Raw genomic sequence first — 144179 nt, 5'->3', positions numbered from 1 at the left:
AGCTCTTTCACAGATTGGATAAAAACGTTACAGTTAGCGAGACTGGTACCGTGAAACGTAACAGACGCTTCTCGACGGGTCAGCACGCCACTACAAGGCCAGCGAAGAAGTACGTGTTGTGCTTTCCTCTTACAAGGCCAATAGTGGCTAGAACTCGTAATCCGCTTTTTAAAGGACGAGTTTAGTTGCGATTTCCACGTGCAATGACTTTCCTGGGCTGAAAACGGTAAATTTACAATCTTCTGTTACACCTCAAGCGATAACAACTCAGGTTATTCAGTGGAAATGACAGGAAATATCAAGTGAACTTTGAGGCTTAATTTCGTGCACACCAGGAAGTAACTCGTCGATCACAATGTTGCCAAACATACCTTGCCTTGTTGCAAAATCTCAGTTACAGTACCAGCAGGAAGAAGACCGATGTGATCCTAACGCGGGCGGGGAAGTGACCATAGGTGGCGTCTCAAAGTCGCGGCTGCTACGGCCTGGAATATGTAATACGTCTGATTCGCATTTCTGCAACTAGGTTTAGGGACTGGAACGTAGTTACTAATAATACTGAGAACTGACCGCTAACTAAGTATCATAAATCAGTAACTCTAATTGTTGTTTTTATATTCCTTTCGTAACTGTACGCAAAACTAAGAAACTCATTCACGGACGTTTTCGTTCCTCGCCGATAGTCGAGCACAACAAACAAAAATAAAAAGAATATATATATATATATATATATATATATATATATATATATATATATGTGTGTGTGTGTGTGTGTGTGTGTGTGTATGTGAGAGAGAGAGAGAGAGAGAGAGAGAGAGAGAGAGAGAGAGAGAGAGAGAGAGAGAAAATAAAAAAGAATGAGAGAGAGGATAAAAAACTGTTGTACAGAAATTGAATACTGGTATGTAAAGAAATCTTTCATTAAAATGACACGTTCCACATCATTACGAAATGTCGTATTCATGATAAATGGAACAAGTATTAATCTAATCTAATCTAATCATATCATATTGCTGACTAGCCATGAACAGTCATGAATTTCCGATATTTTCGCCTATATCAGTAACTAAATCTAAACTTGAAAATAAAAGACTACACTTTTTGTAATAAAGCGGGATTCCTATCAAGACCCTTTAATCCCTGTTCACTAACCACGAAAGATGTCTGATACACCTCAATTCAGAAGTAACAAAGTGTGTATGCATTTAAAGATGAAGCGCATAATATGAAATTCTGTGACGGAGATACGAAGCCAACACGTAATCGGATTGTTAACCAAGTAAAATCAAATGTTACGTATCGGTTTTTCTTGCCAGCTGCTAGGTGTCTGAATCTAAAATAACGATATAAATTTATGTGACTGAGCGCAATTGAACCGCACTGCTATCGTTCTTCTTTATCGTCCACTACTATAGCTTAAGTATGAACTGCTTACTCACCAACAGTAAGATGTGTGCGTGTTTGACCAGAAGTTGTTGGAAACACATGAACAGACATTAAAAATGCACGTTAATTTTGACTAGCAGGCCGGTGTACACGTGATAGGGCTTGAAATGAAATTATGAATAATTTTGTACTGGATCATGATTCGGAGCCACATAGTTACCTTTGGAGGACACCCAGAGAATATTGCAGTCTTGGGAAAAGGAACGAAATGATTGAACTATACTGTTCGGAGAGATTCAGATCCTCGAAAGAGGAGATACGAATTCGAATCACAGTCCAGCACCAAATTTTTCAACGTCTCTAGTTCAATCAAGTACAAGTAAAATAAGAACCCTGTTCCTTTAAATGGCTATCGGTTCATCAAATAAAATAAAATTTTCAAATGTAAGTAAGTTTACTGGCGACAGTTGACCATGACCTCCACCTCTGTCATTTCCCAACACAAACCGGCTCTGCCCATTTGGCAATGAAGGAACGTTATGTGTAATGCGTATTCTGGATTATAACATCTTTCTCTTGAGGTTACCAGAGGTAAAGTAAATCTGTTTGTGCCTCTATATGTAAATGCCTGAACCCACGAATTGTTCTTGTGATAGTTCGTTCCACCAGACCATTGTGGCTACATTTCCCAACCCCAGGCGTGTGCTGAAACGGATGATGTGCTCAGCTTACAAAATTAGTCACGGTGGAAAAAATGCGAGTCTATTAAATGGTTAAGTAGAAGCAAGCTTCTGACGTGGAAATGACGCTATTCTCATGTCAGCAGGATGTAAAGACTCTTCTAAGCATCATAGCCACGATGTGAAGCCATTTGGAAATTTTTACTAATTCATCAAATTTCTTAGTTCGAGAAAATCCACTATGAAGTGTGAAGTTACCGGATAATTCGATTATTACCGTCATTATTACTATCATTTTCTTCATACCGCTGATTTAACCCGTGTGCTTGAAGATCATTTAATGGCTTTTGGTCATTATAGAAGTAGTTGCCCAAGAACAGGTTCTTTCCCTGTCTACGGAATCCTTTTCATGTTAATATCAAACATCAGCAATTACTCGTAGATCATATTAAAACTAAAGTAATTGATGAAGACGTTACTTGATACCAAAAACGCGCTGCCTCTCTTCATTTACTTGCGCCTAGAAATGGCTGTCGAATACTGCCTAAGCAAAAGCCAAGGAATCTTACTGCCTTCCGATATACGTCGCTGTCAGTTATTCGATATGATTTGGTCGACGTGGCCTGTGTCATGTTGTGTATGACAGAGAATGTTTTAGAAAATCAATTGTTTTCCTTTGCAATAAACAGAAAGATTTTCATTCTAAGCTATCCAAATCCAAAATGTTCGCAATATTAGTTGAAATTCAATATTCGCTTCTACAATGTAGGAAAGTATTTCACAGTTGCAAAACCCGCATCCGACTCATTGTTCTTACACCTAGTCGCTGACCATAAATTCTAGCTCAGAGTGACACCAGTTTAAGTAACCTAATGTAGCGAAGACTGTTTGCCAGTGCTCTTTCTCACCGGAAAATATGCAATTCACTCATTGGCCTCCATAAGTACACTGTAACAGTAATTTCTGTGTGTATGCAATGCATACGGATTGTAGAATTTAGTGGTGCTCTTTCTTACACTTCTGTATACAATACGCCTGACCTAAACGGGACCTTTATCATTACAGGCCCTGGGCGGTGTAACATCATACTGACAACACTAATGTGTTTATGCTGACAACTTCGCTATTCGTTTTACCTGATTTTGTAATCATTTAAATAAAACAACATGACCTTCCAGTGGGAGACATTTCGTCCCCCTTTTCCTTCTGTGAAATTTGTCAGTAAGCTTTTTGCCTTCCAACCAGCGAAATGGGCAGAGTACGACCGGTAAACGATTCACAAACCACACGATTTCTGAAGGAATTTAGTTTCTTCTTAAATCGTCTTATGCAGCAACGTTCACAGATATCTCAAACAGGAAAAGCTCTTTATCCAAAAAATTGTTCAAATGGCTCTGAGCACTATGTGACTTAACATCTGTGGCCATCAGTCCCCTAGAACTTAGAACTACTTAAACTAACCTAAGGACATCACACACCTCCATGCCCGAGGCTGAATTCGAACCTGGGACCGTAGCAGTCGTGCGGTTCCGGGCTGAGCGCCTAGAACCGCTCGGCCACCGCGGCCGGCTTTTTATCCAGGTACGAAGGTTGTAAAACAAGCTTCCCACAGTATCAGGTTGATCTTTTCGTCTGACAGCACTGCGTAAGTATTTTGTCTCAGAGGTATCATAAGTAGTGTTCCTGTAGCTGTAGGAATCATTGGTTGTAAACGAGTTTAACACCAATGGGTACAGTACTGCTAAATATTCAGAATGATTATCAACCTAAGTCTGCGTTCATCCACAAACTGAGGCGTATTTGTAATATTGAAGCTAGACTGTGTATCCTTGTCTTTCTTGAGTGGGCATTGGAAGGCGTTTACACACACGTATACGAGGGTAATCCCAAAAATAAGGTCTCCTAAGGGACACGCAAGTGCCAACGCAGGCACAAACGGAGAACTTAATATTAAAGCCAAGCAGAAACAACAGTGTTGGCTGAATGGTGGCAAGGTGATAAAGAACAGGACTACGGATATAAAGGTCGCAGCTTCGATCCCTCGTCAGTCCTACGTTTTTTATGTGCCATTTTACACTTATTTCCTCTCGGGCAGTGTTTTTTGATGTGAAAAATGCCGAGTTACACTGTGGTCCGAAATCCACGTTAAACTGTAGGTTCTCCTATTAACTGGCTAGGTAAGTCAACTCAAAGGTCGGAGGAAAGCAACGGCACACCACCTCCAACAAGACCGTGGCTATTGAAGCACTGTGGTGTTCAAACAGTTATTCCGACTGATGGCTGCTTTACTTTCTACGGGTTCCAAAATTAATTATCTTCGGGTTATTAACATTTTTGTGTTTTCATGCTGTAGCTTTGATGCCAATAAACGTAAGTAACCGGCCGAGCACTGTCAGGGTGGTAGAAGACGATGCTGTCGACCCCAGTTACAATCTTGGTCATGGCTATGTTTCAGTCGAATACCTCTATGTGCTTTTCTGCGTATTTCAAGATATACTTTTATACACTTGGTACGCATCCAAATTGATATCTGATAGAGCTGTATTCAGCAACATGAATCAGATATGTTTTCCGTGCAGTATATCGGACAACACATCAGTGCAGCGAGATTTCGTTTGTGTGTTGTGCATGGTGCTAGAAAACTCACAAATAGACTGTCAGTAACTGGAATTTCGCAATAATACACTTAAAAGTTGTATTTTTGCATTATGTATCCCGATGAAAATAGCTGTAAACAAGTTATATGCCTACTTGCTTATTGTTCGCGCTTCTCGATGCTTTCCTCAAAAAATAAAACTAAAAATAAAGAGAGAGAGAGAGAGAGAGAGAGAGAGAGACAGAAAACAGGAATGTATTTCAGATATCAACTCAGTGACGCCATTTTCGTCTCGTGATGTAAAGCAAGGATAGTTGACAGGTAATATCTCATTGTACTAGCGATATGTATGGCTACAGGCTTCTTTCTTTTCTCTCTGCAAACAACCAGATCAGAATTCAGTAACAAACTGGTAAGAACACCCAAGCAGTGCGCCAATTAAACACTCAGCCTTTCTTGGTTATTTTGTTAATCGTCTGTAATGCAGTAAACATCCTTGAGTATTGATTTGTTATTACTACCGTTGTTATTGTTATTTGTCACCTCACAACAGCTTTCATATCACTCAATACCGCAGATGCACGTAACGAATGCATCAGGATGAACGGAATGTGGGATGTTTCGTCACGGAGAATATACACATTTATCTCTGCATCTTGTGTTCAGGGTAATACGAAACTGTCAATAAGAGAAAACGAAAATGGGATGCCGGTGATGCAGGCAATAACACCCAACTATTTCTGTCGACTTAACACGTTGACGACAGACAAATTGGCGTCTCACTGTATTTTGAATATAATTCGTTAGCCTCCTTCCGACCTCGTTGTAATACCTCATGGGAGCAGGCGTCATGTTTTGCTTTTTGAACACCGAACAATAACACACAAAGGTAGTAGATGGAAGGATACAAAGAAACAATCAGACTCACGGGTGTGGATCCAGTTCATCATTAGAAGACTAAGCAAGAGGGAAACATTACGAAAGCAATGAATACTCTGGTTAGTACACATTATTTGAATAGATCTGAAGATGAATATGCCCAGATCTGCACAGTGCCCGCATCTGCACTTTAGTTTCTCCCTTAATGGGCATAATATTTAGTTTCTTCTCTTCTGAATTTTCAAATGAATTGGTTATTACGTGGTATAGAATAATCAGTTAACCGTGTTTCTTACAGCTTCCATTTTCACCATCATTTTTCTACACTCTCGTGCATTTCATGAAATTCAACTTGAATGATTCCAAGACTGCACATAGACGCAATCGATTTCAAGGTGCAAAATATTTGTTATCTTACTTTTCGTGACAGATGGGCAAAGTTGAATTCCAAATACTTTTTATTGTACCGAAATAATCTTTTGTCACAAAGTAACAAGGTAAGTGTTTTATTCGTATATATTTTGCGGGAAACTGTAATCGTGATGGAAGATTACACACCTGAATGTTTGACACAACTGGTAGGAGAAAACGCTGCATATTAACCAAACCCCGCGCCTCCTTTCCGTATCCTCCTATGACACCAGCACGGGATTCTCCGCCTATAATGTTACAGAGCTGTTCCTAGCACAGCTGAGAATTGGCAACATCGTCACAAACATTTGGCAACGTTGTGACAGTGCAATCACTTCCTCATATGGTACTGAATTGGCTCGATAATTTACTTGATATTCCCTTTTCATTCGAATGACTCGTGCTGTATAATCCTCATGTAAACTAAGACACTGAGACAGAAAACTCAATTTTTTGAATAATGGAATGCTATTCTTCACATAAGTGACAACTTTTATTATCGTTCACGATGCGTTATGACGCTGAGCGACGAATACCATGATGAGAGTGGCGTACCGGTAGCAGTGTGTCCGTAGCCCCGTGATCCCGCATGTGTATGGTGTTGCGACGGCTCAATGAGTCGTGAGTTCTAAACGTGGCAGAGGCCAGCGTATATAAACTTTTTTCCATGGTTTATTTTATGGAGCTGCGAATTTGCAGAAAAAATTCTGTAACGAAATCAGAAGAAAATCTTCACACATCAAATCCTCTTGGCAGCTCGACTCAGTAAGTTGTGTTAATGGTCATAGATCTTCGCTTTCTGACTGCCAAGCTGCTTCACAATACATGCGTCTCTGTAGAAATTCGAATTGACCGTCAACGATACGAAATCCAATATTGTTCTTCACTTAAGACTCACATGCCAGGGTGACAAGTATGAAGAAAATGAATTGATAAGCAAATCGCAAGAAAATACTTTCAGCTCATAGTGCAATGGTGAAAAACTTACAAAGCTGCACAACAGGTAACACCTCTTTCCGCTGCTGACAAGGAAATTATGGGTTTCTAGGAATACATAACTTTATTTATGAAATACCACATTTGCATACCTGTTGAGTGTGACACAGCATTCCAATTAAACACAGACCCAATCGAAATCTAAGTGAGTAGTATTTTACTAATTGGTGCCGATAGAGGCACGCTTGTGTACAGATACTCAGTTTTATTAAAACAGACTTTCGTCGTAAGGTTATCGTGGGTAGTTTTCTTTCATTTATTATAATACAGTGCACAATTTTCGAAAGGTTTCTTTTAGTGTTGTTAAAACAATACTAAACATGGGAGAGAACTTAATCAGCAACGATATATGCGAATTCTGTCTGACAATGCACATGCAGTTTATTGATTACATGCATGTAGAAAACTTGTTCAGAGTTAAAGCTGTCAAACAAGGTTTGAAGAAGAATAAAATGCCACTACCAGACTACAGCTAAAGTAGAAAATACTTTTCTGGTTATTTTGACACGATGGGCTCTCCCCAGACATAATATTAAAGCTTCGAGATGCGTCTGCTGCCTGGCCGTCTATCAAACCCGAAAAGAACTGTATGTCGCAGAAGTTAGCCCTTTTTCCACATGCGACTATTTTCGGTTGAGAAGTGAGGAGAATTATGTTCAAAGTTCGATTAAATTGAAAACTTCAGCAGACAGAAGAACTGCGTTTTAAAAAAATGTAGCAGCGGTTGTAATAGAACTAGCGACGCTTACCGTTACGCTAGTAGCTAGCAGCTCCAGGAGTCGACAACAGTTCCTCCAGATCTTCCACATTCCACAGTGCTGTGTGAGAATGCATAAGGCCAGATCTCGACTTCTGAGAGACAGACAGTTACAGATTTTCTTTTGCACTGCACGACGGTTTCAACAAACAGCTAGCGCAATAGAGTAGCTCAAATGGAAAGGAACACTTCCTATTTAAATTTGGCAGTTCTGTGTAGGTGGCAGATACGTTATTTTGTTTCGGTGATTACAAAAGAGAGTCGAATGTATGCACTGGATAGCCGAGGCAGCTAGTTCATGGTGATTCGGTCAACCAAGTAAATGAATGTACTGAACATGCTGCAAGCCACTACAGGGAGCCTGTGTGTCAGAGTTCTCACTGAATGTGCCGCATCGGTGTTATGATAGGAAAATGAGTAACAGAGAAGAGGATTTGGTGGTCTGTTGGATTGGTGATAGATTCATATACGGACGGTCTAGGTTCGATTCCGCCGATGATTTTTTATATGGAGAGACAGATTCTATTCGCTTCTGGCTACGCCAAGTGAAGAAGGTATAATGGAATTGTGGTCTGGAATTCACATTAAACATGATATTCCTTCTCTACCAAGTAGACGTTAGGTTGAACCACAATAAAGTCAGGGGTGGCGAAATGTAGAAACTCTATCACCAGTATCCTTTCTTATACTAGTTATTCATTTCTAGTGACGAAACAAACGCTATTTAGGGTCACAGGACACTTATTTCATCTTTTATTTGAGCTTCTGTATTCCGATAAAATTGATTCTGAACTGGGAATGTAACTCAGACCGCTCTTAACGCTGAATTTGATCCCTTCGTGACAAGGGAGCTCGACTACAATTTGTTGTTTGTTAGAAACTGCAGACTCCTCAACACCTCCACATATTGCGCGTGAATGGGTTCGAATCTTGGACGGGCACTAAGGTTTTCATTATGCATTATCAAGCTGTAGCATGAGAACACCTATCTGATGGTGGATAATAATTTTGATTTTTAATGCATTTTTATTCGTTGTCAACACTAACGATATCTGACGTTTTTGACTCCCAGTGAGACATATAACTATTTGAGAGATCACTGTAAATTCAAGGATGTTATTCCGTGCTGCTGGTAGAGAAAAATTCGGTAGCTGACGTCTATTTGTGTGCAGTTAACAACGATATCTGTGGGGTTCGATTCCCAGTCAGCACTGAACTCTTCGTCATATTATTTCTAGTTCAAACATGCTCACATGTCGCTGCTGGTGCAACAAACCCGTATTTAACGTTCGTTTTCTCTAGAATATAACAGCGATAGATGCCGGGTTAGTGTCCTGCGAAGGAAAAAATTAATGTTTCGACTCTTCATTTCAGTTAAAGCACTTAGCTACTGCCGAGAAAATGCGATATATCACAGTTGATTGTGCTTCGATAACAATACGATTAGGTTCTGGGTTCGAATCCCTGTCCAACACAAAGCTTTACCTCACGGCATTTCAAGTAAGTTACTTGTGAAGAAGCAATATTTAACATCTCTCGTAGTTCTTTAACAGGGACAATAGATGTTGGGTAGGAATTCGTGTCCGTTAAAAATGTTTACGTTATGTAATTTAAAGTTGATATTTGCTAACTGATACTGTCTAAAATCGTGGTATATCCCTCTCTGTATGCCTAGTCAGGAATGACTGTTAGTTTCCGTCAGTCACGAAATCTTAGTCTGCATGACCTGGGTTTGAATCCATATGCAGAACGAGACGGTTCGTCGTGTCATTTGAAGTTCATACATATTCTCAACTAGCTGCTCGTGAATAACTTAAATTTTTAGTGTCATTTTGTGTTAAATAACGAGTACGGTACGTTACTTTGAAGAGGAAATCATGAATACTACGAACTTACTACGTGTATTACGTATCTGACGTAATAATGAGAGTGGTAACATTTCAGGTAAGTCATTTATTGCAATAAATGTGAGCTTACAAGTCTTCAGGACAGTCTTATCTCTGATAAAGTGTTCCCTGATATTTCTAGTGTCGTGGTATTACTCTACATCTTGAGTTATTGCGATACAGAGCAGTGTTTTCTAGTGGTGACTTGTTGGAACCATTTGCAATAGTCAAACGACTGTACCAAGGAGCGATAAGAGGACCTGTTAGACAGCTGCGTTATGTGGGTTGCATTCGAATCAGGCGAAATGCAATTCATGTCGTTCGGATTCTTTTGAGCACGACTGTACATCGTCTGTGGCCATGTAAATGATTAAAATTGTAACTCTCTACGACAGGTAGAGCACCAACAGAGTACATTAGTTTTGTTCGTGTTCAGCGTGCTTACCAGTCCTTGTAAGAATATAGGGGGCGTGAAAAGCATTAGATGTTAAGTGATAACTGAGAAGGTCACGGAGCTGCCCCGTACTCGCATAAGACAGGGTGTGGCGCTGTTCTCTCTCGGCTCGATGGTGATGGGTGTGCCAGTCGAGATGACGTGGAACGGCGTCCGTCGATCACGACAACGCCAATCTGTAACAATAAAAAAAAATTCCTCTTGTGATTTGGTTACTTTCAGATACTGTATCTCGAAAATGATATCACTGTCTCGATGGAGCAGCACGCCGGAGTGTGTGCGCCGCCCTTGCTTGTAATGAAAGCATTTGTGTTCGTTGCATGTCGATCTTCTTCACTTATAAATGTACCGACTGCAACACTCGATAACGCGATGCCTCCATTGTTTTGAAATAACCAGAAGTCCATTGCGTGTTCGCGACAGACGCTTCAGTTCACTTGCTGACTATAGTTCTTATGCCCGGTTTGAGAGTGGTTATTCAAACGTTAACAAATAGTGTCTTGAATCATCATTCCATCACCAAGCCGAGGCCACATTATAAATTTTGCGAGGAAATTAAGTTGTTCATTATTATTCCGTCGTCAAGGCGTCGCTACGTCGCGCATTCAACAGCTGAACGATGTAACTCCTGAGATAACATACCCTTGAGCAATGTTCAGAATGCGTCGTAAGTTTGGTGTAAAGTTATTGCTGTTCACATTTAAATTGTCACTGATTCACTTGGCACTTTTATGTTATCAGAATAATCAGTTAATTTCACAAATTCACTTTAAATGTCCATGAAATGATGTAGGTGACACGGAGAGTTTAAGATGAATTAATATTTATTGTTCTTCGTAATTATTGTCTGTCCATACGCTGAGCACACACACCGATATGTCATTTAGGGAATTATGTCCGTTAACATCCGTAAGCCTGACTTTGACGGTAACGTCTGACAATACGGTGAAGTTGTAATCTCTTCGCGATTGCGTTTAGTTGTGGTCTACTCAAGTCTAATAATTGAGTATATGTCAGCGATCAGTCTCTTTCTGAGTCCTTTGATGTTTGTGACTATTAAGTACCACGAAGGCTAAGTCCCATCACAAATCAGTAATCACACGATTCACTTTTCTGTGACATGCATCAACATCCCGTTATTTGTCTAACGGTAAAGATGATCCTACTTTAGTCCGACTTCTGTCTAATATTTCCAGGCTATATCGTAAAACTTTAAACTTCAAGTCAGTTTTAAAGCAATCTAGCACCGCTTAACATGCGTACTACTGTTGCAGAATACAAGAGAGAAGTGAAGTTAACATCTCCATTGCCGAGTTACATTGTAGTGACGGCGAACTTACAGCTCGATGCGGCTACAACTCTCTTTTAGGATAAATGTTATCTTTGGTCGATTTACGGTCTGGGCTTTAACCTTCGTAAATAATAATTTTTGAATTCTTTCTTTAAATTTGCTGTTTTGTATCACATGGTATTCTTTCATTCAGTCGTTTCTTTATGATAATCATTAGTATTGATATAACATCCCTGTTAATCAAACTGACAAGAGTGTAAATTTTGTTGCCAGAACCTGCCGTCACTGTCAGGATGACTAATTTTGCTATTTCTTTTGCAACAAAAGGGTGGTCTTTATGGGTTCTATATTTGGGATGTTACAAGCGTTATCAACAGCTGACTGTTTGAAACGAGTCACTTTGTGGGTCCCTATTTGGCCGCCTGATCGAATCGCGCAAATCTAAATTTGTGGATCATTCGGATGTGACAGTGGTCTGATGTTAGACTGTATGAGAAGTTGAGGACAAGCATATTAGTCTAGTCACCACAAGGGAGAAGCAACGCACTGGGCACTAGGCACATCGTAGCCCCTTTACGCCTACATACGGCATCCGAGAACAAGTAATGGACTGCCAGAACATTATCATCCCATATCATTGGTCAGAGACTAGTAGCAGCCATCCTATGGAATTACCGTTAAACGAGAACACTGCTGTTAACATCATAACACAAACGGCTGCGTTTGGAATGTTGGCGTGATCAGGAACCATGGGCGGATGATGAAACATGACGCATTGGTTCGGTGAGGAATCGCGGTTCTGCAGTATCACCGTGACCATCATCGGCGAGTATGGCGGTGCTTCGGGGAGAGATATAGTTCTTCCAATGTTCTGGAGAGGCACAGGGACGCTACTCCTAGCGTCAACGCTTGGGGACCCATCGGGTATGACTTCAGGTTACAGCAGGTAGTGATAGAGAGATTTTTGACGGTACAATGGTACGTCACCAGACGTCCTTCGTCTTCGTGGGTTACCGTTCGGGCGACGATATCGTACTGCCATTTTTCAATAGGACTATATTCGTCCCCATACGGTACGTGCTTTTACGAATTTTTTGGATTATTTTAAGCGTAATAGAACTTGTGTCGGTCCAGCTCGGACTTCACCTCCGTCCAAGTGCCTGTATCCAGGATATCAAGGTTACAGCAACTGTTGGCCAGCTTCCTTCGGGAGAGGATGTAACTGCATTGTGACACCCTTCCCTATCGATTCGATGCGTACGTTCAAGGCAAAGGGAGTGCAACGTCATTCTGATAAGTGGACTCATACTGCCAAATTCTTTGAAAGTTTGACTCGAATAGACATAACATTAGCTACGCTTCCAACTCGTGAAGTTTGATTTTGTTTCATCCTCTCCTTCTTGGCTATTCCTTTTTGTCATGCAGTGTAGATGAAGATGGATTAGCTTCATAATCCTATGAAGAAGAGGAATATTCAACTCTCGACCAGATGATACGCATTCTAAAAGCCGCGTAAGCGCTACAGAAAACATCCCACAAGAATTGTGATTATTGCAACAAATAATTTCTGAAGATATAAAGGAGAATTTAAAATTAATGACTGAAAGTAGAGCTATAGAGATAGATAGTGGTGATTAATTTTTATTAAACATCCATCCAATCACTGTTTGATCGAAGAGAGTGACAATCGATTTTTGTTAAACAGCTATCCACGCACTAATTGATCAAAAGTATCTGGACACCCGTAGGTAATGCAGTATTGACCACTAGATGTCCTTGACCACTAGATGTCATCGACCACCAGAAGCCACGAGAGGTGGACCAGCCCGTATCCAGTGACGGCGGAACGGGTCGGTCAGGAGAGCTGATTGACTCCGAACGTGAACGTCATTCGATGTCACCTCAGTAAGAAATCTATCAATGACATTTGAACCCGTTTAAGTGCCCTTTGTTACTGAAGTGGACAACCACAAGTAAGCCAACACCAGGTAGGCTTCATTTACTGACGAACGGGTATCGTTGAGCATTATTCAGGGTGGCTGTAAGAAACTGCGTGGAATGAGCGGAAGGATTACTTGTGAGTCTGAAGTCAGTAGTCCAGCTATTCCAATGTGTGTGTGTAGGGAGTTGAAAGGAATGGGGCACAACGGAGGAGCAACTCCTCGTAAGCCAACAATTTCTGTACGATATGATACGATACTGCAATGCCTGTGCTATCGTGGAGCACTATTCAATGTTTCATCGAACATGCTTGCAGTGGCTGTGTTATTCCGAAGTATGCAGCAATGTTCCTTCGGCATGCATGCAAGCATGTTCGGAGGATCACTGCATCGTAATTCGGAACTACACAGGCGGCTTTACTTACCTGAACTGATAGGTCCGTCGCGATCGAACGTTTTCTACGTATACACGCAAAACGACATCAGTTTACGGCCGGTAGCGTTGCGAGTTTGCGATAAAATGAATGGTAGAATGGAATGTACTGGTTACATCTGATGTTCGCCTCACTCGCGCCGCACGACAAACATATCCTATTTCGCAGTTTATAGTCTGGCCATTTATTAGTTCCATTTCGGGTAGACGGGCCGTGTTTCTTCAAGATGGAGCGCAGGTTTTTCAAAATAAATGCCACTTTGTGAATTCTTTTCAAAAACTAATGTAGAAGAAAATATAACGATAGTTGAGTCAAAGACCAGAGGTATTACTGTTATAATGAGATTTGATACGGTCAACGCTTGATGGAATGCTCTTTTGGATAAAGGTAAAATTTTTCGTTCGTATGAAACAGCTCCGAAGGTCAAAAATTATCAAACAGCGGGCCGAATGACGCCGGCGGGCCGTGGATCGGTCACCCCTGATACTGGCACAACGTGCGTACGGTGGTTTTCGAAATACAAAAATGGTTTGCCCACTGAGATCTGCAAGAACAGACCTGTTTGGTGTTTAGTCAGCCAGCTGTGCTTGATACGACCCTCTCTTCTTCCGAGATCCAGAACTTCTGTGTTTCGGTGTGATAGCACTCACAGGTAGGTAATCACGACGAAATAGTCAAAATACCGAACCTCGGGCTCACTGACGGAAGAATATGTCGCACATGTAGCGGTGTGTTTCTCATAGCTACTGAATAAAAGACTTTGCGCTGAGCATGCAGCACATGGAACATTACTTCCAACATCAGTACGCAATTATAAAAATATTCCCCCTGACAGACCTGATTTACCTCTACTCACGGAATATCACTTTATGCGCAGCAACGGTTTTACTTGCGCAGAAATAGATAATTAATATTATTTTGATTTCTGAAGGCTAACTGTCGTTTGCAGTAAATTGTAAATAACTTTGATACTTCATTTCTGCAATTTTAGAAACATATCAGTTACATTCAGTCAGATTCCTTCGGTACAAATGTTGCCAACTGTGGCACTTTAAATCAACAGACCCTGTTAGCGGAATGGTCGCAGAGAGTGGTGGTGGTGGTAAGTTTCTGTGGGACCAAACTGCTGAGGTCATCCGTCCCTAGGCTTACGCATTACTTAATCTAATCTAAACTAACTTACGTTAAGGACAACTCACACACCCATGGCCGAGGGAGGATTCGAACCTCCGACGGGGGGGGGGGGGGGGGGGGGAGCCGCACGAACCGTGGCAAGGCGCCTGAGACCGCGCGGCGTCACAGAGACTAAAGATTCTTAACAGCGGAAGGCAGCATCATTGTACAGCAGTATGTCAAGAACGTTATTGGCTGATAACGAAATTGAGCAGTTGTAAATATATGTTGAAATGTAATTCAGTAATATGCAGGGCGTCCATAAAATCTCTTTACAAATGAAATACACATTAATGGACCTCTTTTACCTATACGAAAGCCGCGCGCAGTAGCCGCATGGTCTCAGGCGCCTTACCACGGTTCGTGCTGCTTCCTCCGTCGGAGGTTCGAGTCCTCCTTCGGACATGGTTGTGTGTGTCGTCCTTAGCGTAAGTTAGTTTAAGTTAGATTAAGTAGTGTGTAATCCTAGAGACCGAAGACCTCAGCAGTTTGGTCCCGTAGGAACATACCACAAATTTCCAAAAAATTTACCTATAGGAAGCTCATCAAGATAGTACTCGATTTCCTGCCATGTTCGCTGTGTCACTGTCTCAGACCATCAATAATACTCTGCTTGATATCAATTATGTCTCTCACTTCAGTGTGATACACAGTGTCTCGCCGAAGAAAAACGGGGCAGTCATGCGATTACACATGATCTCATGTACACTACTGCCCATTAAAATTGCTACACCACGAAGATGACGTGCTACAGACGCGAAATTTAACCGACAGGAAGAAGATGCTGTGATACGCAAATGATTATCTTTTCAGAGCATTCACACAAGGTAGGCGCCGGTGGCGACACCTACAACGTGCTGACATGAGGAAAGTTTGCAGCCGATTTCTCATATAAAAACAGCAGTTGACCGGCGTTGGCTGATGAAACGTTGTTGAGATGCCTCGTGTAAGGAGGAGAAATGCGTACCATCACGTTCCCGACTTTGATAAAGGTCGGATTGTAGCCTATCGCGATTGCGGTTTATCGTATCGCGACATTGCTGCTCGCGTTGGTCGAGATCCAATGACTGTTAGCAGAATATGGAATCGGTGGGTTCAGGAGGGTAATACGGAACGCCGTGCTGGATCCCAACTGCCTCGTATCAATAGTAGTCGAGATGACATGCATCTTACCCGCATGGCTGTAACGGATCGTGCAGCCACGTCTCGATCCCTGAGTCAACAGATGGGGACGTTTGCAAGAGAACAACCATCTGCACGAACAGTTCGACGACGTTTGCAGCAGCATGGACTATCATATCTGAGACCATGGCTGCGGTTACCCTTGACGCTGCATCACAGACAGGGGCGCCTGCGATGGTGTACTCAACGACGTACATGGGTGTACGAATGGCAAAACGTCATTTTTTCGGATGAATCCAGGTTCTGTTTACAGCATCATGATGGTCGCATCCGTGTTTTGCGACATCGCGGTGAACGGACATTGGAAGCGTGTATTCGTCATTGCCATACTGGCGTATCACCCGGCGTGATGGTATGGGATGCCATTGGTTACACGTCTCGGTCACCTCTTGTTCGCATTGACGGCACTTTGAACAGTGGGCGTTACATTTCAGACGTGTTACGACCCATGGTTCTACCCTTCATTCGATCCCTGCGAAACCCTACATTTTAGCAGGATAATGCACGACCGCATGTTGCAGGTCCTGTATGGGCCTTTCTGGATACTTAAAATGTTCGACTGCTGCCCTGGCCAGTACATTCTCCAGATCCCTCCCCAACTGAAAACGTCTGGTCAATGGTGGCCGAGCAACTGGCTCGTCACAATACACCAGTCTCTACTCTTGATGCACTGTGATATCGTGTTGAAGCTGAATGGGCAGCTGTACCTGTACACGCCATCCAAGCTCTGTTTGACTCAATGCCCAGGCGTATCAAGGCCTTTATTACGGCCAGAGGTGGTTGTTCTGGGTACTGATTTCTCAGAATCCATGCACCCAAACTGCGTGAAAATGTAATGACATGTCAGTTCTAGTATAATATATTTGTCCAATGAATACCCGTTTATCATCTGCATTTCTTCTTGGTGTAGCAATTTTAATGGCCAGTAGTGTATTATCCCGCTGAATTTCCCACGTCACACGTGGGTTTTTTGGGCCCCAGATTCTCACAGAGGATGTGTGCAGCTTCCGTGAAAGCTGAAAGTCGCGTCGGTACGTAAAGGTTACTGCTGTAAGTAGTTGCTCTTCCAAACAGCATCCCTTAAGAGCAAACCAGTTGCTTCTTTGCCCGCGGTTACTCCAACTTTAAGTGTTGGGGCATGCGCGGCTCTGTTTAAGAAGAATAGCTTGTGTAGTTATAGGGTCGAGCGGCGCACGTCTGCTTTCATGCCCTGCAGCTAAATGGCTGTAGCTGTGATCCTGCAGCCAAATAGTCTATCCTTTGGCTAGAATTGCGAGTTAATAAAATACACAGAAATATAAATAAAATATAAAAGAGTAATTTAGTCAACAGGGGTCTACTGTAACGTCTGTAAATGATGAAGACGACAGAAAATCATGTTGAATAATGTTTATTCAAGAAGGGACATCTCAGACAAACGGTATTTGGTCCTAAGACATTCAGTTAAGATATAGACAGATAATATCCTTCTCAAATGCAGTAAAGTTGAGATCGTAACGAGAATGGTAGCAAAATTCCCAAATTAAATGATCATGAAAGACTACGGGAAAACTATTTCGTGATCACAATACACGAAAGATTCTCGAGCTCAAAATACTTCAGAGTAATTCACAAATTAACACATGCGATATGAAGAATAGTAACTCATACTCTGTCTATTCTCAGTTCTGTAAATCAAGAGGCAAAAGTTAGAGTCCCACTCAGGAGCATATTCAGTCCTCTCGAAATATGAAGCCCCTTCAAAAGCTGAGTATTATAGAGGCCGCTCACCGTCCAGAAACAACCACTTGTACGACTGCACCTCGCACGTTACTCCAGACAGATCTGCTTTCTTCCAGAACTCGCCACAAAGTGTCCAGAATCGCTCCCGAGACCTCCTCACTCGAAAAGTCGCAGTCTCCACTTGACTCCCGTAGTGTTCCGCTGCTGTCTGCTTTTCCGTTGGCTGTCGGCCGTCCCGACCAAAATACATCGTCTTTAAGCTCTACAGGCCTGATGTGATTCAGGCCGACTACTTCTTGGACTAAACTAAATATTACAACAATACTGAAATAAAGAAACATCAGAAACATTCAGTTTCACTCAGGTTATTCACAATAAATATAAGTAATAGTTGGTTAATAAATAAACAGGCCATCAGTCTTGGACTTTCGCTAAAAATCGCGTAATCAACGATTTATGCCTGCCTGACAGAAGTGTCTTCTGGTTCTCATTTCAATTGTGATATCTGCTAACACAAGCGACTGACCGCTTTTAAATTAACACAGTTTTTAAATAGCACTTGCATTCAACATTTAAATAAAGTTACTGGCAAAATGGTAAACTGTTCATTAAATAAAAACACATGTATAACAAAATGCTAGGTACTGATGCTGTATTCATTTGGTGTGTAACTATGGAGAATACGAGTTTTTGACAAACATTTGCCTAGTGAAAAAGTTGTAAAAGACGTCGTAAATCAATAAATAAAATAGATTGAGATACACAGCTTTCAGGAATGATAGCTATAGTGCAATACTATCATCTGAGATAACGTTTGCTGAAATCACGTGAAGGTTTTAAAAGTTAATTCAGAGGCACGTTGTGTGAGGTAACGGGCGAATTGTGGCGCCCTGAAAATATTCTAAGTTGGGGTGGCCGCACAAGCCGCTCGGCCAGCCGGGGCCCGGCAGCAAACACGTGGTGGCAAACGTTAGCTGGACGAGAGGGGTAGCCCCCAGCGCATGGTCCAGCCGCGTGGCTGGGAATTCCATTGTGACACTGTGTTGATGAAGGAGACATGCTGGGAGTGCCAAAGAGGGCGGACTTTGTGAAACCTTAATGGCAGACATATTACAGTTTGTACAGAAATTAATAGTAGCCAGATGAACTATGATACTTCAAAAAGAAACATGTACATTAACATTATTTGCACGACGATTCTGATGGTGTAATCAGGTTTTCAATATCTTTATTTGTTTGAAGTTTAGTATCTGACTTTAAATTATACAAGTAACACGCAGCAACGAATTTCCAAAATATAAACGCTTCATCCGATTTTTGTCGATCGCCGTGTCTTTAGAAAGCTATTAGTGTAAACCTAAATTGGTATGAATTACAGGCATGTAACTTAAATAGTAAATGAGTTGTTGGAGGTCAAAGTCGGCGATTACTATCGATCGCATCACGCCACAAGTACTCCACAGTTACACTAAAATACGGTAGCAGCATGCTTATAAATATATTTATTCATCTATGTCTTTGTTTATATCCGATATATACTATTCATGAAGAAATTGGTTAAATATTTATTTTAGAAAGCACAGAAACATTAGGCTACTGGCCTACCTTTTGTTCTATTCCTTTCATATATGTTTATTTAATTTGTTAATGTATCTAATAAGGTGTCTTAGAGCGGGTTTATGGTCCAGCCGTAGGAATATTTATTTAATTTCAAGTTATTTAGATGTAACTCCAATATTTCGTATGTGTTTCATTATGTTTGTGTGGGTTCGTTGGATTGAAGACATGGCGTGAACGCTCTAGTAAATCACAGCGCTGGATGGAAGCGAGTTCGGGAGAGACGTTGGTTCTGGCAGTGCGGAAGTGCTGGACGCGACGGCTGGACGGTACGGCACAGGACACGGGAGTGGGTGTTGGACGCGGACAGTACAGCGCGACAAACGCACAGTCGGCGGAAAGACTTGGACAGTGGAGCAGTTTGCGCGTGGTCGAAGAGAATAGAAATATTTCACTGTACCGACCTGTGATCTTGTGTGATTTCCGTGGCTTCTACAGTGAAGACGTAGTGTTAGTGTAGAGGTGAATACCTCGTGAGCTTTGTTGTTGTTCATAATTAATTGTGAGCAGTAGAAATATGTTGTTTCCCTGTTATTCAACTTATATTTTATTTAATTGCTGGACCATCGACACCAATAAGTATTTTACAGAAATATACCGCATTCTCAATAGTACTTCTAATATCGCACTCATCATTTAAAGTCGTTAAGATAGTACCTTTAGATTTTATTTAATTGCAATCTTTCATTTATAAATTTATATGTTACATTCATATTTCGCAACTGCCGAGTGATAGAAACCTTCGACCATTCGATTCATGTGTGTATTCTTATCGTATTCTGTAGACTCAGCAATATTTGGCCCGTATTGCGGCAACTACGTATCCCAGCCCCTAGATAACGAAACCAGCCAAAACTTTTAATATTGCAACTCTGGATCGGAGGGTACGTAGTTGAGGGCCACCTCACACCTCATTACATTCATTTTCTATCGAAAGCCCGCTATTATGCGCTGTGAGTAATTAACGTTTGTAGTTCCAAAGATATTGTGATATTACTGTGTCACTTAATGCGCCACGTCTTTCTGAGTTCGCAAATGTATTCAGATTTGCTTTAAGATTTAATGTGAGTTATTGTCGAATCTCAAAGAGCTGTATATTGGTCATCCTTAAGATTGTCTGACACTCCGCCATTTCCTGGAACATTTTCTGCACAAAGGCAATGTGAGCATCAGCCGTCCAAATTCCCAGTTCCCCGCGATGCGCTCGTTGTCTCTGCACGTGGCTTGCAGGAAACGGCCAACAAACCGGGCTGACTACGGCGCGCCCTGTGCCCTGGGCACGCAGGCTTTGAACCGTGCAACAAATTCATTTTACCTCGTACCAATATTAGGCGGCCGGTTAGATCACCTAAATATGCTTGACGTTACAAAGGCTGCCCCGTAAATGAAAAACTCAATTGGGAAGCGTTTCATCTGGAGACGTTCTATGTTGACAGCAACCTCTTTTCGTCTTGGTTTGTAATTTTGCTCTTTTCACAGCATTTGATTAATCAGCCGGGCATTGAAACAGACAAATCCAAGTTGATTCAAAACTTTTATAACCACCGAGTTCAAATCTTATTACGATATCTCAACAATTGCATTCGTTATGAATTTTTGAAATGTTGCCAATACTTTACGGACACCCTGTATTACGTCCAGGTTTGGTTTTGGAATTCGTCCTACCGCCGTCCATAGGATCAGTTCGTCTGCTGGCTACTCTTTCCTTCTTCTTGGTCCAGAACTTCTTCCTTCTTTCGCTGAGGTTCCTTCTCCTTTTTCTTTTTTTTGGCCATATAGTCTTAGTTTTGTTTTTTCTAGAACTCAATGAAATTGTCGACCTTCATGCAAAATACGTCTTTCCCAGATCTTTTTCTCGTTGATCCCATCATCCTCCTTGTCCATTCTTAATTCCTCAAATGATTTTCTGATCCCCTTTCGTTTGGTAGTGATGTGGAAGATTTTCTTTGTCAATATGCACCAGTTCATAAACCTGCAACGTTCTTTCACGTATGGTGGCTGAGATCTTCTCCAATTGTTTATACAAATCTTCGTTTTTCTCCTGCTTCCATATACCATCAATAATATGTACTTCTCATACAGTTATTCAAGGGACAAATGAAATGTGTGAACGAATAATATCAGAAATAGGTCAGTCATACTGCATAATCGTTTGGTATACAGAAGAGGCCAATTTTAGGACACTGGGAAAAGTTTCTTATTAATGAGGCTAAACAAGAACTGCTCCACAATAGACACCGTTTACCTTGTTAGGAGGATAGCCTTTAAGCGGCACTTTAACGTGGGGTTCTCCGTTGCCTTATTTCCTACAGTCGACCTCGCTTCCGAAATTATCCTCCCAGGCCGGCACGGGGTATCACTGGCAGGCTTCGTTGAATATACATCGGGGTCGCAGCGGCGGTAAGATGAGGCCCCGTCACGCATCGATAGGCAGCCGTCCCGTTCCGCTAACCACTGTGTCATCACGCAATCCGCCAGCTCTCTGCTAACGTCGAGACAGTTCAAGAAAGCATAAAATCAAATTAAAATCCTGACATCTTCGTTAAAGATGAATGAACCATTAATAACCCCGCTGGAACAGCCTATCGTTAGAGTAGTTTATCAGCCAAACAACGGAGCGATGCGCCTTAGCGTGCATTTTCATGCTCCAGCGCGTGACGGCCCAACTCTGGGAGAGTAAAGGTTACAAATTTTAATCCGTGTTTAAGTTTTAATGGAAAAGAAAACTGAAGACATGTTAGATGACTATCGGTTTGGCTTTAGGAGAGGTGAAGGGAGCAGACAGGCAGTTCCGACGTTGTCGTTGCTATAAAGACACCTTCTTAGGATTTGTCGACCGTGAAAAAGCGCTCTACAGACTAAAATCGTGGGTTAGCAATAGGTGAAGGAGGGTAATATACAGTATGTACAAGAACCAAGAGGGAACAGTAAGACGGAAGACCAAGAACGAAATTCTCGGATTGGTTCAAATGGTTCAAATGGCTCTGAGCACTATGGGACAACACCGAGCGAGGTGGCGCAGTGGTAGCACACTGGACTCGCATTCGGGAGGACGACGGTTCAATCCCGCGTCCGGCCATCCTGATTTAGGTTTTCCGTGATTTCCCTAAATCGCTCCAGGCAAATGCTGGGATGGTTCCTTTGAAATGGCACGGTCGACTTCCTTCCCCATCCTTCCCTAATCCGATGAGACCGATGACCTCGCTGTTTGGTCTCTTCCCCCCAAACAACCCAACCCACTATGGGACTTAACTTCTGAGGTCATCAGTCCCCTAGAACTTAGAACTACTTAAACCTAACTAATCTAAGGACATCACACACATCCATGCCCGAGGCAGGATTCGAACCTGCGACCGTAGCGGTGGCGCGGTTCCAGACTGTAGCGCCTAGAACCGCTCGGCTACCCCGGCCGGCAAATTCTCGGATTGAAAACGGTGTAAGACAGGTATGAAGTCTTTCGCCCCTACTATTCAATATATACATTGAAGGAGCAGTGACGGAAGTAAAAGAAAGATTCAAGAGTGGGATTAAAATTCAAGGCGAATGGATATCAATGATAAGATTCGCTGAAGCCATGAAGAAGAATTATAGGACCTGTTTAACGGAATGAACAGCCTAATGACTATGGAATATGTTTTGAGAGTAAATCGAAGAAAGACGGAAGTAATAAGAAGTAGCAGAAACGAGAACAGCGTTAAACTTAACACCTTACTGGAGCAACGAAGTAGGCGAAATTAAGGAATTCTGTTATCTAGGCAGCCAAATAACCAATGACGGACGGTCCCAAAAGGACATAAATAACAGAGTCCAAGCCGGCCGGGGTGGCCGATCGGTTCTAGCAGCTACAGTCTGGAACCGCGCGACCGCTACGGTCGCAGGTTGGAATCATGCCTCGGGCATGGATGTGTGTGATGTTCTTAGGTTAGTTAAGTTTAAGTAGTTCTAAGTTCTAGGGGACTGATGACCTTAGAGGTTAAGTCCCATAGTGCTCAGAGCCATTTGAACCATTTGAACAGAGTCCAAGGAGGACCCCAAAAATAGACCAGGAGACTTCTTAGCAAAGAGAAACATAGGCGTTAATTTGAAGAAGAAATTTTTGAGAATATATGGACTGCGGGAAAACCTAAACAGAAGAGAATAGAAGCATTTGCGATGTGGTGCTACGGAATAACGTTGAAAATTAGGTGGACTGATAAGTTAAGGAATGAAGAATTTCTCCGCGGAATCGGGGAGGAAAGGTATATAAGAAAAACACTACAAGAAGAAAGGAGAGGATGATAGAACATCTGTTAGTACGTCAGGGAATAACTGGAATGGTACTGGAAGGACATGTTGAGGATAAAAATTGTAGAGGAAGACTAGATTGGATACATCCAGCAAATAACTACTCTTATATGAGTTTGCGACAGGAGAGGAATTCGTGGCGGGCCGCATCAAAACAGTCAGAAGACTGATGACTATGAAAAAAATTAGGTTTCCGAGGGGGAGAAGATGCTTTTAGTTTCTAACACGTATTCAACGCCGTGTACGGGTGTGGAGCCAACCTCATGAATCCAAGGACCCTGCATGTCAGGAGGATACTGGTCAAACAGGGGAGGCTCTGTAATGGTGTGCAGCGTCTGTAATTGGAGTGATGTGGGAACCCTGACACGTTTAGATGTTACGAAAGCATGCTGTCTGATCATCTACATCCATTCATATTCATTGTGCATTCCGACGGACCAGGGCGATTCCAGCAGAACATTGCGACACCCCACACGTCCAGAATTGCTATAGAGTGGCCCCAGGAACACTCTTCTAAGTTTAAACACTTCCGCTGCCACAAAACTCCCCAGACATGAACATTATTGAGCGTATCTGGGAAGTCTTGCAACATGCTGTTCAGAAGATATCTCCACCCCCTCGTAGTCTTACCGATTTATGGACAGCCCTGCGGGATTCATGATGTCAGCTTCCTCCAGCACTGCTTCACATATTAGTCGAGTCCATGCCACGTCGTGTTGCTCGCGGGTGCCCTACACGATACTAGGCAGGTGTACCAGTTTCTTTGGCTCTTCAGTGTAATTCTGACAATTGATCTAATCTGTTGATCACATTAAAATAATTTCGTATATTGTTCCTAATCGGCACCTTTGCAATACTTTAGTTTTGGGCTGTTACATGCGGTAATTCCACCACTTTAATGACGGTGCTCAGGTAAGCAGCGTGTACTTGATATACAGAAGTAAAATTGTTTAATTTTTCCACTGAGTCTGGTTCCAGTAGTTTACCACTCCTGAGTGGCCCATCCCTACACTGTTTCAGTATCCGTTACTATTCTCAATGTGAGTACGTGTGATTTTTTGCTCATCAATTAATCGCTGACGGTCTAAAGCAAATACTGTAAATAATCATTGACGAGCTAAAAAAACTGGTACAGCTGCCTAATATCGTCTAAGGACCGCTCGAGCACGCAGAGGTGCAGTTCTTGGAGCCATTCTGTAGCAAATCTGGATGTGTGGGGTATCGCGTTGCCCTGCTGCAATTGCCAGAATTCGTTGGTATGCTCAGTGGACATGAATGGATACAGATGATCAGACAGGATTGTGTCAGCACAGCGTGGAATTCAACTTTTACGACACAAGCACAGAACAATAGGCTGTGGGGTGGTAGGACTGGACCAAGTTACAACACATCAGGCAATCACCATCGACAGGTGCACTGAACATTTATTTGGCACATTTAAACAAGACAAATAACAAATAAAACCATCAACACATTTTTAAAATTACCATCTGGATGAGAGCAAGTTACTTCAAAATTTAAACGTTCATAAACCGCGGAACTTATGGCCTATTACACATTTAGTGAAATGAGTTAAAATTATTTACTCAAAACCTATGATAAACCTGAAGAAAAATGTACTAAAATTTAACGAGGAAATGTAGTATTTCGTTACTGCAGCGATTGGTATTACCAAAGTAATTCAGAGTAAAGGCAACAACAAGTCAGATACCATGGCACACAACAATGTTACCTAAATGGCAGGCACCCTACAATGTGGTATATAAAATATAAAATTTCATGTGACCAGGCAACCACGAGGGATTCAACAAACTACGCCCAGAAGCGGACGCCCGCCCACTCAGCTGTTTCCAATACGGACTCGCCATGGACCTCCTAACGGGAGCAGCAACGGTCACAAACAGGCACGAAAAATCGCTGAATAGTGGGTATCTACAACAGACTGACATGTGCCTTAAGTAACTAGAAACACAATAATTCATTACAGCACATCATCTGTAGAATTAATAGACCTATTAATGAACATCAGCTAAGCAATACAAATCTATTATATTATGAGCGTAAGGCCAATTACACATTAAGCCGCGAGCGAACTAGATACACTCCTGGAAATTGAAATAAGAACACCGTGAATTCATTGTCCCAGGAAGGGGAAACTTTATTGACACATTCCTGGGGCCAGATACATCACATGATCACACTGACAGAACCACAGGCACATAGACACAGGCAACAGAGCATGCACAATGTCGGCACTAGTACAGTGTATATCCACCTTTCGCAGCAATGCAGGCTGCTATTCTCCCATGGAGACGATCGTAGAGATGCTGGATGTAGTCCTGTGGAACGGCTTGCCATGCCATTTCCACCTGGCGCCTCAGTTGGACCAGCGTTCGTGCTGGACGTGCAGACCGAGTGAGACGACGCTTCATCCAGTCCCAAACATGCTCAATGGGGGACAGATCCGGAGATCTTGCTGGCCAGGGTAGTTGACTTACACCTTCTAGAGCACGTTGGGTGGCACGGGATACATGCGGACGTGCATTGTCCTGTTGGAACAGCAAGTTCCCTTGCCGGTCTAGGAATGGTAGAACGATGGGTTCGATGACGGTTTGGATGTACCGTGCACTATTCAGTGTCCCCTCGACGATCACCAGTGGTGTACGGCCAGTGTAGGAGATCGCTCCCCACACCATGATGCCGGGTGTTGGCCCTGTTTGCCTCGGTCGTATGCAGCCCTGATTGTGGCGCTCACCTGCACGGCGCCAAACACGCATACGACCATCATTGGCACCAAGGCAGAAGCGACTCTCATCGCTGAAGACGACACGTCTCCATTCGTCCCTCCATTCACGCCTGTCGCGACACCACTGGGGGCGGGCTGCACGATGTTGGGGCGTGAGCGGAAGACGGCCTAACGGTGTGCGGGACCGTAGCCCAGCTTCATGGAGACGGTTGCGAATGGTCCTCGCCGATACCCCAGGAGCAACAGTGTCCCTAATTTGCTGGGAAGTGGCGGTGCGGTCCCCTACGGCACTGCGTAGGATCCTACGGTCTTGGCGTGAATCCGTGCGTCGCTGCGGTCCGGTCCCAGGTCGACGGGCACGTGCACCTTCCGCCGACCACTGGCGACAACATCGATGTACTGTGGAGACCTCACGCCCCACGTGCTGAGCAATTCGGCGGTACGTCCACCCGGCCTCCCGCATGCCCACTATACGCCCCCGCTCAAAGTCCGTAAACTGCTCATACGGTTCACGTCCACGCTGTCGCGGCATGCTATCAGTGTTAAAGACTGCGATGGAGCTCCGTATGCCACGGCAAACTGGCTGACACTGACGGCGGCGGTGCACAAATGCTGCGCAGCTAGCGCCATTCGACGGCCAACACCGCGGTTCCTGCTGTGTCCGCTGTGCCGTGCGTGTGATCATTGCTTGTACAGCCCTCTCGCAGTGTCCGGAGCAAGTATGGTGGATCTGACACACCGGTGTCAATGTGTTCTTTTTTCCATTTCCAGGAGTGTAGAAGGCCAGCCAGCACGCGCGGGCAAAGGGGGTGGAAATTACACAACAGCTCGCTGTACCTATTGCTATTTACACTGTTATTAAGTGGACTGGAAACGATGGAGATGCCCAGTCACGCACAATGAAAAATAAGGAAAAGGTTTACTCGTTCGTGCTTTGTTGACCAAGGACGTAACAGTGGGGTACATGGTAGCTGCACGTAGTTGTGTGACTGAACGTTTGTTTCGTTTCTATTCCACTTAATAACAGTGAAAGAAACATTAGTACAACGTTTGTTACGTCGTAGTTCGTTGATCACATCGCGATTACGAGCAACGTAGGATTCTCGCTTATTTATTATTTTCATGAACGCTACAATGACGACTGCTTTACACGACTAAATTACTGTGTAGATAATACGTGGGTATTTCGCTTTTTAATGACAAAAAACTGATAATAACGAGAGAAGGCGGAACCAAACTAAGGACTGATTAAAATCTAGAATTTCCGAGCCAATACTGATGAAAACGAATTCTATCCAAGGGTGTCTATGCAATAGTTTTTAGGGAGAAGGGGCGGGGGGGAGGGGAGGGGAGGAAGGGCTAGACCTGGGGGTACGGTGCATTTTTAATGTAGTGGAAGACGAATGGCGACTTGTAAGTAGCCATAATAATTTTTCGTAGCCGACCATGTTAAGGACCAGTGTAATACTAACGTTTCTATCGTTTTCTTGAAAGAAGAGCACCTGAATACAATGCATTTTTTCTTTTTGCTGAGAGCTGGGGCGAGGTGTGGTGGACGACACCTCCCCCCTTGCCCATTGGTATGGGCTTCTGCTACTGGGGTACTGCTAGTCAGATCTCTTAAGAGATCTAATTAAACAAGATAAATCGTCGGTTCCCTGAATATTCATTTACAGTATAGTACTTTTGTTTACTAATTATTAAGCATTCTTATATTTCAAGTGTTATGCACAAAAGGCTTGTTTAGAATTGGACATTCCGTGAAATAATGATGTTAAACTACTGTGGGATAAAGCCCTTAATTAATGCATAAGTATTTCCATCCTTGCAGAATAGCTGAATTAATGACAATCAAAATGTTTTAGGACTGCACAGTTGCAGATCTATAGCTTCTCATTTGCACTATTTATTCGGTCCAGTAACATTAATGTGACCACCACCTACGGTCGACATCACACAGACGTCAGGAGACAGCACTAACAGATGTATATCTACAGCTACATCTACATACATACTCCGCAACCCACCATACGGTGGGTGGCGGAGGGTACCTCGTACCACAACTAGCATCTTCTCTCCCTCTTCCACTCCCAAACAGAACGAGGGAAAAATGACTGCCTATATGCCTCTGTACGAGCCCTAATCTCTCTTATCTTATCTTTGTGGTCTTTCCGCGAAATGTAAGTTGGCGGCAGTAAAGTTGTACTGCAGTCAGCCTCAGTTGCTGGTTCATTAAATTTCCTCAGTAGCGCTTCACGAAAAGAACGCCTCCTTTCTTCTAGAGACTCCCACCCGGGTACCTGAAGCATTTCCGTAACTCTCGCGTGATGATCAAACCTACCAGTAACGAATCTAGCAGCCGGCCTCTGGATTGCCTCTATGTACTCCCTCCATCCGACCTAATAGGGATCCCAAACGCTCGAGCAGTACTCAAAAATAGGTCGTATTAGTGTTTTATAAGCGGTCTCCTTTACAGATGAACCACATCTTCCCAAAATTCTACCAATGAACCGAAGACAAGTATACGCCTTCCCCACAACTGCCATTACGTGCTTGTCCCACATCTTATCGCCCTGCAGTGTTACGCCCAAATATTTAATCGACGTGACTGTGTCAAGCGCTACACTACTAATGGAGTATTCAAACATTACAGGATTCTTTTTCCTATTCATCTGCATTAATTTACATTTATCTATATTTAGAGTTGGCTGCCATTCTTTACACCAGTCACAAATCCTGTCCAAGTCATCTTGTATCCTCCTACAGTCACTCAACGACGACTCCTTCCCGTACACCACAGCATCATCAGCAAACAGCCGCACATCGCTATCCACCCTATCCAAAAGATCATTTATGTAGACAGAAAACAACAGCGGACCTACCACGCTTCCCTGGGGCACTCCAGATGATGCCCTCACCTCCGACGAGCACTCACCATCGAGGACAACGTACTGGGTTCTGTTACTTAAGAAGTCGTCGAGCCACTTACACACTTGGGAACCAGTCCCATATGCTCGTACCTTAGTTAGGAGTCTGCAGTGGGGCACCGAGTCAAACGCTTTCCGGAAGTCAAGGAATATGGCATCCGTCTGATACCCTTCATCCATGGTTCGCAAGATACCATTTGAAAAAAGGGCGAGTTGCGTTTCGCAGGAGCGATGCTTTCTAAAGCCGTGCTGATGCATGGACAGCAACTTCTCTGTCTCAAGGGAATCCACTATATTCGAACTGAGAATATGTTAGAGAAACCTGCAACAAACCGATGTTAAGGGTATTGGTCTGTAATTTTGAGGATCCGTCCTTCTACCCTTCTTATATAGAGGCGTCACCTGCGCTTTTTTCCAGTCGCTCGGGCTTTACGTTGGGCGAGAGATTCGCGATAAATGCAAGCTAAGTAAGGAGCCAATGCACTAGAGTAATCTCTGTAAAACCGAATTGGAATCCCATCAGGACTTGGCGATATATTTATTTTCAACCCATTCAGCTGCTTCACAACCCCAGGGATGTCTGTCAGTATGTCCTCCATACGGGAACCTGTACGAGACTCAAACGGCGGTATGTTTGTACGATCCTCCTGCGTGAAAGATGTTATGTCGTGGAGTGGCTGGCGGGGTGGGGTGGGGTGGGGGGGGGGTGGGGGGGGGTGGGGGGGGGGTGGGAGGGACGCGGAAAACAGTGCAGTCCTTGTCGTAAGGAGGAAATGGAACTATTTATCTGACTTCCAAAATGACTTGATCTTGGGCTTTCGGACCAAGGGTGGAAGCACTTCCGAAACCGATAAATCTGTAAACTGTTCGCCTACCGCCGTGGTTAAAGCGGATCGCGTACGGCAGAACAGCGCTATGCCAAACTTGCGCTGAGGCGACTGTGTTGCTCTTCGGGCCATAGATGACAGTTGTGAACGACGGCTGGAGAGATAAAGATGCAACTGTTGACCAGCTGACTGCAGAAGTGTACCAAGGGGCTGCCAACATTGTCTACACAAAGACCGGTCTGCGAACGTTGCTGCGTAGGGGCATCCACAGTAGGACCCTGGTGCGTGCACCCACGCAGACCGCTGTTAGTCGGCGACAAAGGCTGCAATTCGCACGCAATACCACAACTGGACGTCCAGTAACTGGTGACAGGTAGCCTTTCCAGATGACTCACGTTTTACGCTCCATTGGAAGGGTCGTAGTTGGGGGCGTGAAACGTCTGAGAGCAAACACGCTTCAACAATCGTCGGAAGGTTCCAGGCCGGAGCCGGAAGTGTTATTGTTCTGGGGAACGGTTTTATGTCATTCTCTGGGTGATCTAGCTATTGGAGAAGGCACAGTGGATAACACAAGTATGCATCTATCCTTAGGGATCATGTGCACCTCTACGTGCAGATCATTTTTACTCGCCGCAATGGCATCCACCAGCAGGACAATGCAACATGTCACATAGCTCGCAGTGTGTGTGCGTGGCCCAAGGAGCATCAGGATGAGTTCACCGTACTTTCATGGTCACCAAACACCCAGGATTTAAGCCCAGTCGAAAATCTGTGGGAACACATCGATCGGGCTGTACGCACCATGAATCCTGAACCCGCCGGCCGGAGTGGTCGTGCGGTTCTAGGCGCTACGTCTGGAGCCGAGCGACCACTCCGGTCGCAGGTTCGAATCCTGGCTCGGGCAGGGATGTGTGTGCTGTCCTTAGGTTAGTTAGGTTTAATTAGTTCTAATTTCTAGGCGACTGATGACCTCAGAAGTTAAGTCACATAGTGCTCAGAACCATTTGAACCAATCCTGGACCGAGAAACCTCGCGCAAATGGCCCTGGCACTGGAGTCGACGTAGTTCTATTGTGTTAATTTTGGTTTGATTGTATGAAATGAAATTTCATACTTGAGGATTTTAGATATGTAAGAATTTAGTATGATGTTTATGGTTACAAAGCAAAGGGAAATCTCCTCATTTAGGCTCTGATGGGCCAAAGGGAACCCACCGAAGGCGTTATCATCTTCTGCCTATGTCGTCATGGGGTATGGAGTAACGTGGGGACAGTACAACGATTTCCTGGCCATTGTAGGTTTCCTTGGAGTCACTACTGCTCACTCATCACAAGTTTTAATGCACACTTTTCCAGTGCTCCAGCCAAGGAAAATTCCAAGGCAGTGCCAGGAATCGAATCCTGGTCCTCCTCATAGCAGCCAGAGATGCTGTGGCAGATAATTTGTAAGATCTACATTGTTAATAACATTTTTTTGTAAATAGGAGTACTGTAAATATAACACAGTGATGCGAGTCGCAAGCAAATTTAATAATGCTTTGTTAAAAGCGAACTAATTTTTATTGATACCACGTACTTATAGAACCGCGATAGAACTCTATTCAAATGGAAGCTAGGGTAGATGGAAGAGGCAATCGAAGCTGTAAGAAAAGGGAGCTACTGCGCATCCTGGAAGTGGTCCGTGCACTGTGCCTGATGAAACACTGCGGCGTCGCGTGCTTCCCGCTTCAGGGAACGTAACAACACGAAATACAGGAAAACAACCAGGCTTCACGAACGAAGGGGGAACTAAGACACAAAGTAGTGAATGACATTTACCTCCCAGTGGAATTCATTTTCATCGATGGGGAAGTTGAAGATATGTGCCGGACAGGGTTTCGAGCCATGATCTTCTTCTCACTACGCATCTGCTAAATGTCATTCATTTCTTTGTGTCTTGACTCATAATGGTTGCAGGACATGTCTGTTAGAACAGACACTACACATATAATTAAAGCGACGCTGGCCAATTATCCCTTCAACACAGATGCACCCCATGCTCGAAATCTTCCGGGAATCGAGTAGTGAGAATAATGGGCAGGGGCATTACGTCAGTGAGCCGTGGTAAATTTGCTGTTTTGAAGAGCGCGCCGCAGCGCGTAGTGTGAAGCAGTCGCCCTCCGTTTCTGGCGGTGGCACCGCTGTGGCAATCGCAGCTTTGGTGTCTCCCTCTGGTGGAAAAGGGGAGAGGTTGCCTGTTCACGTGCATTTAAGGGGCGCTATGAGCTCGCTAGGGCGAGTCTGGGCAGTTGGTCAGTCGGAATGAGGCTGGGTCAGTCTCACGTCACCAGGTGCTGGTCTGTCTCTCGTTCGCATTTGTGCGGCAGTTAGTGTCTGTCTGTCGTCCGGAGTGCGAGGGGTAGTGACTTTGCAGCCTACACGAGAGCAACAGGAGCCAACCCACGGCATCGGTCTGGCCGGTGCGAGCTGCGACCCCATGAGACGGGAGATTGGCGCGCCAGCTTGCTCGTCTGTCTCTCGTTCACACTTGTTAGGCAGTTAGTGTCTGTCTGTCTGTCTGTCTGTCGGTCTGCCGTACGTTAATAGCTGCCTCTGTCATGTTGGTCGGATTCGGTGTTAACGAATTTATTGCTTAGGGTGTAAAGGCTGATTTCCTGAAGTATGTTTTTATCTTGCCTATCATCTTGAGAGGTGGTATATGTGTAATGTAGAGCATGTTTGTACATTTTATGTAGGACTGCATTTCATGGGTTTTTATTTAAATAAAGTTGCCACCCTTCCACCGAAAGAGTTTTCTTTTAAAAACATGTTGCACTTTCGGGGACAAGTAATTTTTTTTTAATGTGAGTGTTTTGTACCATTTCCATCCCTCCTACGGGGTGCATAGTTTATATGTTTGTGTGAGTTGTTAAAATTTTTAGTTTAAAGTAATCTGGTGTGTTGCAGATTTGCACCTGTGTGGTCTTTCAGAGGTTGTTGTGAGCGGTCGTGACTACGGCCGTGCTACAAAAATGTAAAAAAAGATGTTATTTCTGCCTCTGAATAAATTGTAACTTGATATTTAGAGGGTGCTTTCTGATTATAATTTTTTATTCTTTTTTTTTAAAGAAAAGGTTTTTAGGAATAAAATTTCCATTTGTTGAAAAAAATTTGTTTTCATCAGTTACCCACTGGCAACTACTTCCACGCTCATATAGTGTGATTAAATGTGTTAATTTTCTTGATGAATCGCTAGTAAATAAAGTAAATTTTTTAAGAAAAGATTTTGAAAGTAAAAACCACGGTTCAGTCAGTAGTGTGCGGGTAAGTTGAGAATTGAGCCTGATGGGAGGTGTGCTAGAATAGTCCGCTGAGCGGACTAGTGCGTGAAGTTGGCTTCCTGGTTAAGTGCATCTGAGCAGGGGATCCGTCGTCGTCGAATCCTGGTCCGGCACAAATTTTCAACTTCACCATTTAGGTAAATCAGTGCCCCCTAGCAACTAAATGTGCTTCATCCCTTTGTGTATTGGTTCATAATAGCTCCAGGATCAAAATGGTGTATGTTCTTTTGGACATGTATGAAAGATGAGACACCACATATATAATTAAGAACAGGGAACTAGTCCAGCAAGGTGGTTTCACGATATGCCCGAAAGGGGTTTTCCTCTCGCCCCTCAGGATGTTCGTAAGGCAGCCTTCAGTTACGTAGAACATCTGAAAATACACCGTTGTTTCAACAAGAAACAGAAAATATCTGAGTACGGTTGCTTCCAAAAATTTGTGGACCAACACAAAGAGTTGCCCTTAAGACTACACGTGGGCATTTCAGAGGCGGGAGTATCCGGGTAGACAAGACTCACTGAATTTCACCACCTGTTGGAAGCACTGCTGCAAGATCTGAAATTGTTGCACAAGGGCGAGAGGATAACCGATGTTGATGTGACTGGGCTTGTTCTCAATAACAATCCTCCAGCTCGACTCGTCGCTAGTAAAAGGCAATGCGACGTTGTTAGCATGACATGTTAGGAAAGCGAAGCAAATGTGACTGATACAGTGTTCATTCCTTCCGTCCATTACGTTCAAACGAATTGTGCTGAAGAAGAGACATCTATATTGGGCTGTTGACGGGTTTGCTGTTCATATGACTGAACCATATTGTTAACAAAGAAGCATTTTTTGCATGGGCAAAATATTTTTCTAAGTTCAAGCCAGTGGGACTTGAAGCACTACTCGCCACACGCCACACGTCAAACTCCACACGATTCACAAAATCGGCAAGTATTCCTGAACGCTCAACGGAACATGACCTCGTGGGCTTAATGGCCCCCTCCCCCACCCCCTTCCCCCGTCCGGTTCCAGCCGTACACCACTTCATGCCCTCCAGCCTCTGCTGTTGTGGTCTTCAGTCCTGAGACTGGTTTGATGCAGCTCTCCATGCTACTCTATCCTGTGCAAGCTTCTTCATCTCCCAGTACCTACTGCAACCTACATCCTTCTGAATCTGCTTAGTGTATTCATCTCTTGGTCTCCCTCTACGATTTTTACCCTCCACGGTGCCCTCCAATGCTAAATTTGCGATCCCTTGATGCCTCAAAACATGTCCTACCAACCGATCCCTTCTTCTAGTCAAGTTGTGCCACAAACTTCTCTTCTCCTCAATCTTATTCAATACCTCCTCATTACTTACGTGATCTACCCACCTTATCTCCAGCATTCTTCTGTAGCACCACGTTTCGAAAGCTTCTATTCTCTTCTTGTCCAAACTAGTTATCGTCCATGTTTCACTTCCATACATGGCTACACTCCCTACAAATACTTTCAGAAACGACTTCCTGACACTTAAATCTATACTCGATGTTAACAAATTTCTCTTCCTGAGAAACGCTTTCCTTGCCATTGCCAGTCTACATTTTATATCCTCTCTACTTCGACCATCATCAGTTATTTTACTCCCTAAATAGCAAAACTCCTTTACTACTTTAAGTGTCTCATTTCCTAATCTAATTCCCTCAGCATCACCCGACTTAATTTGTCTACATTCCATTATCCTCGTTTTGCTTTTGTTGATGTTCATCTTATATCCTCCTTGCAAGACACTGTCCATTCCGTTCAACTGCTCTTCCAAGTCCTTTGCTGTCTCTGACAGAATTACAATGTCATCGGCGAACCTCAAAGTTTTTACTTCTTCTCCATGAATTTTAGTACCTACTCCAAATTTTTCTTTTGTTTCCTTTACTGCTTGCTCAATATACAGATTGAATAACATCGGGGAGAGGCTACAACTCTGTCTCACTCCTTTCCCAACCACTGCTTCCCTTTCATGCCCCTCGACTCTTATAACTGCCATCTGGTTTCTGTACAAATTGTAAATAGCCTTTCGCTCCCTGTATTTTACCTCTGCCACCTTCAGAATTTGAAAGAGAGTATTCCAGTTAACATTGTCAAAAGCTTTTTCTAAGTCTACAAATGCTAGAAATGTAGGTTTGCCTTTTCTTAAACTTTCTTCTGAGATACGTCGTAAGGTTAGTATTGCCTCACGTGTTCCAACATTTCTACGGAATCCAAACTGATCTTCCCCGAGGTCCGCTTCTACCAGTTTTTCCATTCGTCTGTAAAGAATTCGCGTTAGTATTTTGCAGCTGTGACTTATTAAACTGATAGTTCGGTAATTTTCACATCTGTCAACACCTGCTTTCTTTGGGATTGGAATTATTATATTCTTCTTGAAGGCTGAGGGTATTTCGCCTGTCCCATACATCGTGCTCACCAGATGGTAGAGTTTTGTCATGACTGGCTCTCCCGAGGCCATCAGTAGTTCTAATGGAATGTTGTCTACTCCCGGGGCCTTGTTTCGACTCAGGTCTTTCAGTGCTCTGTCAAACTCTTCACGCAGTATCTTATCTCCCATTTCGTCTTCATCTACATCCTCTTCCATTTCCATAATATTGTCCTGAAGTACATCGCCCTTGTATAAACCCTCTATATACTCCTTCCACCTTTCTGCTTTCCCTTCTTTGCTTAGATCTGGGTTGTCATCTGAGCTCTTGATATTCATAAAAGTGGTTCTCTTGTCTCCAAAGGTCTCTTTAATTTTCCTGTAGGCAGTATCTTACCCCTAGTCAGACAAGCCCCTACATCCTTACATTTGTCCTCTAGCCATCCCTGCTTAGCCATTTTCACTTCGTGTTGATATCATTTTTGAGACGTTTGTATTCCTTTTTGCATACTTCATTTACTGCATTTTTATATTTTCTCCTTTCATCAATTAAATTCAATATTTTTTCTGTTACCCAAGGATTTCTATTAGCCCTCGTCTTTTTACCTACTTGATCGTCTGCTGCCTTCATTACTTCATCCCTCAGAGCTACCCATTCTTATTCTACTGTATTTCTTTCCCCCATTCCTGTCAATTGTTCCCTTATGCTCTCCCTGAAACTCTCTGCAACCTCTGGTTCTTTCAGTTTATCCAGGTCCCATCTCCTTAAATTCCCACCTTTTTGCAGTTTCTTCAGTTTCAATCTGCAGTTCATAACCAATTGATCGTGGTCAGAATCCACATCTGCCCCAGGAAATGTCTTACAATTTAAAACCTGGCTCCTAAGTCTCTGTGTTACCATTATATAATCTATCTGATACCTTTTAGTATCTCCAGGATTCTTCCAGGTATACAACCTTCTTTTATGATTCTTGAACCAAGTGTTAGCTATGATTAAGTTATGCTCTGTGCAAAATTCTACAAGGCGGCTTCCTCTTTCATTCCTTCCCCCCAATCCATATTCACCTACTATGTTTCCTTCTCTCCCTTTTCCTACTGACGAATTCCAGTCACCCATGACTATTAAATTTTCGTCTCCCTTCACTACCTGAATAATTTCTTTTATCTCGTCATACATTTCATCTATTTCTTCATCATCTGCAGAGCTAGTTGGAATATAAACTTGTACTACTGTAGTAGGCATGGGCTTTGTGTCTATCTTGGCCACAATAATGCGTTCACTATGCTGTTTGTAGTAGCTAACCCGCACTCCTATTTTTTTATTCATTATTAAACCTACTCCTGCATTACCCCTATTTGATTTTGTATTTATAACCCTGTAATCACCTGACCAAAAGTCTTGTTCCTCCTGCCACCGAACTTCACTAATTCCCACTATATCTAACTTTAACCTATCCATTTCCCTTTTTAAATTTTCTAACCTACCTGCCCGATTAAGGGATCTGACATTCCACGCTCCGATCCGTAGAACACCAGTTTTCTTTCTCCTGATAACGACGTCCTCCTGAGTAGTCCCTGCCCGGAGATCCGAATGGGGGACTATTTTACCTCCGGAATATTTTACCCAAGAGGACACCATCATCATTTAATCATACAGTAAAGCTGCATGTCCTCGGGAAAAATTACGGCTGTAGTTTCCCCTTGCTTTCAGCCGTTCGCAGTACCAGCACAGCAAGGCCGTTTTGGTTAATGTTACAAGGCCAGATCAGTCAATCATCCAGACTGTTGCCCCTGCAACTTCTGAAAAGGCTGCTGCCCCTCTTCAGGAACCACATGTTTGTCTGGCGTCTAAACAGATACCCCTCCGTTGTGGTTGCACCTGCGGTACGGCCATCTGTATCGCTGAGGCACGCAAGCCTCCCCACCAACGGCAAGGTCCATGGTTCATGCCTCTAGACAAGGCAATTTTCAAGCCACTGAACAGCTTTTCCGAGCCACTGAATAGCTTGTATAAGTAAGTGTGACGTCAATGTGTGTTCAACTACTTCTACTAGGTAATACGGTTTGGTTCTCCCCGTCAATGAGTTTGGGGATATAAACTACAATCCCAAAAGCTATAGGAGGTTTCAGAGGAACAATTTTCTCTCTAAATCAGCTGGCAGTGCCTGGAGAAAAGTTTATTTCTGAAACAGCACAGGAGATTTAAGCAGCCAGTTATAGAAGGTGAAAACAGAAAGGAGTCGAATTCACCCTAAGAAGCGGATTGCCTGACAAAAAACCTGATCAGAGAACTAAGCGTCAAGATGGAATCAAGAGATAGGGAGCAGAAAGGCTATAAAACATTAAGGTCAGGAAAGGACTTCCTATTTGTCCTAAGTCTTCTGAAGGGAAAGTGAGCCTTGAATGAACAAATGTGGATCAGAATGTTTATGCATTTTGCGATAGATCCGTCTTTGATGAAATTAGCAGCCGATTTTGTGACTGGGTTAATTGCGTGAGATACAGCACGTGATACCGTGAGTAGTGTGTCAGGAGCAGAAAAAAAAAACGTTCAAGACGGAAACTTTTAATGCCTTTACCCTGCATATTCAGATGATGTGTATGAAGCGCAAAGACCATATTTCCTGTGTATATACGCAGAGTAGAAATGTCAAATCTCACTTATGTTAGAAGAATCAAAAAACAACGTGAGTGATTTATACTTACCTTAATTGTATCTAAAAAATGGTTCAAATGGCTCTGAGCACTATGGGACTTAACATCTGAGGTCATCAGTCCCCTAGAACTTAGAACTACGTAAACCTAACTAACCTAAGGACATCACACACATCCATGCCCAAGGCAGGATTCGAACCTGCGACCGTAGTGGTCGCGCGGCTCCAGACTGTAGCGCCTAGAACCGCTCGGCCATACTGGCCGGCGATTGTATTTAAAAGACAGAGAAGGTATTCTGAACAACAAAATTATGCTGCTCACATCATAATAGAAAAAATAATGAGGAAAATTAGAAAATACATAATTTTTTTTAACAGTGTATGTGATATACCATGGAATGGACTTTTTCTAAATTACCTTTTGCAAGAGAATAACAAGTACATTTGAGAAAAATTCTCTCAGTATTGTCTCATGTTGTTACACAAATCCATTACTGGGATCAGATGCTGCAAAGTTAATTGTAGAATTCTCTGCGCTGTTGACGTAGATATGGTAACATTGTCAACAGGTTTTCTCTTTTGCAGCTGGTGAACATGGCTGGCCTTTCAGATACAAGTCAACATATCCTACATCAGTCGTGGTTTTTCCCTTTCCAATACTATGACATTTTTTCAAGATTATGTTTCAACGTAAAATTTTTTAATAGCTGTTCGAGATGGATGAGTATGAGACGCTGTGATCATACTGCATTTGTACATCTTACACGCCTGAATTGACAATAACGTTTCAGCAGCATCTTTAAAATCAAAGACGTCAGCTGTATGCACTGGAATTACAGGGAATGAGTTCATTGGTTGACCTGACAACAATCTTATATCAATCTGGTGGAACAATGACTTCGATGCGTGGCACCTAGAACACCCGAAGGAAGCACTGCTTGGCACAAACAACGTGCACCATCTAGTGATGTATATTTGAATTATTCTCTCCATGATTCGGCACTTCGAAAAAGTGTATCAAAATGCAACAGAGCAATGAAAATATGTTTTGTGAAAAATAGAACGTAGAACATTAGACATTTACACTCTTGATATAATAGGGGGTTCAAAGAGTAGTGTACCACATTTTTTTCTCTGCCAGTTTCGGTTGAAAAAATGAGGAATTTGTTGTGGGACATCGTAGAATATTCCCACTTCAGCCTCTACAGTTTTTTTGAAGTTCCGGTGGGAGGCGCCGGCCGCTGCGGCCTAGCGGTTGTAGGTGCTTCAGTCTGGAACCGCGCGACCACTATAGTCGCAGGTTCGAATCCTGCCTCGGGCATTAATGTGGGTGCTGTCCTTAGGTTAGTTAGGTTTAGGTAGTTCTAAGTTCTAGGGGACTGATGACCTGAGATGATAAGTCCCATAGTGCTCAGAGAGATTTGAACCATTCAAATCGGTGGGTCGCAGCGCTTTACGTAGTCTTCAAAATGGCGTCTGTGACGGAGATGCCTTCCAACCAGAGAGCCGTCATTGAGTTTATTTTGGTAGAGAACCAGGGCATTGCATAGGTGCTTACAGAATGTTGACGGAGACCTGGCAGTGAAGAAAAGCTCTGTGAGTCGTCGCAACAAAGGAATCGGCTCTCTTGCGTGCCGGCCGGCCGTACACAGCTGTGATACCTTTAATGTTGGAAGACGCGGACGCTCTCATACGAGATGATCGGCTGATCTCAAACAGATCACTGCTTAGCTTGACGTCTAATTTGATAGTGCGACACACACGTCCACCAGTCGGGGTACTCAAAGGTGTGTGCCCACTGGCTTCCTCGCATTCGGGAGGAGGACGGTTCAATCCCGCGTCCGGCCATCCTGATATAGGTTTTCCGTGATTGCCCTAAATCGCTCCGGGCAAATGCCGGGGTGGTTCCTTCCAAAGGGCATGGCCGACTTCCTTCCCCATCCTTCCACAATCCGATGAGACCTATGACCTCGCTGTCTGGTCTCCTTCCCCAAACAACCCAACCCAACCCACTGGCTTCCTCGCCCCTAACAGAAGGCCACGAAGAGCAACGAAAGACCGTCTGTGCAGAACTGTTTACGCGTTGCGTGGCTAACCGCGACAGCTTTTGTCGAACACAGTCAAAGGCGATGAAACATGGGTTCATCTCTTCGACCAAAACGGCAACCAATGGAGTGGTGCTGTCACACCATCTTCCTCCTTCCTCCGAAGAAAAAGTTCAAAGCCATACACTTAGCCGGTAGAGTCAGGCCGACGGTCTTCTCGGACTCTGAAGGCGTTATTCTGTTTGATGTCCTCTCTCTCATGGTGCCACGATCAGGTCTGATTTGTATTCTGCTACCATCACAAAATTGAATAATCGGCTTCAGGGTGTTGGTCACCACAAAAATGCGAACGAACATGTCCTTCTCCATGACAACCCAAGGAATGACCCGAGTCTGTGCACTAGAGAGGAGCTCACGAAACTTCATTGGACTGTATGCGATCGCAGTCTTTATTGGCGTATTCCAATGATGAATTCTTCTCGGGTTATCAGCCGACTGGTGGTGTCATCTTCGCCAGAAGATAATGGTTACGAAACTCATCGGCACGTTGTGACAAGATGATGCCTCCACTCGACTGATAACCCGGGAAGAATTCTTCATTGGACTGTTTTTCCTCATGCACCCTACAGCTCGGATCTCACACCTTTCGGCTTCCGTCAGTTTGATCCAAGGAAGGATGCACTCCATTTGAAGCAGTACCTGGATGATGGGAAGGTTATTGATGAAGGAAGACGTTGGCTCCGACAGCGACCAGTAGAGTGGGACCGTGCGGGCACAAAGACCCTCCCACTAAGGTAACGTAAGGCAGTCGCATTGAACGAAGATGGAAGTGGAAATGAGCGTTTGGCGTCATTGGCCGGGAGGCCCCTTGCGGGGCAGGTCCGGTCGCCTTGGTGCAGGTCTTATTACATTAGACGCCACATTGGGCGACCTGCGCGCCGTATGGGGATGAAATGATGATGAAGACAACACAACACCCAGTCCCTGAGCGGAGACAATCTCCGACCCATCCGGGAATCGAACCCGACCAAGTAGGATGGCAATCCGACATGCTAACCACTAAGCTATCGAGGCGGACATTGAACGAAGATTATGCTGAAGGATAGGATTTTGTAGCCAAAAGAACGGGGAATAATACGGTGTGTTGGAATCCTCAATAAAATGAACCTGTTTTCAGAAAAAAATGTGTTACATTAGAATTTATATTTAGTTCGCAATTAAACGGCATCGTCAACGTACAAATTAATTTTCCACAGCATATCACAAACCGTGAGTTTGTAAATGAATTTAATATCGAAAGTACCTACTGAACCCCGCTAAACAAATTAAACTGAAATGGAGGAAACAATAATATTAAACAGTTTCTTGTGTTAATGTATTTGTGAATACTATGACTACGTTCGTTTCCTATTTTCTGTATAAAATGAGGATTACTCTTTTATTTCTGCAACCTGTTTCAATTTTGCTCCAGTCCCCACACACTGCTATTGAGCCCACCTTTGTAAGTCAATTGATACTACGTAAATCTTTGGTTTTCTTATCAGCTCTCCGTTTAAAATGAATTTTGAGGAATTTACTAATTTGGCCAAATTACCCTCCCCGTCTTTTACATCCTTTTGAGGGGAAGGAGTGCAGTGGGGAGTTCATCTGGGCACCCACTGAGCGCGGCAGCAGGCGACCGACAAGTTGCCTGGCACGGCGCCCAACCGCCGCCCCCGCCGGACGCACAACTTGCCAGACGGGGGGGTGGCGGGGGCGGACTACGGCCTCCAGTCTACAGGCTGCGCGGGGCGCGACGATCCCCGGCAACAGGACACACCTCTGTGCACCGTTCACTATCTGGCCAAGTTCGCCGCCGGTCGTACTTTGCAACAGCAACTTGTGTGCAGCGCAGCAAGCGGGAGGAGAGCGCGGAACACTCGCTAACGACCGACCTGCTCTATGTGCCCGTAGTTTACTCGCCCAGTTGGCTCCGTTTGCAACTGCAGTTTCTGCCGATACCACCAATGAACAGTGTGGACGTGAACTTGCGGAAGTTTTCACAGGTGTGTGCCACTTGTAGGTATACTAGAAGAGACATCAAAAGCATAACACACTACGGTGCCTGATACGGAGTAGGAACCTAGTTGGCATTCGGAACCTCTCAGTCATCTCAGAATGGATAAATAAAAGTCCTTTAAGAGTTTTAAGGAGAGCAGTGGCAAATTCAGGTAACTACGATGCAGGAGGAGAGCGATCAAGTCCCTTCTCTCCAAAAAGATCACAAAGGCTCCATAAAATTGAGATGTCGTGAGTGTGGTAGCCAGGGGAGTATTGTACAGTTCTTCCTCCGAAACAGTGGCAAATTCATGTAACCACGATGGATGTGGAGAGCGATCACGACCATTCTCTCCATAGTAGATCTCCAAGGCTCAATAAAATTGAGATCCGGTTAATGTGGTGGCCAGGGAAGATGCGAGGAGTCTTCGTCGAGCTTACAAAACCAGTCTAGGACGATTCGAGCTGTGTTAAAATGGGCTCTGTTGTCTTGGAACACAGCACTACCACTGCAGAACGAGTATTGGACCGTGCGTGGACCTGATCGCCAAAATGGTCACGTAATCATCGGCAGTAATGTGATCTTGCAGAATAAGCATGGGACCCATGGAATACCAAGATATGGCAGCCCAAATCACCACCTAACACCCTCCATGTTTCACTCTTGGGAAGTAAACTCGGCCAGGAGCTGGAGACAAAGTGAAACAAGACTCAAACGACCAAATTACTTTCTTCCATTGGTCCGAAGTACAAGTTTTACGGCTTCGGCACCATGTTTTTCTGTTACGGGCGAAAGATTAGTCTGCACTGGTTTTGAAAGTCCAACTCACCCTACAAGCTCCTGTTGGTGGAACCGCCTTCGTGCCGTTTTTGTGCTGACAGCATTCGCGACTGCGACGGTCAGTTCCTCAGCGACTTTTGCACCTGCCGTCGAATTATTTTTCGTCAGTGACCGATGAAGCAACGTATACTTTCGTCCATTTGTGATTTAGAGGATACTCAAAATGGTTCAAATGGCTCTGAGCACTATGGGACTCAACTGCTGTGGTCATACGTCCCCTAGAACTTAGAACTACTTAAACCTAACTAACCTAAGGACAGCACACAACACCCAGCCATCACGAGGCAGAGAAAATCCCTGACCCCGCCGGGAATCGAACCCGGGAACTCGGGCGTGGGAAGCGAGAACGCTACCGCACGACCACGAGATGCGAGCTAGAGGATACTGTTTTACCTCTTTTTCTGTATGCGATATAAATCCTCGATACAGTGCCTCTTGAAACACCGACACTTCGGATAAGTTGGTTACGGAAGCCTCTACCATACGAGCACCAACAATTTGCCTACGAGGAAATTTTGCACAAGTAGAAGAGTGCAGCCTCAAAGCTTGGCTTGGATCTGCATTTTTGTTCACTCATCCATTATTCACCATGTTTCCATATTTTTGGGAACTCCCGATGGGACCTATTTGTATACAGGGTGTTACAAAAAGGTACAGCCAAACTTTCAGAAAACATTCCTCACACACAAATAAAGAAAAGATGTTATGTGGACATGTGTTCGGAAACGCTTAATTTCCATGTTAGAGCTCATTTTAGTTTCGTCAGTATGTACTGTGTTTCCTCGATTCACCGCCAGTTGGCCCAATTGAAGGAAGGTAATGTTGACTTCGGTGCTTGTGTTGACATGAGACTCATTGCTCTACACTACTAGCATCAAGCACATCAGTACGTAGCATCAACAGGTTAGTGTTCATCACGAACGTGGTTTTGCAGTCAGTGCAATGTTTACAAATGCGGAGTTGGCAGATGCCCATTTGATGTACGGATTAGCACAGGGCAATAGCCGTGGCGCGGTACGTTTGTATCGAGACAGATTTACAGAACGAAGGTGTCCCGACAGGAAGACGTTCGAAGCAATTGATCGGCGTCTTAGGGAGCACGGAACATTCCAGCCTATGATTCGCGACTGTGGAAGACCTAGAACGACGAGGACACCTGCAATGGACGAGGCAATTCTTCGTGCAGTTGACGATAACCCTAATGTCAGCGTCAGAGAAGTTGCTGCTGTACAAGGTAACGTTGACCACGTCACTGTATGGAAAGTGCTGCGGGAGATCCAGTTGTTTCCGTACCGTGTACAGCGTGTGCAGGCACTATCAGCAGCTGATTGGCCTCCACGGGTACACTTCTGCGAATGGTTCATCCGACAATGTGTCAATCCTCATTTCAGTGCAAATGTTCTCTTTACGGATGAGGCTTCATTCCAACGTGATCAAACTGTAAATTTTACAATCAACATGTGTCGGCTGACGAGAATCCGCACGCAATTGTGCAATCACGTCATCAGCACAGATTTTCTGTGAACGTTTGGGCAGACATTGTCGGTGATGTCTCGATTGGGCCCCACGTTCTTCCACCTACGCTCAATGGAGCACGTTATCACGATTTCGTACGGGATACTCTACCTGTGCTGCTAGAACCTGTGCCTTTACAAGTAGGACACAACATGTGGTTCATGCACGATGGAGCTCCTGCACATTTCAGTCGAAGTGTTCGTACGCTTCTCAACAACAGATTCGGCGACCGACGGATTGGTAGAGGCGGACCAATTCCGTGGCCTCCACGCTCTCCTGACCTCAACCCTCTCGACTTTCATTTATGGGGGCACTTGAAAGTTCTTGTCTACACAACCCCGGTACCAAATGCAGAGAATCTTCGTGCTCGTATTGTGAACGGCTGTGATACAATACGCCATTCTCCAGGGCTGCATCAGCGCATCAGAGATTCCATGCGACGGAGGGTGGCTGCACGTATCCTCGCTAACGGAGGACACTTTGAACATTTCCTGTAACAAAGTGTTTGAAGTCACGCTAGTACGTTCTGTTGCTGCGTGTTTCCATTCCATTATTAATGTGATTTGAAGAGACGTAATAAAATGAGCTCTAACATGGAAAGTAAGTGTTTCCGGACACATGTCCACATAACATATTTTCTTTCTTTTTGTGTGAGGAAAGTTTGGCCGTACCTTTTTGTAACACCATGTATAAATTTTTGTACATGATCCATTAAAATCCGGGAATGCAGCTGCATAAAACCTATTACTTCTTCTAATATTTCGGCTTTATACCTTACGGCCATCTTCAGTGTGGGCCGACAGACAGAAGTTGCAGCACTCGTTCCGTCGTTTGAAGCCACAGATACATACGTGGCAGAGACGTTGATAAGCGTAATAGTGCATGCATAAGTTGAATCTGGCTACGAGGCCAATCCGTACTGGACACCGATACTATTTTGGCTGTACTGTAGCGGCGTCGTTGTCCTCGCTCAGTATTCCCAACTTAGATATTTTAGGTAGAGCCTTACGTGCCCATCCTGGAGGAGGAACAAGACACAGGGGGATTTAAATCCGTGATTTCCCTTCCATTTGTGGAAAACCTGTCATCAAAAATAGAATGACAGCAGTACTTTTCTGTCCCGTCAAAGATGACACGTTGCTCCTCAAGACGGGGGTTTCCAAGATTCTCTGCGTATGACCTTTCGTAGATCGGGCATACGACTGGTATAGTACATGAAAGATGCATTGGATATCATAAGTACACACGGCTCTTAGAGCCCAATAAATCGGCTGTGGCGGAGCGCTGCATCGACACTGGTCACTCTATGCGGTATGAAAACGTATAAATTCTAGCATCGAATTCATCTGTTTGGGAATCGGTGGTGAGAGAAGCAGATGAAATTATTTTGGCGAATATTTTAATAGAGATAGCAGTTTCAAACAAGACAAGTCGCGGAATCCAGGGCTTTCTTTAATAAACTCACAAAGGCGTCCCTACAGTGCAGTCAATAATGATACGTCGATATCCCAGCATGGATTGACTGCGTAGCCACACATTCAACTTGTGCATATACTTTGCCGCTGATCAAAGTCTTTGATGCTTTTGTATCTGTGGTTTGAAACGACGGAACCAACACTGTAGCTTCAGTCTGGTCGAAAAGTATCCGGACGAAATAGAATGACGTGCAAACCATAAGAACAAAAGTAACTTCCGCATGGTGTGCCACTGCCAAGTAACATAGGTCGATGAAACTGGAACCAAAGATGTAAAGAACTGCTATGGCAAGCAAAAGAAATAAGCAATGAGACGAAAAGAGTGATACATTTGTTCAAAGGTAATAATTAAACTGAAGTCAGTGTGATTCGTGATGGTCTCCTGGACATTAAAAATAGGCAGGAAAAGATTCACAATTGGTGTGTAATCACTACGGCAGCGCATACTCTGCAGGCTGCTCCCAGGCTGGTCACAAGGTTGCTGAGGAGTCAGTGAAAATAAAGATACATAGTTGTACAGGTGTTTCTAAATTTTAGCTAAACTCTTTGGAGGCATGCTGTCGTTAACGAGTGGACATCAACTCTTGACGTTTATTTATAGCTCGAATAAAATATCATCGTGATTGACAGATTGCAGTGGAAGGGGGAATCGATGCCAGCGTGCAGTCAGCCACACAGGACAGGGTTTTGCGTGTCCTACAAAACAAGCTGGAGGAAGAACTGCGATCGGCTGACAGCTGGCCTCTGCCACTCGACTCACTGAAACGTCTGTCACTAAGTTATCCTAATCAAGTGAAACTGAGAGTTATTATTGTTTAGAAGGCAAGCTTTTAATCATCCATGTACGTCGTAACACTTTCGGTCTATCGTGAACAAAATTACCCGTATCTGTCACGATAAACGCAGTGCAGTGATACGTAGATATCTTATTCTTCCTGTAATAACGGGCCCATTTGTTAAAAAAATGGAAGTCCGAAGTTAACAGTAGTATAAGTGAACATGGCACTCATGGTCTCACTATAGGAATCCAAAATACAAGGCGTTTCAAAAAGACTATCTCTTCTAAATGAATAAAGATTCAAGTGCGTAGAGTTAACATACACATAGCATTCCAAAGTTTTTATTCTGAAAAGAACTGTCCGATTTTACAAGGGTAAGATTTATCTGCATGCATTTACAAGCTTGGGGCACTCTTTACACTCAAGGTTTTCATTTACCTTTCACAAATGTTTGATGTGTCCATCGGACGGTAAAAAACTGGTTTCATACTTATGCGAGCATGTCTGAAGTTACAGAATTCATTAATGCTGTCACGCGGCGTCGTAGGTCATCCTCAGTAGCTGGAGGCAAATACACATACATGGAGAGTCGTGTACAGTCGGATCAAGCGATCGTAGAGGCCAATGTACAATACGAGATCCATACAACTCTTGGGTCTGATCCATCACTGAGGCAGGTCACTGCCACAAAGTACTGTTACACTCCGGCGTCAGTGCAGTGATAATCCGTCCTGCTGAAACAGGAACTTTTCGCCGTTTTGACGCAATTGTGAGAGATGTCTTAGAGCTAGCGGGCTGGTTACGCATGGGAGACGCTTACAAACAACTATATGAACCGTCAACTAAAAACTGACGCCAATGTAATTATTTAGTTTCGTTTCGTAAGTTAAAATCAGCTTTTCAGTCTTCAATCTTCAATCTCGTAAAATAGGATAAATCTTTTAGAAGCAGCCTGTAAATCTTCACTGAGTTTCTTATCGTCAACGTAATTTAACTACAACAGTGATACAGTATTAATCAGTTCTCACATAAATGAAGACAACTCAAGTTCACTGAAATGCAAGTTGAGAGCAAAGCAGGTTGGTTAACGAGATGAATAACGAAATGAAAAAAATGAATCATTCACCCACAATTTCTTATCAGCTTCCACATTCCAGACATGTATTTAGACACACGAAAATATTCATTGTGGAATAGCTGAAAAACTGAAAACATTGTACTCGTTTCTTGGTCTCCCTGTGCAAGTTTTTCTCCCACACTGCCATCCACTACTAAACTGACGATTCCTCGATGTCTCAGAATGTGTCCTGTCAGTCGAACTATTCTTTTAGTCAAGTTATACCACAAATTTCTTTTCTCTCCCATTCTGTTCAGTACCTCCTCAGTAATTATGTGATCTATCCATCTGATCGTCAACAATCTTCTGTAGCGCCACATTTCAAAAGCTACTATTCTCTTCTTATCTGATTTGCTTATCACGTTTCAGTTCCCTGCAAGGCTACAAGCCTGATAAATGCCTTCAGAAAGACTTCTTAATATCTAAATTTATATTAAGTTTTAACAAATTCTTCTTCAGAAACGTTTTTCTTGTCTTTGCAAGCCTACATTTTATAACCTCCCTTCTAACACAGTTATTTCACTGGACAACTAGCAAAACTCATCTACTACTTTTAGTGTCTTATTTTCCAATCTAATTCCCTCAGCATCTCCTGATTTAAATCGACTCATTCCAGCAGCCTAATTTTGTTTTTCTTAAAGTCCATCTTTATCCTCCTTTCAAGATACTGTCTTTTCCGTTCAGCTGCAAATCTGTCTCCTTCGCTGTCTCCGACAGAACCACATCATCGGAAAACCACAGTTTTTTTATTCTTTCTCTTTCGACTTTTATAACTGTCGTCTGGTTTCTGTACAAGTTGTATATACCATTTCACCGCCCGTGTCTTTCACCTGCTACCTACAGAATTTCGAAGATGTATTCCAGCCAACATTGTGAAGAGCTGTCTCTAACATAGGTCTAAGAGTACCCCACATTGTCAAAAGCTCTCTCTAAGACATCAGTGGCAGTTATTGAGTAACTGATCCAACACCAGAGTAGTCTGGGTAACTAGACAGGACAGTTAAATTCTAAATACGTATCGATGTACGTCATCTGAAACTTCAAATTGAATGCAGTGTCTCATGCAGGTGGTGTGCAGGTCTGATCTGGCTAATCCGTAGCCTCAGCGACAACACTGCGCTATGTTGCTGCAGCGCGCAACGTTATTGTCTTTCTTGGGTTCGTATTCTTGGAGATAATATATTTCTGATAAATGTCACAACCTTCAAGCTTCTGTAATTACGCAACTAGAATAACACTTTACAGCACTGCTGTCAACGTTGCCAATTTCACTACCCAAAGCAAATAATTATCTGTAATATATTTATTACAATGTACACACATCAAAAAAAGTTTTGCATCACCACGGTTCCCAGAACTCCTGAAGACAGACATTGACTGTGGATATTGTATCACAGACACAATCCCTTTGACTGTTCAAGGATGTCACTAAACCCGCCCAAAGATGTAAACGACCATCCATGAGCAGCGCCTATTAGACGGAAGGGGGGGGGGGGGGGGCAGCCGATCGGTTCCAGTCATTCCACCAGGAAGGAGGTACACGGCTCGTGTTGTCCGTAGTTCAACGATGCCTAGATGGTTAATACCGCTGTTCGATCGTGTCAGCATTGTTACTTTGTGCCAGGAAGGGCTCTCAACAAGGGAAGCGTCCAGGCGTCTCGGAGTGAACCAAAGCGATGGAGTTCGGATATGGAAGAGATGACATGCCTCGCTCAGGTCGACCAAGGGCTACTAGTGCAGTGGATGACCGCTACCTACGGTTTATGACTCGGAGGAACCCTGAGAGCAACGCCACCATGTCGAATAATGCTTTTCGAGCAGCCACAGGACGTCGTGTTACGACTCAAACTGTGCGCAATAGGCTGCATGATGCGCAACTTCACTCCCGACGTCCAGGCCGTGGTCTATTTTGCAACCACGACATAATGCAGTGCGGTACACATGGGCCCAATACCATGCCGAATGGACCGCTCAGGACTGGCATCACGTTCTCGTCACCGATGAGTGTCGCATATGCCGTCAACCAGACAATAGTCAGAGCCGTGTTTGGAGGCAACCCGGTCAGGCTGAACGCCATGGACAGATTGTCCAGCGAGCGCAGTAAGGTGGTTCTCTGCTGTTTCGGGGTCGACTTACGCCGCTGATGGTCATGGAAGGCGCCGTAACGGCTATACGACACGTGCAAGCCATCCTCCGTCCGATAATGCAATCATATCGGCAGCATATTGCCGAGGCATTCTTCTTCATGGACGACAATTCGCGCCCCCATCCAGCACATCTTGTGAATGACTTTCTTCAGGTTAATGACATCGCTCGAGTAAAGTGGCCAGCATGTTCTCTAGACATGAACCCTATCGAACATGCCTGAGGTAGACTGAAAAGGGCTGTTTATGGACGACGTGACCCACCAACCACTCTTGTGGATCCACACTGGATCGCCATTGAGGAATGGGACAATCTGGACCAACAGTGGATTGATGGACTTGTGGATAGGATGCCACGATGAATAGGATAACCTCGGACAATATTCTTGCCTATTATATGTATGGTGATGACATTTTTGTTTTAACTAAGGGCACTGAGCAGGATGTAGCTGATTTAGCTAATACATCAAACCACCTGCACTCAGATATCATGTTTACTGTGGAACTGGAAATTAATAACAGCCTCAGTTATTGGGACCTACAGATAGTTATAGAACTTAAGGTTTCTCCTTGGACATTTTTAGGAAGCGGAATTCAATTATTAATGCTGACTCTTGCCACCAATTAGCGCACAAACGTAGAGAATTTCTCTAAGCACTTCCGACTTTACCTGAGTGATATCATTCCAGGACGTTGAATTGGAAGATGAAGAACAGAAGATGAACATCATCATCATCATAATCGGTGGCCTCCCAGGTCTCCAGACCTCTCACCCCTTGACTTATCTCCGGGGTTACGTAAAAGACCGCGTTTTTGTCTCCCTTATGCATAACACACTTGAAAGTCCGCGACATCACATTGTTGAAGCTGTGAATTCGATAACGATTGACCAGCTGCTTCGTGTGTGGCAGGAAATGAACTACCGGTTTGATATTTGTCGTGTAACACATTGTGCTCACGTTGACTGCATAAAAATTTGAACTTTTCTCTTTCCAGGAATGTTGGAAATGTGTTCTCTCTTTTTTTTTAGTTTGGAAGCAGTAAATCCGTTCTTTCTTTTTGAACAGCCTCGAATTTAAACACGAATCCAGTCTGCATTTACACTGTATTCTCATTTGCAAACGTCTCAACGTTTCATACTAGCAGTGACAAGCAGTACCCTTACTTAAAAAAAAAGGTTTCTACATCTACATCTACATCTACATGATTACTCTGCAATTCACATTTAAGTGCTTGGCAGAGGGTTCATCGAACCACAATCATACTATCTCTCTACCATTCCACTCCCGAACAGCGCGCGGGAAAAACGAACACCTAAACCTTTCTGTTCGAGCTCTGATTTCTCTTATTTTATTTTGATAATCATTCCTACCTATGTAAGTTGGGCTCAACGAAATATTTTCGCATTCGGAAGAGAAAGTTGGTGACTGAAATTTCGTAAATAGATCTCGCCACGACGAAAAACGTCTTTGCTTTAATGACTTCCATCCCAACTCGCGTATCATATCTGCCACACTCTCTCCCCTATTACGTGATAATACAAAACGAGCTGCCCTTTTTTGCACCCTTTCGATGTCCTCCGTTGATCCCACCTTGTAAGGATCCCACACTGCGCAGCAATATTCTAACAGAGGACGAACGAGTGTAGTGTAAGCTGTCTCTTTAGTGGACTTGTTGCATCTTCTAAGTGTCCTGCCAATGAAACGCAACCTTTGGCTCGCCTTCCCCACAATATTATCTATGTGGTCTTTCCAGCTGAAGTTGTTCGTAATTTTAGCACCCAGGTACTTAGTTGAATTGACAGCCTTGAGAATTGTGCTATTTATCGAGTAATCGAATTCCAACGGTTTTCTTTTGTAACTCATGTGGATCACCTCACACTTTTCGTTATTTAGCGTCAACTGCCACCTGCCACACCATACAGCAGTCTTTTCTAAATCGCTTTGCAACTGATACTGGTCTTCGGATGAGCTTACTAGACGGTTAATTACAGCATCATCTGCGAACAACCTAAGAGAACTGCTGAGATTGTCACCCAGGTCATTTATATAGATCAGGAACAGCAGAGGTCCCAGGACGCTTCCCTGGGGAACACCTGGTATCACTTAAATTTTACTCGATGATTTGCCGTCTATTACTACAAACTGCGACCTTCCTGACAGGAAATCACAAATCCAGTCGCACAACTGAGACGACACCCCATAGGCCCGCAGCTTGATTAGAAGTCGCTTGTGAGGAACGGCCGGCCGGAGCGGCCGTGCGGTTCTAGGCGCTACAGTCTGGAACCGAAAGACCGCTACGGTCTCAGGTTCGAATCCTGCCTCGGGCATGGATGTGTGTGATGTCATTAGGTTAGTTAGGTTTAATTAGTTCTAAGTTCTAGGCGACTGATGACCACAGAAGTTAAGTCGCATAGTGCTCAGAGCCATTTGAACCATTTTTTGTGAGGAACGGTGTCAAAAGCTTTCCGGAAATCCAGAAATACGGAATCAACTTGAGATCCCCTGTCGACAGCGGCCATTACTTCGTGCGAATAAAGAGCTAGCTGCGTTGCACAAGAACGATGTTTTCTGAAACCATGCTGATTACGTATCAATAGATCGTTCCCTTAGAGGTGATTCATAATGTTTGAATACAGTATATGCGCCAAAACCCTACTGCAAACCGACGTCAATGATATAGGTCTGTAGTTCGATGGATTACTCCTACTACCCTTCTTAAACACTGGTGCGACCTGCGCAATTTTGCAATCTATAGGTACAGATCTATCGGTGAGCGAGCGGCTGTATATGATTGCTAAGTAGGGAGCTACTGTATCAGCGTAATCTGAAAGGAACCTAATCGGTATACAATCTGGACCTGAAGACTTGCCCGTATCAAGCGATTTGAGTTGCTTCGCAACCCCTAAGGTATCTACTTCTAAGAAACTCGTGCTAGCAGCTGTTCGTGTTTCAAATTCTGGAATATTCCATTCGTCTTCCCTGGTGAAGGAATTTCGGAAAACTGCGTTCAATTACTCCGCTTTAGCGGCACAGTCGTCGGTAACAGTACCATCGGCACTGCGCAGCGAAGGTATTGACTGCGTCTTGCCGCTTGTGTACTTTACATACGACCAGAATTTCTTCGGATTTTCTACCAAATTTCGAGACAATGTCTCGTTGTGGAACCTATTAAAGGCATCTCGCATTGAAGTCCGTGCCAAATTTCGCGCGTAGTCTCTTACCAATTTATGAAGTATGAATCTCTCAATTGCTGTTCCTACTATATCTTCGAATTTGAGCCACATCTCGTCTACATTTGCATAGTCAGTTCGGAAGGAATGTAGATTGTCTCTTAGGAAGGCTTCTAGTGACACTTTATCCGCTTTTTTAAATAAAATTATTTTGCGCTTGTTTCTGGTGGATTTGGAAGAAACGGTATTGAGCCTAGCTACAACGACCTTGCGATCACTAATCTCTGTATCAGTCATGATGCTCTATTAGCTCTGGATTGTTTGTGGCTAAGAGGTCAAGTGTGTTTTCGCAACCAGTTACAAATCTCGTGGGTTCGTGGACAAACTGCTCGAAATAATGTTCGAAGAAAGCATTTAAGACAATCTCGGAAGATGTTTTCTGCCTACCACTGGTTTTGAACAAGATTTTTGCCAACATATCGAGGGAAGGTTGACGTCCCCACCAACTATAACCGTATGAGTGGGGTATTTATTTGTTACGAGACTCAAATTTTCTCTGAACTGTTCAGAAACTATATCATCGGAGTCTGGGGTTCGGTAGAAGGAGCCAATTATTAACTTAGTTCGGCTGTTAAGTATAACCTCCACCCATACCATTTCGCACGGAGTATCTACTTCGACTTCACTATAAGATAAACCACTACTGACAGACACAAACACTCCACCACCAATTCTGCCTAATCTATTTTTCCTGAACACTGTCTGAGACTTCGTAAAATTTCTGCAGAACTTATTTCAGGCTTTAGCCAGCTTTCTGTACCTATAACGATTTCAGCTTCTGTGCTTTCTATTAACGCTTGAAGCTCAGGGACTTTCCCAGCGCAACTACAACAATTTGCAACTACAATTCCGACTGTTCCTTGATCCAAGCACGTCCTGTATTTGCCACGCACCCTTTGAGATCGCAGCCCACCCCGTACTTTCCCGAGGCCGTCTTTGTATGATGGCACATTTATTTGTTTATTCTATTTCTAAACATTTACAATTTTTATAAAACTCTTTCCGTAGTTGTTGTGCTCTTTTCATCTGTTAGTTTTTATTACAAGCTGACGTCAGCCAATTCTCTCTGTTAATTTGTTTTATTATTTGCACTTTAATTTATATTATTTTGTTGTTTAGCTTTTATTATACGCATTGTCAATTGCTACGATGTGCTGTACCAATATTGCTACTATTCTACCAGCTGATGGCAACCAACACAGCTTCATTTACTGGTTTTTATTTTGAATTTTAAATTTTGTAGTTTATGGTTGATGAAACAGTATTATGTACTATTATCTATTATTCTTCGTAAATAAAATTCACTGTTTATCTTGACGATGTACGAAGCCACATATGTTACTGTTCTGCCAGTTGACGGTAGCCATGTGCCTTTGTTCTTTGCTGTTCTTGTTTAAACTAAAAATATTTTGCAGTCATCTGACTGTTATAATTTTATCGTGTACATTTAACTATTGTATTTTTATGATTTAATTTTTAGTACTATGTTCTCAAGTACTACGAAGTATGGCACCACAATCACCACTACACTGCCATCCGGAGTGAAACTCTAAGATTCATGTTAAGAGTTTTTCATTAGTCTGCTTACGACAATTACGTACACATCTTGCAACCTCTATACCTATGTGAAGCATGTTTTTGCCTTAAGTACATTGTGTGTACAACTGAGGGCTGCTCTCGTATTTCACTATTGTGATTCTGTTTTTCAATTTCGATGTATCTTTACTCCTCATATTACGAGCAATAAAGTATTTTTGAGCCCGCATCTCGTGGTCGTGCGGTAGCGTTCTCGCTTCCCACGCCCGGGTTCCCGGGTTCGATTCCCGGCGGGGTCAGGGATTTTCTCTGCCTCGTGATGGCTGGGTGTTGTGTGATGTCCTTAGGTTAGTTAGGTTTAAGTAGTTCTAAGTTCTAGGGGACTGATGACCATAGATGTTAAGTCCCATATTGCTCAGAGCCATTTGAATCAAAGTATTTTTGAATAGCGACGAATTCAGCCTTTATGCAGTACTACTATTCAATAATGGAAGCTCCGGTTCTAGAAGGGGCAACTGCAATAGGCAAGCCGGCCGGGGTGGCCGAGCGGTTCTAGGTGCTACAGTCGCAGGTTCGAATCCTGCCTCGGGCATTGGTGTGTGTGATGTCCTTAGGTTAGTTAGGTTTAAGTAGTTCTAAGTTCTAGGGGACTGATGACCTCAGCTGTTGAGTTCCATAGTGCTAAGAGCCATTTTGTAGTAGGCAAATTCACGAAAATAACGGTTCGTGAAACGAAGAGCCACAACAGTAGCGGGTTGGACTGGAGCTGGTAGAAGCGAGACGCCCCATTAACAAAGGCAACGCTATTACTGCAATAACAGGTAGATAATTGGCAGCCAGAGAGATGATGCATTCAATCACGAGCAATGAAGTGAGCATGTGACGCTTCACTATTTGAAATGAAGTGGTTCGTTAAACACAATAACGGTGGATGTTATTGAGAGGTCATCCTGCTTAATCATTATCACGTTGCGTGAGGCTAAAAGTCAGTTTGGGTTTTAAATGTTTCTGAAGTGTTGAATATAATGGTGACTGACAGTGGTGAGTGACTATCTAAAATTTGCAGTGGTATGCATAAGCAATGTGCTCTCGTATAAGTATTGAGAATTGTGTCCTACGAATGTACCATTAAGTTTTACGTAAGCTAAAATTCAGCCTAAGACAAGCGATATTAAAATTATTGGTCCTTTATAGCTGGCGACCGTACTATTTGACCCAATAATTAAATTTCCACTGAACTGCAGTTTCGTAACTAGTAAAAAATTCGCAACGAATCAAAATATTAATCTTACTATCGTTATTAGGGCAACCTACCTAGGTCTCATAATTACGATTAGTTGTACACTTTCCAACTTTTTCGGTTTACGTTCTTCAGAGCTGATGTCTTTTCCAGTAATTAGGTCCACTTAATCAAGGTCGACTAGATGCACACGGAAGGGTGTTTGAAGGTTACAGGTTCCCCATGACAAGACGAGAATCATTCTCCAAGCTGAAGCGGAATTAGTCTGAACTGAACATCGCTCCATTCATACGTGGTCCAAAATCAATTTTGATGACTTCGTGACAAATAAACCAGTCGCTACACTTCCAGATATGTAGCAAATACCTCGACTATACTGAGCCTGTGATAAACAGTTAGTTGGGAAACTGCATATCCTGATGTTACTGGAAGCACTATTACCGAAATTGGAAGAGGAGGAGTAGATTTATGTTTAAGGTCCCGTTGACAACGAGGTCATTACAGACGGGACGCAAACTCGGGTGAGGGAAGGATGGAGAAGGAAATGGGCGTGTTCTTTCAAAGGAACCAACCCGGCATTTGCCTTAAGCGATTGAGGGAAATCAGGGAAAACTCAGATGACCGGATGCAGGTTTGAAACGTCGTCCTCCAGAACGGGACTCCAGTATGCTATCCACTGCACTTCCACACTCGGTATATTACAGAAATCGTCTTGTAGATAACTCCAGCTGTTGGTGCTCAATTTCGGTTGACCTCATTGTTAGTGTAACAATAACTGTTTACGGGCCATTTCGCTACGGCTGGACGCAACATTGCATTTGGTCCATATACCACCAGAATTTCATCGTGACTCTACGTGTAGCTCTTTTGCCCACAACAGCCATACATTCTGGCGTAGTTCAACTTTAGAACAGGGCTTCAGTTGGCCGCGTCGTTTCACTCGTACACTGTGATGTCCACGTCATCCGCACAGCAGCAGAACTGCGTTTTCAGGAAAACCCGAAGGTGTTCACTCTTCTGACAATGCGCTACTCTTCTTGCACAATGATCTTAGCGTGGGACGACATATGTAACTTACTCACGAAAGGCCTTATGTAATTTTGAGCCCTTACCAACACCGAGAATAACCTACAATGATTTGACGAAAAACAGAAACAAACGCAAGTAACACAAAACTACTACTCCGATCGCAATGTGGCACTTACCCAACAACATAATGTACAGGTAAAGATTTATAGAGCGGACCTCAATTGCAGTCAGATATCGATATAGTGCTGAAACTCGAGAACTTTCGTTCGAAAGACCACGAACCTCCGACTCCTGTGGTGTTTAGATCGCCTAAACACAAAATATTAGGTCATCATAGAACAAAATGTCAAACAACGGAATATTTTTATCAAGAGGGGGTCCGCGAGTAACTGTTCACTGTTTGGCTGTGGCGGTCGCACCGTCCGTACTAATGACCAAATATACTGCATACAACCGAACACTGAAGGGATTCCAATAAAACAGCATTTCTGTATTTCCTAACGCTTTGCAGGTAGCTTTTTGAATATTTTTGGGTCGTTCTCACCCTGATTAGACCAGTCCGTTACAAAACGCTCTGCTGAATCTTGAGTCCATTCAACTTGGAAGAGGCAGATGAATGACGTACAATATTCAAAAATCTGTCGGACGACAGTTTTCTGAGCTCTCCCACGTAGAATGACACGTGCTATGGGTTCTTTGAATAAATTTACGCTGAGCTTCGTCTTACCGGAAACTAGACATAGGTATCACTCAGCTTTAAACCATACCATGTGAATATCTCCAAAAATTTATCACTATGTCGCAGGACCGTTGCTATTCACGATATACATAAATGATCTTGTGGATAACATCGGAAGTTCACTGAGGCTTTTTGCGGATGATGCTGTAGTACACCGTGAGGTTGTAACAATGGAGACCTGTACTGAAATGCAGGAGGATCTGCAACGAATTGACGCATGGTGCAGGGAATGGCAACTGAATCTCAATGTAGACAAGTGTACTGTGTTGCGAATACATAGAAAGGACGATCCTTTATCATTTAGGTACAATATAGCAGGTCACCAACTGGAAGCAGTTAATTCCATAAATTATCTGGGAGTAGGCATTAGGAGTGATTTAAAATGGAATGACCAAATAAAATTAATCGTCGGTAAAGCAGACGCCAGACTGAGATTCATTGGAAGAATCCTAAGGAAATGCAGTCCGAAAACAAAGGAAGTAGGTTACAGTACACGTGTTCGCCCACTGCTTGAATAGTGCTTACCGGTGTGGGATCCTTATAAGATAGGGTTGATTGAAGAGATAATATCGAACGGAGAGCAGCGAGCTTCGTTACAGGGTCATTCAGTAATCGCGAAAGCGTTACAGAGATGATAGATAAACTCCAGTGGAAGACTCTGCAAGAGAGACGCTCAGTAGCTCGGTACGGGCTTTTGTTTCGTGAACATACCCTCACTGAGGAGTCAAGCAGTATATTGCTGCCTCCTACGTATATCTCGCGAAGAAACCACGAGGATAAAATCAGAGAGATTAGAGCCCACACAGAGGCATACCGACAATCTTTCTTTCCACGAACAATACGAGACTGGAATAGAAGGGAGAGCCGATAGAGGTACTCAAAGTGCCTTTCGCCACACACCGTCAGGTGGCTTGCAGAATATGGATGTAGATGTAGAAATAGATAATAACTATCCTTCAATGGTAAACTTAACATGGTGAATCGATCTCACATTTTATCGTTTTCGCTAACAGAATGGCTCCCTTCCTCCAACTGTTGCGAACCCTCGTCTTGCATTGCGAAGCAAATAATGTCTAGGATCAAAGAGAACATAACACTTAGTACGACTCTGCAGTGCCTGTGTTCTCCTGAATTACGATGCAAAGTTTCTTTGGACATCCATGCATCGTATTTCAGAATTGCACAGGCACTGCAAAATTCCAATGGCTCCAAGCACTATGGGACTTAACATCTTAGGTCATCGGTCCCCTAGTCTTAGAACTACTTAAACCTAACTAATCTAAGGACTAACCTAAGGCAGAATTCGAACCTGCGACTGCAGACCCGCGTGGTTCCGGATTGAAGCGCCCAGAACCACTCGGCCACAGCGTCCGGCACAGGCACTGCAATATCGTATTTATCCGCCGACATCGGGCAAGCGACTTTCAATTAAAATATCTTACTTGTACAGGAATATAAGAGTGCGTGTTTTAGACACATCGTTGCCGACGTGCGAAAGTTTTGATGTTGCATTGAGTCGTGCACCGATAACCGAACGGTAAGGCGACCGCTCGCGATAAGGGGAAATATAGGTTCGAGTCCCGGTTCGGTACAAATTTCCATTGTCATTCCATTCTGCACCTGATCGCTGTCATTATTCTCAGTTGCGAATACATTTAATGTATATAATAGCTAGTAGTGATAATATACACCTGTTCTTCCTGGAAGCAGGGGACATCTGTAAAGCCACAGCGCTGGGGCGAGGAGATTACCAGTAGCGACAGTATCAGTGCCCGAGAACTTTTGTCTTCAATGACAATGGTCTTAAGAAACTGTGAATCTGTCGAAAACATAATAATACATCAAATAATTTTAAAATTAGCCATAATGGAGACACAGATTACATGTGCGTAATCCTTAGCTGGGACAAAGAAATACCTCAAAACGTTTTGCCTCACCTACGTATGTCGAAATTGTGTCAGTTTATTGTTAAATACACAATGGCTTTAATGTGAAATAAAAACAAAACAGCAACTGAAATGAAAGCATTCCCTCTAAAAATACACATTTGTGAAACAAAATTTGCTGCTTCGAGTTCCTCCACCTCGTACTTTTTAACATGTACACTATGTGATCAAAAGTATCTGGACACCCCCAAAAACATACGTTTTTCATATTAGGTGCACTGTGCTGCCACCTACTGGCAGGTACACCATATCGGCGACCTTAATATTCATTACACATCGTGAGAGAGTAGAATGGGACGCTCCGCGAAACTCACGGACTTCAAACGTGCTCAGGTGATTGGGTGTCACTTGTGTCATTCGTCTGTATGCGAGATTTTCACACTCCTAAACTTCCGAAGGTCCACTGATTACGATGTGATAGTGAGGTACAAGCGTAAAGGGACACGTACAGCACAGAAGGGTACATGCCGACCTCGTCAGATGACTGACAGAGACCACCGACAGTTGGAGAGGGTCATAATGTTCAATAGGCAGTCATCTATCCAGACCATCACACGGGAATTCCAAACTGTATCAGGATCCACAGCAAGTACTACTACAGTTAGGCTGGAGGTGATAAAACCTGGATTTCATGGTCGAGCGGCTGCTCATTAGCCGCACATCACGCCGGTAAATGCCAAACGACCTCTTGCTTGGTGTAAGGAGCGTAAACATTGGACGATTGAACAGTGGAAAAACTTGTAGAGTGACAAATCGCGATACACAATTTGGCGATCCGATGGCACTACCACTGCACAGGGCTACCCTGATGTTTTAAGCACATTCTTGCTTCCCACTGTTGAAGAGCAATTCGGGGATGGCGATTGAATCCTTCAGCACGATCGAGCACCTGTTCATAATGCACGGCCTGTGGCGGAGTGGATACACGACAATAATATTCGTGTAATGGACTGGCCTACACAGAGTCCTGACCTGAATCCTGTAGAAAACCTTTGGGATGTTTTGGAACACCGACTTCGTGCCAGGCCTCAACGACCGACATCGATACCCCTCCTCAGCGCAGCACTCAGTGAAGAGTGGGCTGCCATTCCCCAAGAAACCTTCCAGCACCTGGTTGAACGCATGCCTGCGAGAGTGAAAGCTGTCATCAAGGCTAAAGGTGGGCCAACACCATGTTGAATTCCAGCATTACCGATGGAGGGCGCCACTAACTTGTAAGTCATTTTCAGACAGATGTACGGATACCTTTGATCACATAGTGTATTTATCCACATGGTGTACCTTGCTTCTCAAGCCTATACCGTTCTTTGATGGTAGAACTCGATGTCACTCACTGTGTGAGTAGGCTTCCTGTGACGACACACTGCCAGCTTCGACTGATCCCAGACACGCTCAGTCGTGTTTACTTATAACCAGTGTCACAGCGGGCGGATTTTTCCGCAGTGCACTTTGTTTTGTTGTGCTCGTTCTCCGGAGAATCGGTGCGTGGACGTCAGGTATTCGGTGGTGCATTGTGTACTTGTGGTTTTTTCGTAAAAGTCGCTACATTTCGCTTTTTCCCCAACCTTTCGTATAATTTTGTCGAAACTTGCTAAAATTGATACCACGGAAACGTAAAATATACTTCATCGAATGTGACGATCGTTCAGTGACATTGGTGGCAATTGTGCTGTTTATCTGCTCCGAAACTACAAATAAAACGCCAAAGCAGTTTAAGTGAAGTCCGTGTCTGGTGAGTGGACGGTGTAAGAGACTGTGGCTGGTCGCCGCCTACTTACAGAAGCAGTCACGTGTTTGCTTACTAGGCCTGCAGTGCCTTGCTACTCTCTGGGGCGGAGCTTCAGCAGAGTGAACGCAGCTCGAGCGACGCCGTCATTACTGGATGCGTCATCGCGTCATCAGCAACCTCAGAAATAGATAAACAAGCACTGAAATCTCAACACCACGGCCTTCTGAAGATCAAGCACTTACAGCAGCCCCCGGCAAGGAAATGAATTGCTACCAATTACAACTCCCTAGAGTGGAAACACTACTAAGGGCATAATAAACTATGTTTCGTACATAGTTTCTGTGGTGTCACCGCCAGACACCACACTTGCTAGGTGGTAGATTAAATCGGCCGCGGTCCATTTAGTACATGTCGGACCCGCGTGTCGCCACTGTGTGATCACAGACCTAGCGCCACCACAAGGCAGGTCTCGTGATACGAACAAGCACTCGCCCCAGTTGTACGGACGACCTAGCTAGCGACTAGATGTACGAAGCCTTTCTCTCTCATTAGCCGAGAGACAGAATAGCCTTCAGCTAAGTTAATGGCTACGAACTAGCAAGGCGCCATTAGCCTTACAGTGATTGTAATTAAAGTCTCCTGTGTATAGTCAAGAGCGATGTACCACAATGATTGATTAAAGATAAGTATTAATCCAGCTACGTACTTTTCTTCATAGCATTAATTACGTAGCCTGTTCCAGTACTTCACGCCCGTCTGCGTTAGTCTAGCGTGCATTTTCAGCCATCTCTATCTACAAGGTGTTGGCCCAGCTGCCGACACATCAGTTTCAAAGGGAAAAATGCCTAATGAAACAGTAGAAGGAATCAAAGACAAGTTAAATATGTGTAGTCAGCAACAGGTGTGACTGGAAGGATCCGCCGTGAAACTTAAAAACAACTTGCACAGTTGGATAGTCAATGCCAAAATCAAACCGCTAGAAGAGGAAAGTGATGGGCTCAAACAAGTAAGTGAAAACTTGATGATCAGTCAGAAAATTATGACCACCGACCTGCTGTCAATATAAGCCCGTCCAGGACATCGCAGCGTCACCTGGCGAGGAATGACTGCTGGTCAGACTCACGCACGGTGCTTGTGATATGAGTGAGCCCGCTGCCCGTGTGTAGAGGGGGGAAGCGGAGATTCTGATAGCCCGAAGGCTCCGCACGAGCATTTTGGAAACTGCTCGACCTGCCGGGTGTTCGAGGAGTGCCGTCGTGAGTGTTCTCAAAACGTGGCGAAAGCAACGTTAAACGACAGACAGATGGGCTGGGGTTGGGCGGCCACCCGTTATTACAGATGTCGGAATTCTTAGGCTGGGAAGACTGGTAAAACAAGACAGACGACGAAATGAGACGGAACTAAGGTCATACTTTAAGGCTGGGCAGAGTACAAGCGTGTCTGAACAAACAGTGCAATGGGCCTCCACAGCCGACGGCCCACGCATGTGCCAGTGTTACTATCACGACATCGGCAACTACAACCGAAATGGGCACGTGGCTATCGGCATTGGACATTGGTGCAGGGGCAGAGTGTTGCATGATCTGATGAACTCCGATACCTTCTTCATTATGCAGATGGGAGGGCGCCAATCGATCGTCTTCAGGGGAAAGCTCCTTGACACCTACACTGCGGGACCGAGGCAAGCTGCAACGACTCCATTATGCTTAGGGAAACATTCACGTGGGCATCCATCGGTCCAGTGGCCCTCGTGCAAGGCATTATGACAGCCAAGGAGTATCGTACATTGGCTACGGATCACGTACACCCCTTCATGACGATGATGTTCCCGACGGCAGTGGCATTTTCAACACGATGATGCTCCATGTCACAAGGCCAGGATTGTGATGGAGTGGTTCGAGGAACACAGTGGGGAGTTCCAATTGATGCACTGGCTCCCCAACTCGCCAGATCTGAATACATCTGGGACGTGATTGAACGTGGCGTCAGAGCTCATCGCCCCCCTTCCCCGGACTTAAAGGAAATTAAATGACTTGTGCGCGCAGATGTGGTGCCAACTACACTCCTGGAAATGGAAAACAGAACACATTGACACCGGTGTGTCAGACCCACCATACTTGCTCCGGACACTGCGAGAGGGCTGTACAAGCAATGATCACACGCACGGCACAGCGGACACACCAGGAACCGCGGTGTTGGCCGTCGAATGGCGCTAGCTGCGCAGCATTTGTGCACCGCCGCCGTCAGTGTCAGCCAGTTTGCCGTGGCATACGGAGCTCCATCGCAGTCTTTAACACTGGTAGCATGCCGCGACAGCGTGGACGTGAACCGTATGTGCAGTTGACGGACTTTGAGCGAGGGCGTATAGTGGGCATGCGGGAGGCCGGGTGGACGTACCGCCGAATTGCTCAACACGTGGGGCGTGAGGTCTCCACAGTACATCGATGTTGTCGCCAGTGGTCGGCGAAAGGTGCACGTGCCCGTCGACCTGGGACCGGACCGCAGCGACGCACGGATGCACGCCAAGACCGTAGGATCCTACGCAGTGCCGTAGGGGACCGCACCGCCACTTCCCAGCAAATTAGGGACACTGTTGCTCCTGGGGTATCGGCGAGGACCATTCGCAACCGTCTCCATGAAGCTGGGCTACGGTCCCGCACACCGTTAGGCCGTCTTCCGCTCACGCCCCAACATCGTGCAGCCCGCCTCCAGTGGTGTCGCGACAGGCGTGAATGGAGGGACGAATGGAGACGTGTCGTCTTCAGCGATGAGAGTCGCTTCTGCCTTGGTGCCAATGATGGTCGTATGCGTGTTTGGCGCCGTGCAGGTGAGCGCCACAATCAGGACTGCATACGACCGAGGCACACAGGGCCAACACCCGGCATCATGGTGTGGGGAGCGATCTCCTACACTGGCCGTACACCACTGGTGATCGTCGAGGGGACACTGAATAGTGCACGGTACATCCAAACCGTCATCGAACCCATCGTTCTACCATTCCTAGACCGGCAAGGGAACTTGCTGTTCCAACAGGACAATGTACGTCCGCGTGTATCCCGTGCCACCCAACGTGCTCTAGAAGGTGTAAGTCAACTACCCTGGCCAGCAAGATCTCCGGATCTGTCCCCCATTGAGCATGCTTGGGACTGGATGAAGCGTCGTCTCACGCGTTCTGCACGTCCAGCACGAACGCTGGTCCAACTGAGGCGCCAGGTGGAAATGGCATGGCAAGCCGTTCCACAGGACTACTACCAGCATCTCTACGATCGTCTCCATGGGAGAATAGCAGCCTGCATTGCTGCGAAAGGTGGATATACACTGTACTAGTGCCGACATTGTGCATGCTCTGTTGCCTGTGTCTATGTGCCTGTGGTTCTGTCAGTGTGATCATGTGATGTATCTGACCCCAGGAATGTGTCAATAAAGTTTCCCCTTCCTGGGACAATGAATTCACGGTATTCTTATTTCAATTTCCAGGAGTGTATCTCCAGCGCCCTTCGAAAGCCTCATTGCTTCCATGCCACGATATGTCGCCGTTGTTATCCGTGCCAAATGTGGACATACCAGCTACTAGGTAGTTGCTCATAAAGTTCTGGCCGATCAGTGTGAAGCGCATGTTGCAGGGCCAGCTCTCTCATATGCAGCAGTGGGTGCCTCAGCTAGAAATAATGTAACAAATACAGTCAAGAGTACCGCGGAGAAGAGATAACATGCAGATACATAGAGACTATCTTCATTTCGAGGGAAGCCAAGGTTGTGAAGCAAAGACTTGTCAAATCAATTGACCCTGTAAAGGATAATCTCAAAATTAAAGTCATTACATCGAGAGAGAAAAAATGAATGCAGAAGAAAAAAATAGAGAAATGTGAATTCTTTGAACAGGTAAATACTTCAGAATTGGACGAGAGTTGAGAAATAGATTTGATTTGGCTTTTGAAGTAACTTTGCGATGTAGGAACCTTAACCATAGAGTCAAACATTTTAATGCACCAGATATGTGTTCGGCTTGGCCACCAGACGAATGAATGCAGAAAAGAGTCAGCTGGACGCGGTTGGCTCTGAGCACTATGCGACTTAACTTCTGGGGTCATCAGTCACCTAGAACTTGGAACTAATTAAACCTAAGTAACCGAAGGACATCACACACATCCATGCCCGAGGCAGGATTCGAACCTGCGATCGTAGTGGTCGCTCGGTTCCAGACTGCAGCGCCTAGAACCGCACGGCCACTCCGGCCGGCTAGCTGGACGCGCACTGTGTCATTATTGTAAAAGAAAGTACAACAAAACAGCAAAGAAAATGCGACATCGTTGATGAAATTTGCTAGGATAGACTATGGACAGTAAACACAATTATATCAATGTGCAGCACAGTGAAACCTCTTCAACTAGGACCAATTCAGAATTCACACCACACATCACCAAAACGAAAAGAAAACGTTGCGAGGGGGCTTAATTAAAAAGAAAAGACTAATATTAATGAATAAATGCAACAATTTTACTAGCTGTGTGACCGGTTACGAAGTCTCGTAACCGATTGGCCATGACTAGTATTAGCACGCAATCTGACTGCATAAAATAAAAATAACGAATGACAAGGAATTTCCATTAATACAATTGATTAATTAAGTCCCCTGCAACCATAAAAGTTACGAAACAACAAAGCACAAGTGTAACTGTTGTGTGTGTGGCAGTGTGACTCAACGTACATGTATCTGGCTCGGTTCTTTCTCAATACGACAAAATATTTTAAACGCCATTTACAATGAACTAATTGAAAAACCAGAAATACTTAATTGCACATAGAAGCCAGAATTACAAGTCTAATAAATGAACACGAGCCAGATGCTTTGTTGACTGTACCTGTGAGCAAGAGGGATTGTTATTAAAGAAAACGTCACTGCAAAGAATGATCTGTAATAGTTGGGATCGGCTTAATGTCGCATTGTGTACAACGCGCAGAATTCCATATGCGTGTCCGAATCCTCTTGTTTTGGGCCTCGAAGAAAAGCTGGCCCTAACGTCGCCTTTTTCTTGCTATTCCGTACTGTTGGACACTTTTCTTTGACAATGCGCGACGATGTTAACATTCTTGTCTGTATCTGAAGACGAACGTCCGCTACCGACACAGCCTCTCTTCAAATCTTAAATTTAATTTTTGAATACGTTGTCGAAATGGGGACCGTTCCACAAACGAACCAGTTTTTCTTTTATCGGCGGCAGATGTTCAAAAAGGGGTCGAGTATTGACATGATGCTAAATCACGTCTATGGCTGTATTGTGGTCATTTGTATTGTGGCCGTTTGTCTTTCAGTGCTCCTCTCACAAGGGGAAGGCCTCAGACACGGCCAATCGATTCGGCTCAAATTTGGCAGGTCGCTTGTGTACAACCTAAAACGAAGGAATCTAAGATATTTTGGGTCAACACCCCGTGTTTTCGAGAAAATGACACCTAAAGGTTATGACGAGCAATCGACTCAAAATTGGCGGGATCGATAGATAATTGTAAATAGACAATTTTTCATCATCAGGTATGGGGTCTGAAAATGCATACTTTTCCAGAAATCCAGGTAAGAAACTTTTACAACTGCCACTTCTGTACCCACATGGTAAACGTTTTTAGCCGACAGCGCCGATAGCGCAACGGCGAAGGTAACTGGCTGGGAGTCGGAAAACCCGTGTTCGAATCTCGAAGAAACCTATCGGATGTTATTCTTCTCATTTGTATTTCTCTATATCTCAATTGATAGGGATATGAGGGTTAATAAGGTAAGTAAATCAATAAGGAATGATAATAATAAGGTAGGCAATTAAATTTCTCAAACCTCTTGGGATAGTAAACAACTAAAATGTTAATCCAGGTCACTTTACAATGGCTCTTCCAGTCACTGTTACGTGTCCTCACTTTTCTTCGAACAACTAGATGGATGGTACGTGTTATATAAACATTCGAAACAAATATACTCACGGCACCAAGAGTATCTAATGAATGCAATCTTTCGACAGCTACACTGTTCCTTCCGAAGAGTCGGCGGAAAACAAACTTGGATTACATTTAGTAATATGTCTTTTTCGGGAATTAATTTTGATGCGTACCACGCATACGATATAATTGCCTGAAAAATCGCTGCTGAAACTTTGTTATGAAATATGCTGTGAATAGTTATTGCATCCGTGCGGTTATGCAATTCCCGATGGGTTTCCAGACGCACACATGTGCGCAGTTTGGCGGTATTACGAGGGCTGTCCAGAAAGTAAGTTACGATCGGTCGCGAAATGGAAACGACTATGAAAATCCGATAAAGCTTTGCAAAGATGTGTTGGGCAGGGTCTCTAGTATGACTCTAGGTAGAATTATGTCGCTCTTTTCATTCTTGAGCTCTCAGTGAGCGCGTAAAGATGTTATAGAAAATAGTGTCTCCCGCCAAGTACGAGGGCCTGGTGAGAATTTTCCCCTGAAGCTATGCAACCAACATTACATAACTCAGCCTCATTCTGCAGGGGCAATGAAGATGTTCCTGCATCGTTTCAATTGGAAATGTTTGGTTACCCACAATACAGCCCGTAATTGTCTCCCACTGAGTTTCATCTCTGCTCAAACGAACCGCTGGCTATGAAGACAACATTTTGGCACAGACAACGAGCTTTAGGCCAGCTTAGAGAATTGGCGGAAAGCACTGGCGGTTGCCTTCTGTGATGAGGGTATGGGAAAATTGGTACATCGCTACGACGAATGTCTGAGTCAGAACGGCGACTACGTAGAGACGTAGCTGAAAGGTGTAGCTAACTGTTACAAATGAAACATTTCTGATTTTCACTGTGATTTTCATTTCGCGATCAATCGTAACTTACTTTCTGGACAGCCCTCGTACTTTAACTGTGCGCGTCGGGCTGACCCTCGCCATCTATAAACACTGTGTCATATATTGTAGTACTAATTTGTGCACTCCAGGAATCCAGTATTAGACAAAACTTGTTATCAAAAATGTATGGTTTTAAAACATTCTCAAGAAATGTTCTATAAATCGCATTCGTAAGTTTCCCGGATTTGGAGCAGGTAATGTAAACATTTTTCAACGAGTCGCTTAAACGATTGACCTCTTCTATAACCCGAGGACCAAATGTAACATTAATTTCTTGTAAACACAAGAAAACCTTAGGCAACACTTTTCCAGAGGCTGTGATGGCATATTGCGCAGTGTACGAATCTGTTAGCTTGTTTCTGCTACTGCGACAAGGGTTCGTTTGTCTCCCTTATGCGATAGCGTGCGCCGAATGATCACCCGATACTCGCATCCTGTTTGATCGGTGTTGATCACGTAATCATGATTAAAACCAGTCATAAGTGACACCGTTTGCGCGCTGAAAATAGCCGCCACTTTCTGTATATCTTTTATATTTTGTAGCTCCTTATGAGAGACGTATTTAGTGACATGCTGTTGACGAATTTTATACTCCGATTTGAAATTTCTTGCCCCAGATAACGACGTAGCAAACGCAAAATCCTTGTTGACCGTATGTTGAAGCGCTGCACCTGCAGCCCACTCCTGAAGTATTCTCGTTGTTACATTCTCGTTACGACAACGAGATTCGACAGATCGGTCGTATGTCCACTTACTTATCGCCTGGTATCATATTTTGTCCCTCCTTTAACGATATCACTTTCCCACAATTTCAAGTCCTTCTTCCTTTTCAGGGCTGTTGTGGCTCCATTATTTTGCAGTATTTGTAAGTTCCAAAGTGGATGATTCCTGGCTAGCGCTACCGCCTTTACTTTTACTTCAAGGTGTATAGCGCCGTAGTTCTATCGTTTAGTAACCGGTTCGTGATACTCATCGGGAACGGATGAAGCACATCTTTCCAGTGACGTGGAGATTTCCAAAGTGTTATGACCATTTTGCGATTCACTAATCGGAATATCTTCCACTGAATCACCTTCTTCTTCGTCTTCATGGTATAGTACTTCAGTATCAACTAAAGTCATTTCGTTCGTCAGCTCCAAAATTGCTCGACGATAGCCGCTCCTATCAATCTGTAACGCCGAGAAACAGAACTGCCTGCTTCCGGTAGTGCATTGATAATGCATCTGTCTTGCAACACTTTTACAAACATAGCGTCGGTAACTTCCTGCTTGCCATCGTCTGTGACAGGCTCCCAACTATACAGGGTGGTCCATTGATAGTGACCGGGCCAAATATCTCACGAAATAAGCGCCAAACGAAAAAACTACAAAGAACGAAACTCGTCTAGCTTGTAGAGGAAAACCAGATGGCGCTATGGTTGGCCCGCTAGATGGCGCTGCCATAGGTCAAATGGATATCAACTGCGTTTCTTTAAATACACTCCTGGAAATTGAAATAAGAACACCGTGAATTCATTGTCCCAGGAAGGGGAAACTTTATTGACACATTCCTGGGGTCAGATACATCACATGATCACACTGACAGAACCACAGGCACATAGACACAGGCAACAGAGCATGCACAATGTCGGCACTAGTACAATGTATATCCACCTTTCGCAGCAATGCAGGCTGCTATTCTCCCATGGAGACGATCGTAGAGATGCTGGATGTAGTCCTGTGGAACGGCTTGCCATGCCATTTCCACCTGGCGCCTCAGTTGGACCAGCGTTCGTGCTGGACGTGCAGACCGCGTGAGACGACGCTTCATCCAGTCCCAAACATGCTCAATGGGAGACAGATCCGGAGATCTTGCTGGCCAGGGTAGTTGACTTACGCCTTCTAGAGCACGTTGGGTGGCACGGGATACATGCGGACGTGCATTGTCCTGTTGGAACAGCAAGTTCCCTTGCCGGTCTAGGAATGGTAGAACGATGGGTTCGATGACGGTTTGGATGTACTGTGCACTATTCAGTGTCCCCTCGACGATCACCAGTGGTGTACGGCCAGTGTAGGAGATCGCTCCCCACACCATGATGCCGAGTGTTGGCCCTGTGTGCCTCGGTCGTATGCAGTCCTGATTGTGGCGCTCACCTGCACGGCGCCAAACACGCATACGACCATCATTGGCACCAAGGCAGAAGCGACTCTCATCGCTGAAGACGACACGTCTCCATTCGTCCCTCCATTCACGCCTGTCGCGACACCACTGGAGGCGGGCTGCACGATGTTGGGGCATGAGCGGAAGACGGCCTAACGGTGTGCGGGACCGTAGCCCAGCTTCATGGAGACGGTTGCGAATGGTCCTCGCCGATACCCCAGGAGCAACAGTGTCCCTAATTTGCTGGGAAGTGGCGGTGCGGTCCCCTACGGCACTGCGTAGGATCCTACGGTCTTGGCGTGCATCCGTGCGTCGCTGCGGTCCGGTCCCAGGTCGACGGGCACGTGCACCTTCCGCCGACCACTGGCGACAACATCGATGTACTGTGGAGACCTCACGCCCCACGTGTTGAGCAATTCGGCGGTACGTCCACCCGGCCTCCTGCATGCCCACTATACGCCCTCGCTCAAAGTCCGTCAACTGCACATACGGTTCACGTCCACGCTGTCGCGGCATGCTACCAGTGTTAAAGACTGCGATGGAGCTCCGTATGCCACGGCAAACTGGCTGACACTGACGGCGGCGGTGCACAAATGCTGCGCAGCTAGCGCCATTCGACGGCCAACACCGCGGTTCCTGGTGTGTCCGCTGTGCCGTGCGTGTGATCATTGCTTGTACAGCCCTCTCGCAGTCTCCGGAGCAAGTATGGTGGGACTGACACACCGGTGTCAATGTGTTCTTTTTTCCATTTCCAGGAGTGTAGGAACCCTCATTTTTAACCGAGCGAGGTGGCGCAGTGGTTAGCATACTAGACTCGCATTCGGGAGGACGACGGCTGAATCCCGTCTCCGGCCATCCTGATTTAGGTTTTCCGTGATTTTCCTAAATCGTTTCAGGCAAATGCCGGGATGGTTCCTTTGAAAGGGCACGGCCGATTTCCTTCCCAATCCTTCCCTAACCCGAGCTTGCGCTCCGTCTCTAATGACCTCGTTGTCGACGGGACGTTAAACACTAACCACCACCACCCCATTTTTATTACATATTCGTGTAGTACGTAAAGACACAGGAATGTTTTAGTTGGACCAATTTTTTTCGCTTTGTGATAGATGGCGCTGTAATAGTCACAAACGTATAAATACGTGGTATGACGTAACATTCCGCCAGTGCAAACGGCATTTGCTTGGTGATACATTAACCGTGTTAAATGGACCGTTTACCAATTGCGGAAAAGGTCGATATCGTGTTCATGTATGGCTATTGTGATCAAAATGCCCAACGGGCGTGTGCTATGTATGCTGCTCGGTATCCTGGACGATATCATCCAACTGTCCGGACCGTTCGCCGGATAGGTACGTTATTTGAGGAAACAGGAAGTGTTCAGCCCCATGTGAAACTTCAACCACGACCTGCAACAAATGATGATGTCGAAGTAGGTGTTTTAGCTGCTGTCGCGGCTAATCCGCACGTCAGTAGCAGACAAATTTCGCGAGAATCGGGAATCTCAAAAACGTCGGTGTTGCGAATGCTACATCAACATCGATTGCACCCGTACTGGAAATGGAAATGTCGTGTGGCTAGGGCCTCCCGTCGGGTAGACCGTTCGCCTGGTGCAGATCTTTCGATTTGACGCCACTTCGGCGACCTGCGCGTCGATGGGGATGAAATGATGATGATTAGGACAACACAACACCCAGTCCCTGAGCGGAGAAAATCTCCGACCCAGCCGGGAATCGAACCCGGGCCCTTAGGATTGACAGTCTATCACGCTGACCACTCAGCTACCGGGGCGGAATTGCACCCGTCCTATATTTCTGTGCCCCAAGGAATTGCATGGCGACGACTTTGAACGTCGTGTACAGTTCTGTCACTGGGCACAAGAAAAATTACAGGACGATGACAGATTTTTCGCACGCGTTCTATTTAGCGACGAAGCGTCATTCACCAACAGCGGTAACGTAAACCGGCATAATATGCACTATTGGACAACGGAAAACCCACGGTGGCTGCGAGAAGTGGTACATCAGCCGACCTCGGCGGGTTAATTTATGGTGCGGCATTATGGGAGGAAGGATAATTGATCCCTATTTTATCGATGGCAATCTAAATGCAATGTATGCTGATTCCCTACGTAATGTTCTACCGATGTTACTACGTACAAGATGTTTCACTGCATGACGGAATGGCGATATACTTCCAACATGATGGATGTCCGGCACATAGCTCGCGTGCGGTTGAAGCGGTATTGAATAGCATATTTCATGACAGGTGGATTGGTCGTCGATGCACCATACCATGGCCCGCACGTTCACCGGATCTGACGTCCCCGGATTTCTTTCTGTGGGGAAAGTTGAAGGATATTTGCTATAGTGATCCACCGACAACGCCTTGACAACATGCGCCAGTCCATTGTCAGTGCATGTGCGAACCAAACGAAAGGCGAACTACTAGCTGTTGAGAGGAATGTCGTTACACGTATTGCAAAATGCACTGAGGTTGACGGACATCATTTAGAGCATTTATTTCATTAATGTGGTATTTACAGGTAATCACGCTGTAACAGCATGCGTTCACAGAAATGCTAAGATCACAAAGGTACATGTATCACATTGGAAGAACCGAAATGAAGCGTTCAAACGTACCTACGTTCTGTATTTTAATTTTAAAAAATCTACTTGTTACCAACTCTTCGTCTAAAATGTTTATGACTATTACAGCACCATCTGTCACAAAGCTAAAAAAGTGGTCCAACTAAAACATTTATATTTCTTTACGTAATAAGAAATGGGGGTTCCTATTTTAAAAAAAAACGCAGTTGATATCCGTTTGACCTATGGCAGCGCCATCTAGCGGGCCAACCGTAGAGCCATCTGGTTTCCCCCTTCAAGCTAGACAAGTTTCGTTGTTTGTAATTTTTTCGTTTGACGCTTATTTCGTGAGATATTTGGCCCGGTCACGATCACTGGACCACCCTGTATATTACAGCGCTAATGGAAGGGTGTACATCCTCCATTATTCAGATTGTGCACCCGAAAAATTTGACACAACAAACAATAACTAATTACTACGACATAAACTGCCGAGCTATTTACTACAAACTACATACACTACTCGCCATATGTTACTTGCGGAAGAACACTGTATTCATTCAGAAAACGTATTTCATTCGGTGCATTAACGATGGAAAAGTCACTACACGTATCCGCGAGGTTCGGCAGCCTAATGACGGAAAACAACTCTTTCCGATTGACTTCTATAAGGCTCGTGCTGGACACCTTCACTCTTCCAGGTTCACAACTATGATATGGCGAAGAGGCAATAGGGACAACATATCCGTGATCCCTCGTGAGGAATTCGGAGCACTCTTACTCGGAGCTGTTTTCATGTGACAAGGCTTAAAAGTTTAATACTTTACTAACTCACGGCGTTTGGGAAATTAGTTTGCCTTCATTATTATTATCATTCCTTATTGATTTACTTACCTTATTAACCCTCCTATTCCTATCAATTGAGATATGGAGAAATACAAACGAAAAGAATAACATCCGCCAGGTTTCTTCGAGATTCGAACCCTGGTTTTCCGATTCCCAGCCAGTTACCTTGTCCGTTGTGCTATTTTTTTTTCGTTCGATATAGTTCGTTGCTTTTGGCCGGGGCGGACGTCACAAGACATCCGTTGAAATTGATTGTTGGTTCCTTGACTCAGTTTTTTTTTTTTTTTTTTTTTTTTTTTACTGCTATCGGCGCTGTCGGTGAAAAACGTTTACCATGGCAGTTATAAAAGTTTCTCTTCTCCATTTCTGGAAAAGTTTGCGTTTGCAGACCCCATACGTAATGATGAAAAATGCTCTGTTTACAATTATCTATCGATCGTTCCAATTTTTAGTCGATTGCTCGTCATAACCTTTAGGTGTCATTTTCTCGAAAACGCGGGGTGTTGACCCAAAATATCTTAGATTCCTTCGTTTTAGGTTGTACACAAGCGACCTGCCAAATTTGAGCCGAATCGGTTGGCCGTGTCTGATGCCTTCCCCTTGTCAGACGCATCAATAGCTTTCGATAAAGCTCTCCTGTGTTTAGTTCCATCGGTTTGAATAGCTTCGAAAACCTTCTCTGTTCGACCGCAATGCCGGTTTTCGAAGTCAGGAACACCATTCTTGAAGCGTTGAAGCCGTTCTCTCCATGTTCTTTGACTAATAGGTGCCTCACCATAGGTCCTACCCTGCATTTTATGAGACTCAGACGAAGACTTGTTCAAGTTAAAGCAGAAGTTTAAAACTTCGTGCAAATGACGAGAACTGTTGACATATTCACCCGAGAATATGGTTCGAATGGCTCTGAGCACTATGGGACTTAACATCTATGGTCATCAGTCCCCTAGAACTTAGAACTACTTAAACCTAACTAACCTAAGGACAGCACACAACACCCAGCCATCACGAGGCAGAGAAAATCCCTGACCCCGCCGGGAATCGAACCCGGGAACCCGGGCGTGGGAAGCGAGACACCCGAGAATAACTTTATGGTGCAGATCACACACATCGACTAATATTTTGATGGCGCTATGTTTAAAATTGTCTTAACATCTTGTATCACTCTTACGTGCACCACCACTTGCTGCTACTGCCATAAAAATATAGCATATTAGTTAAAGGTTCTTTTTGGTGCACCTACTGTTCCTCACCATTTAATCCAATAAATAGAGTATGAGAGAAACAGGTTTATTAGTAGTCATGTTATCTAAAAATGAAATTAGTAATCACTATATATTGTAATGTTCACCATATTACATTATCATTTATTCCTATTAATTCCAACATCCAAAAATTGCTAGTTATTAATTGTAACAACTAATCACGTCTTTACATGACAATTCCAGACAAACAAGTGCCAGTTATTTTGTCCTCCTTTAATTAGTTAGAATCAGCAACTGAAAGTATGACAGAGATTTTAATTGATTGCGCAATGTCACTGGCGTAGCTGACATACGCACTTATTCATGTGACCGAAAGTGCTTGCCAGCAGCCACAGAAACAGTCTGTCATCTTTTATGAAGGATCGTATTTTCAATAATTTTCTTTTGGGACGGTTTAAAAGCGAGTGACTATGGTCAAAACAGAATTAAGAAAGAAGTTTCGAAAAAAAAGAAAAAAAATCTTTCTACTTTGTTATGATGGTGCTAAACAATTTTTTCAGCAATTTCTTTATCAACATTATAAAATGTATGTTTCATTTGGGGTGTTATTTATTTCGAGTACACTAAAACGACTCTTGGAACATAAATCTTATGGCCGCAGGAAATGAGCCATTCTTTTTAATGTAATTGTGATCGACCTCAGGGCTCTGCTTTTAGAAGGTGGATTTCTGTTTAAGAGAATTACGTCCATGCAACGGCTCTGCTTTCGTGGTTCAAAGAGGATGTTAAAATTTAACGAGTACTTTGTTCTCAGAACACTCGTTACAGTGAACAAGCGTAAATACATTGTCAACCGGATACAAATTAACGTTATTTCCGTAATTCACGTAAGAGATCATCATCGTCCATCAACAAAATTTGAGGCAGTTAACTTCCGTGACGGCGTACAGCGCTCGCTGGTTCCTTTGAGCGTTAGCAAAGAGGAGGATCAACAACGAACAGCCCTCTGTGGCAGTTACTGACGTTGCCTGTCTCATAAAATTTTCATGATCAGAGTAGTTTTAACTCCTTAATTCTTCCTCGTTATTTTCTGTTTCAAGATGGTTAGATATTCATTTAATTTTGCTCTTGCGTGGAAAGTCGCGATGAAACTGACGTAAGGCGGAAACATTAGAACACGTATAGGCGTAGCAGTTCTGGATAAAAAAACAACTCATTGATTGCTATCGTTATGTTGTAGGTTGCGTGAAATTAATACTGAGAAGAAACAATGTAGCCTGTGGAGTCACACAGAATTAAATTTGGCCCAGTGCTTACTCAAGAATGGAATTCTTATAATCCCCTGTAGTGTAACATCCTCTTAATCATTTCGGAATTATATCTGATTGTAGAAGAGAGACAATTTTCACTGTGAATATTTGTTAATTGTCGATTTTATGTACGGAGTTCAAATTACTACAGTACTGGCCATTAAAATTGCTACACCACGAAGATGACGTGCTACCGACGCGAAATTTAACCGACAGGAAGAAGATGCTGTGATACGCAAATGATTAACTTTTCAGAGCATTCACACAAGGTTGGCACCTGTGGCGACGCCTACAACGGGCTGACATGAGGAACGTTTCCAGCCGATTTCTCATACACAAACAGCAGTTGATCGGCGTTGCCTGGTGAAACGTTGTTGTGATGCCTCGTGTAAGGAGGAGAAATGCGTACTATCATGCTTCCGACTTTGATAAAGGTCGGATTGTAGCCTATCGCGATTGCGGTTTAACGTATCGCGACATTGCTGCTCGCGTTGGTCGAGATCCAATGACTGTTAGCAGAATATGGAATCGGTGGGTTCAGGAGGGTAATACGGAACGCCGTGCTGGATCCCAACGGCCTCGTATCACTGCCAGTCGAGATGACAGGCATCTTATCCGCATGGCTGTAACGGATCGTGCAGCCACGTCTCGATCCCTGAGTCAACAGATGGGGACGTTTGCAAGACAACAACCATCTGCACGAACAGTTCGACGGCGTTTGCAGCAGCATGGACTATCAGCTCGGAGACCATGGCTGCGGTTACCCTTGACGCTGCATCACAGACAGGAGCGCCTGCGATGGTGTTCTCAATGGGTGCATGAATGGCAAAACGTCATTTTTTCGGATGAATCCAGGTTCTACTTACAGCATCATGATGGTCACATCCGTGTTTGGCGACATCGCGGTGAACGCACATTGGAAGCATGTATTCGTCATCGCCATACTGGCGTATCACCCGGCGTGATGGTATGGAGTGCCACTGGTTACACGTCTCGGTCACCTCTTGTTCGCACTGACGGCACTCTGAACAGTGGGCGTTACATTTCAGATGTGTTACGACCCGTGGCTCTACCCTTCAGTCGATCCCTGCGAAACCCTACATTTCAGCAGGATAATGCACGACCGCATGTTGCAGGACCTGTACGGGTCTATCTGGATACAGAAAATGTTCGACTGCTGCCCTGGCCAGCAAATTCTCCAGATGTCTCACCAAATGAAAACGTCTGGTCAATGGTGGCCGAGCAACTGGCTCGTCACAATACGCCAGTCACTACTCTTGATGAACTGTGGTATCGCGCTAAAGCTGCATGGGCAGCTGTGCCTGTACACGCCATCCAAGCTCTGTTTGACTCAATGCCCAGGCGTATCAAGCCCTTTATTACGGCCAGAGGTGGTTGTTCTGGGTACTGATTTCTCAGGACCTATGCACCTAAATTGCGTGAAAATATAATCACATATCAGTTCTAGTATAATATATTTGTCCAAAGAATACCCGTTTATTATCTGCATTTCTTCCTGGTGTAGCAATTTTAATGGCCAGTAATGTACTTTACTCTGTTGTCTGCGCATTTAGTCCTGCCATTAAAGACAGATCAGTAAAGCAGAACTGAGACTCATCTGGAAGCTAATGCACTAAGACTTTGTTCGAGATATGATCCAGTACCTAAGCCAATTGTGAAACGATCTCCAATCGAGCTTTACATCATGTTTTGCTACGATGAGTTCCCTCTGTTAGGCTAAGCGTCGCTCTTGAACTAACAGATGACTGGTGTGCCTCTGAACGTACTGAAACACTTTTCCATTACCAAACCTCTATGAGAGCTGTTCAAGGGCGCAACGAAAGCGTTGCTCGATGAGTAATACGCACATAATTTTTTTAGGAGTTTTATCATACGTGTAACTTTTAAGCTAGACACTAATCCAAGTCATACGCTTTATGCTCGAAGGGCCACGACATACACAGCAGCCTCCAAAACATAGGATGTATATTAGGATAGCGTGCCGAAACTGAGTTCAAGCATGTGTATCTGCTAACAATGCTCGGCTCTTTCAATTTCGAAGATGTTAAACCATATGGAGTGGATAGATTGTATATCTGCAACAACACGACGGAACACTTGGTGATACTAAGGTGATCTTGGACGACATTATTTTGCAGAACGCCTAGTGGAAAAAGTTATTAACTCTACAGGCGTACAGTCTATGAACCATAGTGAGGTGGCTAGATAGATCAGGAGGTACGATAGAACACAAGCTGCAGTAATAAAAAAAATAAAACTAAAAGAAAACTTGTGTGCTATTGTGCCTTTAATGTTTTAAAAAGACTTGGTAGATTGTTAGCAGAGTCAGATATATTCTAACGGTGGGGGTTTCCAAATTTTGTGTTTTCAGATGAGGAACTAGTAGCAAGGAAGTGTGTTTCAGACGTTAGGGGTCTTGAATTAGCAGTGTGGGTGGGGCACGTGTGCCATTGTTTCATAGCAAACAACGTTGGATACTGTACCTCTAATTGCCTGCGAGGCAGTTAACTTCCGGTCTCAACGAGACGAATCAACGCCGCACTTCCATACTAATGTCCTCAGGAACCACGAAACATATAACCTCATTGTTGGACTGGCGTGAGAAGTCCCGCCCCATGGCTAACACCACTGGTGGATCTCGTTGGTACGGATATTTTTCTCTAAGGCTACATGATATTGTTGTTTTGTGAGTTATAGCACCAGTAGAAAAGTAACTGGCAGGCAGAGTTCTAGTTGCCTGTATAATTCCACAATAGGAAATGAGGACATATGAGAGAGTGTGGCAAATTTTATGCTCGTACTACAGTGACTGACACTGGCGGGTTTTACTTTAAATACCCGCTACGAGCTTAAGTTATTGTTATAATGAAAAATTGCATGATTCCACCAGACTGTGTTATAAATTACTTTATTTGCACTACTAGTTTCACTGTCCATTTTCAGGAACATCTATAGTAACAGATATGGACAGGTCATTGTCAATTTGTTTAAAAAATCGCGTGTCATGCATATTTGTGCACAACAAGGTTTTCTATTTTAGATGATGACTGTTGTCGACAGTGCTGTGGACAAATATGCATGAAACGCGATTTTTTGAACAAATTGACAGCGACATGTCCACACCTGTTTCTATAGATGTTCTTGAAAATGGGTGGTGTCTGAAGCTAATAGTGCAAGTAAAGTAATTTAAAGCAAAGCCTCGTGGAATCATGCCAATTTTACGGTTCCGTCCCTCAATCTGTAAAAACGGAACCGTTGAAGGATCGCTTTGTTGTCCGTCTCTCTGGCTGTCTGACAGTCCCGACAGTTAAGAACCTTTTCTCTCAGGAATGGGTAAACGTATCTAGTTCTAATTTATGTCACATGCTGCAGTCCATGGTCCCTTGGCAGTGTAACGACTGTAAGCTTCTAAGTCAATGCAGTCAACTGACACGAATATTTATGTCACATATTTTGATACACACCAACTCTCTCATCAAAACCTGTTGGATACTTTCCGTTGACATGGAATCATGAAATTCGGCAAAAAGCAACGCTTCGCAGTAAAAGTAAAGTAAAAAATCTGGAACTTGTTAAATTATAATTAGTATTTCTGAAATAACCGGCTTTCAGCTGTATATGAACTTTTACAGGAACACGACCTGATTCGTAATTTCAGTTCACATCTTCAGGTATACATATGCCGGCAAAACATTTAAGCCCTGATACTAGAAGGACGGTAACTGAACTATTTGTAAGTTGTAGTTATATCACATAAAAATATCTTTTGACATTTGAATTGGCATTGCATTCATCATCCGTCAAAAGCGTAATAGACGAAAGTTACTGCATGCAAATATAAAATGCAAGGTGTAGTCTTGTTTTAGTAAGCAAACAAAATATATTTCAATAAATCTTCTCTCTCTAAATACTAACCTGAAGTCCGCTGCTCGTTTCTTTCTGTGTGCGCGGGCAAGTCTTAGGGACTACTGTAGAGATTGTGATAGGGTTTTCGTATCCCCTGGACCATATATTGTCGGCAACAGGAAAACATATTTGAGATTTCAATTCCCAGAATGGGTAACTATATATAAATGCATAAGATTTTACGAAACCCTCAGTATGCGAATCATACTCGCACTTACCCTATTTTGCAGACGTACTCAGGCTGTGGAGTCCACCCAGAAGGAACGAAATAAATGTTATGATGACTGAAGGGTTTAGGTGGAATAAAAAACGTATATTCCCAGCCAATAAAACTGCAACACCATGAAGGCGGCATTAATTAATAATATTGTTGTGAGAGCTGATTGCATTTCACATGCTGCCTTCCAGGCTTTGCAATTTTAATAGCCAACAGTCTAAGTTCTCATTGACATTATGTGAGCAGGAGTCAGTTTACATACTATTATTACGTTTTTATGGAATTGAAATTTTTTAACAACAACCTTCCAAATACTGTAAAAGGAAATCTTTCAACAGCTATCTTCTTATGGCCGAAGACCCGTCCCTTATTCCCCAAGGGAAAACTGAAACGAGCAAAAAATTAAAAGAAGCCATTTATCCTCTGAAAATTGGCACTAGCAGTGTCAGGAAGCCATCACTTGCGCAAGAGCGTACTTGGCATCTTTAGAGGGTTATACGGAGAAGAGCGCTCGATAATGACGTGGGCCGTGCTACTGGCTAATCAGCAAAGTGGGTCGGCCACCCGCCGTCTTGTGTGGAGCTCTCCATAGGACGCTCTGCCCTGATCAGCCGGAGGACGGCTCTTAAACATCGGCTTCAGTGGGCTGTTACTACAAAGACTACCAGTCCCCGTTCATCGCAGATCAATAAGTAATTTAATTGCATCGGGCCCTTTGTGAGACGGATGCTCCCTCAGCTTTGCTGATAGCGAGTATCCCGTCTACCTTTCTGCGCCTAATTGCTATGCGCTCCCAAGAGCGGACAGTCTTTACTGGTACCGTCCAAATGCGGTAACATAGGCCAGTCACCTGAAATGTGAATCTCTCCTTGTGTTTCTGTTGTCGTAACAATTTATTACCCTGCTGATAAAGCTACTAGACCGACGATGTCTCCCTCCTCCCCCCCCCCCCCCCAAAAAAAAAAAACTTAAACGCCGCAGGAATTTTGTTTGTGTTCCTTTTGATCAATAGCAGCTAGTAATGGTTTCTGTGTGACAGAAAAGCTTCTCTCCACACATCATTAGTGATTTACAAAACATCGCTCGTGTGAAACTCAGCTTGCTCTTTTCTCACACTCTACAAACCATGGAAGAAGGGCAACAGGCAGAATCCATATCTCTAGATTTCTGGAAACTATTTGACATGGTGCCCCACTGCAGATTGTTGAGGAAAAAAGGTTTAGATTCCCAGATATGTGATACATTCGAAGATTTTTTAATTAATTGAACCCAATACTTGGTCCTTGACAGCAAGTGTTCATAAGAGATAAGGATATCATCAGGAGTCCTAGGGAAGTGTGATCGACTGCTTATATTCTCAGTATACGTAAATGACAGACAGGGTGAACAGCAGTTTATTGCTAATTTCTAATGACGCTGCAGTGTATGGGAAGATGTCACCATTGAGTTACCATAGGAATATATGTAGAGACATATACAAACTTTCTAGATGTTGTGATGAATGCCAGCTTGTTCTAAACGTAGAAAAATCTAAGTTAATGTGGATGAAACAGACCTGTAACGTTGGAATTCAGTAATAGTAAGGAGCTTCTCGACACAGTCGTTTTGATTAAATATCTAGGCGTAACATGGTAAAACTATATGAAACAGAATGAGGATGTAAGGTTAATAGTAGGGAAGGTGGATGGTCAGTAGTTGGATTATGTATCTTCTGGCACATTTTGTTTGTAAGGGTTGCTTACATTCAGGGACAAGTACACATTCAGTGGCAAACCTATTGTTCTGCTAAGTGGTTTATGACTATCTATGAATACCTATTGTTTTGTTAGTTGATTTATGGACCTCTGGGGATAATCCATCCTTCTGAGAGTCCCAACCCTGCTTCCTCCTCCTCCCATCCCTTTGGGAAATCCCCAACATCTAACCCCTCCCCCTCCGCAATACAGGCACGCTTTTTATCAAATTAATTGATGAATTAATTAAACTGATGAATCAATTACCTCCTCCCCCTCTGGGAAATCCCCAGTCCACCTCTCTCCATCTGGAAATTGACAGGAAAATGATACAGTCTGTGCTCAGCTGTTCAAGTGGAATGCCACATTTCTATTTTGGAAAATTATGGGTGTTATCCTTTTGGAAAATTTTCTCGAAATTGGTAGAAAAAATCTCTGTGGATGCTCATCTTGATGGGCAAGGATCGACTGAGCTAGTGCACAATGTCACCACCAGAGGACATCTCACAACCTACTCCTCATGCCCTTCCCCCACCCCTCCCAGGAAAAATTGGTGAGAAAAGTCGCTGAGCTAGTGGGCAGGAACGATTTCACAATACGAAATTGAAATCAATGCCATTTGCATAGCAGAGAGTTTAATAATACATTGTTTATAAAATTCAGTTTGCTTACCAATTTGCAAGGGCCTGATCTTTCTTTTATTTGGCAGGGAAAGCTCATCATTATCTGCTGTTTATTTAATTTTGGAAGATGCAGTCTTTTAAAATACTTTGGCAAAAGTAATTAAATGTGGAAATTTTTTTCTAATTACACAAGAAATACCACCATGAAATCAGCAAAAAACACTCACCACATATAATTATAGAGATCATATTTTTCTGTGAAAGAACACCTGCACTGCAGTTGTGGTATAAGACTTAAAGTATTTGTTGGGGGAGGGGCCTGGTGGGTTGGGGGGGGGGAGGGTTGATGGGATGGTGCAGTCCATCCTCAAGTGTCACCTCTACAAAATGTGGAATATTTTTAAAGTTTCTCATTTCTATAGAACGGAGAAAACATCTCGATGACTGATACGTGATCAGTTACTAATTTACAGTCTCAAATTTGCTTGCATGTGCTCAGATAGACTGAAATTATGAGGTCTCTTTGTGGTCTGGGCGTGAACCCTGAGATCCACCTTCGTCATTTGGAATTTCTTTCACGAGTGTTACTGGACTTCATAGAATTTTACCGTTCTGCTGGGGTAAGGATTATCCAGCCAGGGGGAGCTGGACAATCCGAATAGCCCTGGAGTATGGCAGGTGCACGATCTACAGGTTGTCCACTCATGACTGTTTCGATGCCATCGATTAGGTAAGTGCACAGTTCACCCTGACGGTCTTGCGGTTCATTATTTGCAGCCAACTCTAGCAGACTTCCGTTACGTGAGGTGGCATCTTGTCTATAACACGTTCTGAGGTACTTTTTTTAATACAGGGCGAGATGTAGAAGATTATCCTCTAAAATTGTTTTTTTTCATTTTTCCTGTTTTTACGGTCTGATATGCAAATATATAAATCATCCAAGGAGAATAGTAACACAAATTCTAAATTTTGTATTTTTAGTTTGATGTTAAATGCTGAGAGTGCAGTGTTTTTTAATTTCATGAAATATGCGAGACGCCTCACCAGCACCATCTGACATTTGTAGACGTAACCAAGTAGTGGTATCAGATAAGTATGATGCTGAGACAGGGACAGCGTTTGGGTTGTGCGTTGCTTAAGTAATTGACAGAGATATTGGGATTTGTTGCACATGTATTAATTATGCGACTGTTTAATGAAGTGAGGCGTTCTTTAGATTAGGAATGATATTTTGAAATTTGCAAGTAGAGTTTGAGGTTAAGTCAAAAGTTTAATGCGAAAGTATCTAATGATATACAGTTATAAAGATGGTGAACAGTTAGTGAATGTAATGATTTCATTCAACTTTCTTTTCTTTTCCCTTAAAGAGGAAACAGAGTCATTAATTTTGTAACAACGTCTGAGGTATGTTCAGAAATATTAGGCGGCGTTCCTGCGGACATGGAAGCCGCTACGTAACAGTGTGCTCAAAAATGTATGTGCCGTTTACTGTGTCCTTTATGTTTACCATTTCAAGTAGTTTTCATATACTTATTCTTTGTACTTCAGAAATGAAAACTGTAGAATAACTCAGTTTAGGTTTTATCCCAGTTTTGAAAGCGAACATACTGCGAACTTTATATTGTAGAGCCCCGATATTAAGCGGGAGAGTTAAGGTACTAATTCGTAAGAAAATTTTAGTTCTGAATTGCATTACGACTATCTTAGCCACACTGCCCACAAGTGGCTAAGACTTCGGTTCAGATACTGGATGAGTACACTGTTTTCTGTAAGTGCATTATCAGACTGAATGAATGACGTTGATTTTTCTCTCCTGACCTGCTTGGAAAGCCTACCATTTTGGTGCGTCCAGCAGTTTGCCGAACGCTCTGGAGTTCTAAGATTTTTTGTGAAGTGTTGCTTCCGAGTATGTTTCACTCGAAGTGCAACTAACAGAAAGTAGATTGATGCAGGGAAACAGAGTATATTTATCTCATACAGAGAAAGAGTCACTTGCCACGAATATTCCGCTTTTCGAATTATCATTATTAGTAATACGTCATTCACACGGACTGCCACCAAAATTCATAGGTCTTCATACTTTATATGTTTTTTGAACCATTAAACGATAGTTAATGTTCTGAAAAATGTCAGACTGTTTTGCGATTCTTTTGCGTTGTGTAATGTATTGATATGCTCATAGGATGTCGCTCTTAACATGCACGTTTGCAGCGATGTCATGTGAATGAATTTGTAATATTTATTATGTTACGCAATATACTATTAAATAGAATTTTTTGAGCCGTGCTGGAATGTTTCCAACGTGAACATTCTGGAGCGTTTCCATGTGGCATTCCTGTTTTCAGGCCAGGCGTAAAACATTTCTTTGTCAGTAGAAGCTATGGAAAGATAATTATTTCCCCCCTCAGTCAGTAAAAGCATTAGTTCAAAATTTTTTGTGTTTGGTTTAGAACTATGGTCAGAAAGAATTATTGGTTCAATGTGTACACTTTTTGGTGCTTGTTCTCACTCGGTCTGTGAAATTCGGGACAAAGCGTATTTGCATTTCATTTGTAGTTACGATTGTACTGTTGCAGAGAAATTGCGTCACTCTCATATTGTATTCACTTTGGTCCTGAATATTTTATGGAGCCATTAGCCGAGACTGACGTGTAAATAGGCGCTGCGAGCATTTCAGTATTTGCTAACCGCCAGGTGATCATCATAGTAAAGACTCGCGTAATATTGGAGGCCCTGATTATTCTGTTTTTATGGCGTAACATTTGGCAGGTTAAAGCACCTATTGTCTCGTTTTAGAACTACGTGCGGTGACTATATTTACTTTCGGGTATATGTTTAATGTGTTCAGGGAGGACAGAAGGGATAACCACGGTCAGTTTCAAATGAAATTATCAGAGAAATACTGCGAGCAGTATAGTTGTTGAACTAACAGTGGGTATTTTTCTGTTCACACAAGAGACCTACGATACACCTGATAGAAATATAGCCCGTTTTCCATTTCTTTCAGGGACCTGTTATTCTCTCATAATCACTTTAACCGTGTGTTATCATGCTAACAGTGTCTTGTTAACTCTTTCTCAAATTTACTTTAACTTTTTAGAGGTTTTTGTGCAGAGGTCTGCACTGAAGATAGTTTCTGAAACCACTCTAGCTGAAGAGGTGTTTTGGTGCATCATTCGCTCCCACATTCTGTAGTGTCGCGGAATAGTAAAGAGTTGGAAACGTAGAATACTGTCAAAAATTCGTTGCCTATGCCGAGAGCCAGAGGCAGTAGGTTAGCCACGAGGTAAGAGGATTACACATACATGGAATGTGTCGCCACGCAGGGGCAGTGGCCTGGTTACACACAACAGGCGAGAGAGAATCGCTTAGCACGCGGGTTGTTAGACGGAGACTTTCGTAGAGTGTAAGACAGAGGTATAGCGTCAGCTGTACTGCATTTCACAACTTCGCGTAAGTCTGCCGTAACAACAAGTAACTCTGTCGCAAGAATACCTAAGGGATGAGTACGACAGATGACTCAGCAGTATAAGTGGAACGAATGCGTTCATTACAAACGAGCGTGACGTCAGGACGTCGCTCGTGCGTCCTTTAAATACGCCAGCTTTGATAGCAGCAAGGGCATTCGCAGTTAGACTTGCAGTTAGCTGTGTACTGGGTCGCTGCGTAGCGCTCAGCTCGGTGATCGACATGTTAATCTTTATTAAGGAGATGTTCAGTAAGGGCGGCCCATCCAACTGCAGACGTGAGGGGACAGTACCAGCTCTGGTCCTCTCTGCTGCCGCTGTCAATCATCAACCCAGGATTAGCAGACATCGCGGCAGACTCGCTCGCCGCCAATGCTGACCACATCAGTGAGCCGTCGTTGAGATCGTGCGGGGCCTAGGCCCTGTGCATCCACCGCCACAACAGGGTGAGCCGACGACGCTGGGGGACTGCAGCCCGTTCCGCCCGTCCACCGCGGACGAGCCACCAGGAGGAGCAGGGAAGAAGACGGGGTGGGATAGAGTACACTCCGCACTACGAGAAAGCTTCTCGTGCCGACAGCGCCGGGACTCTAACCCGGAGCCTACTGCTGTCCGCCGCCGAGCCGGCCGGCCAGCCGGACGCCACCAGCCATGCGCGGCCGAAGTACACAATAAGGGCATTCCTCCGCTACGTCACAGCACGCGGCGCTGCGCTAGCAAGACTGGTGCGGCCCGTAGCTGCTGTCATCGCTACGAGCCAGCGAGGACTCGGGGAGGGTCGTTGATATCAGCAAGCTCAGCCAGCCTGTCTTACGCAGGCCACATTGTACTCGGCAGGATAAAAGTGTTATCAATTAATAATGTTTCTTTGGCGTTTCTGTCGCGCCCACCGTCATTTCCTAGCATCCTGACAACTGGAGAGGTCACCGCTCGGCCTACAGTCTACCGCAGGTGGCCGGGGCCACCAGGGCGCCTACAATTCTATGAAAGCCAACAAAAACCGCCCTCCATACAATTACGATAGCTTACATTACGGCATTACTACAGGTAATGAGACTTGAAGGTGAGTGAAGCTGGAGTCCACAGCAAAAGTTAATTTAATGGGTCACTCCTGTGGCCTGTCTGAAGACGGGCACATTTAATGTGTGCTCAGTGTCAGAGATGGAATGCCTATCAAGTCCTGCACTCTTCCCAACATCCAAATTACAGTAGACAAGTTTTATTGCCTTGCCACACATAAGCAAACAAGAGGTTGACAACTGATTTAGTAACAGATGTATGGTCGCCGTGCTTCATCACGATGATTAAAAAGAAAAGTTTGTTGTTTTGTCTGAGTCACCTATGTCACTAGTCGCACATCAGAGTAAGTTGTGATGGGAAGACAGCGTATTTTTGTGTAAGTGAAGTCGTAAGGTGTGTGTGTACCTACTCCAATAGATAGTGGTAAAGAATTCAATGATAGCAGAAATCACATATGTAACGCCTAAGAGAACGAAGTTAGTTACGCGATCTGACTCTAAGATACACTATGTGATCAAAAGCATCCGGACATCCCAAAAAACTACGGTTATCACATTAGGTGCATTTTTCTGTCAACTACTGCCAGATACTCCATATCAGCGACCTCAGTAGTCATTCACATCGTGAGAGAGCAGAATGGGGCACTCTGCGCAGCACACGGACTTCGAACGTGGTCATGTGATTGGGTGTCACTTGTGTCATACGCCTGTATGCGAGATTTTCACAGTCTTAAACATCGCTAGATCCACTGTTTCCAATGTAATAGTGAAGTGGAAACGTGAAGGGACACGTACAGCACAAAAGCGTACTGGCCGACCTCGTCTGTTGACTGACAGAGACCGCCCACAGTTGAAGAGGATTGTAATGTGTAATAGGCAGACATCTATCCAGACCATCACACAGGAGTTCCAAACTGCGTCAGGATCCACTGCAGGCACTATGAAAGTTAGGCGGGAGGTGAGAAAACTGGGATTTCATGGTCGAGCGGCTGCTCATAAGCCACACATCTCGCTGGTAAATGCCAAACGACGCCCTCGCTTCGTGTAAAGATCGTAAACATTGGACGATCGAACAATGGAAAAACGTTGTGTTGAGTGACGAATTACGGTACACAATGTGGGGATCCTATAGCAGGGTGGTGGTGGTTGTTGGGATGTTTAAGGGGGACTAAACAGCTAAGGTCATCAGTGGTGTGGGTATTGTGAATGCCCAGTGAACGTCACCTGGCAACGTGTCTAGTGCCAAAAGTAAAATTCGGAGGCGGTGGTGCTATGGTGTAGTCGTATTTTTCATGGATGGGGCTTGCAATCCTTGTTGTTTTGCGTGGCACTATCACAGCACAGACCTACACTGACATTTTAAGCACCTTCTTGCTTCCCACTGTTGAAGAGAAAATCGGGATGGCGATTGTATCTTTCAACACGATCGAGCACCTGTTCATATTGCACGACCTGTGGCGGAGCGCTTACACGACAATAACGTCCCTGTAATGCACTGGCCTGCATAGAGTCCTAACCTGAATCCTATAGAACACCTTTAGGATGTTTTGGAACGACGACTTCGTGCGAGGCCTCACCGATCGACATCGATACCTCTCCTTAGTGCAGCATTCCGTGAAGAAAGGGCTGCCATTCCCCAAGAAACCTTTCAGCACTTGATTGAACCTATGCCTGCGAGAGTGGAAGCTGTCATCAAGGCTAAGGGTGGGCCAACACCATACTGAATTCCAGCATTACCGATGGAGGGCGCTACGAACTAGTAAGTAATTTTCAGCCAGGTGTCCGGATACTTTTGATCACATAGTGTAAATGTAAAATAACCACATACAGCATGATTACGTAAATTCAGCGCAAGAGGAAGAGGCATGGGCCTGCTTATCGAAATATGGTGTGTACATGAATGAATATTTTCCTGAAAGCTGCATACCACTTTATATGTATGTGCGTGTGTGTGTGTGAGTGTGTGTGTGTGTGTGTTAGCTTTCTGCTTACAGCGTCCAACGTCCAGCTATGAGGCAGTCTTTCTTACCCGTTGTGTATGCATAAATTCAGAATGCAGAATGTAATTAACCAGCTGATATATCATTTCAAAACGTCTCAGTTAATATCTGATATATTTTCGTAACAGGAAAGTGAAGTAATGCAACCGAAAGTCTAATATTTGCGTTCAGCAACACCTCATTTGTACTTTCGCGCCACTCAGTTCCTGGCAGCAAACTAATATGCATAGATATTCTGCTGATTATTATTTGTAACTCTCACTGCTTGTTCTGCAACTCAATGGAGATTTATTAAAGTGACTGAACAGCGTATCTGACTTCCGTTCATGTTGAGATGGCGGCTCACTAGCTTGGCACGTTTAGATAAAGGAAGTACAAAGGATAATGTGGGCCTGGGAAACGTGTTCCCAAGGCGGGATTTTAACAAAGACTATATTCACTCGAAAGAGAATAGGGACACTCTGCAACCCCGTAGGGAAAATCCAATCTACATTTTACAGAGTGTTTATAAATGAATATCGGCGTTTAAACGCTTTGTAATATTTATTATATTAAACTTACAGTTATAAATGACATGTCAAATGAAAGAGCAACTCAGACAGTTTTACCAAGAACCTTACAAATGTTCAATGTGAGTACCATTTGTCACATGGCACACATCAAGTCTACAGCCGAGTTCTTCCGAAACGTTGATAAGTGTGTCTTGCATGGCCTCCACGTTCACCTGACTTAACGCCATGAGATATTTTTCCTTTGGGGTTTCCTCAAGGATCGTGTGTACGTGCCTCCGCTACCAATAGACCTCCCTGAATTCAGAAACCAGACTGAAGCAGCTGTTGCTACAATCACGGAAGACAAACTTATCAACGTTTGGGAAGAACTCGCCTATAGACTTGATGTGTGCCGTGTGACAAATGGTACTCACATTGAACATTTATAAGGTTCTTGTAAAACTGTTTGAGTTGCTCCTTCATTTGACATATTATTTATAACTGAAAGTTTAATATTATAAATATTACAAAACGTTAAAACCCCGATATTCATTTATAAACACCCTGTACTTAACAAACCAACACAACATCATAGAAACTTATGTGTCTCGTTCTTTAAAAATTTGCCTTCAGATAAGGATCACATCTATTAATTTATAATAAAATGAAATGAATTACGGGGTATACAATTTAATAACTCGTAAGGTATCAGGCAAATCCAACACCTTCCATGAAAACCCTGACATGATAAGCAGATCCAGTAGTATGTCACATAGCTCCGAATAAATCGTGACATTAAATTAACCAAAGTAATACGAGTGACGAGTGAGCAAATGGAATACCACAGACTAACGCAAGAATGCCTAAATGCATGTCATACCTTCCCACCGTGAGACAGACGCAGTTCCGAGGGGAGAAACGAGAACAGAAGCCGAGAGCAGAACCGTGTTAAGCTGGAAGGCCCTATGATAAGGGACGGACGGACACCCACGGCCCAGCTAACCGCTAGGACCACACCACCCGCAAGTTTTAGCATGAGACTTTTTCGCGTCTCTGTTACGTCAGGACCACCCCCCAGCCAATGTTAAAAGCTAAAGCCCTCCAGAAGAACAGTATAGATCTTACGATAACACAAAAAGGGCTACACCACCCGTAAGTTTTAGCGTGACACTTTTTCGCGTCTCTGTTACGTCAGGACCACCTCCCAGCCCATGTTAAAAGGTAGAGCCCTCCAGAAGAACAGTATAGGTCTTACGATAACGCTAAAAGGACCACACCAGCTGCAAGTTTTAGCGTGAGACTTTTTCGCGTCTCTGTTACGTTGCAAACTTTAAAAACATTGCCCCACCACGAAAAGTATAACGTTTCTCATTGGATAGACAGAATTTTTGTAGGCAGAGCTTAAGGTTAACATTGAGACACTGATTGGTCAGATGAAAACACAGCCAGATAGTTTTTTAAACCAACTTCGATAAATTGTAGTAAGGAGAAGTTAGGAGAGAGTTGCTTCCGAGACGGCGAGGTGAGCGGAGCTGCGCTGTCCGCCGCCCCCTGACGAACACCGACAAGGTAATGAACGCACGCGATGCCGCATAAAAGCGCATAAAGCTTCACTCAGAACTGCAGAAGTCTCATCTGTTACACTGCCTTTTTGCGCAATACTAGTTATGAATAGGTAGGTAGGGCAGAGGGTGTGTTACTGTGAACAGTTCAGTGACCGGGTTGTTCTAATCAGAATCGACAGCAGACCACACCGACAACGATAGTTCAGGTATACATGCCGACATCGCAAGCTGAAGATGAACAGACAGAGAAAGTGTATGAGGATATTGAAAGGGTAATGCAGTATGTAAAGGGGGACGAAAATCTAATAGTCATGGACGACTGGAATGCAGTTGTAGGGGAAGGAGTAGAAGAAAAGGTTACAGGAGAATATGGGCTTGGGACAAGGAATGAAAGAGGAGAAAGACTAATTGAGTTCTGTAACAAGTTTCAGCTAGTAATAGCGAATACTCTGTTCAAGAATCACAAGAGGAGGAGGTATACTTGGAAAAGGCCGGGAGATACGGGAAGATTTCAATTAGATTACATCATGGTCAGACAGAGATTCCGAAATCAGATACTGGATTGTAAGGCGTACCCAGGAGCAGATATAGACTCAGATCACAATATAGTAGTGATGAAGAGTAGGCTGAAGTTCAAGACATTAGTCAGGAAGAATCAATATGCAAAGAAGTGAGATACGGAAGTACTAAGGAATGACGAGATACGTTTGAGGTTGTCTAACGCTACAGATACAGCAATAAGGAATAGCGCAGTAGACAGTACAGTTGAAGAGGAATGGATATCTCTAAAAAGGGCCATCACAGAAGTTGGGAAGGAAAACATAGGTACAAAGAAGGTAGCTGCGAAGAAACCATGGGTAACAGAAGAAATACTTCAGTTGACTGTTGAAAGGAGGAAGTACAAACATGTTCCGGGAAAATCAGGAATACAGAAATACGAGTCGCTGAGGAATGAAATAAATAGGAAGTGCAGGGAAGCTAAGACTAAATGGCTGCAGGAAAAATGTGAAGACATCGAAAAAGATATGATTGTCGGAAGGACAGACTCAGCATACAGGAAAGTCAAAACAACCTTTGGTGGCATTAAAAGCAACGGTGGTAACATTAAGAGTGCAACGGTAATTCCACTGTTAAATGCAGAGGAGAGAGCAGATAGGTGGAAAGAATACATTGAAAGCCTCTATGAGGGTGAAGATTTGTCTGATGTGATAGAAGAAGAAACAGGAGTCGATTTAGAAGAGATAGGGGATCCAGTATTAGAATCGGAATTTAAAAGAGCTTTGCAGGACTTACGGTCAAATAAGGCAGAAGGGATAGATAACATTCCATCATAATTACTAAAATCATTGGGGGAAGTGGAAACAAAACGACTATTCACGTTGGTGTGTAGAATATATGAGTCTGGCGATATACCATCTGACTTTCGGAAAAGCATCATCCACACAATTCCGAAGACGGCAAGAGCTGACAAGTGCGAGAATTATCGCACAATCAGCTTAACAGCTCATGCATCGAAGCTGCTTACAAGAATAATATACAGAAGAATGGAAAAGAAAATTGAGAATGCGCTATGTGACGATCAGTTTGGCTTTAGGAAAAGTAAAGGGACGAGAGAGGCAATTCTGACGTCACGGCTAATAATGGAAACAAGGCTAAAGAAAAATCAAGACACTTTCATAGGATTAGTCGGCCTGGAAAAAGCGTTCGACAATATAAAATGGTGCAAGCTGTTCGAGATTCTGAAAAAAGTAAGGGTAAGCTATAGGGAGAGACGGGTCATATACAATATGTACAACAACCAAGAGGGAATAATAAGAGTGGACGATCAAGAACGAAGTGCTCGTATTTAGAAGGGTGTAAGACAAGGCTGTAGCCTTTCGCCTCTACTCTTCAATGTGTATATCGAGGAAGCAATGATGGAAATAAAAGAAAGGTTCAGGAGTGGAATTAAAATACAAGGTGAAAGGATATCAATGATAGGATTCGCTGATGACATTGCTATCCTGAGTGAAAGTGAAGAAGAATTAAATGATCTGCTGAACGGAATGAACAGTCTAATGAGTACACAGTATGGTTTGAGAGTAAATCGGAGAAAGACGAAGGTAATGAGAAGTAGTAGAAATGAGAACAGCGAGAAACTTAACATCAGGATTGATGGTCACGAAGTCAGTGAAGTTAAGGAATTCTGCTACCTAGGCAGTAAAATAACCAATGACGGACGGAGCAAGGAGGACATCAAAAGCAGACTCCCTATGGCAAAAAAGGCATTTCTGGCCAAGAGAAGTCTACTAATATCAAATACCGGCCTTAATTTGAGGAAGAAATTTCTGAGAATGTACGTCTGGAGTACAGCATTGTATGGTAGTGAAACATGGACTGTGGGAAAACCGGAACAGAAGAGAATCGAAGCATTTGAGATGTGGTGCTATAGACGAATGTTGAAAATTAGGTGGACTGATAAGGTAAGGAATGAGGAGGTTCTACGCAGAATCGGAGAGGAAAGGAATATGTGGAAAACACTGATAAGGAGAAGGGACAGGATGATAGGACATCTGCTAAGACATGAGGGAATGACTTCCATGGTACTAGAGGGAGCTTTAGAGGGCAAAAACTGTAGAGGGAGACAGAGATTGGAATACGTCAAGCAAATAATTGAGGACGTAGGTTGCAAGTGCTACTCTGAGATGAAGAGGTTAGCACAGGAAAGGAATTCGTGGCGGGCCGCATCAAACCAGTCAGTAGACTGATGACAAAAAAAAAAAGTGTCGATAGTCAATTAAAGCTCATGGTGTTCACATTTGCCACTTGAAGTAAAAAATCTGAAACGCGATGATTTTTCTGTTATATAGTTATTGAGAAGCCACATCAACCACTGTAATTTACGACAAGTTAGATAAGTAATTAAAGATAATTGAGGGTCACTGTAGACCATTTTGATAGTTTTCTCTTTTGTGAAACTTAATTTAAACCTAGATTGTAGATGTGATATGGCATAGGTCATCCTTCGATCCATTGTAGAACTTGTAAACCCATTCAGGGAATATTCGTTCACATTTTTGTTGAACGCAGTTGGTTTTTACCATCCTGTATTAAAATATTTCCTTTTATCAATAGTGCAATTTATAAACGATGTTTCGTGAGTAGAATAAAATTTCGAATGGTAAACTTAACTGCTTTTTCGACGTTATTTTACCAGCTAACTAAAAATAGGAAAGCCTTGAACCCCTTCCACTAAATTTAGTTAGTATTAAGATTCTTTTACAGGGAGTGCAGTGGAGCTGACGCTGAAATCATTAAGTGTTTGGTTATATCTTCGCTAGTCTCACTGAACTCTTCTGAATTCTACAGGTCATGTGTGGTCTGGCGTCTCCTTACCAGCTACAGGTCCCAGGTTCAAACTAGTCAATTCCCTAAAAATCACGCTCAGAGCTTCGTTGCGCGAAAGTGGTAGGGAGACACGACTTAGAACAAACAGAGACCACGCAGAATGTTAGAAACTATCTTCCAAACAGTTATAAATTCGCAATACATTTGCACCTATTTCTCGATGCGGAAAGATGCGGATGGATACTAATAAAAATAGCCAAATAACCGCACCCGCTGAACTAAACTTCAGTTCTGAATATGAACTGGATTGATATTACTAGATTCCTTGCACATTGTAATGTCTGCTCAGCAGCACGCCTTTCCATCAAACAAAGGTGAATTCTATCAGAGCAGTGTGTGAGCTCTGAAGTAGCTCTCTAATTTTTGACCGGAACCTGACTACAACTGCCCTCGAAAGCTGACTCTCTTTCTACAAGGAAACCTAATGGCTTGCAACACGTGACTCGTGAAAGACTACGTTTGACTCAGCGACTTAGCGAGGAGGTTATGAAAAAGAGTCTACTGATGTATACTGAAACTGATTATTGAGAGCAAAGTAAATATCACGAGTCGGGAAAAGGTAAAATATACTGTGAGGGAGTGAAAGAGCCGACTAAACCGCATCTTTTAAGATACTTAAAGCAGGACAGTGTTCGAGCTGTTGTTAGACCGCTCGAATTCTATTGGTGGAAAAAGTTTTTATTTCTAGTTTTACACAAGTAGACACAGGAGAAGTGACGGTAATAGGTCCTCGATTGCCGGAATACCCGGCTATGTTTTACGTTAAATCCCAAAGCATAACCACAGCGAGTCTCCGACTGAGGGAATGGGACACCGTTACTAGTTGTTTAGAACAGATCCTGAGGCAGCCAGAAACCTCGCACTGGTCTGCCGATTTTAGATAGCCGCTGTGAAGTCACTACTACAATCTGGTATAATTCTCCATTTTTCCGATTCATAGCAAAGACATAATTGCAATACTGCAGGTTTTGCTTTCCTTTCTATACGCTCCACAACTCACATGAAATCAAGAACTATTTTTGATTTTCTACTATTTCATGCTTACACATTTATTAACATGCCGTTAAAGTATTTCTAAGTGCATACATTTGTATATTAATGCAATATTTTACGAGAGAGTCGAGATGTGAAAGAAGTGTTGAGAGAGATGGAGAGAATGATAGTCATCGTTTACAAAAAGGGCTATGGTGTGTTTATATCAGCTGCTTTAGAAAGTGTTTTTAGTGAAAAACTTGGAGTATTTCTGACGCATAGCACGAAATGTGAACTTACTGGACCCAAAAATCGCAAATTATTATTTTAGAATAATCTGAAAACTGTGATGTTTGGACAGCAGAGTAACGTGCTTACCAAGTAGACTTGCAAAATTGTGTAACGGAAGTAGGATTTGCCATAAATTGTAATTTGTGTGACTGAACATTTAAGTGATAGGGTTTTTCTCATCAGACTCGACAGCAAACCAACACCGATTTCGGTAGGTCAGATATACATGCCGATGTCGCAAGCTGAAGATGAGGGAGACAGAGAAGGTATGCGAGGATATTGAACTCCTAATTCAGTACGTAAATAGAGACGAAAATCAAATAGTCATGGGAGACTGGAATACCTTTCTAGGGGAAGGAGTAGAAGAAAGAGTTACGGTAGTATATGGGCTTGGTATTAAGAGTGAGAGAGGAGAAGGGTAATTGAGTTCTCCCAATAAATTTCGGCCAGTAATAGCGTATACTCTGTTCAAGAATCACAAGAAGAGGAGGTATATCTGGAAAAGGCCGAGAGGTAGAGGAAGATTTCAGTTAGATTACATCATGGTCAGGCAGAGATTCCGAAATCAGATAGATACTTGATTGTAAGGCCTACCCAGGAGCAGATATAATCTCAGATCACAATTAAGTAGTGATGAAGAGTAGGCTGAAGTATAAGAGACTAATCAGGAAGAATCAGTGCACAAAGAAGTGGGACAAAAAAGATACTAAGGAATGAAATTCTCTCGGGATATAGATTCTGCGATAACGAAAAGCACAGCAGGCAGTTCAGTTGAAGGGGAATGGACATCTCTATAAAGGGCAACCACAGAAATTTGAAAGAAAAACATAGGTGCAAAGAAAGTAACTACGAAGAAACCGTAGGTAAGAGAAGAAGTACTTCAGTTGATCGATAAACGAGGGAAGTAGAGAAATCTTTCGGAAAACTCAGGAAAGCAGAACTACAAGTCACTTGAACAGTACGTACAGTGAAGCTAAGGCGATATGGCTGCAGGAAAGACGTGAAAGATGATTTTTTAAAACTAAACTGATCATCTAGCACATCCTCAATTTTCTTTTCCATTCTTCTGTATATTATTCTAGTCAGCAACTAGGATACATGAGCTCTTAAGCTGATTTTGCGATAATTCTCAGCTCTTGTAGTCCCCGTTATTGTCTGGTTGATATTTTTCTGAAAGTCAGGTGGTATCTCGCTAGACCCACACATTCTACACACGAACGTGAATATTCGTTTTCTTTGCCACTTCCCCCTATGATTTTCGAAATTCTGATGGAATGTTATCTATCCCTTCTGCCTTATTCAGTCTTAAGTCTCCCAAAGCTCTATAAAATTCTGATTATAATACTTAATCTCCAATCTCATTTATACCGACTCCTGTTTCTTCAGCTATCACATCATCAAACAAGTCTTCGCCTCGTAGAGGTAGTACGATTCTGACTTTTGTCACAGATACCTATACTGCTGAAACATGTCGGGGAAGACGCAAAGTATAAGAGGGTGTAGTTGGTTCTCAATAAAGTTCACGTAGCCCACTGCCACCATGGTGCCTACAATTACTACCAAGGATCCAAGTGAATGTCCCCCAATGGCCCTCCGCTAGCCTGTGTCCGAGACTCAGTGTGTGTTTCGGGCAGCCACTTTTTGGATGATTGTGCACCCCGACACGACCATCGACCTAGTGTAACGAGAAATAAGATTCAGCCGACCAGGTGAAACATTTCTGTTGATCCAAGGCCCATTCTAGATTATCCTGTGTCCACTGTAAGCATAACTGACGATGTAGTCAGACCATCATGATAGCACGTAACAGGCGTCTGCTGCAATGTCGAGAAACTTCTGTAACTGCACCGATAGCGTTCTCGCTTCTCGCGCACGGGGTCCCGGGTTCGATTCCCGGCGGGCTCAGGGATTTTCTCTGCCTCGAGATGACTGGGTGTTGTATGTCTTTCATCATCATTTCATCATCATTGACTCGCAGTCAGTTAAAAAGGACTTGCAATACGGCGGCCGAACAACCCCGCGTGGGGTCTCCCGGCCAACAATGCCATTCAATCATTTCATTTTATGTAACTGCACCAGCATTGCAGATCTGCGTATAATGCTTTACAGAGCGGGCAGTCCTCTGATATTCACGTTTTGTACTTAGGCGGTGACGTGCTACGCCTTATCGCCATCTTGTGACCTCACCGTCCTTGAAGAACTTCCCACGGATGATCATGACAGTAGCACTTGCAGCTTCACCGAGATACTCCATGCCAGGCGCCAGATCATAATACTCTGCATTTTGTCAAAGTCACTGATGCCAGTGGATCTCCCAATCTGCGGCCTATATAGTCGCTAGAGTGATTCCTTCTTCGTCTCTACTCCTGTTATATACATTTTTCACCTCTCGTTCATCCACGGTCTAGGGGGTCTCATCTTTGATTAGTAATCAGAACGTGGTGGATCCAGGGTTCCAGCCCAGCCAGTGAATAAATTTGGAACAAAACTCATCAGCAATATCAGCCGAAGACTTCCGGCATCAGAAGTCACCCTCGTTCTGCCAATGACCTTGTCAAAGAGGGGTTCAGTGCCTCTCTTGCTCTTAGGGTGGGAAACTGTCGGTAAAAGGTGGAAGAATCAGCAATGATCCACTGTAAACCACTGCATTAAAGACACATAATGTGTATCCACAGGATTGCCTGCCCGGTTTGCCGTGCGGTCTAGCGCACTGCTTTCCGGGCGGGAAGGACGTGCCGGCCCCCGCACGAATCCGCCCGGAGGATTAGTGTCAAGGTCCGGTGAGCCGGCCAGACTGTGGATGGTTTTTAAGCGGGCAGGTTCCCCTTATTCCGCCTCATTTACACTATGTCGATGATTGGTGCGCAAACACTGTCTCCACGTACGCGTACACCACAATTACTCTACTACGCAAATATTTGGGGTTACACACGTCTGGTGTGAGACGTTCCCGGGGGAGTCGACTGGGGGACGAACCACACAATAACCCTTGGGTCGGTGTGGGGCGGTGGTGGGGTGAGTGGACTGCTGTAGCCATTTGTGGGGTTCTGAATCAGTGAGGGCTACGGCGAGGACGAGCCTCTCAGTCGTTTCTAGGTCCCCAGTTTCATACAATACAATACAATCCACAGGATTTTTGGCCTGTAATTGACAAAGTGTCATGATGATCTCTCCATTTGCGAAAGATTCCTAATTAGTGTCCAATTCGGATTTCTGGAAGGCGACTGCCAGTGTAGGTGACCATGAGAAATAGATAGTATAACCAATGACAGGATAAAATTCTACGAGGCGGAGCACGGAATGTCAGAAGTCTGAACGTAGTAGGAAAACTAGAAAATCTGAAAACAGAAGTGCAAAGTCACAGTTTAGATGTAGTGGGCGGTAAGTTACGTGAATTGGAAAGAGGATAAGGATTTCTGATCAGAGGAAAATAGGGAAATATCAACAGAAGCGAAAAATTGCGTAACGGGTGTAGGATTGGCTATGCATGGGAAAGAAGGGCAAAGAGTGAGCTACAGCAGTAGTTCAGTGATAGGATTTTTCTCATTAAATTCGACACAAACCGGCGCCCACAACGAGAGTTCAAGTATACATGCCAACGTCGCAAGCACAAAATGAAGAGCTGCAGAAAGAATATAAGGATCTGTATGTAAAGAGAGATGATAATCTAGTAAACTTGGAGAAATGGAAAGCGCTGTAGGGGAAGGAGTAGAAGAAAGAGTTACGGAAGAGTAAGGGATTGGGAATAGGAATGACGGAGGAGAAAGCACAATTGAATTCTGCAATAAATTGCAGATGACAGCAAACGCTGTTTAAGAATCGCAAGAGGATAAGTTACACTTCTGAAAGACCTGGAGACACGAGAAGGTTCCAGTTGGATTACACCATGGTCAGACAGAGATTCCAGACTCAGATATTGGATTATGAAACGCTCCCAGAAGGAGATATAGACTCAGATCGTAATTTGGTAAGAATCAGTGAGGAAGTAAATGTAATACTGAAGTACTGGGAAATTATGACACTCGTGTGAGTTCGCTGTAAGGTATAATACCAGTGTAGGCATTTCAGTTGAAAAGGAGTGGATATCTGTAAAAACTGCAATTACGGATAGGCAGTCATAGGTCATAGGTACAAGGGAAGTAACTGTGAAGAAACCTTAGGCAATAGAGGGACAAATACTTCAACTGATCGCTGATGGACGGAAGAAGGGTGTTCAAAAATTTTCACGGAGAAACAGGAATATAGGAATGAATTAAGCAGGAAGTACAGTGATGGCAAGGCGAAATGTATGCAGGAAATACGTGAGAAAGTCGAAAAGAAATTATCGTAGGGTGGACTGGCTAAGCATATCCAAAAGTCAAAACAGCCTTCAGTAAAATTTAAAACAAGGGTGATAACATTAAGAGTGCAATAGGAACTCTCAGCGTAAACAGTGTTGCGTTGAGAGAGGAGAGCAGATAGATAGAAAGAGTACACTAGTACACTGAAAGCATCTATAAAGAGAAGGACTTCTCCAGTGACATGACAGAAGAAGAAATTGGAATCAGTAGGGAAGACATAGGGGATCCAGTACTAGAGACAGACTTTGAAAGACCTATGGAAGACCTAAGATCATAAAAGGCAGCAGGAACAGACAACGTTCCATCGAAATTTCTAAAATCATTTGAGGAAGCGGGAATAAAAAGACTATTCCGGTTGGAGTGTAGAATCTACGAGGCTTTCGGAAAATATATCATCTATACAATTCCGAAGACAGCAGGGGCACAGAAGTGCGAGAACCATCGCACAATGTGCTTTACAGCTCGTGCATCCGAGCTGTTGATAAGTATAATATAAAGAAGAGTGGACAATATAGCTGAGGACCTGTTACATGACGATCAGTTTGGCTTTAGGTAAGGTAAAGGCAACAGAGCGGCAGTTATGACTTTGCGCTTAATAATGGAAGCAAGACTAAAGAAAAGTCGGCACACCTTCATTGGATATGTCGACCTAGAAAAAGCGTTCGCCAATGTAAAGCGTTGCAAGATTTCCGAAGTTATTTGAAGAATAGGAGTAGATTATAGGGAAAAGCAATCAATATACAATATGAACAAAAACCAAGAGGGAAGAATAAGACTGAAAGACGAAGAACGAAGTGCTCGGATTAAAAACGGTTTAAGAGAGATATGCAGTCATTAGCGACTGCAGTTCAGTCATACACCGAAGAAGCAATGGTAGAAATAAAAGAAAGGTACAAGATTGAGCTTAATATTCCGGGTGAAAGATATCTATGATAAATTTCGTTAATGGCATTAATATTCTCAGTGAAAGTGAAGGAGAATTACAGGATCTGCTGAATGGAACGAAAACTCTAGTCAGGACAGGATACAGACTGAGAATAAATCGGAAAAAGACAAATGTAATAAGAAGTAGCAGAGATGAGAATACCGATAGGCTTCAATTCAAAACTGATGATCAAGAAGTAGAGGAATTTAAGGAAACCTGCTTCCTTGCAAGCAAAATAACACATGACAGACGAAGTAAGGAGGACATAGAAAGCAGAGTAGCGCAGGCAAAGTCGACAATCCTGAACAGGAGACGTTTAATATCAGACATTGACATTAATATGAAGATGAAATTTCTGAGAGTGAACGTTTTGAGCACAGAATTCAATGGCAGTGAGTCATGGACAGTGTAAAACCGGAACAGTGAAGAGCAGAAACATTTGTGAGACGGTGCCACAGAAAATCTAGAAAATAAAGTGGACTGACAAGGAATTGGCGTTGCTTGGAGTGGTTCTAGAACGTAACAAGTTCATATATTGTCATCCATTACTTTTCCACTGAAAGAGCAAATTTTTGTTCGCACTGCGGAGGATATGTCTAGAACAGTGGTTCCCAGTCTCTGTGAGACGATTATCCCTGAGTGCTATCAGATATTGGCTATACCCACTGCTCCCCACAAACACCAACACTAGCGCCTAATAAGTTTTAGAATGAAAAAGAAATTTATTTGAATACTTTTGCTTTTTAAATGATGAAAGATAAACGGTATTTTGTTTAAGTAGGTGTTTTATTAAACCCCGAAATATTGAGCCAGTGGTTTTACCCCTCAGAGGGCAATAACCCCCTGTTGGAAACCACTGATCTAGAAAAAAGTCATTCCAATTGACGGTTATTCCCATTGCATACAAACTGTTGACACTGTCATGTAAGATAATAAGAATACGAGTGTACTATTGGCGCAATAGCTCGTGTGTAGGCTAGTACATAGGCGACTTTGTGTGTGGAGTACCCTATACACATCGTTTTAGAAAAAAAAAGACATACTTTTCGTGGATTTTATGTATCTGATTATATCCTTTTCTTAAATATTTTATTACGTTACAGTGACTGAGAATATCCATTGATCTCCCTTGTTGTACTATGAGCAGTGTCACGCACATAATCGATACGCCACTTGGGTAGATAATAGGAGAGCAGTCTCTCCGAATCCAGCGAGACAAAGATCTCAGACTGAATTGTTAACCAATCTGTATTTGTAACACGTTGATTAAGACTTCCTTGTGCCATGGGAACGGTCCATTCGTGGACATGTGTTCCTCTCTCAAACTTCAATTATGAAGTTCTTTCTATAACCAACAGAAACGTAACACGAATTGTGGTACACCTTATGGATACAGGCAGAGAAGTGAATGAACATTCCGAAATAATACTCAGCACCTTTGGTTGAAAATATAGAAAACTTTGAAGCGTTATTGTCTGGTACGGGAACATCATTTGTTAAGAAGGAAGGAAAGCAAGGATAAGACGAAATCAATTAAAAGTAGAAACTAGAATAGCGAATAGCGTAACACCAAGATTATAGAGAACACAGTAATAATACAGTAGAGGCATTTTCGTACTTAGTAAGCAAGATTACATAGATCGGCATACATAAGGGGGATACTGAAGGCCCATAAGCGCAGACAAATGAAGTTCCCTCCATCTCAAGAGTGCTGTTGGAAATTTTCCGAAATTGTTCGTCTGAAGCGCAGCATTTCGTGAAAGACAAAGTTGAGATAGTCATAAAGAAGAGCGTGGAATCATTCGAATCGAGATGTCCCAAAAATCTATGAAATTAAATGGGGCAGGTAAAATGTACACTATCTGACAAAAATAGTAAAGCAACCAGAAGAGGAGGAGGAAACAAAATTAAATTTCTAAGGTAGAAAGGGTGTGTGTTGTTATTTCAGTTATCGAGTCAAATTTACGAGGAAGTTGTCAGTACTAGCCCACTTATCAATATGACGCTGCACCCATTCTTTCCTGAAATCCAAGCACTGATTCGTTTGGGAAGACTGTCGTAATGGCATTGTATTCTCTCCTGAGGCAAGCTGACCCACAGCTGTTGTACCTGGTCCTTGATGTCCTGGTTACGGACAGCTGTCGATTGTGTGTCCGTGTACAAAGTTGCATTGACATTCACTCATGTTTTCTGTGCGCTTCAATTTTCTAGTCAGGTGGTGTAAAAACAATGACAAACAGCAATAAGTAGACGAGAATTCAAGCTTAGGGCGAACCGTTGCCAGACTTCAAAATATGGTAAACTAGGTGGGAGAAAAATAACAGTAAGAGAACGAAATAAGTGGCACAGTTGGAGTTGGTGGGCAGAATAAGTTTGTTGAAATGAATATATCAGCACCAGAAAGAAAAAGTAGACGGTATCAAATCAGTCGAAAGACATAGGAGTTTTAAGAAAGTGAAGTACATCGCTCGACAAACATGGAGTGGTAAATGCGTTTGGACTACGAACTGCAGCAAATACACTGAAGCGCCAAAGAAACTGTTACAGGCTTGCGTATTCAAATACAGACAGAATACGACGCTGCGTTCGGCAACGCCTATATAAGACGACAGGTATCTGACGCAGTTGATAGATCAGTTACTTTTGCTACAATGGCAGGTTATCAAGGTTTAAGTGAATTTGAACATGGTGTTATAGTCGGCGCACGAGCTATGGTTCAAATGGCTCTGAGCACTATGGGACTTAACATCTATGGTCATCAGTCCCCTAGAACTTAGAACTACTTAAACCTAACGAACCTAAGGACAGCACACAACACCCAGCCATCACGAGGCAGAGAAAATCCGTGACCCCGCCGGGAATCGAACCCGGGAACCCGGGCGTGGGAAGCGAGAACGCTACCGTACGACCACGAGATGCGGGCGCGCACGAGCTATGGAACACAGTACATCCGAGTCAGAGATGAAGTGGGGATTTTCCCTAACGACCATTTTACGAGTGTACTGTGAATATGAGGAATCTGGTAAAACATCAAATATCCGACATCGCTGCGGCGGGAAAAAATCCTGCAAGAACGGGACCAACGACTACGATAACCATTCAACGTGACAGAAGTGCAACCTTTCCGCAAATTTCTGCAGAAATCAATGCTGGGCTATCAACAAGTGTCAGGATTATCATTGATGTGGGCTTTCGGAGCCGAAGCTCTACTCTTGCACCCTTGATGACTGCACAACACAAAGCCTTACGCCTCGTCTGGGCCCGTCAATACCAATATTGGACTGTTGATGACTGGAAACATGTTGCCTGGTCGGACGAGTCTCGTTTCAAATTGTATCGAGCGGTTGGACGTGTACGGGTATGGAGACAACCTCGCGAAGCCATGGACCCTGACTATCAGCAGATGACTGTTCGAGCTGATTGAGGATCTGTAATGGTGTGGGGCGTGTGCTGTTGGAGTGATATGAGACCTTTGATACGTCTAGATGCGAGTCTGACAGGTGACACGTACGTAAGCATCCCGTCTGATCACCTGCATCCATTGATGTCCACTGTGTGCTGCCACGGACTTGGGCAATTCCAGCGGGACAGTGCGACACCCACACGTCCAGGATTGCTACAGAGTGGCTCCAGAAACACTCTTCTGAGTTTAAACACTTCCGTTGGCTACCAAACAGCCCAGACATAAACATCATTGAGCATATCTGGGATGCCTTTCAACGCGCTGTTCAGAAGAGATCCCCACCCCGTCGTATTCTTTCGGTTTTGTGGACAGCCCTGCAGGATTCATTGTTACTGAGATGATCCGGGATGCCTTGCAACGTGGTGTTGAGAAGAGATCTCCATCCCTTGTAATATTAAGGATTTATGGACAGCCCTGCAGGATTCATGCTGTCAGTTCCGTCCAGCACTACTTTAGACATTAGTCGAATCCATGCCACGTCGTGCTGCGGCACCTCTGCGCGCTCGTGGGGATCATACACGATATAGACAGGTGTACCAGTTTCTTTGGCTCATCAGTGTATAACTGTAGGATTGATTAATAAAAACTGAGAACAGGGAAAAAGAAGCAAATGAAGGTTAATCTGAGATAGTTAGTTCATGTTATAATCTTAAAAAGTAACTTAACTAAATATAAAGCCCATCCATTTGGAATAAAAACCTTCTTACCTTCTCTTGAGACAGACTACCAAGATACTTATTTTTCTCAGGAACATAAATGTCAGAATGTGACAAAATTTTCAGCTGCCTATGAGAAGCAGTCCAAAATACCGTGTCACCCTAACATCATGTACGTAAATGTGGCGGCAGAATCGAAAGTGTGTTACGTGAATGATATCAAATGGTTCAGAGTTATTATTCGTGAAATTGATGTGGGTCTGACATGTGAAGTAAATGTTTGACCCTGAGATCGATATTGTGTTATATTATCACACACTATGTTCATACGGTAAATAAATTGTTCACACAGTAGTGAAAGTCACGAATAAACTGATTAGTTTTTAATTAAGTTTTTGGCATGTTTGTACTTTTATCTGGGCTATGATCAGTTATAGCTTTTGCTAGTAATTTTCACACTATGAAAGGATTATTTGTTCTCTGCGTGCAGCAAAAATCGTAAATAATTTAGAGTGACAAATTAAGAAACCGTGTTGATTTAATATGGCATACTACTGTGATAATTGTATGAAGAGTGATTTCCTTTCGGAGAGACAGTTCACGAAGCTTTATTATTAAGATTCCGTTTACTCTAACCTCGATGTACGCTCGTTGTGTTAACAGAAAAGCAAGCTCTCCCTGTTTGAGTTTCAATAACCCCAGGGAAATTAATTTTGCCTTGATGCTCGGCATTATGGAGCAAGTTTCGGGTCGATATGAGAGACTTTTCTCAGGAGAAGTGAGTTTAAAATGTCTCTTGCGTGTAGTCACGCATACCCTACTGCCTTCACTAAAATTATAGCCATTTAAAGCGATTTCGTACCAGGAACATTCTTTAAAAAGAAGTAGCGACTTTGAATCCCGATAAGATATTTTTATATTCATACAGAAACATTCATTTTTTTCTTTTTTTTTTAAGTAAAACAAAAACAGAATTCTCGATGTTCGTGATAATCATAAACATTTCCGCGAGGTCTATGCGTTGCACTAATACTCTGATTGATTATGAAACTTCTGCAAATTTTGTAAAAATGGTACTCACAGTATGCCATCTTGCAATATACCTGTGTGCTCTTAACAGTCCCAGTAATAATCTAAATTAAGAAAAGTGATGTAGATTAATCAAGTATCTGAAAGTGAATAACCAGGAGCTCTAAATCCATCTCGTATTGAAATAAAAATCACGATTTGTGACTGAAGGAAGTTTGTTTCCTTTTTTGCGAATGTTGTAAGCTCCTCTACTTCAGTTGTGCAGAAATTAGTTCAGTATTCACAGAAAGGTATTTATGAATATGTGCTGGTCAGTCAGAAAGTGGAAAACTTATTGCGAGGTTGAAAATTATGAATACATGAAATTCTCATATCTGAAAACGTCACTAATGGATGCTGTGAGTAGAAATAGTTTCATGTGGATCTCAGATAATCATGTTGAGAGTAATCTTCTAGGTCAAAATAAAGTATCTGTATGACAGAACTCTTTTGAGAAGGCTAGCGTTGTGTCGAAGCTGATTATGGAATAATAAACTTCGTAACGCTCCTTGAAAAAATACCGCTGTTGTAAAACATTTGAAACTAGAAGATATTTATTAATCGTTCATTTTTCAAATTCTTCGCCTCTATGGACTATTATCGTCCTACGAGATTTTTCTATATTTGGTAGGAAGCAATATGCGTGAAAATAATGTTACCGAAGGAGAAAAATATTTCTTTATATATTAAATGGAAGTTGTATGATTTGACCCGACATTTAACACTCGACTGATGTGTTTACCTATCAGGCCTACATCTCTGGCAGAAGGAGATATAAGTAACATACCCATAACAACATATTTTTCGTAACAAAGAATAATTACCGTTAACAAATCAATAGCGGAAAGCGAATTTTAAGAGAGATGCATCGTGGGAAAGATATTTTATTAGAAGGTGAAACACGTATGTTGTGTGGCGGCGATGGCGAGGCATTGCAGAGTCTCTGACCAGAGAGCGATTTGTCGTTCCTAGTCTGCGCTTGACCGCGCGAGAGATCAGTTCTGTTGCAGTCGAGTTATGAGAGAGTTCAGTTGCGGTCTAGTTGCGAGAAAGTTTAGTTGTGTGTGAGCAGTCGGCGGGCGTCGACATGGCATTCTGGTCAAGATTCAGGACGAGGTATATTATTTTTAAATAAGGTAATGAAGCAGCTTTGCGCTCAGCTAATGATGTAAATTAACTGTAACTAATTTGTCCAAGAATCGCCCCAATAATAATTTTGTTTTCAAAGCAATTTTTTAACAAAGAATCCTTTAATGAAAGAAATATTTCCTTTGCTATTCCTTAAAGAAAAGTTTCCCTTAAACTCAAAATTTTTGCAATGAATTTCCTGCAAGCTATGACGAAAAATAAGAGCAGATGCAGTTTTACTGAGGTAAGAATTTGAGTTTAATTATTGCACAGGGCCTAAGATCGACATTTCGGTCTATTTGCATTTTTATTGTCACTGAGATTTTATTATCACTGAATTGACTTTCATTTTTGTGGGCAGCTTATACCTGGGTCAGATTGCTATTTTTCATTTAATTGTCATTGTCATTAAATTTATTTGCTGGATGGTTACACTTAGCTTTATTCCGTTTAACATTTTTAAATATTGAGATTCAAACTATTTGTGGGGAGGTTACACTTAGCTCAATGTCCATTTGCATTTAAAATATTATCGTACATTTTGTGGGGAGGTTACACTTGGCGACACCCGGTCCAGGATCGTATTTCGTTGAGAATCTTTTGAAAAACAGTCAGATATCTGCTCTTATTTGCTTAAATATAATTAGAATTTGGCGCAACGCTTTTACAAATTTTATGACTTTCTTTCCTCAGATCATCGGCAATTCGTTGCTGTGTTGTATTTGTGTGTTGTTTTTGCATTGTGCTTGTTTCTTTTGTGAATAATTGTGACTATTGTAAAAATGCCGCGAAAGACTATGAATAGTGTATCGCGAGGTATTACGAATGAATTTACCGACTTAAACAACGTGACCGATAGTAATTGTGACACGTAGTGTAATGATGACAATGCTGCGTTCACTGACAATCAATGCGTTCCAACCACTAATGACGATTTTTATCTTACTGATGAACAAACGAACTCAATTGTCTCTTCTGTTAATTTGACGACAATTGATGACGCGGGGCGCACTATTGTAATGAGCGCTGCCCAGGTTAACACACCCGGTTTGGAAAATTCAAGTAACGTGCAGAGAAATTTTTCTAATGAAAATGGACAGTGTACTGAAAGTACGACGGATCTATTTAGTTCCGAAATAGTGTCTGACAGTGTACATCCGACTGATAAACCTTTTTGTAAATTACAGAATGACCAAATGGTCACACAAAACACGACAATTGCAAATACACCGTCAAACAGTACAGAGAATGGAGTAGGTAATGTTACCTCGGATCAATTGATGGCATTATTGCTACAAGTTCTTGAAAAACAAGACAACCTTAAAGAAGATTTCAAACAACAACTTAGTGATCAGAACATACAACAGAATGAAAAATATGACAGCCTTAATGAAAAATTAGATAACAATGATGTAAATTTCAAACAACTTAGTGAACAGGTCAAACAACAGAACGAAAAACAAGACAAGCTAAATGAAAAATTAGACAACAATTCCAGACAGCTTAGTGAACAGATTAGAGCCGTTGCCGCACAATGTCATGATACTAAGGTACAGTTACGCGAGGAAATTGAGGCTTGTTCAAAGAAAAGTAGCGAAGAAATTAGATCTGTTGCTCAAGAATTAAGGGAAATGCAAACAGCCACAACAGAAACACTTAGAGCGGAAATCAGTACAGTCGCTAAACAATGCTCTGAAAAGGCTACACAATTACGCGACGAATTTAAAGCAATGACGGTAGAACTTTCGCGCACAATGGACGCAAAGATAGACGCGAAATTCGAACAACAGAACACTGAGATTGACGAGCGCTTTAATCTCCACATACAAAACAGTGATACGCGTTTCCGCAAATTTATTGAGGATCAAAATAAAGTAAAACGTCAAGTAATGGAAACAATTACTGCTCAGAGACAGGAAGACAAACGTAAAATGTTTGCGAAGGCAAAAACATATGTAGACAACAATATTGCCACAGTGTCCGACGAAATTAATACGATCAAACAGTCGAACACAGAATTACGTGACGAAATTTCTGATCTTAAATCGAAAACAGACACATACACAACAGATTTTCAGACGGTGACCGACAGACTCGAACAATTACAACTAACACAGGATTCCGATGTCGTCAAAGCTGACGTTAAAAAACTGAACGAAACTACACGTAAGTTGCAAAAACAGATTAATGCCTCCGATTCTAAAACCGATGATCAGGTAAAAATACTGACTGAAAAATGTGATGAATTGGCGAGTCGTATTGATGTTATCGAAAGTACTAATGACAATAAATCAGACGATACTTCACCGGTTTCATTTAATCAAACACCTGAATTTCAAAATTTACAGCAGACAATTAATGAGATCGATTCGTCTAATAACACGTTGCGTAGAAAGTTGTCAAGTTTACAGCAAGAAGTAACAGAGATAAAAAATATTTCAGTTAATAACACATCACAGCAGACGCCACTTTGTGAACATTTGTCAGACTCACGCAGCGCGTATAATTTGGGTAATCTACAGAGAGTACGGGACTTAGATTCCGAACAACCACAGTTCAACAGATTTTCTTACAATCCTGATCCTGTTCCATCATACAGAGATGATAATTTTGATTACAAACATTTTCTGTATGTAAGAAAATTTAAAGTGTTCAAGAATGACAGGACACAAATTTATCCGCTAGATTGGATACAACAATTTAGCTTTGCTTTTCCACCGACTTGGCCCGTAACACATAAACTTGAATTTATTTGCAGTTTTTTGGAAGGCGAACCGGCAACTCGTATGAGGCCGATCGCGAGACAATGTTATTCAGTAGAAGAATTTCAGAATGCTTTTCTGTCAGCGTATTGGTCGAAGACGACACAGCGCGGAATTAAAGATCAATTAATTAGTTTACCAAATTATGAGAACTCCAATTTTTCCACGGTCACGCAATTTTTTGAGCGCATGGTGCAACAAAACCAGTATTTAAGTGAACCTTACAGTGAATCTGCACTCATACAATTATGCATTTCTAAGTTACCACGGTCATTAAGAGTGTCACTTCTGACGGGTCAACAAAAAGAAAATATTTCGGCGTTCAGGGATCTGTTGCAGCTTTTAGAAGTGCAGCAATCTGATTATTCTTTTGTAAACAAAAACTTTTCGTATAATAACCAAGGTCAACAAACTTACAGTAATTATGATCAGGGACGTAATTTCAATAGGAAAAGTAACAGACGCTTTAGGAACGACAATTACCAGAACTTAAATCACAGACAGAATTCTGATTATCAATATCGTCAAAATTTTCAGCAACAGGAAGCACATTTTGGTAACAATAGACGTTTTCCACCACAACAGCATGAAAGTCAGCCGGTTAGCATACCTAACCAACAATGGAATGCACAAGGTCAACCAGGTTTTAATGCTTCGCCGCGTGTACGTATAGTCCCAGGTACAACAAATAGTAACGCACGGCAGCAAAGGAATAACTACGTACAGAAAACACAGTATTTCAATTTCTATCGCAATGCACCGTATAGGAATGACTATCACGACAGACGTAAAAACGATGAGGACAATTATCAGCGTACATATAATAACAGTCGGTCCTACCAACAGCAAAATGATGAGCTACAACATATTCTGATGAATGAACCCGACAGCAGGTATCATCCAGAGCGTAACACGTCTGGGAGAAGTAATAGAACTGTTCAAATTGTAGAAATGCCACAACATCCTCCTGATAATAATAACACGTCAGATAGAATCTGACTAGATACTGTACAGGACGCATCTTCCAATAACACAAGCACTACTTTAGACACGCAGAATATTGTTCACGAAAATGTTATTACTTTTGACGACATCAGAGACACTCTTTTGCAGGAAAGACCAGTTGTTCAGAAAACCATTTCACATCCTGTCATCGAAATTAAAATTGGTTCATCGAAATTTTCAGCAGTAATTGATTCTGGATCACCTATGTCAGTAATAAATGAAGAAACATTTAACGAGTGTAACAAAGAGAACACCTATCCCACATTACCTTTAGGCAAAACGAAAGTAAAAGGAGCAGTATCGGGTAAAGGAGTAGATGTTAAATTACATACGCATTTATCATTTTGTATTGCAGGTCATACTTTTCACTCAAATTTTTGGATTGTTCCTTTATTGACAACAGACGTAATTTTAGGTACTAATTTTCTCGTACAACACGACGCAGTGGTTGATTTTCAAAATTCCTATTTAATGTTGAAGGATGAAAATGTGCAATTGGCTTTAGAATTTCAGCACTCATTATCGGCAGAAGAGGAAACAATTAATTGTACACAGGTCATTTCCGTGTTACGTAACATAGACTGTAATTCAGCATTGTTCACAGACACGTACGTACATAACTATAACACTCCAGACGAAGCTGACTACGACGTAATGCAGATGATTACTGATAAAGTTAAACAGAGCAGTGCAAATACAGACGACGAACGCACGCAACTACACAAAATTCTTTTACAGCAAGCTCCAGTTTTTGACAACATTCCTGGTACTATGTCCGGCTTTATGTATGAATTTCAAGTCAAACAGCACGATACATTTAAAGCTAAACATTATCCCATTCCGTATATCCATAGAGAACAAGTTAAGAAAGAATTGCAGGATATGCTTGACCAAGGAATTATTGAACCAGCAGTTAGTCCGTACATAAACCCGCTATATATTGTTAAGAAAAAAGATGGCTCACTTCGCCTTGTACTTGATTCACGTCACATTAATGACATTATTATTAATGAAACAGATCGACCACAGACATTAGAGGAACTTTTACAGAAATTTCATGGTACTGCTATTTATTCGACACTAGATTTGAAATCAGGATTTTGGCAAATTCAACTTCATCCGAATTGCAGAAAATACACAGCTTTTCTCTGTTTTGGCGACTGTTATCAATTTTGCAAATTACCATGCGGCTTAACTATTTCTTCTGCAGTTTTTATTCGCGGTTTGAACACTATACTTCCGACAGAACTTAAAGACAGAATCACGACGTACGTAGACGACATTCTTATTGCAGAAGCTAACTGGTCTGAACACAATATGATTCTTGAACGTCTGTTACAAACTTTTCATGCACAAGGACTTACAGTTAATCTTAGTAAATCGCACTTTGGCAAAACTTCTATAAAATTTCTTGGACACGTAATTTCAGCAGAAGGCATTGCGCCTGACCCGGAAAAACTTCAAGCTCTACGTGATATTACTGTTCCTACAACGAAGAAACAATTACGCAGTTTTTTGGGCTTAATTAACTTTTTTCGCAAATTTATTCATCACTCTGCTTTAGACACACCTAGATTATGCCAATTAACAGGTAAAAACATTATTTGGTCATGGGATAAGCAAGCACATTCTGAATTCGTGAACCTGAAACATGCTTTGTTGAATGCTCCACTTTTATCGCACCCAGATCTTACCAGAAATTTTTCCATTGCCACCGACAGTTCCAACACCGCTTTAGGCGTACACATTTTTCAGGAAATTGAAGACAACGGCTCAACAATAATTAAAAACATCGCAATTGCAAGTCGCATTCTGTCACCTGCTGAACGAAATTACTCCGTTACAGAATTGGAAACATTATGTGTTGTATGGGCTTTTACGAGATTTCGGCACTTTCTTTATGGCAGACATACCACCGTTTACACAGATCACAGAGCGATACAATTTTTACTTTCAGCTAAATTTACTCACGACAGGTTAAGTAGATGGAAACTTTATTTACAGGAATTTAATTTTACGATTGTTCACATTCCCGGCACACAAAATGTTATAGCAGACGCACTATCTCGCTCTCTCAGCAACAATCAGCAAGACGTAGCAACCAACTTCTGCAAAGCAAATTTCAGTGTCATGTACATTCAACAAGTTGCATTTGAAAATTTTATTTCGTCGTGATTACAGGACATAGCAAAAGAGCAAAGTAAAGACAATGTGTGGAAAGAAATTAAACACCTTTGGCAAGATAAGAATAATGTTACGATTAGACACCATTACACTGTACGCAATGACATTCTGTTTCGCCGCTCTCATCCAGACAGCAACAATTGGTTATAATGCATTCCTGACGAACTGGTTAACAAATTAATATGGTATACTCATTTAAGTTATGCACATTATGGAGCCAGAAAATGTTTTCTTATACTGAGACAGAATTGTTATTTTGCCAACATGGAAAAACGTATACGACGAGTTTTAGCGTCATGTAAAACTTGCCAGAAAGCTAAGTCAGACACAACTTCACATATTCCTCCATTATATCCCATTATACCTGTTAAATTAAGACATATGGCCGCAGTAGACATTTTTGGTCCGATTCCGAGAACTAACAGAGGTTTTTGCTACATCTTTGTCGCTGTTGAACTCACTTCAAAATTTGTTACTTTCACTCCATTACGCAAAGCTACTGCTAAAACTGTTTCGAAAGCATTTGCAAAGCATTTTCTATTTCATGTAGGGCATGTGTTAAAAGTAATTTCTGATAATGGATCACAATTTCTTTCTGCTAAATGGACACGCATGTTACGAGCTAGAAACATTTCTCCGATCTATATATCCAAATACCATGCTTCTTCGAACCCTTGTGAACGATTAATGAAAGAAATTGGTAAACTGTGTAGAATATACTGCCGCAAAAGACATATTGATTTGGACACACACATATTTTCATTCCAAGATGTAATTAATTCCATTCCAAATGAATCCACTATGCTATCTCCGTCTGTTATACTGAAAAACGTTGAACCACCAAACAAAATTAAAGAATTAGTAAACTACCCTACCTGTCGTCGACTAAGACACCACGAAATAATTGACATTGCGCTGAACAACATCAAACGTGCCGCAGAGCGCCGGAGAAGACAGCAAAAACAGGTTTGTACACGCCGAGACTTTCGCATTGGACAGAAGATATTAGTACGAACACACTATTTATCCAGCAAATTAAATGGTAAGTGCAGTAAATTTGAACTTCTATACGCAGGTCCATATCGGATTCGCAGTATTCCTCACCCCAATGTAGTACACGTCGAAACTCTGAGAACCAGAAAATCGATAGGAAACCACCACTTATCCAACATAAAACCCTTTATTGAGTGAACATACTTTACGATTTATCACGCTGTAATGCTATTTGCTAATTTTTATGAACATTTATGCAATTATATTCACATGACTAATTATTGATGATTATCGTATTTTTTCTTGGCAAGTGCCCGGCAAGGTAAGGTTAGCAGGTCGCTTTTCTTGTCGTTACACATTAGACCGTGCATATTTTCCAGATGAACTTACGCATTTTATGAATAATTATGCAATTCTATGTAGTGACGTATAAATTTTATCAAATTCTCTCGCCATTGAAGTCTTTAATTGTCGCCTCTGTTAACTACACTGCATACAAGTTGAACACAACGAACGTCACATTTTGTCTTTTTTATGTATGTACGATTGTTTTCATGTTTTGTTTGTATGCACTGTGAAATAGTTAAGGTATAACACACCAGTTGACTTTGACATTTTTTGCCCTGTGATATCTCAACATCGTGACTATTTTATATTTTTCTTTTTCTTCTGCTGCATTGTGATATTCTCTGTACATTTTTGCCTTTGAACACTGTCTATGCTTTTGATATATTACGTTTTCTGTCATGTTATGCTGTATGCTTAATTGTGTCACCATTAACCAGTCATTATTTAGTGGGTATATCATATAAATGCAAGGCATTAATCTTTGTTCATCAATTTCAGAAAGAAATGATGCGTAAAGGAAATAAATTAAACAGAAATGGGAGTTTCACCTACGGAATAGACAAAAGAAGGTACAAACACCTTATGAGGAAGAGTAAATGGATCAGAATTAACAAGCATTAACAAGAATATACTATACACATCGTAGAATAGCAGTCTTAACTAATTTTTTCTTTCAGAATACAAGGCGATTGATGCAGGCTGTCAGACAGAACTACACATCTTAGTTTTAGTGATGAAATATGCTAGAGATAAGGAATAGTTGTGTAATGAGTAATGAAGTGATTTTTTGCAGATGATAATGAATGCTGATGAATAATGATGAAGAATATGGTACTATGAATAATGAAGTTTTTCTTTACAGGTGATGATTATAATGAAGTTATGATAATATGGATAATGAAGTTTTTCTTTACGGATGAGGATAATGTTGAAGTCATGTATTTATGCTATGTAGTTATTTAAGTATTTGTTGGAGTTTGTTTTGACAGTATGTTTTATATCGTATGGTATGATGACTGAAGATTTTGGAAAGGACAGCTATGGAACACATTTTTATACACATTTCACTACCTGTTAATTCGAAGTTCACTACTTTTCAGCATAGTCTGCGTTTCTTCTTTCAGCTCAATAATCCATTTTGTATTTTTTTTCCAGGAGAAGCGTTTCATGATACTTACTAAACCTGTTACTTATTATACCTGTTCTAGTACTTGCATTTTTATTTTTTACCCATTTGTGTCTATCATTTATAAATGTGATCACATATACTGCCTTGTTACATAACCTTGCTACAACTGACTCATGATGAATGACGTTACCTATCCTCATTTGCAGCAATAGGTCAAAAGCAAATATTGTTATGCCTCAGCAATTAATTATTGATCCCAACGCAATGCATTGCTAACACAAAAACAAAAAAAAATGTATTACCAGTCCCAAATAATGTTACTAGTTTAAGGGAATTCTGAATAATACTGATCAGCTCTGAATAGTATGTCACTTCAGTAATGACTTCTTAATGATATAAAAAAAATATATAAAATAATTATTTGTAACTGGCTAATAACTGCCACTGTTTATTGTAATGAGACTACTTATAATGCCCATGATTATTAATGTTATGATTGTAATTAACTGATTTTTAATAATGACTTCTTAATGATCTGAATAATACTGAATGATGAACAATGTTTTATACTATTCAATACTTGCTGGCCAATGAGTGCCAATAATTTGTATAATGACTTTTCATATTTTGGTAACTGGCCACTGAGTGCCAATAATTAATATAACTAAATGAATTATGACCTTTCATGTTCTATAACTGGCCACTGAGTGCCAATAATTAATGTCACTAAATGAATTATGTTATTAATTATGTCATTAATTAGCTCCTGTTTTCAATGATGACTTTTCATGTTCTATAACTGGCCACTGAGAGCCAATAATTAATATAACTAAATGAATTATGACTTTTCATATTTTGGTAACTGGCCACTGAGTGCTGATAATTAATGCAACTAAATGAATTAGCCCTTGTTTTCAATGATGACTTTTCATGTTTTGGTAACTGGCCAATGAGTGTCAATAATTTGTATAACTCAATGTGTTATGTTGATGCTAGGCCAATTATTGACTCTCCTTTTCAATGAAGACTTCTGATGAACATGATTCTGTCATACTAAATATGCTTTGTAACTGGCCAAAGACTGCCACTGTTTATTGTAATACGATTACCCATGATGCCAATAATTTAATTTTATGAACATTATTCTGTAATACTAAATACATGGTACAGAAATGTTCAATAACTAGGCTATGAATGCCGCAAACTACTAATGTAATTCCTAATCAAGACTAGTCTGTGACTTAATGTCCTTCACCTTCTGACCTAACTACCTGGAATTACTGTAATATCCATTTGTTCTGTCCATCCTCATGATCATGGAGCACTATATTTGGTTTTTGCACTAATTCTACGTTGGTGTGCCTTGTAAGAGTGTGGTGTTGACACGACATGCTGTCCACCACCGTGAGCGATGAAGACGTTATTATGGTCCCACTGTTTGGTGTACCTGATGTACTGCCAAAATGATAACAGGAAATATTACTACGACATTTCAGTGTCTTGGATACGCTGATAAATACTTCTGGGAAAAGAACTGCAAATTGTCTCACTTGGAGTTGTACTTCTGTGGAAAGATATGGACTTTCAGTGCAGCTGCGTGCAACCTAAGTGCTACAACCATGATGCAATCCTTCCTACTCCTTCCCTAATTCTTGTAAAATGAAAAAGTCATATACAGTGCGTGTGTATTTTTGCCGTTTATTAATATTTCCTGATTTGCTAATATATTCTCAACTGCACTACATGTGCACTTATGTCACTTGTCAAAATGATTTTTTTTACCTTTGCGTTTATTTGTTATGAAAATGCTAAAGAATTTTTTCAGTGCGTGTGCACTTTGTTATCTATCAAATAATTTGTATATACATTTTTCTGATTTGCTAATATGTTTTGTACTCGTATTTTGTCTTTGTCTGAAATGTTTTGTACTCGGTGCATGTGCACAACATTTAATTCATGTACTACATCTAAATATTCTGTAAATTGTAAAAGTTGATTAATTAAAGAAAAAATTTTGCCGCGCTTGGCAAGTCCAAATGACTCACCATCGCTGCCAAATTTTTGCTCCCCCAGTGGAGGGTTATGAAACACGTATGTTGTGTGGCGGCGATGGCGAGGCATTGCAGAGTCTCTGACCAGAGAGCTATTTGTCGTTCCTAGTCTGCGCTTGACCGCGCGAGAGATCAGTTCTGTTGCAGTCGAGTTATGAGAGAGTTCAGTTGTGGTCTAGTTGCGAGAGAGTTTAGTTGTGTGTGGGCAGTCGGCGGGCGTCGACATGGCATTCTGGTCAAGATTCAGGACGAGGTATATTATTTTTAAGTAAGGTAATGAAGCAGCTTTGCGCTCAGCTAATGATGTAAATTAACTGTAACTAATTTGTCCAAGAATCGCCCCAATAATAATTTTGTTTTCAAAGCAATTTTTTAACAAAGAATCCTTTAATGAAAGAAATATTTCCTTTGCTATTCCTTAAAGAAAAGTTTCCCTTAAACTCAAAATTTTTGCAATGAATTTCCTGCAAGCTATGACGAAAAATAAGAGCAGATGCAGTTTTACTGAGGTAAGAATTTGAGTTTAATTATTGCACAGGGCCTAAGATCGACATTTCGGTCTATTTGCATTTTTATTGTCACTGAGATTTTATTATCACTGAATTGACTTTCATTTTTGTGGGCAGCTTATACCTGGGTCAGATTGCTATTTTTCATTTAATTGTCATTGTCATTAAATTTATTTGCTGGATGGTTACACTTAGCTTTATTCCGTTTAACATTTTTAAATATTGAGATTCAAACTATTTGTGGGGAGGTTACACTTAGCTCAATGTCCATTTGCATTTTGTGGGGAGGTTACAAAGGCCGTTGAATTTCTGGTTATTATATTCCACTACATATGTTTGGTTTGATGAAATGGACTATATGCACAGCATACATGCCTTTTTGCAGCCATTTTACGAACACATGAATGTTACACATATAAGCAGATACTGAAACGCATGCACTAGGCCATCAAATTTTTGCCTGTCATAAGCAGGCTCAGTAAAAAACAAAAATGTAAAGCTATTCAAAAAGACTACTGCAGTTACAAACGGCTATAACTGCTAAATTTAAAGTGACACATCAGTAGGGGCACTGTGCCAGTATTGGCCAGGAACTTGGTAACTCAGCATTCATCAGCACGTTTTTATCACCACATTCAGCTATGTGCACCAAGGCAAGTCTGGGAATTGTGACAGCATCACATCATTGCCCTGTGAAGACCACTCCATGTCCAACCCTCCTGCCCCTTAGCACACACACTTCCCAGCTTCCCATCGATATCCAAAGTGGCAGCTTACCTGGTGATGAAGTAATCTGTCTCAGTTCATGTGTACTGTGTTCAGCTCCCTCCCATTTCAGTCTGATCAGTGTTAGTTACGAAACGATCGGTACATACTTATGATGTTGGAGCTAGTAGGTGCTCCCATTTCGAGGATGGGGTTCATTATGACAGCAATTCACCATCACCCATTCTCGATTATGCATTAGATGCAGAGTTAATGCAGGATCAGGATATGCATGTAAGTAATTTTATGTGTATGTTCATATTATTTTCGGCACAGATTGACTGTTAAGTTATTTTGAGATTTGGTTGATAATTTTTGATAAGTCTGACAGATATGAGCGAGGGACCACATGTAATTGACCCAGTTACATAACATACCTCTATTCATGTGTGAGTGACTTTTTTCTGTACTTAGCCAATGTTTTCCTTTCCATTCTTCTTCTTCTTCTTTTTTCTTTCACAAACCATTGCTCATAATTCACCTTCAATATTCACACAATCAGAGAGCTGGAATGTGGATATGCTTATATACTGATATGTTATCCATGCCATTCCAGACATCTATATATGACAATGACACTATGAGGTATACATGTGTGTGTTTCATGTATACAGTGTTTCACGTATATCTGGCGAAGGCTGTTGTTGTCTCTACTTAACAAACATCATTGTTTGTTCTAGCCAGTCATATACACAATGCTGGTGCTGATGATGCAGATTTTCTACAACTGCTTAGCAAATGTGAAGTACTGCCTCTATCGCCTCCACCAATAACACTGCCTGTAAGGATCTCTGATGAGTTGATTGCAGGAGAGTGTGTGCTTTTTGTAAGTATCCATTTCTCATGACATTTATAGACTGTTGTGTATATTTCAGAATATTACTCGACGACCTGGAACTGCAGTCTTTGAGAGCTGTGTCCAGAGGTGTGCTTGATGCACCTCAAATCCAGCAGGCTCAGCCATCACAAACGACAACAACATTGCTGTCGTTGATATAGCCATGCCATGCAACAATCTATGCCGTTCGAAGGGTTCCAACAGCTGTCCAAAGATAAAATCATCAGACTGCCTGCTCAGTCTGGTGTGGAATACGTCCTGGAGGCAGATGTGGAATATTCCACCAATCTGCAAGACGCACATAGTGACTTGCCAATTGTCTAGAGCGCCTAGGACTCTGAAATGGTTTCACACCCAAGCTGATGGCAAACACCGAGGAATAAGCAGAGATACGTTCTACACTATGGAATCCTCCTTCAATGCTTGAGGTTGGGGATCGAGACTTATTAGAATCAACAATGCCCCTCTTTCAACCAGATTTAACAGCAACATGTTCCTTCAACCAGAGTTTTCAGGGAAACCACGGAAAATTTCAGAAACCATCGAAAAATTAATTTAATTTACTGCTGTGATGGCCAATATAGCGCAAGAGATTACATCGCCAGTCCAAATTTTAAGCGGCCGCAATCTTCCATGAAGGAATAGTCGCTGTGGAGATGGCTAAGGTTTCAGTGGAGTTCATGGAATGTCGGTATGTGCATCCAGGACATTTCCAAACTCCACATGTACTAGTTCCAATATGAATTTGCACAATCAAATTTCGCTGATACCAAGTGACTTTACACGGATATGGAATGTTTCATCTGCTAGATGGCTCTGAGCACTATGGGACTCAACTGCTATGGTCATAAGTCCCCTAGAACTTAGAACTACGTAAACCTAACTAACCTAAGGACATCACACACATCCATGCCCGAGGCAGGATTCGAACCTGCGACCGGAGCGGTCGTGCGGTTCCAGACTCTAGCGCCTTTAACCGCTCGGCCACTCCGGCCGGCTCATCTGCTAGATGAAAGGTTGCAAGCCATAAGAAGTAATTAGGCATACTCTCAAGGAATTCGACATTTCTTGATGTCTGACAGATAATTCTTACAGAATAACTTCCCAGAACAAGAAAGTTATTGACCTGATGAAAGAGCAGATTGTGGAGTTTGTGAAGCTCAGATCAAAAATTTCTGCGACTCAAAGACACGATAAGGGTGTGAATCGTGATGCCTCATAGGCCCTTACGATCAAAAACTGTAAGGTGTGTCTGCTCAGTCAAGGGCACCCATACATGCCGCCAAGGGGGCCATGACCTCACCCTCTAGCTCTTAAGAAAATAGCAAAATATAGTGCAGTCAGGTGATTTTCTTTCAAGAAAGTAATACGTAAGTTCATAACAAGGTCTGAACTTAAACTTTTTTATGGCTACTTACAAGTCGCCATTCGTTTCCTAAAATATTAAAAATACTCCTTACTCCCAGGTCCAAACCCAACCTATAAACTGATGTGTGGGCATCCTTGTGCTTGGTGGTGACTGATAAATGCATATGGTGCACCAAGTAGCCTTTAGATTCCGAGTCCATGAAGTACATACTGTACTACAACTGAAAGTCATCTGTGGGGCCACGGCAACGAACGTTTTGTGTTTCAGATGGAACTAGATCTCTCCTATTCACTCGATGATTTGTGTGTGTGTGTGTGTGTGTGTGTGTGTGTATGTGTATGTATGCTTGTGTTGAATAGGTAGAAAAAGTGGTTGCCATATTTGTTTGTATATCCATGTGAATGCCTGCACAGTATGTGTGCTTGTAAATTGTACATTATTATTATTTGCACTATGTACACATTTTTGCACAATATATGTGGCAGAGGTTCTTTACAAAATAATATTTTCTTGTTCAAAATAGTTTTTTAAACACTCATAATAGAATTTTTTACAAGAGTTCATTTTTAGATGAAATTTATTGCTGGACTTTACACAAATAATCTATTATACACAAAAAATACATCATTAAATATACTGCAAAATTACATGCGGCTATGATAATCATCATTACACATTACGTAAAGAAATACAAAATTGAGCACTGAAAAACATACAGGCCACCTTCTGCAGTTCTGCAACACCTCATATAGTTTCATAACGAGTCTCGTTTTAAATTGTATCGAGGAGATGGACGTGTGCGGGTATGGAGCCAACGTCATGAATCCATGGACCTTGTATGTCAACAGAGGGAAGTTCAACCTGGTGGAGGCTCTGTAATGGTGTGGGGAGTGTGCAGTTGGAGTGATATGAGACCTCTGATACGTCTAGATGCGACTCTAACACGTGACACGTACGTAAGCATCCTGTCTGATCATATGCATCCGATCATGTACATTGACGGACTTGGGCAGTTCCAGCAGGGCAATGCGACACCCCACACGTCCAGAATTGCTACAGAGTGGCTCCTGAGTCTAATCACTTTCGCTGGCCACCAGACTCCCCAGACATGAACATTATTGAGCGTATCTGGGATGCCTTGCAACGTGCTGCTCAGAAGAGATCTCCACCCTCTCGTACTCTTGTGGATTTATGGACAGCCCTGCAGGATTCATGGTGTCAGTGCCCTCCAGCACTACTTCAGACATTAGCCGAGTTCATGCCACGTCGTACTGCGGCACTTCAGCGTGCTCGCGGGGGCCCTACAAGATATTAGACATGTGTACCAGTTTCTTTGGCTCTTCAGTGTATCTGTCTCATTCCACCGTTGGTCTGAAAAATCTGTGATGAATGATAGATGGCCAGCCGGAGTCTGGAACTGCGCGACCGCTACGGTTGCAGGTTTGAATCCTGCCTCGGTCATGGATGTTAGGTTAGTTAGGTTTAAGTAGTTTTAAGTTCTAGGGGACTGATGACGTCCCATAGCGAATTTAAAAAAAATGATAGATGTGGTCAGCTGCAGGGTAGATTGGCATTTCGGAAGGAAACATTCTACCCTTTACATTAAATGAAATATGAAAAACACATATGAGCGAAATCATGAAAGTCGTACAGTGATTTGAAACAATATTTTCCAAGTCATGAGCGCACTGTTATAACAACCTTGCCAATCTGCTCGGTCTATTGTACCATGCGACTACTATGAATAGCGTATATCAGTTTCAACGCTCACAAAAACTATGTCGTTACCTGTAGTGTTAACTAAAAATGTTGCCCAAAAGAGAATTAAATCATCTGTTGTACTCACCGCTGGTAGAATCTTGCTTTCTCACGTTTCCAGCTTGATGGCAATAAACGGAGACTTAATTCAAGACAGTTTTTTGGTCCAAACTGAATCCAAGCCAGAAGCAAAGCTGACTGTTTGTAATGCTTCTCAGCGTGTTACAATATTGAAAGAGATGGCCTTTGCCTCATGACACATGAATATGCCTTGCAACGATGTTATCTTATTATTTTCTTGCAATGAAGACATAACAATTTTATAGAATTCCCATTTACCATGAGAGTAAAAACTAATATTTCTGCTACTAGAGCTCTCACAGATTTGTTATTGAACTACGTATATACCATGAACCGAAGCGCCATTTCTTTACTCTCTAAGACAATTACTCGTATTTTATTGTTCGCGTGTTTTCGTTCCTATACGCTGTTCTTGCCCGAAGCGGGAAAAGTCTGTTCTTTTCTTATACAGGGTGAACATTAATAAAACTGAAAAAGTGTAGAGACGGATTCCTGACGGAAATGGAAGAAGAAAGGTCCTAAGAACATGTGTCCGGAAATGGACGGTGTACCTGCAACGACAACAGATTGTCCTGGAACGTAGTACAGGGCTACATTGCATCCATGTCACAATAGTTGTTCAGAGCGGTCTCCATGGGATGCAATGCACGCTTTCACGGTCGCATCATGGATTGCCGGACTCTTTCGCACGTTCCGGCCCCTCTCCAAGTAGCGTCACAGGCGTCGTGAACACGCTGTTGGTGAGACTGCACTCTGGAGCTGTTTCAGGGTACAGAACGCTTTTCACAGATAAAAATCCAGGTGGTTAAGTTCGGTGATCTACCAGGCCTTGTTACAGGGCCTGCGCGTCCTATTCAGCATCCGACGAAAATGCTGCTGAGCTGTCTGCGAACTGTAATGTGGAAGTGGGGTGGTGTTCCATCACGCAGAAACCATATAACCTGCCATATTGCCAAAGGCACATTCTAGAGCAGCAAATTGCGAGTATACTGCAGGAAGCTCAGGTACGTTTTTCCGCCGAGGCCTTGTGGAATAACCTATCCAAGTGTGTGGTTGCTAGGATCCCTCCCCCCACGGTGAAGCTCAACTGATGCTGATGACACGCCTCAACCATTCCCCGAGAACTGCCTGTAGCCCACAGATGACTATTATGCAGATTCGTTGGTACAGAGCACTGTTGACAGAAATAGCATGATTGTGATGGTCTGGTGCAAAAATCATTGACAAAATCCTTTCCATAGAGGTAAATCCGCTGCTCTTAATCCCTGCACTAGTTGCGGGTCATAGGGATAGTAGCGGCTGTCAAGCAAGATACACTTAACCATACTTTGGCCTACACCTTGTTGGCGGGCCACTTGCCTGGAGCTTATGCTAGTGTTCACTTCAATAGCCCGCAGAGCCTGGTCCTCCAAATGTGATGCACGCACAGTCCGCCTCCTCCCTGCACATTCGTCTGTCTGAAAGCACCCACGATCACACAAGCGCCAAAAGATGGGTTCAAATGGCTCTGAGCACTAATGGGACTTAACATCTGAGGTCATCAGTCCACTAGAACTTAGAACTACTTAAACCTACTAACCTAAGGACATCACACACGTCCTTGCCCGAGGCAGGATTCGAACCTGCGACCGTAGCAGTCGTGCGGTTCCGGACTGGAGCGCCTAGAACCGCTCGGCTATCAAAGCCTGTTGGCCCCGTCCGGGAGAGCGGTTTGCGAACACGATGTACCCCCATATCACATCCAGTTACGCCATGGGAGAGGATTACAAGGCGGTCAGTCGATAACGATGGGCCTTCCAGGGTCTGTGGACAGAGGTTTTTTTTTATTATTACCGTAAGAAATAGAGCAACCAGCCATCTTTCATGTATTTTTATTGATACCAATACGCCTTTCAGGTTTTGGCTCCTCTCCAGTTGGAGTAGTACAGAAACTACTTAAATCTTCAGTTCAAGCACATCGTTAAAAACATCGACTGCATCTTCGGTGTTGAAGCTGCGCTCTGCAACTTTACAATTTTGTTATTCTGCTACACTCCCCGAGGTGTAGTAGGCTAACAAAATTTGTTATTTTACACGGGGCAGCCTATAACATTTTTGATACGGTATCGGTTGATCCTGTAAGACTTCGAAGTTCATCTTTACAGTCTGTTCAGATTGTTCAAATCATAGAAAGAGCGATGCTAATTTCATAACGAACCAAAAGACGAAAGTTGCAAATTGTACAATAAAGTTAAATAGTTAATTAAGTTACCTTTTGGAACTTTATGTCTCATCTGTAAACTTAGGAGACAGACACTGAAATGCTTTCTTGTTTTTGTCAGTTCTATCCCAAATAGAAAATAGCCAAATTTGAAATATGAAAATTGTGTCGTGATTTTGATTTCAAAAACATAGTTGACTCACAGAACTGTTCGCTCCAAAATTATTTTCTTATTTGTAAATCCTGATCCTGATCGGGAACGTAAAACAGATGTAACCTATTGTGTCTCCAGCCTCGCTGTCCTATATGTGGAGTCTAGGAATCCTACGTATTCGGTTCGCTAAACAAACAATTCAAACAAATCGTATTAATGAGTTTTATTACAAAATGAAGAGATACAAAACTTCGCAATTACACAGATGTGTCGCAAGCAAAGGGCGACCTATGAAATAAACAAGCTTCTTCAGTATAAACAATTCCAAGTCTGTGCACATAGAGTTGACAGTGTTATACAAATTACTAATCTTGAAGCTGCTATTCAACTGGGCTCGACGAGTAGGTCGCGGAGTTTATGTCCTCTTCACACAGGGGCCGCTGCTGTTTCGTTTTTCTGGAGAGGGTCGGTCAGGTTGGGATTGGCTGACGTCTTCACACAGACATCCCTTCTCTATCGGTCCCGACTGGCGTGCCGGCGCTTGGCTTCATGCCGTAACATAACCTCTTCGTAGAAAAACACAAAATGGGAAAACACCTGTTTGACAAACAGAGTGGAAAGCAGACCCAAATAAAATTAAATATATACCATTTTCAACACAATATAGTCATCATATTCCCATAAGTAATTACCAATAATTACAATCAGTGTTATTCTCTATCTGTATGTTTCACATTCTGCTTATTATTGTAATGATGTTAACCTATCTTAAAAGTATGTAAACAAGAACCAGAATAACAACTACAGCGTGAACGTGGAGGTTTTACGAGGTCTTTGGCGTATCGATGCAAACGACGGCACTTGTTTGTCAGGGATGCTCGAAAGCGGTTGTATGTTAAAGAATCACTCTACAAACCGTTATCACTAATATATGTGAATAAGGAAATCAGTTGTGAAAGACTGTCAGAATCTATGATCAAACCTACTGGTAGAAAAAAGACATCATGACAAAGACTGTTTATTTTAAGGCAAACGTCAACTTAAACTTACTTCAGGAACCTATTTTTAAAAGCTCCACAAGAAGAAGAAGCAGCAGCCTGGGAGACTATCGTCAATACTCCGACATCAAGAAGCTAAGTACAAGTAATTCAGCTACGCCTTCTTCACTTTGCACAAATTTAGATACTTTAGGATAGAAGACGAGCACTAGAATTTGGTCATTTGGTCATATCCAAAAAGGAATTAAGACAGGTGGATGAAATGACTTTAGAAACTGCAGCATCCAAGCTAAAATCGATCTTTTAACGAAGATTTAAAAACATGTTACGCAGACTGAAGATGGGCGAAAGGCTGAAACTCATATCAGTATAAATGAAAATACAAAAAACACTGGCTTCTTGCTTTATTTCATGAAGTAATGTAATATATAGCCACGGACCTCAACAACCAGTAAAACGGAGAAAATAATGTTACGATTGTTCAGTATTCTATTGAAACGGTTGATGGTAAGTACTACAATGGTTATAACGGTTCTAGCGAGTTACAAGTGTAATGCGTACACTAGTAGCTCATATAGTGTGAACAACGCTTTTAAAAGATTTATCTCCAGACCTGCCTCAGCAGTTGATCGCGGTACTTATTCATCAACGAACAACAGTGAAAGTAAGTTCCCTTTTACATGATAAGAGGTGGATGCACTGCGGAATTTGCTGCAGTCGAATTTCTAATAAATGTTGGTCTGCTGTCACATAATAGAAGAAACACCACCTGAAGTATTTTGTGTACACAACTAGTCAGATGCCAAACGGTTCCGACAAAGGAGGTGGTAATGGTAGTCGAAAGTTTTCTGATTGTATATAAATTCAAAATTGGGGAAAGAAATATTGTTACCAGCCAGCACTAGCGTTCGATTAAGTTTAGTAGTTTTCCATCACCTTCACAAAATGCTTCAAATAGATCCCGAATCGGTTTTCAAATTCTACATTGAGACATTGTTGTCTTCAGAATACAATCGTAGTGGAGTTTTCCCTGATGCTGTGGAAGGAAAAAATTAATTTGTAAGAAAAGTTTGGGAAATTTTTATTACTATTGTGCTAATTACTTTTTATAACCACAAGGTTATCCGTCAACATGTGGGAAAATATCATGAGCAAAACCTTTTCGAATTTTGAAACCATCGCATTGAGTAAAGAGTTCTCGAATTTTGAATTTCTCTATTTTTCATTCCGCTTACGATGAAGCTTACTCAGACTCAGTCCAGATAATTGAGCTTCTCAGCACTACGAAAAGATGCCACAAGATAAATTTTAATGCCTAGTACCCAATAAGAAATTCAGCTGAATAATACGCAAACACAGCTGGATTCACCGTGCTCGTGGCTCTATTCTGCCTATATAGCATACTTAACTGGACTTGTATGTTGTATGTGCCACGTAAACATCCCCGAATGATTGAGTTAGCTACCTCTCGTTTAAATGTTGGGGGTGAAATGAAATGATTTCGTTAATAATCAAAATTCACCGTAAAGTGGTGACGAGTGATAAAGCCCTGCACACTGGATATTTTTTATGGTAGTACGACAACAAGCGGATACTATAGCAAATCTATGAGCGACTCGGAAAAGAAAGTTCGTTTCCTCTCTCACATGAATCTAAATGAGTGTAGCCCCTTTGTGGATAATGTTTCTCTTTAAAGAAATACAAGTTACAAGCAGTGCTGAAAAATAACGCTAATATTAAAGATTTATGTGACGTTTATGCCACGCGAGAATTCGCACTGCATATGGAAAATCTTTCTACACGAATGGTTAATATAAATATTGCGACGTAAATCCACTACTATTCTGTTCACTCCGTGCATTAGAAAAATGTACTTCCAAAATGTTTAAAGATTCAGGAGAACAGTTATGTTGTGAAACTGCTGCTTACACGTTCGCGGCTACGAGTCATTGATGCTGGTTTCCACGGACAGAACTGTTCATATAAAACCCACCCCGCGAACTGACTGCTGACGTACGCTTCTCACTCCCAAGCAGCGATCAGGATTAGCTATTAAAGCCGAGTAATCCAAGTCCCGTGTTTCTAGCTGATTTAAACAATTTCACTTCTAAGTTTGCAAACGTTCGCGCTGTCGCAAAGGAAATCATATATTGCCTCATTACATGAGTAGGAGTATTTAGCAACACACAGTAATTTTATTCAGATAGCTACGGAAGTAATCTAATGCAAAAATCGCAAGTAATCAACTACAAAATAATAGATGACTGAAATGGCACTGCTCTGCTTCACTTACGTGAAAATTCCTATACAGTTACAGTCTCTTTAATAAGCAGCTTTCAAATTTGTTACGTGTTACTGAGTAAAGCATACGGGCCGCGAATATCTTGAAACTTATACTTAATATGAAAGTAATAAACTTTAACAAACATGCAGTAACTTATTTTAAGAGCAACTTCAACACTAGCACATTCGTTGGAGTTTAGGATTACATGTTTAGCAATTTCTGAACCTTCTGTCTCTACCAAATATGCAATAGTTTAAGAGCAACTTCATTACTAGAACTAGTGTTGGTCTTAGACTTATACGTCTAGGAATTTTGAAGCTTTCCGTCTCTAATTTTTCATGCTTCCATCTTTCAAAATTTACGGAAGAAGTAATGAACGAATTATTTCCATATTTGATAGCACCTCATTTTAAACATTTTGTGTGTCAAAATCAAATGTAATTTATAAGTTGACACTTGACACACACACACACACACACACACATACACACACACACACACACACACACACACACACACACACACACACATACAATCCAGAAAATTAGTGTAATATGTTGAAGTTCACCACTCACGTTCTCTTACACGGTGATTTCATGCTATTCCACTACAGATATTGATCAGATCTCTCAGTAACTATCACAGTAAGGTATCTTAAACTCTGCTCGCTCAACGATACCTACTAATTGTTACCTTTCCCTGTTTCTGTTCACTAAGTAGGAAAATCAAAATTTCTTGAAGAGCTTAAAATGAGCATATTATTAGGTAGGTTCTCGATATTTAGACCGGGGATGTGGAAAAGTAACTTGCAAATTCTATTTAACATCTCAAAATAATTTTTGTGTTGTGTGTGTATTTAATAACAACCTTTGACTTCTTAAATTTTTCTGTATAATCATATATGAAGGAATGCCCTGACACTAGGGAAACTCTGTACTTAGGGAATAAGATTTTGAACATGGAATACAGTAGTTAGTTCCTCGATTGTAATATATTCGCGGAAGACTACCGATCAACACTATCCAGTGGGCCGGGGAAACAGAGCCGAGTGACAGCGATTCACGTAAGGGGTTACGAGTGCTCTGAACGTGTAGATCTTCGCCTCTTGTATGATAAGGCATAGGAAAAGATTTAGTGTCTAGTAAGACGCTTCACCTCTCTGCATCTGGATACACGGTTTTCCGAATGGAGGGCAATACTGAGTGTATTTTAACGAGAATATGTTTGTACAGTAGTTAATCAGTACATCCTCTGTCACTATACAGAGCCATCCTCCATACAGTTACTTTTTAAAGCGGAATCATACATACTAATTCATTGTTCTGGAATTCGTAAATTTTTGGTAATTTATGCAGTAGGCATACTTGTCCTTTTAACATATTACTGTTTTTGGAACATCCCCTTTCAGGAACACATGCGGATTCGATTTTTAAAACACTTGGTTTCTTCCGTAATATTTATATCCAGACGCCGGTACGCAACAGTACGAAGTCGAGTTGCCCTGTTTGCTAACTTCAATAAGAATTCTTCTTGCTCGTTTGTTAAGAAAATGACGCAGGTAAGCCGGTCTGGAGCCGTTCCCCGGTAGCAGGTGTTTCTTACCGTCAGGTGGGGCAAGCGAGCGCGGCCGGATTACGGTCTCAAATCCAGGCTCACGTGCAGGTGCGTTCGAAATGCGATTTATTCCGGCCAGCGTATCGTTTCAGTGTACCTATGGCTACAGAACATCTGCGACCTGGCCTCTATATCTCAAGCAAACAAGCGACCGTGGAGCTACAACTTTGCCCAGAGTGCGTCAGGGTTCTGCTCGAGGACCCTAACGAATTTACTTGATCTATCTCTGTAATCTTACACATGCGATTTATCCTTCTCTTGTACTTTGAAAGTGGCTGTAAATCAGACATGAGGTCGATTTATTAATTGATAACTCGACTCTCACGGACAAAGCACAACTTGCTTATGCTACACATAAGCAACGTCTCACGTGGATCTCTCAGTTCCCTGTGAATTGACGATGAAAGAACAAGAGATAGCCATTTTGACTGAAGGTATATTTTTGAGAATTTCTAGAAGATGTCGTTTGTAATATATTTCCTATTAAATGCCTACAGTTGTGTGAAGGTCGATCAAAATAGTGTGGTACCACTGTAGAAGAGGATTATCGTCGGGAGCGCTGAGAGATATCGTCTCTTTGTTCCGAAGGGGAGGCCGCCCAGTTGATCGTCGCTGCCGACCTTACACTCCGAACGTTATCGTTTCCATTCCTTAACATGCCACCGGAGTATTCGCGTACCACAAGTGCCAGTAAAGTTCTTCGTAATCAGGAACTTGTGATTATATTCAGTATCATTGAAATTTGTTGGAAGGGGCAAAAGAGGAAGCAAAAATATCAATAAAACTGTGCTTGAGAATGTTGCAGGAACCTGTAGCTATTCTACTTGTTCAGTAATGGGAATAAAGAAACAGGACCGAGGGAAGTGGTAAATGGAGATCCCTTGGCGAGAGTGAGGGTGGCAGCAACACGGTAGTTTCAAATGGCTCTGAGCACTATGGGACTTAACATCTGAGGTCATCATTCCGCTAGACTTAGAACTACTTAAACCGAACTAACCTAAGGACATCACACACATCTATGCCCGAGGCAGGATTCGAACCTGCGACCCCAGCAGCAGCGCGGTTCCGGACTGAAGCGCCTAGAACCGCTCGGTCACAGCGGCCGGCTTGCACGATAGGACACAGACTCACGTTGTAGTGTCCAGTTGCGAGAAAGATGTCGGTAAGAAATCCAATCGCGTGCGAGTCCCGTGCTGTGATCCCCTTTCTACTTGTGGAAGAATTAACGCCTACCGAATTTTTTTCGCGAATCAAAACTGCTTACGGCGAAGGTGTGAAGAAGTGTTTATGTGGTGCAGGGAGATTAGCAGAGTAAGAATGAATGTTCTTGACGAACAGCGGAGTGAAATATCTTCCATTTTATCTCTTGAAACCATTCATCAGCCAGGACCGCATAATATATTTCTCTATTGAAGACAACCAGTATCAACAGCCTTTGTTGTCATCTTCAGGTAGTAAACTTTTTATAGGTATGTTCATTTTACACTGAACATCCGTTCAAGACGTCAAGTGGATAAGAAACAGCACATTATAAAGATTTGTCATCGCCGGTTTTTATCCACTTGACGTCTTATGCGTGAGGTTCAGCGTGAAATAAACATGTTTTACAACAAAAACTGAAGACCTGAAGATAATAAAGTCTGTGGAAACTGGTTTCCTTAAGTAAAGAAATGTTTTATGGGGTCTTGGCTGTTGAATGGTTTTCAACAATTAAAACAGATCGCCCATCAGTACTCTCAGCATGAAAAGACTCATGAGATGGTGAATAAATGAATAAGTAAATAGATAAAATAAAAAATTCGAGAAAACTGTTCGTGAAGACCGCCGATTGAGAGCGAATGAAATTTCTGCCATGTTTCGACAACACCTCAGAACTGATTTATACAAAACACTCACAGGAACACTAGGATACCGAAAACTGTACGCAAGATGAGTCTCAAAACAGCAGACAGAGCAGCACAAGAAAAATCGGGTCAATAGAGCCCGCGACTTTCTTGACAGTCGCATCACCCCAATTCCCCATGTCCCAAATAATTCACACCCACAATTTCGTGTAAAAAAAAAAATCATGTACTCTGTGTTTTGGAAGCGAAAAGCCATCAATTTTGTCGAATATGCGCCGCAGGCGGGAGACCTTCTATGCACAACGAATATTGTTAGACCAAAAAAATGGAGGGGAATTATGACAAGAGGAGTGGGTTTGTTACACGACAGCACCTGTCGTTGCATAATTTTAGTCACAAGGCTTCTTGGACTCATTTAGGTTCAAATATTTTGAGCCACCAACTCCAGCTGATACCACCAGATTATCATCTGTTCACCTCCCTGAAGGTACACAGGTGTGAAGTTACATTTTGAACTAGCGAGTAGGTGGAGGAAGAGAGTCTGAAGTGGAGTAAGGAGATGGCTGGAAAATTCTTTGAGAAGGACATAAAGAAACTTGTGCCATGGCTCACCACATGCAGTGAACGTAAACAAGTGTATCAACAACATCCTGTAATTTTATTTTCAAATACTCATTTTCCCAAGATATAAAAATCTAGTGCACCTACTTTTTTAAATATGCATTGCAATATGAATATGGCCAAATAAGTGATCTGAGGACTTATACGAGTATACAATTTCTAAATAGCACGTCGTCTTTATTTTACATAGTCTGATCGCAGCAAGCAAGACCTGTTGCCTTCGTTGTTATTTTATGAGATTTGCTTGAGGCAGCATATCGTCGATCACGTTTTGCTCTGCATGATCCTTTGCTTATATGACTGTTTCTTTTTAGGTACACCAGTGAGCAACTGTTAGCTTTGAACATCTACATTTCTGGAATTAATTATAGTATTGACGTAACCTGTTAATTCTATCGCTCTCTGACTCGCTAGCCGTCGTTTACAAGTGATCTGAGATACACGTTAGTGTGTAGGTTTCAGCTGTTCGACTGCACCCCTCCTAGCTCCTCATTGGAGCCCCTACCACTACCCATGTCCCTTCCCCTCCGTTCCGTTAAGCAGTGTAAGGGTGTCGTGTTTCTGACGTGGTAATTTCAGAATACGATTAAGGAGATAAGGACATGTGTAGACTATAATTGGGGCTCAATGAATTGTAGGTGTTATGCTTCTGAATTTCTTTGTGCAGTCCGGATCTACTGTAACACTACAACCTATTGTAAAGGGAAGAGACATTTCATTCAATCACAAACACGCCACCACGGACTCGCAGGCGGTGGCTAAGATCGGGTCATATTCGTGTTGACGGATGAAATCAGCTTTACAGGAGCACGTGGAGGGTCAGTTCCAAACTATGCTCCAAAGGTGGGGTTGTCTCTGGACTTCCACCGGCCGCTAAGTTGACCGCGTGTTCAGGAAAACCCTTCCGTTGGGCAAAGCAATGGCCGCTCGTTTCTCATGGCCGCTTTTCGCGCCCGATGCATAGTTGAAGCTTAGCCCAAAATTAATGAATATTGAACCACATGTGTCACTGAAGAGGTAGTAGGCTCATTTGAAGCGCAGAAGATGGACGATTACTCGTGAGAAGACGCGCCTTCGATATCCACGTTAGTTGTTATTGTAAGTAATTTCTGAACTGTAAAAGTGGGTATCTCGGCAAAGTATTATCCGGTTGCAACAAACGAGGTGTCTACGGATGCATCTTGTGGAACTGTATCGGACTGTGATAGTAGATTTACTGAAATTATTCACAAATTTAGATGAGAGTCCGAAAGGAGGATTTCGCAAAATTAAAAGCAGCTGTTCTTACTAAATAAGTAGAGAAGCATTACAAGTAGCGGCGTTACCGTAAACTTTAGATATATAGCAAATTACTTCATGTACAATTTAAATTGTTTGTTTACACTTAAAAATCCGAAAATGGAGGAAAACCATATAAATTATTGTTTATAAATAAACTGTGGTAGATAAAAGAAAACAGAACAGCACAATACTTCTCGGAAAATTTCCGTATAATCTGATGTATCATATTGTATAAAAGGTTAAAATTAAGGATTTCAGCAGTTTTCACATTTAGCAGTTCAGTTGACTTCAGTGGTGTTTGACCGAGGTTTCCTGGGCGAACTGGGGCAGTTTGGAGTGGACTTCAGGTTTGGACGCAGCTGGAGGCTGTTTTAGTCTGTCTTGAGAAAGTTTTTCTAATGAGCGGTGAATAGCCACTAGTTCCTGTGTGTGGATTACTCAGAGTTCCTACTTTCAGACATAGATATTTTTCGGCATCTGACGAACTTGTTACCTTTCGGGTTATGTTTGAAAAGCCATACTTCTAAGGTTTGTAACCGCTCAATGTCATTCAATACGATCACGACGACACCCCTCGATCGACGTTAACACTCGTGGTGTCACTCGCCTACATACATGGCAATGGTCGTTTGAAAATTCGTGACGCTAGCTCAATGGTCGTCAATTGATTTAAATGTATTTCCCGGCTGACTCTTAATTAAATTACTGCCACGGGGTTGAGGAGAAAGAACACATCCTGGTGGTACCAGCGTTATGAGTATTTCGATGTTCGATTAATCTGAATGGTTTGCAATGTTCCAGCGATTCTATTCGAACTCTGTGCTGATGTACCGACAAGGACCATTTTCGCAGATAAACATGCAAGTACGTAATGGCTGTTCAGTTTCTCAATATAGTTCGTCGCACTCCCACATTATACATTCGCTGTAAGAACAATTTCATGCATTTACATTTTTGGTGTCCCACAATATTGGTTGGCTAAATATTATGACGATACTTTGCATACAACTTCCACAGATATTGTTTATCATGTAGTCAAGACTACGTAATGAAGCCAAAATCGTGGATAAAATTGAAATGTAGTTTGTTTATTAACATTTTTCTTTTCACTAATTAAATATGAAATTTGAATCTGGATTTGAGGTGGTGATACTATCCTTCTTTTTTAGTGTTTTAGGTCCCCTTTAATTAATATCTGGTAGTTAATAAGCGAACTATTTTTTATGCTGTCGCGCTGTTTGAATCAGTTACCCTCGCAACCGTCCAAGGATAAGATTCTCTTAATGTTCCGCGCACACGCGTTTCATCATTTTATAAAATGCAGAATTACGTAAACTATAACTTTCCGTTGCGCACAACTTTCGTGGGTTCCACAACCATAATAGTTTCCCAAGAGTATTTTTCCCAGCTAACACAAAGTTCGAATTACGTTGTCGGATTCATTTTCACTTCACCCGACAATCAACGTCTCTGATCACTTCGTCACACGTAATGTATTTTAAACATGCTTGAAGAGTCTTTAAATAATCTCCTTAACGAATTTCACAGGCGCGTACCACTTTTTCATCGACTAGCGCGATCGCGATAACTGAAGGTAGAGAGCCCAATAATTTGTTACATATTCTTTTGTACGTATTAAAAAACAAACGCGCCTCTATATCTTTCTGTCGCACTTGGTCTTTGCTACTTTGCTTTTTATTGCTTTTCATTATATTGCTTCCTAGTAATACTGTGCAGTTATTAAAGTTTCGTATTACTTTCCCCTTTTTAATTCTTCCCTGATTTTAATTAATATGATGCTAATTGACACGCCTGCCCGCAAAGTACCGTTATAGATTTCACTAATGATATACTGTGGAACTTTAACGGTTTTGTAAAGATAACTTATTCAGTTAGTTCTGGTTTATTCCACCGCCTCCAAGTTTTTAAGAAACTCTGAAATTAAGTTTTTGTGAACTGTGACTTTCGATCTTTCTATGTTCTTAATGGAAATAAGCTCCAATTCGTGAAACATTAACAAATACGTGAGTACTTGCGTGATTTTGGCAGAGCAAATCCTGCCTGCATTTATATTAAATTCTTTTGTAGAACATTGGGCACATTGTGACGAATGTGAATTGGCGCCCCATAGACGAAACGTAGCCAAACTTGTAAGTCCAACCACATTTATGGCGTTCCGTTGAAGTGATTGTGCTGTGAATTTTTTGGTTGGTTGATCTGGGGGAGGGGACTAAACAGCGAGGTCATCGGTCCGCAGTGGGTGGGTAAATATTTTCGTGCAGTAGCAGGTGGGTACTCCGATCTGATATAGAACAGTTTATAACTTTGACTTTCGGTGAGTTTATAGTGAGATTGTATTTTATTTCGTCACCTACTTCACATGCACATTCCTATACAACCATTACTGTCGCAATACTCCGCATGGTTCTGAATTTCCTCCTGCAAATTAGTGTGGTATTTTTCTCATTGTGATAGCTCTCTACTCAGTCAGTGATGGATGGACGACTAAACAACCTCCTAACTATGAAACAGTGATGTCGGAATGTGATGACATTTCGAGAGAATTAGCAGGTGCCTGTGACTTGGCTGGGGGTATCTATTTGGCTGGGGGGATCTGCTGTTTCTGCTCTGGCAAACGCTAACTATCATGCAAGAATATATGTAACATAAATAAAAGACGCGAGGGCTTTTTAACTGTAGTTACGCTCTTTATTCTTCGACATATATGTGATATGGCGAGAAGGTTTTGCTACTGGGAAGCTATGGTAGAGCGTTGAAAACGACACCAGGCTCATGTGAGTGTGACATACCATACTTTTTCGGATGCCATACACAATATAAATGGGCTATGGTAGGGAGTGGAAAACGACACCAAGTTGGTGTGGGTGTGGACAGGCACAATTTTTCGGATGCCATACACACTATGAATTATAATTACGCTACTTGTCGGGAATGTTATGCTGTTGGAGCGTATCGTTACCGCATTGCTAATGTTCCAACAGGTGCGAAGAAAATGATGTAGGTAGGAGTATTTCTGATCCTATTTGGGGGGGAGGGGATAGAGATTTAGTGTGGGAAACTGCGATTTCAGTGCATCGATAGCTGTACGGCGTGTGAAAGATTTGACGTGGAAAATTATGTCCAGTCATAAGGAGGATATAGATTTGCTTGGAAAATTGATATTTCCAGAGCTACAGTCGGCATGAGGATGTAAGTTTTTATACTGTGTTTATTGTAGAATGTCACCAGATTGTTGCTTCAGTTGTAATATTTAATTGTAATTAAACTAAGAAATATGTGGTTGATTACCTAGAATGGCTCTTTATGGCGTCCAGACACAGGCCAGAGTGAATAAACATTTCTGGGTTAAGGCGCAAGTCACCACTGATCTTCTCAAACCAGTCAGGCAGTGTACGAGTGTGCAGCGGACTAATCATGTCGCCCTCTGGGCGGGTAATAGCGAACTAACACTCAGAATGTGTTGGGCAGCCTTCTTGATCACGCGTGTAGTGAGTGTTCTCCGATTTCTACGCGTAGATTTGAGAATAATCAATATGGCGAATGTTTGTGGTGGACCGTTATTCACTCCCCTCCCTTCCCCTACCAACTAAATTGATTTGTTGACAGGTAAACGGTCCCGGTGGCACTCTCTCTGAGCTCCGAGCGTTCGGGACGGCCATTGCACGGATGGCGAGAGTTGAGCATGCAGTTACCAGCTTGGTCAACGCATGGCAGTGGCCTACTGAAGTGTCTGCGATCTCCGACATCCAGCCACACAGCTAGTAGGGAGTGGATCATAGATTACGTGAATGTGTAGACTGTCCATATGGTGACAGCTGTGTGTGTGGTGTACGTCCCAGACAACTCTGTATTGCAGCAGGAAAGGTCGAGTGGGCTTTCCTCAAATAAATGTGGATTTGTTGTTGTTACTATCCTATACCGTGCTAGACCCTTTCCCCTCCTTCTTCTTCCTGGTATAGCAGAGAGAACCAACTCTGGAATTCTATAGTGACTTAAGAAACACACTTAGCAGACCTTTCGGTGGTCGGGAATTACGCAACCATGACAGCATAAATTCCAGCCCATTTCGCTGAGGGTAAAAGATTGGAATAAATACAGAAAATAATTGAGGATGCAGGCTGCAAGTGCTACTATAAGACGAACAGGTTGGCATTAGAGTGGAATTAATGGCGGGCCGCATCAAACCTGTGATAAGACTCATAACTTCAGTTGAAAGCTTTCACTGCAGAATTTTGGAAACCTCCAATCTCCAGTCGCGCCGTCACTGACAAGTTGTTTGGCTCTAATATTCATTCTTCCTTCCTCCTTTGAACGTGTTATAACTGTTATTATAATTAATTTGGTAATAATACTACCTTTCAATTACTTATATTTGAATTTATGTGATCTACATAAACTTCGTCACAGGTGATATGGGTGCAATATGTAACTAATTAAGGTATGAAACGCTAAAAAAAAGTCATAAGAGAAATTGTTCCTGCCTCTTTACCAGCACCATTGGTGACAAGCTTGCGTCTCTATTGTAACGGAAGGGGGATATTAGCTCACCGAAGCGCCATAAACAACTGGTAAAATCTAATGACTGGTCAAAAGCCTCGTGGAATGTTGTCTCATTTAAAGATGTGCCGTGCATGATGTCCGAATGTTGTAGCTAGACGTTGCGAATGAAGCGACTACAGAGCGATGTCGCAGCAGCATGACAGAGACAGCTGGTTGCTCCAGTGGCAGGGCGTCGCTACTGTTCCGATTTTGGACGTGGGATGATAATCGGTTCAGGGAGTCTGGGTACAGTATTTCGACAATATACAGTGTTGAAGGTAGAGCTTCGATATTGCAGAGAAACTGTTTTTACATGTTTCCTAAAGTCTTGGCTCTGCAATCCTAAGTTGGCAGAGGTCGGACGAATTGGAGTCAGGAACATATTCGTATAAGCAACAACCGATCTCCGAGTAAAACAATACTTCGGTACTTGAGCAGTCACAGCCGGCAGTTCAACGTCTCAGGTTTTAATTTTGGTCTTGTGTGAAAACAGATCTGTTTTCCGTCTACCACAATCCAACATCCATGCCTCTTTATCTGTACAAGTGGCTTTTGCCATCTGTCATTCTCGTTTAGGCTTAGCAATTCTTTTGCTCCAATCGTTCCTAGGTCTACCTCTTCTATGCATTTGTTGAGGTGTCTATGCACCCCTTTCTGGGTTATTCTGTTACGAACTCTGTGTGTCATATGCCCACAACATTTTAGTTGTTTCCTTCATATCCACTGTACCACTATTTAACAAATTTCCGTTACTGTCTTGATATCTACATTCCCTGCCCTACACTTTAGCAATGTTAAATCTATTTCCGTTACTCTCTTGACATCTACATTCCTTGACCTACTCATTACTGTGGCTTTGAGACACTTTATTATTATTTCAATTAATTTCAAAATCCGTTATCGAAAAAGTTAAGTATCTTGTCCTTTTGCGTTCCATTTTCACATGAAAACAGTAGAAGAGGGAAAAGGTGATCGCTCGTTTCAAAGCTGCCGAGATCCTATCCCAACCATACGTTCGGGGTGGATACTTCTTTCTACGCTCCCTGTACTCTGCTGTGAAAGCTGACCAAAAGCAGTTCTGTGGGCTGTTTTTACCGATGTGGGATCACGACTATAGCGGATCGGGAACCGTATGTTCGACGATGATGTGAAAGATGCTGTCTCTGACACTGAAATACAGTTTTCGGTTAAAGAACGTGCATATTTTTCTACATGTGCCCCTTTTAATTCAATGCACAGTAGCCACACTTGGTCAGTAATGCATTGCACTCAAATCATTGATAAGACTGACTGGAACACATTCCGTGAAATTTTGGGGTTATCAGCGATAAAGTACAGAGAGCAAAACGTTGTCTACAACTTCTATAATAAGCGTAGAGCAGCTATAAGAATCGAAGGACGTGAAATGGAGGCAATACTTGAGAAGGGAGTGAGGCAGCGTTTACCCCCTTGTTACCAATCTGTGCATTGAGCAAGCAGTAAAGGAAACCAAGCAGAAGAAGAAATACAAACTTAAAGGCTTGCCGATTAGAGTTTGATGATGTCAGAGACAGTAAGGGTTTCGAAGACAGTTGAACAGTACACACAATGTCTGAAAACTGGTTATAACACGACATCAAAAAAAGTAAAACAATGGTAATGGAATTAAGTCGAATAAAGGGAGATGGTGCTGAGGGAATTTGATTAGTAAACGATACACTAATCCTTGTAGGCGAGTTGTGTTTTATGAGTAGCAAAATAAACTGAAGATGGGCCAATTGAAGAGACTACAAAATGCAGACTAACAATAACAAGAGAAGCGTTTCTGAAATGGAGAAACTTGTTCCAACGTAAATATCGGTCTTAGGATTATTTTCTGAAAATATTTGTGTTGTGTGTAGACACATATAGAAGTGAAACGTGGCCAATAAACATCACAAACAAGGGGAGAATAGAAGCATGTGAAATTTAGTCCTATGGAAGAATTATATTAGAGGGTGGACGAGGTTAAAACTGTTATAATTATCTGACTGGTGCTGCCTGATGCCAAAGCCTGACTAACAGTACTCTACACCAAAACTCTAAGGATTATTTATTGGTTTATCACAATAAACCAGAACTGAACAATTGTCTGTTCTGAACTAGTACACTAGCAACGAAATTGAAAGATAGAGTTCACAGTCCTCCCCTCACACACACATATTCATTAGTCCATACATAGTGTTGTGTACATAGTTCCAAGTAGTCAGCGCATACACAACTTTCCCACTAGAGCGCGCCCCGCTAAGCACAACAGCGCAGGCGCAGCGCTCGTCCATCTCCGCACTACGAGATGGCGCTGTCTTAGAGACGGACCAAATTCTGCTTCCACCGATCCGCGTATTAATATGTAACGCAGCCAATGAGATTGCTGCTAATGTAGAACCTTTTCTCCTCGCGGATCACACTCGCGCAGTGATACCTGAACGCTCGAGTACAAACCTCCGATTAGTCAGTCTGCATTAGTCTGCATTTGTCTGTACCAGTCTATAGTAAAGTTTCAGTCTGCGCCTAATAAAATTATCATATTCCTGTACATAGCCATGAAGAGAAATTTATAGACACTTTGTCAAGTATCAGAGATATGTGAGAATAAGATTAACATACCAAGACCAAAGGAACTTCAGATTGTCAATTGTAAACAGCATCCAGAATCAAGTTACGTCATATCTATGCTTTTCATCATTTTAATAAATGTGTGTGAAAATTAATCAAGTTCTGTTTAAAGCTGGTCACCCTCAATCTGTTACTCTAAGCGTGCAAGTGGCATTTCTATCGTCTGACCTAACGGAAGAAGATAAACTCGTCATGATAAGACCACGAGACATATTGCTGACACTCGCCTACTTCGTTAGAGCGACAAGTCAAATAATCTGATGGTGTGTGTACCGAAGGTCTTTCGGTACGCACACCACACATATATAAAAATATAACATTACAATAAGGATTGGTATTTTATCTCTTAGAATGAGTTAGTCTCAGTTCAGGCCAAGTACCGTGTATTAATGTTACTATAGTGGTCGTCATGAAAATCGGCAGATCATGATAATCTCATCATTTTACAGCATAGCCAGTTAGTGATAATTTAAAATCTTAGTATAAACTTCATATAGATGTTTTTCCTCTCTATTTTTAATCTGAAACATGCACAGTATTTTCCAAAAGAAAATTATTGAAATCGTTAGGAAAAAATAACTAACGTTAAAATAAATTTTTAGAAATTTTTTTTTAGTTAGACAGTCAGAAGAACTAATACAGTTGTACTGAAAAACATTTATAAACATTTCCAATGTTTATAAATGCATGCGATTCATATTTTATCGTCAAGACACAAACATAAAATACCCGCGCGAAAAAAAAAATCGTCATTGATGAATTTATGTTCTGCTGGACCTCGTAGAAACTTCCAGGGAGATATTTTTTTAAGACAATTATGAAATTAATTTCCAATATAAGATTAAACAACAAACTGTTTACACATAAACGTTAGGTATATTGACCTAGGTTTCGACATCTACTAGGCGTATCTTCATCAGAATGAACAGTTGGTAAATCGCAAAATTCCATTCCTCAAAAGCAATAGTCAGAATTTGGAACAGCTATGCTCAAGTCAAAAATAAAACAAAACATTGCAGCCTTTGACATGTGTACCCATTGTTGTTGTTGTTGTTGTTGTTGTTGTGATCTTCAGTCCTGAGACTGGTTTGATGCAGCTCTCCATGCTACTCTATCCTGTGCAAGCTCCTTCATCTCCCAGTACCTACTGCAGCCTACATCCTTCTGAATCTGCTTAGTGTATCCATCTCTTGGTCTCCCTCTACGATTTTTACCCTCCACGCTGCCTCCAATGCTAAATTTGTGATCCCTTGATGCCTCAGAACATGGCCTACCAACCGATCCGCTCTTCCAGTCAAGTTGTGCCACAAACTTCTCTTCTCCCCAATCCTATTCAATACCTCCTCATTAGTTACATGATCTACCCTCCTAATCTTCAACAATCTTCTGTAGCACCACATTTCGAAAGATTCCATTCTCTTCTTGTCCAAACTATTTATCGTCCATGTTTCACTTCCATACATGGCTACACTCCCTACAAATACTTTCTGAAACGACTTCCTGACACTTAAATCTATACTCGATGTTAACAAATTTCTCTTCTTCAGAAACGCTTTCCTTGCAATTGCCAGTCTACATTCTATATCCTCTCTACTTCGACCATCATCAGTTATTTTGCTCCCCAAATAGCAAAACTCCTTTACTACTTTAAGTGTCTCATTTCCTAATCTAATTCCCTCAGCATCACCCAATTTAATTCGACTACATGCCATTATCCTTGTTTTGCTTTTATTGATGTTCATCTTATATCCTCCTTTCAAGACACTGTCCATTCCGTTCACCTGCTCTTCCAAGTCCTTTGCCATCTCTGACAGAATTACAATGTCATCGGCGAACCTCAAATTTTTTCTTTCTTCTCCCTGGATTTTTAATGCCTACTCCGAACTTTTCTTTTGTTTCCTTTACTGCTCGCTCAATATACAGATTGAATAACATCGGGGAGAGGCTACAACCCTGTCTCACTCCCTTCCCAACACTGCTTCCCTTTCATGCCCCTCGACTCTTATAACTGCCATCTGGTTTCTGTACAAATTGTAAATAGC

This window comes from Schistocerca serialis, chromosome 6 (genome assembly GCF_023864345.2).
Source record: "Schistocerca serialis cubense isolate TAMUIC-IGC-003099 chromosome 6, iqSchSeri2.2, whole genome shotgun sequence".
In the NCBI taxonomy this organism is placed as follows: domain Eukaryota; kingdom Metazoa; phylum Arthropoda; class Insecta; order Orthoptera; family Acrididae; genus Schistocerca; species Schistocerca serialis.
Note: the sequence above shows the minus strand (reverse complement) of the source record.